This window comes from Podarcis muralis, chromosome 17 (genome assembly GCF_964188315.1).
Source record: "Podarcis muralis chromosome 17, rPodMur119.hap1.1, whole genome shotgun sequence".
Taxonomy (NCBI): domain Eukaryota; kingdom Metazoa; phylum Chordata; class Lepidosauria; order Squamata; family Lacertidae; genus Podarcis; species Podarcis muralis.
This window is the reverse complement of record NC_135671.1, coordinates 32,600,214-32,742,750: the sequence shown is the minus strand read 5'-3', so window position 1 is coordinate 32,742,750 and position 142,537 is coordinate 32,600,214. Positions and strand designations below refer to the sequence as shown.

Below are 142,537 nucleotides of genomic sequence, written 5' to 3'. Positions count from 1 at the left end.
AGCCCTACCATTAGGCAAAGTGAGGCAACTGCCTCGGGCAGCAGATGTTTTGGGGGCAGCAGTAGCAGGGGAAGGTTATTTCAGTTTTAAAATATGGTGGTATATACAAGATGAATGGAGTATGTGAATGGAATACAAAACATGCATGGGGTGAAGTAAAGGTAAAGGGACCCCTGACCATTAGGTCCAGTCGTGACCAACTCTGGGGCTGCTGTGCTCATCTCACTTTATTGGCTGAGGGAGCCGGCGTACAGCTTCTGGGACATGTGGCCAGCAGGACTAAGCCGCTTCTAGCGAACCAGAGCAGCGCACGGAAATGCCGTTTACCTTCCCGCCGGAGCGGTACCTATTTATCTGCTTGCACTTTGATGTGCTTTCGAACTGTTAGGTGGGCACGAGCAGGGACCGAGCAACGGGAGCTCATCTTGTCGCAGGGATTCGAACCACCGACCTTCTGATCGGCAAGTCCTAGGCTCTGTGGTTTAACCCACAGCGCCACCCGTGTCCCTTCATGGGGTGAGGTACCATGACCTAATATTTCACTGCTAACATATAATAAAAGAAATGTGGTGCCACATCATCACATTTCTTTTACTAGACATAACCAGGGAAACGTCAATGGCTGCCAGACATTTTCCCTCACAACAGGGAGTTAGGCCTTTCTCCCTCATTCCTTTATCTCTGCTTTTATATAAACCATGTCTACCCTTTCTGTTTCCAAGGACATAAACCAAAAGGAAAACTGTTATTTTACATTTAAGCCAAATACTGTTGCCAAGAGACAATAGCTGCAGTGCAGGTGGGGGAATGAACAGGTCGTAATTTGGCCTTTTAAATATTGAGTTTAAACAGACTTAAAAAACCTGAAGGTTTTCATTTCTGGCACACAGTAGACTAACAGCTTCATTTCTTCTTCATGAGGAGGATATATTTTTCTCCATTCATGAACATTCAGCTTTCATATTTATCAAGACATTCCAGACAGAACCAGGCTTGTTAGACACAGGACCTAATTCACAAATTAACATAAACAAATTCCAAAAGGGGGAGACACGTTATTTTGCTACAGCAACCCCCCCCCCCCCCGTTCTGTGGCACCTTAAAATATGAATATTATGTATGTGTGACATAAACACAATAAAACTGTCAATCTTGAAGAAGAAGAAGAAGACTTTGGATTTGATATCCCGCTTTATCACTACCCGAAAGAGTCTCAAAGCGGCTAACATTCTCCTTTCCCTTACCCCCCCCCCCACAACAAACACTCTGTGGGGTGAGTGGGGCTGAGAGACTTCAGAGAAGTGTGACTAGCCCAAGGTCACCCAGCAGCTACATGTGGAGGAGCGGAGACGCGAACCCGGTTCCCCAGATTACGAGTCTATGGCTCTTAACCACTACAACACAATGACTGCTGTTTTTCAGGTTCAAAAAGAGTCAGAGAGATTAAGCACATAGCTGTCATTGAAAAAGAGGGAGTGATGATTTTTGCAGTTTATAAAGATAGGTGAGGGCAGGGGAGGACTTAAAAGAATCCAAACAGATCCTGGTGCCTCCATAAGCTAATGGTGAGATTGCCCCCAGCCACACTGGCCCAAACGTCGTATCTGCATTGCAAAGGCTGTTCCACAAGGTCAGCTGCTCATCTGCTAAAAGGTGGTTGCATTTCTTCTGAAGCAAGCATGTCCTAAGTAAAGGTAAAGGGACCCCTGACTGTTAAGTCCAGTTGTGGACAACTCTGGGGTTGCGGCGCTCATCTCGCTTTACTGGCCGAGGGAGCCAGCGTTTGTCTGCAGACATGACTAAGCTGCTTCTGGCAAACCAGAGCAGCGCACAGAAACACCGTTTACCTTCCCGCCGGAGCGGTACCTACTTATCTACTTGCACTTTTTGGCATGCTTTCGAACTGCTAGGTTGGCAGGAGCAGGGACCGAACAACAGGAGCTCACCCCGTCGCGGGGATTTGAACTGCCGACCTTCTGATCAGCAAGCCCTAGGCTCAGTGGTTTAGACCACAGCGCCATCCGCGTCCCTCTAAGCTTGTCCTAAGAGGCAATAAATATTGCCCCTTTAGAGTTGCAAGTTATTGACCATTAAATCTGAAGAGCTGAAGATGTGCAGGAACACATGAAGCTGCTTTATACTGAGTCAGACCATTGCTCCATGTCTACACCACTTGACAGCGACTCTCCAGGGTATCAGATGGGGGACATTCCCACCCGTACTTGGAAACACCAGGTCTTGAACAGGGAGCCTTCTGCATTCAAAGCTCTACCACAACCCATAAAGTCCTTTGTAAAGGTTGGGTGACAACTGCCGGCTTTTAGGAGAGGACATAACACCATGGCTTTATATTCTGCCTGACCTAATAATTATTTACAGCATTTTTATCCCGCCTCTTCGTTCAAAGAGCTCAGTTTCTCTCCTCCCCATTTTCTCCCCACAACAACCCTGTAGAATTGACCCAGAGAGACCAAGGGTCACCCAGTCAGCTTCATGGGGATTTGAATCTGGGACTCGTCTGATACTCTTAACAACTACAGCACATTGGTTCTATGACTTCAATTCTGCAGCACTTGTAAACTTGTTTTTAAGTTTCTGGCTACTCTCAAGAGATACCAAAAAGGAAGAAATAAGATGTTATCTCTCTGGAGCTGGCTTCTCTTCACTAGAGAAGTGCAAACGTTGAGTCATAAAGTTCTTCATTCCCTGTCTCAAGTTACTGTGTCATTGGGAAATTTGTTTTAAGCTTGCATATGAAAGATGACACAATAAGGATATAAGCTTAAGTGTGGGGCCAGTATAGTTCCCATTTTGGTTTTCCCAGCAGTGCTGGGAGCCTTCCTCAAAAACTTGTAAGCGGTGTGAGTCTTTGGGATGGCAACTGGAAACAAACGAGACAGTGGCTGGTGTAATAAGAATTTTAAGGTCTTATATATATAATAAATGTTCATAAATGTACCAAGCAAACACGTACATAAATATATAAACCACATGTCTGAAGCAGCTCAGGAAGACAGTCCTGAAACCATTTTGACTCTCCCAAACTGACCAAATCTTTCTCTGCAAGGAGGGAATAAAACTGAAAAAACCTCCCCATTGTCTCTGTGCTCACCAATCCTGCCTTAAGGGTACATTTAAGGTGTGAATAGGGTGAGCCTGTGACCTGGAGTCAGGAATTAAGTAGTTATAATAACAAAAGAGTGGCCAAAACCTAGATAATGCAAGCAGGTAACCTGCTAGACAGGGACGCTGGGGGTAAAACCTCAGCGCCTAGGACTTGCCGATCACATGGTTGGCGGTTCGAATCCCCGCGGCGGGGTGCGCTCCCATTGCTTGGTCCCAGCGCCTGCCAACCTAGCAGTTCGAAAGCACCCCCAGGTGCAAGTAGATAAATAGGGACCGCTTACTAGCGGGAAGGTAAACGGCGTTTCCGTGTGCGGCTCTGGCTCGCCAGAGTAGCTTCGTCACGCTGGCCACGTGACCCGGAAGTGTCTGCGGACAGCGCTGGCTCCCGGCCTAGAGTGAGATGAGCGCACAACCCTAGAGTCTGTCAAGACTGGCCCGTACGGGCAGGGGTACCTTTACCTTTTTAACCTGCTAGACAGGAGATAAACAACACACTCAGGATTCTGTTTTAGACCTCCCCCTGTGATTTATGTATGATGCATTGGGGGACGTGGTCCTGGGCTACACCCCTTCTGTGATGTATGCATGATGTTTCTGGGGGTGGTCTGGAGTTGGAGGGTGGGCAATTCTAAAAGTCTATATAAGGGTGGGCACACCTTTGTTCTGGGTCCTCCTCCTCTCTCTTGCATGTGGGAGGAGCACCCTGTTGCAACAGATCAATAAAGATCAGGCTTACTAGATGCTTTGCTTCTCAATATTCTCTGGTTGGCCTCTGTTATTTCCTCCTACCGATGGAGAACCTACAAAGGAATCTATAAGGGCTCTTGTGTTCCCCATAAGGGAATACAGTGGTACCTCGGGTTAAGTACTTAATTCATTCCGGAGGTCCGTTCTTAACCTGAAACTGTTCTTAACATGAAGCACCACTTTAGCTAATGGGGCCTCCTGCTGCCGCCGCACCACCACTGCACGATTTCTGTTCTCATCCTGAAGCAAAGTTCTTAACCTGAAGCACTATTTCTGGATTAGCGGAGTCTTTAACCTGAAGCGTATGTAACCTGAAGCGTATGTAACCTGAGGTACCACTGTAAGGGCAGATTTTGTTTACAACACTGGTCTAGCACAGAGGCGAAGTGTGTGTGATAAAAACCAGGAATCCCTCAGGTGAAAACTCTGAATCTTAGTCATTAGTGCAGGAGATTAGAACCATGTGGCCCAAGTATTTTACTTGAAGTTACCAGCTATAAATTGCTAGTGGGTGCCATATGCATGTGAAAGTTTGCAAGTCAGCTGGGAGCCCAGATGGAGCGTGTGGGACACTTTCCAAAATGGCTGCAAGATGTGACAGTAAAAAAATCCCCCAGGAGGCCAAAAACCCTAACTATTGCTTTGCAGGGTAGAACACCCCATTTCTAAGTGCCCCCCAATAACCTCTGATGCAGATTTTTAAAATTTGTCGTATTACATATCATGTAGTGGTTAAAAATTCCATCCATACCTCCTAAATTATGGATTGTGGAGGAAAATAACCCCTTTCTTCAACACCACCTGCAAACAACAACAACCATCAAATAACCCCCAAACCAGCTTCACATCTGAATATAAGATGAGCCCTGCTGGATCCCATTCAACTAGGTTGGCCATATGTGCTAAATGTGCTTCTAAATTATGGAATGTAGAGTAAAATCACAGCAGAAGCAAAGTAAATGTGATGTGAACACAGACTTGAGTGACAAAATAGGAAAAGCCTTCTGTACCCAGAAACGATCAAGTACTATCAGAAAAAGACAATATCAACGCAGGATATCTGGGAGAATGAGAATGTCTTTGCCTGGAGCTGAAAAGATGAAAATGTTGGCACCAGGCAATCCTCTCTGGGGAGAGCGTTCCACAGATGGAGCAGGGGGAAGGCTGCTAAAGAGGTTTGTTCACAGGTAAAATATTGTTAAGAAGTATACAGGCAAGCCTTCAGTTTTCACATGCAGCCCTGAAACAACCCCTTTAAAAGAAATATTTCCATACTTGAGACCTGAACACACTCCAGAATCTGGCATGTGAGGGTTAACAAGGACAGCAGATAAATCAAAAGTAAAAGTTACTGCACCAAAGAGGAAATTAGCTTATTCAGGAAAACACCACCAGTAAACAGCACACTAACAACAGACTAAGTTCAAAAGAGTTTAGATTTATCTGAAGGGGGAACTAGTACAGACTGTAACTAGAGCCACTTGCCTTAGAAAAAGGTTTCTCAGGGGACAATGGTAGTTTGAATGGTAAATTCTGAGTGCTTTGGGGGAGTTTTCAGGTTAAGGGCCAGAAGAATGCAGGTGGGTCATTTCCAGGCGATGGCTGAGTGTAAAAGTTTATTTTTGTAATGGGTAGCTACAGGTAGTGATGAGAAAATGAGATTTTGGGCTGAAGCAGCCAGGGAAGAATAAAAGAACATGCCAAAAGGAAGAAAGAGAACAAGTTGATCCAAGATCCAGCTTGGAATCATAAGATACGGGATTCCCTCATATGAGCCTGCCTGGGTTCTGAGACCGTCAGGAGAGGCCCTTCTCTCAGTCCTGCCACCCTCATAGGTATGCTTGGTGAGGACACAGGACAGGACCTTCTTGGTGGTGGCTGCTCCCAGACTCTGGTACTCCCTCCCCAGAGAAGCCAGACTGACACCCTCCTTATTGTGCTTCCACCAGCAAATGACCATCTTCTTGTTCCAACAGTCTTTTTTTGGGGAACCGGCTGCTTTTAATGAAAGGGCTGGTGCCCTGCTGCTTTTATTGTAATTATTTGTATGCTTTAAACAGATTTTATATGTGTATATGATTTTAATTCTACTAATGTTTGTTTTTAATTATTATTATTATTTTCCTGTTCTTAGCTGTTCTTAGCTGTAAAATGCCTTGAGTCCCTGCCAGGGAAAAGGGTGGAAAATAAATATATAAATAAATAATTTTTCGAGTTCTCGCTAAGGGTGTGCATAGGGTTGCAGCCTCGTTGCTTAAGAGTTGCTGCGTCGCGCGATTGTTCAGGCATCCGCCTGGTTGCCAGTAGAACGAGGTGCTGGAGACGGGCCTTTGTCGGTTTGAATGAACAGAAGCAGTTCTGACGTTTCATTCATAATACATCCGGGTGCTTTTGTCGGTCGGCTTGGCTAATGTGTGGTTAGGAATAAACACAGAGATATACAAGTGTAGGTAGACTGACAGATCATGCGGTAAAATGGCGGGTTCTGTTTTGTTTTAATAAAAATATCCTCTAGGGCGGAAGTTAGAGCTGTCCACAGAAATCACCTGGTGGAGGAAGGGAGATCTTGGGTTTTAGCATAGCTGTGTGATTGCGGAGCATAGACCCCCTCCCCCAAAAAAACCAGCTAACGCAGGAGTTCCTGTGCTTTCTAACGCTGCTCTTATTTTGTGTGGGAAATGTGTTTTTTGGATTTTTTTCCAGTTTATAATTTTAAAAACAAAACAAAACACCACAACCTGCCTTGCCTGGGACGGAGCAGAAGGCTGCTGTCTGCTGTTGTGCACTATGATCTTTTGCTGCAACCAGATATACGGTGCGCCTGTTTTCTGTTTCTGTTTTCCTTTTTCTTCCCCACTCGCCTCCTCAACCAAACAGGGCTAAAATCACTGAATCTTCCTTTCCTTCCTCCCTCCTTTCCTCCCCCCCCCCCCCCGCAGGCTTTCCCGAAAGGCGCGACCTCCCGTCTTCCAAATCATGTAGCCGCGTCGGGCGACTCTACACTTTTTATTATCTCTACGCCTTCCTCAACCTGCCCTCCCTGAACCCGGGGGGAGGCGGGAAGCGTCGCGTTTCCCTTCCGGGTGGCGCGCCGGAAGTGCTGGTCTCCGTTAGAAACGAGGCCTTGTGGAACTTCGTTAGAAACGAGGCCTTGAACCGACCCCAGGTAAGGGGGGAAAGGGAAGGTTTCGGGCCGGCCTCCGGTGTAGTGAGCTTCGAGTCGGCGTCGGCTCCGGAAGCGGAGCTGCTTCTGGGCCCTCGAGGGGAGCGCGGGAGGGAAGAGGAGCACCGCGCCGCACCAGCGGGGACAAGCGCGGCCGGTTGGCCGCCCGGACGCCGCTTATCTCGGTCCTCGCCTTGAACTCCTCTGCGGAGCTCCGTGACGAGAGTCGCCCGCCCCACTAAGCGGGCAAAACGTGCTGGGCCCTTGGCCCCAGCTGGACCCTGGCTCACTTCGGAGAGATGCTCAGGAAGCAGACCAGCTTTCGAAACTGGGGTGGATAAACTAGGCGCCAAAGAGCACCTTAGACCAGTGGTTTCTGTAATAAACGGAAATCTGCCCTTATGGGGGACACAAGAGCCCTTTTAGAGTCCTTTGCAGGTTCTCCATCTGTCGGAGAAAATAACAGAGGCCAACCAGAGAATATTGAGAAGCAAAGCATCTAGTAAACCTGATCTTTATTGAACTGTTGGAACAGGGTGCTCCCCTCACATGCAGGAGAAGGAGGAGGACCCAGAACAAAAGTGTGTCCACCCATATATAGACATTTTAAATTGCCTGCCTTGGAGTCCAAGACCACCCCCAGAAACATCATGCTTACATCACAGAAGGGGTGTAGCTCAAGAGAAATCTGAGTACGTTGTTTACCTCCTGTCATTGTTTATCTCATGTGTGGCAGGTTACCTGTTAATGCTTACTTGTTGGATACCCTGGGGAGCCTGGCTATTCTTTTGTAATGATAAATACTTAGTTCTTGAGCCAGGTCACAGGCTCGCCCTATTCATACACAGATATACCCTTTAGATAGGTTTTGTGAATGAAAAGACAATGGGGAATCTTTTCCATTTTCCTTTGACCTTGCAGAGAAAACATTTGGTCAGTCTGGGAGCCAAAATGGTTCCAGGGCTGTTTTCCTGTGCTGCTTCAGACATGTGGTTTATATATTTACGTGTTGGCTTGGTACATTTATGAACATTTATTATACATATAAGACCTTAATTTTTTAATTTCATTCCCAACCTTTTCTTGGCATTGCCTCGCCTAAGCATCTCTCAAATTCTGATGCCTCCCCTGCTTGTGACATATAATTCTTGTTTTTCAAAAAGTGAACTCATATTCACGTGGAAGAAGCTTAAAAGGATATTCACTGTTAATAACACATTCTCGAATTGCCCCCCATTAAAAATCAGATTGCCCCTCTTAAAAATCAAATTGCCCCACATTGGGAACCATGGCCTTAAACCAAGGTTATAGTTGCTGGAAAGGAATGTCTAGTTGCCATTTGGGAACAAGGCTGAAGTCTTTATTTTATGTGATAGTTCAGAGGACCACCTTGAGCTAGACTGAGAGCTTTGAGAACTTAAAAGAAGAAAAGCCGCTCAATGCAGGGACAGGCCACATACTTATTGGCTTACTTATACCAACCTCTCCCCCCCCCCCCCGGCAGTGGTAACTGCCCCTGCTCAGGCTGTGCAGAAAAAGGAAAAGCATTTCGGTTCCAGAAGTTCATTCCCGTAGTGCAGATAAAATAAGCATTCCCCAGGACGGGGTACCAGTGTGTGGAAACAGTTCGGATCCAAGTGTCCCTAGGCATGCAGCTCCCGATGGTGGAGATGTTCAGGCGCCATCCCAGGCAACTTCACTTGGTTGCTAGTGCTCAAAAGCCAGGTGCAAAATGTGCCTGGCGCCGTGCTGATTTCAAACATTGTAAGCAGCCCTTCGCACTTTATAACAGCCCTTTGCTGTTCTTTTCAGGCTGAGGTGGCTGTTCAAAGGAACTTGGGGGGGGGGGGGAGAGCAGGTTATAGGTGCCTTTTCAGAGTGGCGTTATAGTTATTTATACCCCAGTTTTATATGTATTTATACCCCACCTTTCCCCCCTGACCAGGAACTCAAGGGGGCTTACAGGAAAAAAAGCAATCATTAAAAAACAATTAAACAGCAATAGAATTAAAACTATATATATACACACAGACATATATACAGTATGTGTGTGTGCGCACATGCACGCGCATGGAGTTCATTGCTGGGCACCCTTCTGTAGTCAGTCCTGTTTTTGCTCCCTTGGTTATGGGGTGAGGTGAATTGGGGGGGGCAGTCAAGGAAAGCCCCCTCATGTGGTCAGTGTTTCTGGGTCACCCAGTATGGTTGGCAGGAGAAAGGAATGAAATCTCATAGAATTGGAGAGTTGGGAGGGTTCACAAGGGTCATCTAGTCCAACCCCCTGCAATGCAGGAATCTTTTGTCCAATGTTGGTCTTGAACCCATGACCTTGAGATTAAGTGTCTCATGCTCTAGCTACTGAGCATGCTGATATAACCAAACCATAGGGGCTTTTTGTTTTGCATGATTCTTGGATTACTCCTGTTATTGGCTCTGCTCTGCCCCTGAGTCACCATACGCAGTCAGGTTCCTTCATGCTGGCCACCACGTACTCTTCCCTCCTAGTCAGTGGAACTGCCAGTCATTGGCTCTGCTCCCTTGGCTGCAGTTTTCTGAACATGGGCAACCCTAATCCTCCAAAGTGATCACTGATCTTGTTGGTGCAACAGCTTTCTGAATATTTTAAGCACTACTTAATCTTCTACAACCGCCTTCACCTTCCTCAACCTGCTGCCCTCCAGAGGTTGTTGGTCTGTAGCTCCCGTCAGTCCCGGCTAGACTGACTGATGATTGGGGGTGGTGGATGTTGCAGTTGAAGCATCTGGAGGGCACCACGTTGGGGAATGACATGAAAAGGACTTTTGCTGAAGCTTCTTCTCCTGCCTCCACCCCCCTTCACATTTGTTTCTCCTTGCTTTGCATGCTGTAGGCAAAAATGGGCCGTAGGAAGTCAAAGCGGAAGCCTCCACCCAAGAAGAAGATGACTGGGACACTTGAGACCCAATTTACTTGCCCCTTCTGTAACCATGAGAAATCGTGCGATGTTAAAATGTAAGTTATGTAAAAAAAGAAGAGTGTGGATTAATGTTGTGCAGCAAACTGAAGCTTAATAGGGTGCAGACATGTGCAGGTTCAGAAAACAGGCATGCAGGAGGACATTTCTTTTTAGCTGGGAACAGAGACTTTATTAGAACTGGGAAGGGAATAAAGGAAAAATAGCTGGTAGGCCAGCACTTTCCTGGTAGTTCAATCTGCTCATCTTCCATGTATTACATTGTACACAGTGTCACAAACAATGCCTCCAGAGCCAAAATACAATAAGAAGACTCAGGCTCCTTTGCCACCCCTCCCCTCTATTCAAGGGTGTATGAAGAAAGTGTTTGTGGCAGAATTCAAAGGTGTTAAGAGAGAGTGACAAAAACTAAAGGGTTTTTTAAAAGAAACCTAACAGAACAAGACCGACGCATTCAGAAGAACAAGTAATTGATATATTTCAAGGAGTTGGAGAATTCTCAAGTGCACATAAAAAATATCCATTATTCCTTGGTTGTATCTGTATCCTGTATTTCCATGAAAAGGTGATCAAGGCAGCTAACTAATAAATATAATAACAAAGGAAAAGGAAAAAACAAAAAGCAGGTAAAAAAAACCCAGAGGTGAGGCTAACTGGGCCTCCTATTAGCAAGGAGTTCAAAATTGTGGGAGCAGCTACCAAGAAAGTCCTTTCTGAAGTTTCAGATGGTGGGCAAAAAAATGATTAAATAAAAAGAGAAATGTATGAAGAGTGCATTATTTTATTCCCCACTAAGCATATCAGATTTTAAGTGCAGAGGCCAACATTTCTTCATTTCGAAGTACCTCTTCCAAATTCGTCCTTGTTTGCTTTCCTTCATTGTTGGCATTGAAATGATTTTAGTACTAATGCAGGTTGGTGAAAATGGAATATTTATGCTTCTTGTGCTGGCCTTGATCCGGCCTTAGGTTTCCCCAAGTCCCCAAGCAGAATTGAACTCTCCACACATTAGCTGATGCCGAGGGAGCTCACTCCTGCTTTCCGCAGGCATTGGCTGTGTGTCCTACTTCCCCAGGCAAAGCAGGGTTGGAAAGCCCTTTCCATCAGAATGATTCACAAGTGGGCATGGTTTGGGTAACATGGTTTGTGAGCCAGATTGGAGCCTTGTGGTGGCTTAAGATTGGCTCTTGGGCCAGAGGTTCCCCATCCATTCTGTAGGGAAAGATTTGTGAAGGGCACTTCTTATTTTGCTATGCCTCTAACTGAGATGGCTGTAGGGATGTTTGTGCCTTCTGTTCACTGCACGTTAAACAATATTCCATACCCAAAGTCATATGAATGTACCATCTTTTTCCTCTTTTCTGGCTTACACTTTCTCACATACGGGTATTTTTCAGCCATAATATGTTTTTTTGTGTTTCAGGGACAGGGCTCGAAATACGGGTGTGATATCCTGTACCGTGTGTCTGGAAGAATTTCAGACTCCTATAACTTGTATCCTTTGAACGTCAATTCAGTTTTATAATATTTTATTCTCTTCCCCCATATAGACTTGGCTCCTACTTTTTCATGTCAGTAATTCGTAACCTAGGGTGTAATGCTTTCTGCTTGGTTTTGGCCTTGACATGTTTTATCTTACCCTGCATAAAGACCTGGAAATAGAGAGTTAGCATCAAAATTGATCAGACATAGCCTTGCCAAAGTGGTTAATCAACTGAAATACCCCACCACCACAGATACTTAAAACCAGCTAGACTTCCACTCTTGTACCAGCTTAACTGTGGTTCATAGAAGAAATCACTTGCAAGATTTAGCAGTGTTTTTGAAAAATATACACACCCAAAACCAATAGTATTTTTTTAATGTGGGGGGGCACTCATGGTAGATTCTTCCTTGACATTTCACCCTAAAGATCTTTCAGAACCAGTGGATGTTTACAGTGACTGGATAGATGCTTGTGAGGCAGCCAATCAATAGCAACTGGAGAGGAACTTGCCAGGAATTCAACAATACTTCTTAATTTGGGAGGGTGGAAGTTATCTGTTACATAATGCATTGGAAGATCCAACAAGTGGCTGGGAAATGTGACTCTTGTGCTGTTTGTTTCTATCCAGTAATCCTGTCCTACATGAATATTATGAGATTGTGCTCCTGGAATTAAGGGACTAAAGACTATAAGTAGGATCTGCAAAACTTTGGAAAGGCCCGTGGTTTTGTAAACATACTGATCTTTGGGTGCATTCTTATCAAGGGCCGCTATTCAATCTCTGTTCATTTCAGTGGGGCTTGTATGGAAGGAGCATCCATGCAAGCTCCTTTGTCGCTGGATATTCAGAGGTAGTCCTTGGGAAATTGCACACCTTGTTGCCATGGTTGAACAGCAATGCTGAGCAAGCAACAGTATACAGGAACAGAACATGAAATAACCCCCCACATATAATTGCTTTAGTGACTCACTGAGGAGTAGACCTGGTCACTAAGGAAACATTTCTTTCAGTAGGTTGGTGCCAATTATGTAGGGGTGGCAGTATGTCATCCTTGGGTTCCTGAAACTGCCAGAAGAATTTCTTATAATTCTTTCCCTACCATCATTTCTTTTTTTCTGGGTGTTTTTGTGCACAGGACTCTCCTTTCCTTTCACAGGAAACAAAGCAAGCTTAGCTCCTGCCCAGCAGTTGAATAGGCAGGAATCTGACCTTACTTCTGACCTTAAGACTATGGGACCATCAACATGATGGAGGGGGGAAATCATGACTCTTCCTTGATGCTACTGTTTTAAATGGGGACTCTTTATCCCACGAAAGAAGTGTTGCTCTATTTTAAAAGACTTATTTAAAAGCCAATTTAGTAGCCAGTGATGTTAACTGTGCTTCTGGATGCTCCATAGGAGTAGATGTGGGATTTTAATTGTACTTTACTGAGGAGAATTCTGCCTACATCACAGAGATTGTGCCATCATCGGATTAATAGGTACTGGTGCAATGTACATAGGTGATAATTGAACAGTATATTGTAAAAGATCCTTCCAGTGTGTATGGTTTTTTTTTTTTTTTTTTTTTTTTTGCTTTTTATCCTTCTCACTGTGGTGAGCATGAACTCTGCTTTCCAGAAATAGATCACTTAATTGCCAGTTTGGCTTCCCTTTTCTTATTAGCCTCCCTAATAACAGAGTGCTCACAAAATACAGGGGTCACAGCAACCACCACATATGATTTACTTTGGAGTGAATGGCGATATGGACAGAGGTTTAATTCTGAATTTGGCAGTCAGTGACAGAGGATTTTGGGCCCTTCTCACCTGACCTCCCTCACTGTCATGTGGCCTTGAATCAGGAGGCCTTTTTGGGCTGCCTTCGATGGTAAAAGCAGCCTCCAGCTGTACATTCCCAAACAACCACTGCTGCTCTATCAAGTCCCTTGTCTTTTTAGATCTAAGCAGGAATTAATTCCTATTGGACAGCAAATTCTTGTGCCCTTGTATGTAAATAATGTCCAAGAAAGCAGGAACCCACTTGTTTTAAATGTATTAGAGGAGCCTCTGCCAGTAACTGAGTAATTATCATCCCCTTTAAATAAATTCTATAATGGAAAAGCATCTGTTCCGTGTTTTCTGTTACTGCTGGTGTTGTGTTGGGTCCCACGTTAATCTTTTTGGATTGTATGAAGTCAGTACAGCTTTTTCTGTTAGCTGCTTCTGTGATAGCAACTTTGTGTTTGTCTTCGGTTTTGTAATTGCTGCCCATTTTGAAGAAGACAAGAGTGCCTTAAGCTGTGTGCTTGGATACCCTTGGCTGTTGCATCTTCAATTCCCTGTAAGTTTCCATGACACTTTGGGTAAATTACCCTCTTTCAGCCCAGCTCCATTTTATATGGATGCTGTGGGGCTAAAATACCATTCTGAGCTCTGTAGAAGAAGGAAATCAAAGAACCACAAGGCTGAACTACCATTCAGGAAACTGAGCTTTCTGTTGGAGTGGTCATTCCACTAATAGTAATGGTGCAAGATCACACTGAAGTCTATTTTAATGCAGAACTCTCAATTATATACCTGTCTTGGTTAGGGAGGCAAGTTTTTTGGGGGGTGGAGTTCCTTAAGAGCTCCACAGGCAGTGATGAAAGAAAAGACAAGCAGGGATGGTGGAGCCTAAAAAAATATTCTTGGGTTCTCTCCTGTTTGCCTTGGGGAGACCAGCTACTACTCAAGTCCTACTTCTCAGCCAAAGGAAGAGTCAACTGAAGGGCCATTGAAACAAGTTTTAAGGTGGCACTGTGGCCTTCCACCTGGCCTTGAAAGGAATGATGCTCCGTCCACATTTTGACAAGTGGCTAAACACCACATTTAGTAGCTGACCCAAGCTGAAAGAAAAGCCTTTCCCCATTCTCTGCAGCCCTGATCACTTTGAGAGAGAGCACAATTCTTGCTACAGTAGCCCATGCTGGCTGTCTTTTTCCTGCACAATACCCAATTCTCAGCAAAAGAGAATGATAGGTTCTGTTGTGGAGAATTGAACCTCTACCCATCTACTGAAGCTGGCCATCACACTTAACTTGTCTGGTAAAGATTATTATGAAATTATTACTTATATCCTGTTCTTTGTAAAGTAGCACGACTTCTTGAAGTAATCTTTTTTTTCCTATTGACCTTGGCAAAAACGGAGCAAATGGCTGCATTCCAGGCCAAGGTGAGAACATCAAGAGTACCAGAATGGAGTGTTTGTGACAAATCAGCTGACTGGGCTTGTTTGCTGTGAGAGATTAGACTGAGTAAATAAAACCTGTTGGGACTTTGCACAGTGTTCTAGGGTAATCGGGGCCCCCAGACAACCCTGTTTTCTGTGTAACCTTTGTACTTTGGCAGGGTCACCTTGCTTTTTGAATAAAGGTTGTAGGACATGTGGCATGGAACAGTATGACCAGAGGTCTCAACCACCTTTTTATTTTACGTTTGTCGATTTTTGTGTTTGACTTGTTCTGTTGGAAGCTGTCTTGTCTTAAAGGCGAGGTAGAAACGTGTCAAATAAGTATTGGCTATTCACCTATTTGGAGGTCAGCTTGGGGAATCCAATCCGTTTTGGATCCAATGACTATATAATAGAAACTGCTGTAAAATTAACCAAGTACCCTGTAGGTTTCTTTGACATGGAGAAAAGTATTTGGATTTGTTTGTGCAAATACAGGTGTTTATGTCCTAAGTTACGGTAACTCACAACTTGCACATTCAGCTTTACGCAATTTAAAATAAAGGGGGGCAGGTGTCCAGGGGAAAAAGACTTTGACAATCCCACCCATCACAGAACCCAATGTGTTTTGACTATACACACTATCCCCAGAATGTAATCTGTAAGTTGAGAGTCGCCTGTGTACTGTATTACCTTTTTATCCTTGTTGTAAAGGGTTGCCATGTTTGGTCACTTCCAGCCAGTGGAATGGAGATGCTTGTCTAATGGTCACCAAAGGATCCTGAATAAGCTTAGGAGACATGGAATAAGAGAGGTCCTCTTGTAGATCAGTAACTGGTTAAGAAATAGGAATCAGAGCAGAAATAAATAGACAATTCTCCCGATGGAGGGAGTCAGAAAGTAGAGTTCCCCAAGGGTTCTTATTGGCACCTGTGCTTTTTAATTTGTTCATACATGGTGTAGAGTTAGCAGTGAGCAGTGAGGTGGCCACATTTGCTGATGATACCAAATTGCTAAAAGCGGTTAAAACTAAAAGATTGTGAAGAGCTCCAAAAGGATCTCTCCAAACTGGGTGAATGGGCAGTAAAATGGTAAATGCAATTCAGTGTAAACAAACTAATGGTAACTGACCAGGAAGAAGATGTAGGGTCGTAGTGGATAGCTCAAAGAAGATTTTGATCCAGTGTGAAAAAGCTGAATTCCATGCTAGGGGTCCATTAGGAAAGGGATTGAAAATAACACTGCAAATAACATAATGCCATTAAACGCATCTATGGTGTGACCACACTTGGAATGCTGTACAGTTTTGGTAGCCTCACCTCAAAAATAATATTGTAGAGCTGGAAAAGGATTTCAAAGAAGCAAAATTGTCAAGGGAACAGAGCAACTCCTCTAGGCTTACAACATTTGGGGCTTTTCAGTTTAGACAAAAGTTGAATAAGAGGTGGAAAAAGTTGCGGACCGTTTGGAGAAAGTGGGTAGAAGTTTATCTCCTTCTGCAATACCAGAACTTGGAGCTATCCAATGAAGATTGGATGGAAGATTCAGGACACGCCATGGAAAGTACTGATGCATAGTTAAACTATGGAACTCCTACTGGGAGGCAATGATGGCCACCAACTTGGATGGCTTTAAGAGAGGATTAGAAAAATTCATGGAGGAAAAGGCTATCAAATGGCTACTAGCCACAATGGCTGCACTCTGCCTCCACTGTCTGAGATAGTGTGACTCTTTAGGGCAGTCGCTGGGAATCACAGGTATGGGAAGAGCTCTTGTGTTCAGGTTCAGCTTGCAGGCTTCTCATAGGCACCTGGTTCACCACTGGAAACAGGTTACTGCACTAAGTGGGCCATTGGTCTGATTCAGCAAGCTCTTATGTTCTTACACCAACCCATGGACAGCAAATGAAACATAAATTCCCTTATTTTGCACAGTACCTATTTTCTGAGACCTGCCAAGCAAGAGATTGTTTTGAGTTTATCTGTTCCCAGAAGAAGATTCTAAACTGCTCTGGATCTGCACACAGTATAGCTTGAGCTTACATGCTTTATTATTTTTTTGCAGCATAGTCATAACCCTTTTTGTAGAAATCTGAATTTTCTACTTAAAGCAGAGGCTGCCCATTATTTTCAGGTTTTCTCTGTAACTACAAAGGCTAGAAACCTTGCTCATTTTAAAATGACAGCCCATTTGCCCCATGGATTTTTATGCCGTTGAATGCAGTACAAATCACTGAATACATTCATAACCATGCAGGCGTATTCTCTCCCATTCTGCATCGTCGGCTGACTGTTTTCCATTTGACAGTAGACACTTGCAAAGAAACACAAGCTTTAAATTGAGTTGGAAGAGAGCAGAGTCAAATCTAGTTTAGCACTTTAAAAATTGCCTTTTTTACATGAATTTGCTCGTAGAAGCTCCTTCAGGCTCAATCCTTGGCATACACTTGGGTTCCAGAGTTTGAAAAGTCCTTTCTGCCTGGAGGTTTTAGAGATTCCCTGTAAGCCAAAGTAGATCTGGACTAGATAGACCAAGAGCAGTGGTTTTCAACCAGTGTGCCATGGCACCCCGAGGTGCCTTGAATGATGGTTGGGGGGGCCGCAGACAACACTGGCCTCTGTCCCTCTTTCTTTCCTTCCCTCCCTCCTCTGATGCCCTCTTGCATCTCTGCCTCCCGTAGGCTTGTGTGGCTGTTTGTTGCAGCAGCTCTGGCTACAAGTTGCCCAGGGAATGCTGCCCAGGCCCCTGTGGGGCAGTGTGAGAAAGCACCTCTCTTTGGGGCAGGGGGGCGCAGATCAGAGACCAGGGGCGGGAGCTGCCTGGAGGACCCCCAATGAGAAGGAAAATGAGAGGAGGCTGAAGGAACCCTCCACAAGGGTGTTTGAAAAAGGGTGAGAGGCTGCCAGCTCTGCAGGCAAGGGGTGATCTAACCGGGCTCCTGAGCCCCACAGGGGTGCCACAGAAAGAATGGTGCTGGTCAAGGGAGCCGTGGACTCAAAAAGGCTGAAAACCTCTGACCAAGGGATAAGGAAGACCTCCAATCATATTAGAAAAGTGTTTTCTTTCTTTTTTATTGTGCTGCAGTGAAATTAAAAAGTGGTCATTAGCAGAACATAACAAAAAAAAAATGTTTTAGAGTGGGTATTTTGGGTGTGTCTTAGCTGCTCAATATGTAGAGCACCTCTGACCCCAGTGAGAGAAGCGAGGGGCAGGGGCAAGATTTAAAGACAGCCGCTGCTTTCGTTGGCAATATAGACTTTGGCATTTCCCCCAAATGTTGGTTTGTAACAATATCTGGTACCACATACTAACTACAGTGCTAATCAGTGAGCAGGTGCCCCCCGGCTAAACACTAGATTTGCCACCAGACAACACCGTGATGCAGTTAGTGAAGCCAGCGAGCTTTTTCCTGTTCTAACTTGGATGCCACGCAGGTAGATAAGCACGCCAATCCTTAAACCGAGACTGCCATGTTTGGACAACTAATCTAATTGATTAATCAAATGCTTTGGTCAGTTAGAGGAGACTTGTTGGGAAATTGCTTTTAAATGTAAGTGATTATAAATCCATAGGTGGTGGCAGGGGGCTTCTTATAAGAGCATTCCTCCTTGGTCCTCACACAGGTGGAAATAATAGTGAATGTTTCCCCTCCCCCTTCAGGGCTATTGTGATATATGCAAATTTATGCAAGTTTAAAATCCATGCAGTTAATCGATTGCAGAGCACGTATTGAACTGGATGAGAGTGCTATCACAAGCCAAATTTACTCGTGTAAGTAAATTCAGTGGGATTTATTTTGGTCTTCTGTGGTTAGGCTTATCTCAAAACTGGTTTTGGCTTTATAGCAGGTGATTCATTTGTCTTCATTCGAAGCATGTGAATCTTAGTTAATAGAAGCATTTTAGTTTCAAACATGAATTAGTCCCACGGCACTTCTGCCAGCTTTATTGAAGGCTGTTCATGTTCTGTACCTCTGGAATTTTAAATTTCTTCTCCAGAATGTGTGTAAATGCGCTTGCAGTGCATGGAGTTGCTTTGATTTCCATTATTTACTATGAAATTGGGCGTGTGTGCTGGAGATAAATGAGATTGATGGCAAGGAAGTGGTTTACTTGATAGGAGAACCATTGGTAAACAAGAGGCATTCAGGAGGAGGAATGGATAACTTGCCATGTATTTCTGGGAAGTTCTAATTTCTGAGCGCTAGATTGTTTTTGTAGAAGTTGCCTGCATAATGGAGCTCAGTCAAGAACCATTAGGACTATAAATTCTGTCTCTCTTTTTTAGTGAAGACTAGATTACTGATAACCTGGTAAATTATTTTCCAGATTCTCCCTGAAGATGTAGAAGATGAACGGCTTTGGTTTACAATTGTGTGTAATTCTCACCAAATGATCTCTCACATGAATCTTAGGATAACTTCAGACACTGTGAACATACCCCTTTACTGGTTAGATGCTTCCAACCTCCTTCTACAGTCTCCCTCCGCAGTTCACATACTCTACCTAAATACGTTCTGTGTCCAGGAAGCCAATGGCTGATTCAGTTCACTGGTGCTTTTCTACAAACTATTAGTATTTAGGAAGCAAAAGTGACTGGAACCCCTGGCAAAGTAGGCAGGGGGGGGGGCTTGCCAATTTGCTCCTAACCTGATTGTAGACAGAGCAAGGCAGATGATGGAGAACGGCTTCTGTTATGGTACAAAACAGAGTGCAGTAGGCAATATGTTCACCAACAGAAGCTGTGCCTTTGATTGCCTGCTTCTGCCTTGACCCAAAACAGCAGCAGCAGGAGCTGCCACAAGCCACAGGGAAGAGATGACTGATGGCTCTTGTTCAGGAAAGAGAAAGAGGGAGAAATCAAGAGTGCTCATTGCCTCGTATTTGCTTCTCCCAACCCATTAGATTATTATTATTATTATTATTATTTTTACTGTAACATTCCGTCCTAGTGGCTTTGAGCCACATCAGTGCATGCTTAAAAGTAGTGGCAGTACGTCATACATTAAATAAAGCGTGAAAGGGATCAAAGTGAAGCTTTTAAGGCTCAGTGGTGGAGATCTGGAGGGGAAACTTGGCTTTGGCATGGTTTGAAGAGTCTCTAGTGAGCTGGTTAGCAGTTTAGGGAACTGTCTGGATCTTCTTATATTCCCAGGTGAAAATAGCCACCTGATGGTGGATCTTCTGTTTGGGAAGTGCCCCCTTTTTTTTCTTTTTCTTTTTTTTAAGTGCTGGTGTCTCTGTTCTATGTCCGTCCCATGATTCCTGCTGGCTATTCTGAGTTGTAGAAGTTATGATGGCTGTGGTTGTACTGGCCTTCATCTTCTCCGATCATGGCATAGTTGGGTGTGAGGCAGTACTTGGAGTCGTAGACCTGCCGCGGCAGCCCATACACAGTCATGCCCTGCTGCGATGCCCCTTTGTTGCTGCCCATCTGCAGGGAGATGTTCTGGGTGTCGCAGTGCTCCATGCCCAGGGCGGGCTCAAAAATCTGCCGCTTGGTTCCAGGGGCCGTCATGCCCGCCTAGGGATGGATATGGGTGGAGGAGGAAGAAGAAGAGAGGAAATGGTGAACCTGGGAGTGTAAAATGTCTTAAGGAGAAGAATGGAAAGCAGAGCAGGTTTCGCACGAGGCCCCCTTCATATCCTCTCTGCTGGTACAGTGGTACCTTCGTTCTCGTACAGCCTAGTTCATGAACAACTTGGAACCCGGAAGTGAGTGTTCCGGTTCTTGAAATTTTTTGGAAGTTGAACCTGTCCTGAGCTTCTGTTTTTAGTGTTGCGCTTCCGCTTTTAGAGAGATCGCTCTGATTGGGGCTGTGAGGAGAAGCGTCCAGACAGCGCTCTGAAGCCCAGCTGCTTTGAGGGGAGAGGGAGGGAGAGAGGGAGAGAGGGAGAGAGAGAGAGGGAGAGAGAGAGAGAGAGAGAGAGAGAGAGAGATCTGGAAAGATCGCTCTGATTGGGGCGGTGGGGAGAAGCATTTTAGGGGTAGTTTTTCAACAGCCTGGAACGGATTAATCCGTTCTGCATTACTTTCTATGAGAAAGCGCACCTTGGTTTTGGAATGTTTTGGTTTTGTAATGGACTTCCGGAACAGATTGAGAACCAAGGTACCACTGTATTTAGTTCAACCTTATTAGTGCCAATGGGATGCCAAGCAAAAGTTTGGTTTTCCTGTTTGAACATCCCTCATCTTCCTCTCCTTGCATTAAGGCTGAGCTTATTTGCTTTCTAGGACAACAAATACCTCAAATAGCTCTTCTGAGTTTACCTTGATCTTCTTGGGCACCTAAAAGTACTCGTGGAACACTTTTGAGATTATCAGTACCTGCTTTCTGAACTATGAGGAAAGAACAAGCTAGGACTTGTTTACTGGCAATGGTATCTTCTTGAGATAACTGCCCCTGCCTGGCCTGAAGTTGCTTCAACTTCAGCTCACATGTTTCCAAGGCTGCTGTAAGATAGCATTTCAAAGCAAGGCCATTGGCTCAAAAAGAATCATGGACTCTTTTGGAATGGTTTATCCCGGGTTAAATAATCCGGTACCCAAAACAGCAGCAGCATTGTCTCTTCTTGGCAGAGTACAAGTACCTTATTTTTGCATTATGCCTAAAAGCCTAGTTGTACAAAAGTGCTTAATGCACAGTAATCTATGAATGGTCCACAAGGGGGTGTTGCTTAGAACCCACAAGGGATGCTCCTTGCTCTTGTAGACAGGCAGTTATATATAAATAGATCCCCAAGTAGTAACACACATTCCCAGCTGTTCCCAGAAACTGACTTCTTCTTAACACCGCTGCTGTACTTCATTACATCTGTGACATTTCTAAGAACAGCTGCAGTGTGCCTGTTGTGCTTCTGCCATAGTGGGGATAATCTGGTGGTGTTCCACTTGGTGGGGGAGCATGCAAAATAGAGTGCAAAAGATGGTGCCTTTCCCAGAGTCATGAGGGTTTGGGTTTTTGTTTTTTTTTTACAGAGAAGAAGAATGTAACCCAGCAATGCAAAATATCTAATTGGGACTGTCTCTTGAGGATTTTACACCATCTTACTGTGTCTAAGGCTATTTTATCATCTCTTTCAGGTGCCATCAACTTTAGGCCCTGTGGCCACATTTGAAATGTTGAGAGAGTACTCTGGGTACCACCTCCTCTGTTTCTTCCCATGCTCCCTCATGACACTTTACCTTACCCCAGACAAAGAAATTATACACACACACACACACACACACACACACACACACAAACACACACTTTATTGTTCCATGGGGTCTGTCTGGATAGAAGTTAGATCCAGCAGAATTAAAACATACTCTTAAATTTGGATCCCACCAAAGCCACAATCAAAACAAACCTTCCACTGGAAGACTGCATAGTATTAAAAAAAAATGCATCACAAAAACATGGCTCCTCATAGATTTTTCCCCCAAAGAAAAAAGCCACCAATAAATTGCAGAATACATCAGTTGGTACAGAGGTGACCTGAGATTTGATGGTGGTTTTGAGAATCTCTTACAGATCCATGTGATTTTTACAGTGCAGCCAATAGAGACAGATGTGATCTGTGATTTGGTGGTGGACAGGCTTGGTGAACTCTTGGGGAAAATATGTCATTTCAAGAGAATCCATCTTACTGGATCCAACTTTTGTGAGTGCACCTTCTGGCTGGCACTACATTCTTCTGATTTCTGCAGCACATACTCTTTTGTCCCCTGACCAGTTCACCCACTGCACCCTCGGTGGTTCCCTTTTTCTCTTAAAAAGGTAAACGTAAAGGACCCCTGACAGTTAAGTCCAGTTGCGAACTACTCTGGGGTTGCGGCACTCATCTCGCTTTACTGGCCAAGGGAGCCGACGTTTGTCTGCAGACAGTTTTTCTGGGTCATGTGGCCAGCATGATAAAGCCGCTTCTGGAGAACCAGAGCAGCACACGGAAACACCGTTTACCTTCCCGCTGGAGTGGTACCTATTTATCTACTTGCACTTTGATGTGATTTTGAACTGCTAGGTTGGCAGGAGCTGGGACCGAGCAATGGGAGCTCACCCCGTCATGGGATTCGAACCGCCGATCTTCCGATTGGCAAGCCCTAGGCTCAGAGGTTTAGACCACAGTGCCACTCATGTCCCTACTTTCTCTTAGTTGCTCCAGTTCCTATGGTTCAACTGCCCAGATGCCCTCTGAGCCTTGAGAAGCACATAGAGCTAAAAGGAGGGAATGGGAAAGAGTGGCACTCTTTCAGAGAGTCCATCGGCTCTGAGCTTTTCAAGGAGGAAAAAACTAAGACCCCCTTGCCACCTTATGCTGAAGGGGGCAGGGGGCAAGGAATGTTGCACAGATACTTCATGGGCACCAGGAGAAGTCCTTCAAGGCACCATTGCATTCATGGGGAAACCCCAGCTAGAGCTGGAATGCTAAATAGTCAACACACATATTTATTCTTGTTCCCCCCTCCATTTCTTACCTGGCTAGCCCCCTTGTTGGTTCCCATCTGTAGACTGATGGTGGCTTGATCTAATGGTTGGTCTGTGCCCAACTTAGGGTCATAGAGGTGCCGACGTGTGCCATATGCTGTCATGCCCTGCTGGCTGGCAAACTTGTTGGTGCCCATCTAGGAAGCAAAAACAGTGTTGACAGTTAGACTGGTTGTTCTGTCTCCTCCAAGTCTCCCTGCAAGAGTGGTCCCCATTCAGCTACCCACAGATGGAAAGCCCCAACCCTACCCTGCCACTTAGACAATGTAGAATTCTATTTATTTCTGGTTCTGTCACAGATTTCATCCAGATTTGAGGAACATCTTACAGCTGGGGGGGTGGTGTTCCTGTAATTTGTTCCCATCACATTCCTGTAGATTATGTCTCGAATAGCCTGGCCATATTGCATCTGTAGGCAGTGTAAGGCTTCTTTTTTTAAAAAAATACGATTTTTATTAAATTTTATCTTTTACAATTTCAGATAAACATTTTACATACTTAAGATATCAATGACTTCCCTTCATCTCCTTCCATGGTTCATTTTGCATATTTTATATCCCTGCATATTTTATAAAAACTATACCAATTTTTTACACTGTTGCATTTGTCTTAATGCTGCCAGCGTTTGCAGCTGTACACAATTATTTTCCATATAAACTAGGGCTGCCATATTTCAAAAAGTGAAAACTCGGGGGTAGGGGGCAAATGTTGTTTTTAGATTTGCCCAAAGTTTTTGAGCTTTTTTTTTTTTTTTTTTTTGCAAAATTAATGAAGTTTTGGAGCTATTTTTAAGGAAATTCACCAATATATACACTTCCAGACATTTAAGTGATTCCACCCAGGCGCTGTTTCCAATGGCTGAATGCCGGCTATGTTCTGGAAATTCCAGACATATGGCAACCCTACCTAAAAGGTAAAGGTGAAAGTACCCCTGACCATTAGGTCCAGTCGTGGATGGACTCTGGGGTTGCGGCGCTCATCTCGCTCTATAGGCCGAGGGAGCCGGCATTGGTCCGCAGACAGCTTCTGGGTCATGTGGCCTGCATGACTAAGTCGCTTCTGGCGAACCAGAGCAGTGTACGCTATTTATCTACTTGCACTTGACGTGCTTTTGAACTGCTAGGGGGATTCGAACCGCTGACCTTCTGATCAGCAAGCCCTAGGCTCTATGGTTTAGAGTTAGACCACAGCGCCACTCGTGTCCCTTATGGCAACCCTACCGAAACCCTTTTCAGAAAGCGTCTTTAGTATCACCTTCTGCCTCTAGGTGGCAATGCAGTGCTCATAAGTCAGCTTCCCATACATTTGTGCTATCATCTGTGTCTTTGAAATGCTCAAGTGGAATGCAGAGCTGGCCCATCCATAAGACAGGGTCAAGCAGCTGCCTCAGGTGGCGGAAGTGCAAGAGGCAGCACCTTGCCCCACACACCCCTGTCACTGTTTCTGCTGCCACTGGAATACAGTGGTACCTCGGGTTAAGAAATTAATTCGTTCTGGAGGTCCGTTCTTAACCTGAAACTGTTCTTAACCTGAAGCACCACTTTAGCTAATGGGTCCTCCCACTGCCGCTGCCATGCGATTTCTGTTCTCATCCTGAAGCAAAATTCTTAACCCAAGGTACTATTTCTGGGTTAGCAGAGTCTGTAACCTGAAGCGTCTGTAACCTGAAACATCTGTAACCCGAGGTACCACTGAGTTTCAGGGAGAGGGAGGTGTTCCAGAGTGGGGTGGGGTGGCTGCAGCAGGAAGTGGCACCGTTCCATTTCGCCTCTGGTGGTGAAATGGGAGCCTCCACCTCCCCAAACTCCTGCTACTTCCTGTGACTTGTGGCTGCATCAGATTTTCAGCCAGGGTTGGCACGACCAGTGCCAGATTTACATATAAGCTAAACAAGCTATAGCTTAGGGCCCTACTCTTTTGGGGGCCCCCAAAAAGTTTAAAGGGGGGGAACTGGATGTACATTTCCAAAATATAAGATAAGAAACAAATAAAATAAAACTTACATACAGCAACAGTGTTTTGTGCTGTGTAGGCTCCTATGATGTAAGTAATGGGCCCCACCTGCTAGTCTGCTCCCTAAAATATCACTGGTTTGCTCATTTCTATATATAGGGTGCCTACATTCTGCATGGACTGGTTGTGTGGCAACATGTGCAAATGGCTTTAGATAATTTATGGTTTTAGGTCCATAAATTACCATATAGCATATATTAAAGACAAAAAAAAGCAACAATTTGTTGTTGGCAAAGGACAGCTGGACATATAAAGGGCCCCATTGTCTTCAGTAGCTTAGGGCCTCATCAAACCTAAATCCGGCCCTGGGCATGACTACACTAATGGTCCTTTGGGACATCCTTGCAGTCCATTTATCTCCTGCTGGGAAGAATTCCCTACTGAATAAATCAGCAGGAAGTTCTGGAGTCACATACCTGCAGCCCGATGATGTTCCGTCCTTCCTTCAGCTTTTCAGGCAGGAATTTGCGCTGATGTTTCTCAGCGTATTTCACGCCCATGTTCACCTTGATGCCTTTCGTCTTGGCCTGTAGGAAAGCGAGAGGCAGAAATTCCTTCAAGTTTTGCCCTTGCCCTGTGCTAATGCCCAAAGGGTAATGTTAAGTTGTGGGTGAACATATCAGACGACACAGCGATTCTTCAAACAGCTCTTGTTTATTCACAGGCCAGGACAGAACTGAACTGAAGGGTTCAGTCAGCCTGCTAATATAGAGCTCCAGTACAACGTAACTGTAACAATTTTCTAAAACTATCCAATCACTGAACGTCACTTTCGATCCCTTATTTGCATAACTATCTACAGTATCCCCCTGCTGGCCCAGGGTGAGAACTTCAGTACTTAACAGGTAAGATGCAAGTTTGTCCTCTCAGGTATATAGCAGAAGCTTCTGCTTTTCCAGGAGTGAGGAGGGCTCTGCTTTGAACTCTTGCTGAGACCAGCAGGGGGCTTTCCTTGCTCAGACCTGCTGGGCTTATTGTAGCTTGGATCAGATGGGCCAGGCCTCAGCACTTAATTTTGAAGAGGCTTTTCTTAAAATGAGAGGTGGTCACCTGTCCTAGAATCTCTGTGCCTTAAGTTCTAAGAGGGTGGGAATAGGTTGTGGGAGGAAAAGCTCTCTTTATATTCCAGGGCTTAGGATCTTAAATTGCAGACACATTCTGGGGCTGAGCCTTGCTGACAAAACATGTCGTATTTTTCCATGTATGAGACACAGTTTTTTGACTCAGAAATCATGTCAAAAAACTGGGGTTGTCCTTTACATGGATAGTGGCGGGGGGGGGGGGGGGGGAGCTGCGTGTTGGTTGGCAGGCGCACAACCCCCCCCCCCATGCCGCTGCGGGAGGTGTGTGCTCTAGGGAGAGTTTCCCACAGCGCCGTGGGGGGAGCGGCTGTCCATGCAATTCCCCCTAAAAAAAAGCTCAACAACTTTGGGCCATCTCCCCTCATTTTCTTTAAATTTAAAGGTAAAGGTAAAGGTACCCCTGCCCGTACGGGCCAGTCTTGACAGACTCTGGGGTTGTGCGCCCATCTCACTTAAGAGGCCGGGGGCCAGCGCTGTCCGAAGACACTTCCGGGTCACGTGGCCAGCGTGACAAGCTGCATCTGGCGAGCCAGCGCAGCACACGGAACGCCGTTTACCTTCCCGCTAGTAAGCGGTCCCTATTTATCTACTTGCACCCGGGGGTGCTTTCGAACTGCTAGGTTGGCAGGCGCTGGGACCGAACGACGGGAGCGCACCCCGCCGCGGGGATTCGAACCGCCGACCTTTCGATCGGCAAGTCCTAGGAGCTGAGGCTTTAACCCACAGCGCCACCCGCGTCCCTCTTTAAATTTAGTCCCCCCAAATAGGGGGCGTCTTATACATGGGGGCCTCTTATGCACAGAAAAGTACAGTAAACTCTAGATATTGAGATGAGAGTTCCCATTGCCCACCAGTGTCAGAGAGGAAAATAAGCACTGCCCTTTAAGGGGAAGGGACAAAGGCTGAGCAAACGTAACAAGCGCAGACTAGTGCACAGCATACAGGTGACGTTGCTAATGCATGTTGCTGCCATCTAGAGCTGGGCGATATATTGATATATTTTCTAAAAGTCCATACCATGATATCCATTTCATAATTTTTGACGTGGCGATATATTGCGAAGCCTGGGGAGTGGGTGTGTGCAAAAATCGCAATGTGGGGGAAACCGTAAAGCCAGCCAATGCCAACCGTGAAGCCAACCTAGCTCCATCCTCATTACTGACGTTGTGACATATCAGTACAGCCATACGTTGGATTCTGAATGCCCTGGAACTCAGACGTTTTGGCTCCCGAATGCTGCAAACCCGGAAATGATTGTTCCGGTTTGCAAACGATCTTTTGGAACCTGAACGTCTGACAGGGCTTCCATGGCTTCTGATGGGCTGTAGGAGCCACAATTTGGTTTCTGAACATTTTAGAAGTCCAACAGACTTCCAGAACGGACTTCCAAGTTACAAGTGTATATTGCAATGTTTAGCTGGTGATATATCATGAAGTTGAAAACCGGCTCTATCCTTATACCAGACATTGTGCTATATCAGTATATCGTGATGTTTAGCTGGTGATATATCGCGATGCTGAAAACCAGATATCGCCCATCTCTGCTGCCATCCCATATTGAATGAGAGCCAGTGGCAGTGAGAGCCACAAACTAAGGGTCTCCTATCTGAATCTTATCTTAAGCCATGAACTCTCCAGGTGGCCTCAGTCAAGCGACTGTTATCTTGACTCCATATGCAATAAGGGGATGATGTTGGCTGAAAAAAATTACTGAGGACGTGTTTGTGAAACACTTTTATCACTCTTATTAATTGCTGCTCCATCACCGCTACTTGCATTTTTACCAGGAAAAGTGGGCAGCTGGGGTCCCAGGCCACTTACCATGCTAGCCAGAGCAATCAGAGTAGACTGGACTTGGGTGTAGTTTGTGTTCTCAAAGAGGTCGTTGGCTTCAAAGATGTCGTGGGGCCTCACTCCATATTTTGAGATTGCCCTAATGAAGTTGCCAATGTTCTCCAGCTGCAAAAGAGGAGAGGCCAATGAATAATCTGCCGGGTCTTTTCTTACCCTAGCGTGCTTGTCCAGGCGATGACTGCCTTCCACAAATACCCCATTGGCAATGGACAGTGGCATTTGAGCAGATAGATGTTGCCGGATTCTCACATATTCCCCTTCTTTGGAGAGAGCACCCTCTTTTTAGCTCAAGCCCTCTCTTTCCCCCACACATGCACATATGTTGCTAAATCAAGGCTCGCAGGAATAATGGACAAAAGTCCAAGAGCAAAATGCGATTGGGGCATGTTATTTTGTGTGATTGTGCAGAAGCCTTTTGTGGGAGATAAAGCTGATGGCCATAGAGAAAAAGCTTGGCCAAGGAACTCTTAATGCAGAATGTGATGCCTGGTGCATCATTAAAGTTTTTTTAATCAGTTCATCCTTTTCCACTCCACTTTCCAAAGCAGGATTTGGAGAGGCAAACTTAATGAGGGATACATGGATTAGCAATGAATTAGAGGGAATGTTTACCTGGTGCCAGTTCTGTGTGGACTCGTTCACCTTCCTCACAGATCCAGGTTGGAGTTTGTTAATGAGGCTGAAAGACAGAAATGGGAAAAGGAAGTTTATTTCTTAAGTGTCTTGTGTGTTGCTCAGGGTAAGGATTACTTCATGTGCCATGTGTTTCTCTTTCAAGACTGCCCAATCTGCAACTCTTTTGATGCAGGAACACACCGTACTGAAGAAGTGTGCATGCACACGAAAGCTTATACCCAGAACAAAGTTAGTTGGTCTCTAAGGTGCTACTGTAAAGGGATGCAGGTGGCGCTGTGGGTAAAAGCCTCAGCGCCTAGGGCTTGCCGATCGAAAGGTCGGCGGTTCGAATCCCCGCGGCGGGGTGCGCTCCCGTTGCTCGGTCCCAGCGCCTGCCAACCTAGCAGTTCGAAAGCACCCCCGGGTGCAAGTAGATAAATAGGGGCCACTTTCTAGCGGGAAGGTAAACGGCGTTTCCGTGTGCGGCTCTGGCTCGCCAGAGCAGCGATGTCATGCTGGCCACGTGACCCGGAAGTGTCTCCGGACAGTGCTGGCCCCCGGCCTCTTAAGCAAGATGGGCGCACAACCCCAGAGTCTGTCAAGACTGGCCCGTACGGGCAGGGGAACCTTTACCTTTAAGGTGCTACTGGACAATTTTAAATTTTTTAAATTTATTTCGATACCGTTCTTTGTAAGAAGAAGAAGAGTTTGGATTTGATATCCCGCTTTATCACTACCCTAAGGAGTCTCAAAGCGGCTAACAATCTCCTTTCCCTTCCTCCCCCACAACAAACACTCTGTGAGGTGAGTGGGACTGAGAGACTTCAGAGAAGTGTGACTGGCCCAAGGTCACCCAGCAGCTGCAGGTGGAGGAGTGAGGAATCGAACCCAGTTCACCAGATTATGAGACCACTGCTCTTCACCACTACACCACACTTTTTCTATACACAGGGAACCTCCGTATAGAAAACAGCTTGTATATGCAGCAGCCCTAAAATGCACTTATAATCATTGCTGTCAACTTTTCCCTTTTCTTGCAAGGAATTCTATTCGGAATCAGGGAATTTCCCTTAAAAAAGGAGAAACGTTGACAGCTGTGCTTATAATACAATCAGCAGAAAGAATGCTCCTTGTTATATAGAAACACTGGGATCAGTCCTTATTGTAGAATTGGGTAATGAATACTGCTGCTTTTCAGTTTACAACTAGATCCTCTGGATCAGATAAAGGTCTGCATGATCCATTGCTCAAGCTGTAAGATGATGGTTACAAAAAAACAAACATAGAAAATATAATAAAACATAATAAAAAGATGAACAGCAATCCTATTCAATTGCTATATTATCTTCTGATATGTTCTTGTTTAAAACAAGGCAATTAAATTCTCTTACTACTCACAACAAAAACCTGTTGATGATTATTGCTGAATTTTCCCAATTTTAAGTTGTTGTTTTTTCTTTCCAACTATCAAACTACCTTTAGGAGGAAGACAAGTTTTTTGAAAATCTAGCTTGATGCTAGAGGGAAATAAGAGAACGGCAGGTGTTGCTTTCTAAGTTTGAGGGGTGTTGAGCTCATTTGTCAGAGAGGTTTTTTGTTTTTTTTAATATTCAAAATGATAAATAGGTAAAGCAGTCTCATGGAAGGCAGGAACGAGTCCACCTCTCTGCCAATTGGCTGGGGTGGTGAGTAGGGTTGCCAAACGACCAGGGAAAAACACCAACCATCAGCGAGGTTGTTTGACCTCTGGGCTGGTTGCCAGAACATTTTATGTGAAACCTAGCATTGCGGCTGGCCTGAAAGTTCTTATGACAGCTGGACTTTTTCTGTAAAATCCATCAACATAATTTCAGTTAGTTAGGGTTGCCACACATCCAGTTTCCCCCGAGATTCCAATAGTGAAATTTGCGTCGGGGTGTGTGTGTGAATTTTGAAAAATTGACAAAATCTTTGGGTTTTTGCCAGCAGAACTAGGAAGTGTGTGACGTGTGTGTATTACTCTTTGCCTTTTTCGGTCAATTTCCCATAAAAAGCTCAACTTCCTTTTAAAATGTGGCTCTTTATGGGGGGGGGGTGTTCTTCGGTTATTGTTCTTAATTTGATATATGATTTTATATATTGTGATCTTTTCTGCGAAACGCCCTGAGACCTCCGAGTATATAAGTTAAACAAACAAACAAACAAACAAACAAACTTTTGTGTCTGGGTTTTTACTTCTTGAAACATGGCAAACCTACATTAATGTTCATGCTTCAGCTGTGTAGCTTATTTGCAGAGTCAGGCCGATGACCTCAGAGCAGCATATCATCTCACGTGCTGCAAGGTTTGTGTATCTTTTGTCCTTAGGTAAAGGTAAAGGGACCCCTGACCATTAGGTCCAGTCGTGACCAACTCTGGGGTGGCGACGCTCATCTTGCTTTATTGGCCGAGGGAGCCGGTGTACGGCTTCTGGGTCATGTGGCCAGCATGACTAAGCCGCTTCTGGCGAACCAGAGCAGCGCATGGAAACACCGTTTACCTTCCCGCTGAACCGATACCTATTTATCTACTTGCACTTTGACGTGCTTTCGAACTGCTAGGTTGGCAGGAGGAGCAGGGACCGAGCAACAGGAGCTCACCCCTCGTGGGGATTCAAACTGCCGACCTTCTGATCAGCAAGTCCTAGGCTCTGTGGTTTAACCCACAGCGCCACCTGCATCCCGTCTTTTGTCCTTAGACATCCTGCAAAGCCATTGAGGCAGGGTGGGAATTTGGCAAGGGGACTGCTCCTGCACCCTCTGTCACTAGATCCAAGCATAGGCTTGGCCCATGGTGTCTGGTCTTGTGACTGGGGCCAGCAGATAAGCACACTTTTTGCCACTTACAGAGGAACTCAATGATACATTAAAACAAATGAAGCATCAACAGAAGCATTTCTACGTGACCGACAGAACAACCTCCCTCTCCTCTTTCCATGCGCTGCTCTGTGGGTGCTCTCGAACCCCCTGAGCCAATTGGGAGGGTACTGGGGTGCACGGGGATGGGCAGCCCCAATACACTAGTGAAAGTCCTTGTGCCTTTGCACAGGCTCCCACTAGTGGAACTGGGGAATCAGCTATATGGAAGCCAGAGCGCACGGAAACACCGTTTACCTTCCCGCCACAGGGTTACCTATTTATCTACTTGCACTTCATGCTTTCGAACTGCTAGGTTGGCAGGAGCTGGGACAGAGCAACGGGAGCTCACCCCATGGCGGAATTCGAACTACTGACCTTCTGGCAAGCCCAAGAAGCTCAGTGGTTTAGACCACAGTGCCACCCGCGTCCCAAGAAGTGTAGGGTGTGCTTCACAGAGGCAGGATCTGCTGTCCCTTCCAGTTACCTGAAGTGTGATGCCCTGAGGCAACTGCCCCACCTTGCCTCATGGGTGTGCATTATTCAAACCCACTATGAATTCTCTTAAACTGTTGTCTCTTGCCAGTGTTGGGCAACCTGTAGGTTACGTACTGCTTGGTCCTGTCATACAACTTGTCTTATCATAACAGCTGCAGGTTCTGGGTGCCGGGGCGTGGGTGGTGATATTCTTTGGTGTCCACCCTTCAAAAAAGCACCCGAGACTCTTGGAGGTGACCAAACATGTCCCCCACCCCTAGTTCCTTACTCGCAAAGGATGACTCCATCTTTCAGACTTTCCATAAAGTTTTCTCCGATGCGCTTCCCGGTCAGCTCCTCAATCCATTGCCGCAGTTCGTGCTCCTTCTGGGGATCGTATTTTTGTGCTAGCTGTAGAGGAACAGAGTATTTTGGAATTAGGTCCAATATCTGGTGAAGCTCCAGCCACTAAAGTGATGCAAATGTCCAGGCTTTTGATCACATTTGCATTTGCAAATGACAGCAGACCTGGAAAGCCTTTTTTAGCAGAAGGCTGCAATCTCCATTTCAGGGAAGGGCCTGTTAAGGCTTGCAAGGGATTAGGAGAATTAACTGAGGATAAGACAGTCGATGGCTACTAGTGATGATAGCTACATATTACGTTCAGTATCGAAAGCAGCATAGCGCCGAATGCAATAGGGAGTAAACAGCAGCAAGAGAGGACTATCAGCCTCACGATTCCTTCTTGTGGGGCTTCTCACAGCCAATCTCACAGGTGGTCACTGTGGGAAGGAGCAGGGGAGGACCTTGGTAATATGGACCCAGCGTGAGGCCAAAATTTGACACACAAACACTCAACCCTTATGCTGCCTTCCCGAAGCTGGCTCAGCAAGGTGCTGGGCTTTGGTAAGGAGGTGCAAGGCTCTGGCAGGGTCCTAGAGCCCTCTCAGCTCCTTCCCAAAGCTGGACATGGGCTAACTAGGCTTTGGGATGGAGGTGGGAAGGTGTCTTCTTGGCTCAGCACCCTGTGCACTGCCCTAAATCCACCTCTGGAAACAGAATGTTGGACTAGATTGGCCCCCTTTGGTCTGATCCAGCAGGGCCTTTTATGTTCTTAACTGGCCAGAGGTGGCCTCATTGTTTACTTTGAGAAGTAAGGTTCATGGACAGCTAAGGAGTACAGCAATTCGGATCACGATGAAGCATTATGGTCAAGATCTGCTCATTTACATCACCAAGGAAAGGCAAAATATTTGCACAACATTAACAAAACAATATTGCATGCAATATTGTATCCAAACGCACTCATTTCTGCCTTAAATTGTGCTATCTGCACACTTTAATTCTGAAATTCTTAAGTACGGTAGGTTCAAGCTAGTTTCTATGCGGCAACCAAGGAGTTGTGAAACTGAAGCTGGCTTTCATTTCTTTGTTATTTTTCTGTATACAGGGGAATTCCTGCTAATGGGGGTTCCATTCATGACCACTGCGTGTCAGTCCATTCCAACCCGGTTCACCCCATTCTGCCCCTGCCCCACCCCCCTTTCGGTGCCCAAAACAGTGTGCACATCAGCAATCATGTGCTTGTGATCATGCATAAGTGGGAAGGTGCCTGTAGGCAGGCGCGCGCGCGCGCGCACACACACACACACACACTTTTCAACGAAGGGGTGCAAATTGTTTGGTGTGTTGGTTGCACTTCTGTTCTTTGGAATGCGTATACCTCGGGTTGCAAACGCTGCGGGTTGCGCATTTTTGGGTTACGGACCCGCAGAACCCAGAAGTACCAGAATGGGTTACTTCTGGGTGTCGGTGCTCACGCATGCGCAGAACCGCCAAATCGCATCACGCGCATGCCCAGATGCGGCGCTGCGGGTTGTGAACGTGCCTCCCACACGGATCACGTTTGCAACCCGAGGTTCCGCTGTAATTTTCAGGGGTGTTTAATGGCGACATATGTGGAACCAGGACAAGGCCAAAAACGTGGTACCCTTACAGGCCCACACCACAAACAGAGAAGTGGCACTGGCAAGATGTCATGAGATCTTGCTCAAATCTCATGATATCTCAAGAGGGCTCCACAAGTTCTCACTGGAACCTGCCACTGCTGCTTCACAGGTGCCAGCATGCAACTCAGGTAAGAGAGGCTTCAGTGGGGCCTTCACCTTTTAATTTCACTGCAGGTGGTGAAATAGGGCAAACCCCACCCCCCATACCAAGATGTGGAACTGGAATTAAGAAAGGGCTCTTCTAATTTTCTTATTAGTTTTGATTGCAAGCTGTCAAAGACCAGATCTGGACATAACAAGTCAAAATTTGTCTTTGTCTGGTTTGATAGGAAAGGATTTGCTCCTCTCTGCTGGCCTCCTACCACATAGGTCTCTATTCTGCCCCTTGTGAGCTTGGTTCTCTCCAGTCGGAGTGTTTGTTTCAAAGAAAACCAAGGTTTAATTCTGGCTTGCTGATCATAGCGGGCAAGGCAAGGCATAATATAGCTTCTTTGAGATGTGCCAGGGTGGGAGACCGGGAGCATAGAATCATAGAGTTGGAATAGACCACAAGGGCCATCGAGTCCAACCCCCTGCCAAGCAGGAAAAAAGCATGTTCATGAGCAAACCACATTTTAAGACAAACCTAACTTCTTGTGGTGTACAAACCTGGCCAATATCCTGATTTTCTGCTACCCACCCCTGGTAAAATATTGTCCCAACGATGTGTGCGTAAGATTGCAACCATGGTTATCTTACCATGGAATGTGAGGAGGGTGACAGTGCCTATTCCACCAAAGGCTTTGGTTCTGTGCACACCTCAAAGCAAGCATGTACAGATAAGGCTGCAAATTCCATCAAACTTTTTTAAAAAAGTTAATGGTAAGTTTGTCAACAACACATTCTGTTTCTGAAGGCAACACAGAACAAACTGTTGCAGACCTAATGAATATAGTGTTCAGCAAGCCGAGCAGAGCTTGCAGCAACGTGGAGTGGTGCCCGACGGGAGGATGCTCTGAAAGTGATCATTGATAGTGGATATTACCTGCCTGAATGTCTCTATTTTCAACTCTGTTGGACTGTATGTTAATGCTGGGGAAACTTATACCGACCATAGAGAGCAGCGAGTCACCAGTATTTGGGTTTTTATGTACCTCTGGGAAAAGCAACCTTGGCGCCAGCTTGCCTCTTTATTTGGAAATGTGCTTGCAAACCAGGTCCTGGCATTCCTTCTAAGGGCTTTTCCAGCCCCCCAAGCAACTAGGGTCTTGGATTCTACTGGCCCCATGGGAGTGTGCTGCCTGAGTGACAGGAGAAAGCTTCGAGGAGTTTATGATCTGCTGGTTTGTGAAAAAATCCATGACGATATCTCAGCCACTCTCTGCCAGCCCAAGAAGCCAGATGATTAAGCCATTAAAACCAAAACCGCTGCAGCGACCGTCATCTGTGCTGCCCTTGTAAGTTTTTTATTTAAAAACGAATCTCCCAGAGCAGGCAGGATCACAGGTCTCATCCCTGCTTCAGTCTGGCAACCAGCACATGGAGAAATCTCATGTAGTTTCTCTAAGGTAAAGGTAAAGGTGCCCCTGCCCGTACGGGCCAGTCGTGTCCGACTCTAGGGTTGTGCGCTCATCTCACTTAAGAGGCCGGGAGCCAGCACTGTCCGGAGACACTTCCGGGTCACGTGGCCAGCGTGACGAAGCTGCTCTGGCGAGCCAGCACCAGCGCAGCACACGGAAACGCCATTTACCTTCCTGCTATAAAGCGGTACCTATTTATCTACTTGCACCCAAGGGTGCTTTCGAACTGCTAGGTGGGCAGGAGCTGGGACCGAAAGACGGGAGCTCACCCCGCCGCGGGGATTCGAACCGCTGACCATGCGATCGTCAAGCCCTAGGCACTGAGGTTTTACCCACAGAGCCACCCGCGTCAACCTGGCCCCAAAAGGGATTCCAAAGGATGGTCCAAGGGAAGGGAATCCTCCCTCTGCTAAAAAAAAACACGAAATCAGGAATTTGTGGAAGCTAATGTACCAAATAAGGGACACGGGTGGCACTGTGGTCTAAACTGAGCCTTGGGCTTGCCGATCAGGAGGTCGGCTGTTCGAATCCCTGCGATGGGGTGAGCTCCCGTGAGGTCCCAGCTCCTGCCAACCTAGCAGTTCGAAAGCACACCAGTGGAAGTAAATAAATAGGTACCGCTCCGGCGGGAAAGTAAACAGCGTTTCTGTGCGCTGCTCTGGTTCGCCAGAAGTGGCTTGCTCATGCTGGCCACATGTCCCGGAAGCGAGATGAGCGTCACAACCCCAGAGTCGTCCGCAACTGGACCTAACGGTCAGGGGTCCCTTTACCTTTGCCTAATGTACCAAATGTGCACACAGAAAAATAAGGTCTTTATGACCTATTTGTGATATAAGGCCCCCATTAGGAAGCCCCCTCAATCTATTGTGCTGACTCTACATCCTTCTTTTAGTTACGCTAGATAGGGTGCTTGTGGCCCTCAGCTCCTCTTGACTTTTGGGGTCTCTTCCCACACAGTTTTCAAGTCCTCCACCAAACCCACACAGTTCCTTCCTTGGAGCCTGGGTGAGCTTTAAATCCCTTCCCCTTAGAATATGAACCTTATTTCATGGTTATCATGAAATCATCTTTCAATCATCACACCAAGGGCTCATCACTTGTGCTGTGCCTAGAAAACATGGTTCCAAGCAGTTTTGCGCTTGACCCAAGCTTTCTTGGCATGAATAGTCTGGGGAAAACCAAATTGCTGTTTGTTCCGATTGAGTGATAAAGAGTGATTTTCCCCTGGGTGGGTGAGTGGGTGGGGGAGAGAGAGAGAGAGAGAGAGCAGCGAGAAGAGAGCTGAAATATGCTCGGAGTCGAGAGTGGATTTCATGCTCTTTATTCAGCTCATAGTGGTGAGGAGGAATGGAAGTTCCCCCAGAATGTCTGCTTTATATACATTATTACACAATGGGCCCCACGTGATTGGCTAATTCCAGGATTCTCCTGTAGGCCAATCAGGTTGCGGATTCACTTCCACCTGGAGCTGGATTGGGTGGCTCCTGTCGACCAATCAGACTGCTGCATTCTGGGTCCTATTGTTCTAGGACCAACCAGACTGCTGAATTCTGAATCCTATTGTTCTAGGACCAATCAGACTGCTGCATTTTGGATCCTATTCAACTCAGTACATAACGAGAGCTAAGTGTGGATATGCCCTAACTTGTCCGAACAGTGGCAAAGGCTTCACCTGTCACAATATAGATTGTATCAGTTTGGTTTGGTCCATCTTAAACCCCAAGAAACTGAGGAAGAGCAACCTGGGTTATATATCCAGATGTAACAAGCGAGTGCTTCTCTCTTTCACGTCAGGCTTTCCCACTGCTCAAAATCTTCTCTGAGCTTCTTTTTGGCACATAGTGGGGTGAAGTTTCAAATGCCTGTATTTCCCTTCCCACCGGGTTTAATTCAGTGGGGAGAAAGGGGCAGGATTTGTATTAGAAAAGTTCCCTTTGTGAATTTTTGATCCAGATTGCAGCTTCCTGCAGCTGCTGCAGGTTACTTTAAAACAACAACAAAACCCACAATGACTTCAGGGTAAGCATTCCTATGACGTAATCTGATCGAAGCCAGCCAACACAGCAGCCATCCACAATGCGTTCCACTCAGATTTTGATTTGGGGAACAGCTCATTCTAATACAGCAATCCAATAAGGAAAATCTAATACAGTATTTCCTAAGCCCTTCTAAAGCTGGCAGGACTCTGAGCCTCTGACAGCATTCTGTTCTGATGGCTCTCATCCCATGCTCCTGGCCGGTTGTTGCAAAGGCTGGAGAGATTCGCTTTGAATTTTGTGGGGATTTCTGCAGGCTATAGGACTCTCCCAACCTGCTGCTGTTTCACTGCCTCTAGATTTTCCCTCATAAGCTGGCTGTATGGTGGAGCGCAGGATGCAATGCTTGACAGAAATAGGAACAAGGGTTGGTGCTGACCTTTAAAGCCCTAAACGGCCTCGGTCCAGTATACCTGAAGGAGCGTCTCCACCCCCATCATTCAGCCCGGACACTGAGGTCCTGCGCCAAGGGCCTTCTGGCGGTTCCCTCACTGCGAGAAGCCAAGTTACAGGGAACCAGGCAGAGGGCCTTCTCAGTAGTGGCACCTGCCCGGTGGAACACCCTCCCACCAGATGTCAAAGAGAACAACAACTACCAGGCTTTTAGAAGACATCTGAAGACAGCCCTCTTTAGGGAAGCTTTTAATGTTTAACAGACCACTGTATTTTAATACTTTGTTGGAAGCCGCCCAGGGTGGCTGGGGAGACCCAGCCAGATGGGCGGGGTATAAATAATAAATGTATTATTATTATTATTATTAATATTATTATTATTATTATTATTATTATTATACCTCAGGTTACATACGCTTCAGGTTACATACGCTTCAGGTTACAGACTCCGCTAACCCAGAAATAGTGCTTCAGGTTAAGAATTTTGCTTCAGGATGAGAAGAGAAATCGTGCTCCGGAGGCACAGCAGCAGCAGGAGGCCCCATTAGCTAAAGTGGTGCTTCAGGTTAAGAACAGTTTCAGGTTAAGAACGGACCTCCGGTACGAATTAAGTACTCAACCCGAGGTACCACTGTAGTATTATGAGGATGATGATGATGATGTGGGATTTTGTGTAAGAATCCTGTGGCAATGCAGGAATATCAATGAAGGCATCCACGGCAGATGGCCATCCAGCCATTAAATATCTAATATATATATAGTATAGCTGTTAAAAGATACATGCAAATGCAGCCTGAGAATTTTATATGTAATTTGTTGTTTTTTAAAAAATATTTTTCAATTTCGCATTTTACAACAAATCTAAATTTGCACATCCAATTAAAAACATCCAGTCCTTATATCTGACTTTCGTTGTTGTAGAGATACTGATGGAAAACATAGGCCTCCTGCATTGTTAGCAGACTCAACTGTCTGTCACTGATTGACTCTCCCCCTCCCATGTGTTCTTCCTCAGGTTTTGTTAATTTGTATGTTTTGTTGTAAAATGGAAAATGATAAATCAAATTATATTTACAAAAGAGAAGAGTGGATGGATGAAGGAACCAGTTAAAGCAAGGCTGATCTTCCTTTTCCTGTTTCAACAGGACGCCCCCCCCCCCCCCCGCTGCTTGCAAGGAGGTGAGGTGGACCCACAACAAAAGCGTGTGGCAGTTTTTAAAGACTTTAGAAATTGCCTGATCTCTTAGCCAAAGCCCAAAGGCCACCCAAAAACATCACAGAAAGAGATTGTCTACAACAGGGGTCAGCAACCTTTTTCAGCCATGGGCCGGTCCACTGTCCCTCAGACCATGGGACTATATTTTGGAAAAAAAATAAGAACGAATTCCTATGCCCCACAAATAACCCAGAGATGCATTTCAAATAAAAGGACACATTCTACTCATGTAAAAACATGCTGATTCCCGGACCGTCCACCGGCCGGATTGAGAAGGCGATTGGGCCGTATCCAGCCCTTGGGCCTTAGGTTGCCTACCCCTGGTCTACAACAGACATTTGAGAGTGTGGATAATAATGTGTGCTGATTGCCTTGTTCTGGCCTGTCTGGGCCATTTTTTTGAAATGGCAAATAATGTAATTCCTGAAACCATTGTCCCAAACCTCCCCTATTCATACACAAAATACACTCTTTTGACTGGATTTGAAGGACGTGAAATTGAAAAGAACTATTGGAAAGGGTTTTTCCAAGATATGTATTTCAACTGCAGAGACAATATTTGGGATCATTTAAGAGAGTGGTTTCGGGATTGCTCTCTTGTACTGTTTCAGACATGTGGTTTATGTACTTAAGTGTGTTTACCTTGTGCATTTATGAACAGGGCTTTTTTTCAGCCAGAACTCACTGGAACACATTTCTGGCGCCTCTCAGGTGGGCACCATTGCCATTCTAAGAGAATGAGGGAGGCATTCTAAGGACTCAGCTAAAAAAGGTAAAGGACCCCTGAGAGTTAAGTCCAGCCGCGAACGACTCTGGGGTTGTGGCGCTCATCTCACTTTACTGGCCAAGGGAGCCAGCGTTTGTCCACAGACAGTTTTTCCGGGTCATGTGGCCAGCATGACTAAGCCGCTTCTGGCGAACCAGAGCAGCGCACGGAAACACCATTTACCTTCCCGCCAGAGCAGTACCTATTTATCTACTTGCACTTTGATGTGCTTTCGAACTGCTAGGTTGGCAGGAGCTGGGACTGAGTAGCGGGAGCTCACCCCATTGTGGGGATTTGAACCGCCGACCTTTTTGATCAGCAAGTCCAAGGCTCAGTGGTTTAGAACAGCTGCAAATAAATGTTTTAAATGTGTTGTAAAGTGCAATATACAAATGTGACACTAGATGGCAACTGTGAGCTATGACAAATTCAATGCATTTTTCAAAATGTTGTTTTTTTTTAAAAGTATTTTCACAGCATTTTTAAAATATGTGTGTAGATTCCACCATGGTGAGTTCCAGCACCTCTTTTTCTAGAAAGATAGCGTTGCTTATGAACATTCATTTCATTTATGGCCTTAGAATTCTTATTAACACCATGAACAGAATTAATTCATTAGGGAGCAAATGAAAACGATTAAAGTCCAGATCAGATCAGATGTAAAGTAGCTCCTTTGGTGGTAGAATCCAATGTGATTAGTTAAAAGGTGAACAAGAATGCGCTCTGAGAGAGAGAAGAGAAAGACTTTTGAGGACATGCAGTGAGTCAGAGGAAGAATTTAACAGAGAGATCAGGGCTGGAATGTCAGCCTAATCTCCTGGCAATGTATCCAGAAAGGAATTTATAAACCAGAGGTACTACTGATTCCATGCCCTCATCCTTGGTCCCAGAACCATGCCTTTGCCATTAGGAGTCTGACCACCTAGACCAGGGGTGGACCTTCAGATGTTTCCAACTCCCATCAGCCCCAGACAGCATGGCCAATGGTCAAGGATTATGGGAGCTGTAGTGACGTAGTGACGTAGGGTGGGCCACAGGACCAGCTTCTGCATTCATGGCAAGCAGGCTGCTCCGTTTTGTAAACGGACTGCCTGCGTTGGATCTCAGAGGTCCTCTGATAGCATTGCTCCTCTCCATTCTTGGTACTTGGCAGCCCAGGCTGCAGCTGAGAGCGAGCGAGAGAGAAAGCATTCCTTGGGCCCTCTCTCTGGACGTGAGGCAACTTCATACCTTCAGCTAGTGCCAGGGAGCTCTGCCAACCCAAACAGGCTGTGTCCCCTCTAGGAGGAATTCACCAAACTTGGGAGAAAAATGGGGGATGTGTCCGTCCCAGATCCACAAGGATTTATCCCTCTGCTGGGATGTTTCAAAGACATAGTGGGCTGAGCAGGACTTTTGTGTGGACATTTGGCTAAACACTAAGTGCTAGAAGTGATGTTAAGATTCCCTATTTATTTGTTTTATCTTCTTACTGAAACATAACTCAGAAGCCGCAAGCTGATTGTTATGTTTGCAACCAGTGCCTAAAATAATGCAAGTGAGGTGTGTGTGTTGTTGGTATTTTTTTTTGGGGGGGGGGAACCTTTCCCAATATTGATAAGCCCCTTCACTCAGCTCTTCTGAACACTGTTTTCATATTTGATTTGGAACTCTAAAGCATCATGTCTGACCATTTTTTGTTAATGCTTCCCCCCGCTGTACGCAGCTTAAAACCCTACAGCTAGCTGTTTGCAAAACAAATAAGAAAAAAGGTTAAAAAGCATTGCCAAGCATTCTGATTTTTCCGCCCGTGACAAGTGGCTTAACTGACTCACTTGTGGGAGTCAGCAGGAGTTCTTTGTTCTGTAGGAGCAGATGAGACTGTAGTGTTCTTCAGGCTATATCACATAGGTAGTGTTTTGATGTAATGGCAGGTAACCCAGGTGGCTGCCCGGGTGCACTCAACGAGCTACTTAATAGCTGGAACAAGGAGTACCAACAATGTATTGTCATTTGTAATGTTGTCCGTACTGAACTGCATGACCAGCATTGTGTGGACACTGGGTTTTCTTAAATTACAATTTGTGGGGAAATTTAGAGCCTCCATGTCCATTCAACAGACTGATGTGTGCACGAGTAATTGTGATATCGATACCTACAAATAAGTGAACACCATGAGCAGGGTTGCCAACTTGAATAAAATATTGGGGGGGGGGCAGGCAAGCCCTGCCCCACATAACTGATCACATGACACAGTGCACACACACCATTTGAATGGCAATGCTCATCCACCTAGGAGTTGGCTCCTTAATATATGGTTGCCATATGTCCAGAATTTCCTGGACATACCTGGAATACTGCAGTTGGAAGCAGTGTCTGGGCGGAAATCAGAAAAATGTCCGGGGGGAATCCGGACATATGGCAACCCATGTCGGCAGCGTCATTTCTACCAAATTTTGCTTGACAACTTTTCACATTTTGAAATATGTCAAACCTTTCCTATGATCATGAGGTTAGTGAATGTGCAGCCCACATTAGAACAGCTAGTGGTGGCTGGTCTTGCTCCCATCCTCCTCTCTTGATACCCGGAAAACACTTGAGACTAAGGAGGAGAAGCCAACAGGTAGATGTCATCCCTTGGACCAGTTCCACGTGAGAAAGGAGGCAGATGGGAGCTGGCAGAGAGCAGGCTGAAGTTGGTGGGGCACTGCCCATCATAAAACATACAGATATTGAAGTTAACCCTTTATTGAAAGAAACACCCCTTCCTAGTAGGTCTTGCCCCAACGAAGCAGTTGCAAGGACCGAAGGTCCCCGTCTTCCCACTGCTCCCTAAATCTCATCCTTCCCAAGCAACCTGAGATTTATCCACCTTGTCTGTCTTTGGGAAGGACCTCTGGGAGACCAGCAGGGAGGCGAGCTTATCACAGCAGGGGGTGGGGACTCCCTGGCTTCTTCAGCCACTTGCCTCATCTCTGCCTTTTGGCCCTTGTCCTCTCCAGCCTCTGCATCTGCCTCTGATTCTGGACTGCTCTCTGCCACACCGTATTCCTGCTCACCATACCCTGTTACTTCTTCAGCTTCCGACACTTCCTCCACCCAGTCTGCTCCCTCTTCTCCCTAAGGATCTGTTGTCTTGTCTCTCTTTGCTCCTCCCTCTTCATTCCTCTCCATCTTCTGGGACACCAAGCAGGAGGAGAGCTAGTCATAGCAGAAGGGGGAGATTCCTTGGCTTCTTCAGCAGCCTGCCTCCCCTCTGCCTCCACACTCCCCCCTCCCACTCTGCTTCTGCCTCCAATTCTGGACTGCCTTCTGCAACAGCCTCTTCCTGCTCACTAAACCCTGTTATCTCTTCAGCTTCTGACACCTCCTCCTCCCATTCTGCTCCCTCTTCTCCCTCTGACCACTCACTGTCGTCCCACCACTACTCCCCTGGCACTGATCCTTCTACCACTGGAGGCTCCCCTGAGGGTACCCTAGCTGGTGTCTCCCACTGCTCCTCTGCATCCAGCCACTCCATGACAGCTCATTTATCTAACCATAGTTTATGGCCAGCATCACATGTGAACGAGGTTAACTTGTTCCAAAGTTGAACAAATGCCAGGGGGGTCAAAAACTTTCCACGCCAGAGACTGTTTGGTCTATCCCTGCACATAGATTGATCAGTGGTGTGTGTTACTGTACTTCATCCAAGTTCTCTCTCTGCATTATCTGGCCTCTTTAGTCCCTTGAAATCTATGGTTTTCTGATGTGCTGCAGTTGCAAGAGGTCAGAGGTGAAGGAGAATAAAATATTGTTAATGAACCAAAAATCTCTTCTGGTATTTGAAGGTGCTAAGGTAAAAGGTAAAGGACCCCTGGACGGTTAAGTCCAGTCAAAGGCAACTATGACTCTGGGGTTGTGGCGCTCATCTCACTTATAGGGCGAGGGAGCCGGCGTTTGTCCACAGACAGCTTTCCAGGTCATGTGGCCAGCATGACTAAACAGCTTCTGGTGCATGAACCGTGACAAGTGCCAGAGTGCACGGAAACGCTGTTTACCTTCCCGCCGCAGTGGTACCTATTTATCTACTTGCATTGGCATACTTTCGAACTGCTAGGTTGGCAGGAGCTGGGACACAGCAACAGGAGCTCACTCCGTCGTGGGGATTCGAACCGCCAACCTTCTGATCGGCAAGCCCAAGAGGCTCAGTGGTTCAGACCACAGCACCACCCGTGTCCTTGAAGGTACTAGCAACTTTCAAGAGGCTAAGGGTGCTTTCACGTGACCTGTTTACTGAGCATTGACTCAGACATGTTTGCAGGGAGGTTAGGCAACGTTGGCCATTTAGTGAGCGTTCAGGTTGATACGTTAGCAAAGGGGCTAGACCGTGTTGCATCAAAGCAAGTGTTACTCACACTTTGCTGTCACTTTCCTTATTGCAAACAGTCCAGTCTTTTAGAGAAGTACGTTTGTTGGGTAAAAGCGCCAACCTGAATTTTCCAGTGGGTGATTGAATCCCATCCCAAAATAGTGAAAATTATAATAGTCTGGAACTGCCACCAATCAGTTTGGGCACCAACTGAAAGCTAATGGGACAAAGCACATTATGTCCTTTGTTTAGAGAGGTGATCAGATTTTTTTGTCATAGGAACTTAGGAGCATCGCAGCAGCACCAGCACTACAGGAAGGGGAAGCTGAGGTTTTTGCCCTGGGTGAAGCTTCCAGAGGAGCGTCATTGAGGCTCACAACCTGTGTGTGTACGCAAATGCACATACAGAGGGGCAAACTGGGTCTTTATTTCAGTGCAAACTGAAATAAAGCCTAATTTCACCCCTACACCCATGGGCATAACCAAGGTTGGCCAGGGAGGGGAAACTGCCCCCCAATCAATAAAAATCAATAAAAATACATAGCTAACTGAGATTCTGCCCCCACCCCAAAAAAGGCGTGCTCCTGCCCCCACAACAAAAATCCTGGCTACGCCCATGCCGACATCCCAGAGCTAAGGGAAGAAAAGAGGAAAAATTACACTGAGCAGCCAGTCTTGTATGGTTAGGGTGGCTTACTTGAGCTGCACATGTAATAGATGCTTAGAACACAGGTAGGGACGCGGGTGGCGCTGTGGGTAAAACCTCAGTGCCTAGGACTTGCCGATTGTATGGTCGGCGGTTCGAATCCCCGCGACGGGGTGAGCTCCCGTCTTTCGGTCCCAGCTCCTGCCCACCTAGCAGTTCGAAAGCACCCTTAAGTGCAAGTAGATAAATAGGTACCGCTTTATAGCGGGACGGTAAACGGCGTTTCCGTGTGCTGCGCTGGTGCAGGCTCGCCAGATGCAGCTTGTCACGCTGGCCACGTGACCCGGAAGTGTCTCCGGACAGCGCTGGCTCCCGGCCTCTTAAGTGAGATGAGCGCACAACCCTAGAGTTGGACACGACTGGCCCGTACGGGCAGGGGCACCTTTACCTTAGGCAAACTAAGGCCTGGGGGCAGGATCCAGCCCAATCGCCTTCTAAATCCGGCCCGCGGACGGTCCAGGAATCAGCGTGTTTTTACATGAGTAGAATGTGTGCTTTTATTTAAAATGCATCTCTGGGTTATTTGTGGGGCATAGGAACTCGTTCATCCCCCCCCCCCCAAAAAATAGTCTGGCCCCCCACCACGTGTGAGGAACAGTGGACCGGCCCCCTGCTGAAAAAGTCTGCTGACCCCTGGCTTAGAAGGTTCTTTTCTCAGTTTTTGCTTCTTTGCAGTCTGATTAATTTGAGCTGGTTTGCGGCATGATTATCGGTTCTGATGAGAATGGGCTAGGATTCTAACAGGAACTCTTTGGAAATATTTTGATTGCTCGGCTCTGTACTATATTCGCTAGCCAGGCCCACTTCTGTCCAGGAAACTTTGAAGCAAGTGCTTGGACTACATAACTTGGATGCAACCATCAGACCTGGTACTGACAACACAGCAGAAGCAGGAATGCACACGAGTGAAGGGAAGTACTTGCATTAATTTGCAATCAGAATTTGCCTTGATCAGCCTTCATTACAGCAGTTGCTGGATTTTTACCACTTCAGTGAGAGCTAAGCATAAGATGCAAGAGTGCAGGGCCTTTTGTGTCGTCTCCTCATTTGTCCTTTTTTCCGCTTGTCTTTTCATCCCTTTCTCCCCACATTCCCTTGTGGATGTGTCGTCGCTTATTATCTACTGTTATGGATTTCAGAGGGAACACTGAGAATTTTTTTATTTGGGACCACAGAAAGCTTACCAGAAAGGCTGCCTAAATATGAGCTGACAGCTGTAGTACATATCACCCAGAACAGTACAGTGGTACCTCGGGTTACATACGCTTCAGGTTACATACGCTTCAGGTTACAGACTCCGCTAACCCAGAAATAGTGCTTCAGGTTAAGAACTTTGCTTCAGGATGAGAACAGAAATTGTGCTCCGGTGGCACGGCGGCAGCAGGAGGCCCCATTAGCTAAAGTGGTGCTTCAGGTTAAGAACAGTTTCAGGTTAAGTACGGAACTCCGGAACGAATTAAGTACTTAACCCGAGGTACCACTGTATATATATAGCATAACACAGAACAGTAATTTGCATGTTTAATTCTATATGGCAGTTAAGAATCTCTTTGCAAGATGCAAGCGTGCTATTCTAGTTTCCCGTTTTCTTATGACTAAAACTCTAGCAAAAAAAAATACCCTTTTTAAAAAGTTGCATTTGAAGGCATTTGTCATATTTGTATCTGGAAAATTACTGCATGTGGTTTCCCTATTTTATCCCTATTCCCTATTTTATCTTTACAACAACCCTGTGAGGTGGGTTAGGCTGAGAGAAACCGACTGACTAGTTCAAGGTCACTCAGTAATAAACTTCATAGCAGAGTAAGGATTGGGACCTGAGGCATTCTGGGTCGAATCCAGTACCCTCCCTGCGGAAACCATATTTGCTTTCTGTCAAACACACACACACACATTTAAAAGAGTATGAAAAGTAATGGACTAGTTTGTAACCTTGGTGCTTGTGAAGCTGCATTTGAGGAAGTGAAAACAAAAGCTTGTGCAGCTTTCTGGCTCCTTTGTGCTTAGAAATCTGAAGCTACCATATGATGTTCATGGGACACTGTCTTTACAGGAATCCACTGTCACGGATTACTCTGTGTGTTAATCTCTGCTTCCAACACAAGAAGGCAAAGCAGGATGGGACAATCTCTGTGCACAGCTTCACGGAAACAAGCAAATAGCTGTAGTTTGTCATGCCCAGAGCAATGTGAATTTTGCATTGGAAAAAGTTTCTCCGTGCTTCCCAGACAGGGTGCCATGGTAGCTCTCAAGCCTTGTGTTTCCCAGGGACACACGACATTCAGTTAAATGGGTGTATTGTGTTATGAGGACATGAGGGTATGAGAGCAGGCAATATGAGCTTGCAATATGGGCAAAGAAGGTATGTAAGTTTTGTGCTTCTAGTGAATTGGGTCTGGTTGGACAGAAGACAGGGATTCCAATCTGCGGTTGTATTATGAATTAACGCCACTCCATGAAGTTTATGCCAGTAGCTCCCTGCCCCCTAACAAATTCCAGGCTATGCTTGGGGCTTCTTTCTGGAACTGGAAGTTCCTCAGTAAATATGTCCCATTTTAGGTTGCCAGTTTGGCCAGGGTAGAACCCTTATTCTAACTTTCTTAGCATGTCATTAATCTAATGTTTTTTCCAATGATACTGGGTTCTTCACACTGGTTGTAAAGACATCACCTTGTTCTGGCCCTCCGGTTTGAAGAGCAGCTTCCTATGGCGTCTCTCTATGCAAAAGGAAACATTCTTCCCTATCTCCTTAAGGGAGGAATGTGGGTACAACTCTTACCTCCTTGGCAGATAGAGGTCTCTTGCTTTCCACCTGAGCACCAGAACTACTGTGTACTCCCAAGCAATCCTATGCTCACATTCCAACACAGGTGCTCTCTGTGCATTGCAATCACCAATTGGACCCCTAAAATAAGAATCACGAGGATCCCCTGTCTGATGTCCTACTGGGAAGGCTACTCACTTTGTTCAGGTCCTAGCCTTTCCTCTCAGTCTCTTCTTTTCTAGGCTAAACATACCCAACTCCCTCAACCATTCCTCATAAGGCTTGGCTTCCAGACCCTTGATCATCTTGGTCACCCTTCTCTGCACACATTCCAGCTTGTCAATATCCTTCTTAAACTGTGGCGCCCAGAACTGTACTTAGCACTCCAGATATGGTCTGACAAAGGCGGAATAAAGGACCCCTGACCATTAGGTCCAGTCGTGGCTGACTCTGGGGTTGCGGCGCTCATCTCACTTTATTGGCCGAGGGAGCCGGTGTACAGCTTCTGGGTCATGTGGCCAGCATGACCAAGCCGCTTCTGGCATACCAGAGCAGCGCACGGAAACACCATTTACCTTCCCAATGGAGCGGTACCTATTTATCTACTTGCACTTTGACGTGCTTTCAAACTGCTAGGTTGGCAGGAGCAGGGACCGAGCAACGGGAGCTCACCCCGTCGCGGGGATTTGAACTGCTGACCTTCTGATCGGCAAATCCTAGGCTCTGTGGTTTAACCCACAGCGCCACCAAAGGTGGAATAGAAAGGTACTATTATTTCCCTTGCTCTGGACACTATACGTCTGTTGATGCAGCCTAGAATAGAAATAGCTTTTTGTGCTGCTGCATCACACTGTTGACTCATGCTAAGCTTTGTGGTCTACCAAGACCCCTAGATCCTTTTCACTTGTACTAGTGGCAAGCCAGGTGTCCCCCCCCCCCATCTTGTGTACAAAACTAGATTTATTTTCCCCACATCTAGTTCCCACCCATACTGCAAGAGTTTCTATTTAAGTTGGAGGAAAACTAAAAATACTTGCTTTTGTAACCAAGTTTGCTCTCTGCAGCTCACCAGTGGTCACCATTCTGCTGGAAGAGTTCTGTGCAACTCAAAACTTTGTTTGCAGACTCCCCATATCAGCTGGAAGATGCACAAAACATGCTTAGGATGTCAATTGTCTCACTAGAGGGAGGTACTGTGCTGAAATGCTTACTTCCCAACAATCAAGAGCTTTGTTTTCTCATCCATGGCTTTCCAGCAAATGGTAACTGAGTCCCCTCCCTAATATTTGAAGAACTGTGGCTCTCTCTGTTGTGGACAGTGCTAGGACAGAGGAACTGTAACTCTATCTTTTGTAGGAAACCGCTGATGGTTTGCAGGAGCTTGCCTGCCAAATCCTGGACAGCCTGTCTCCCAACTTCTCCTTAACAGGTAACTCCCATCCTGCAGGGAAGTTTGATCTTGTATCACAATCCTCACTGTTCCAAAAGAACTTTCGATTCTGAGGGCTGTGGAGGAGATCCCTCTGCCTGAGGAATGTGTTTGTTGGGGGTGCGTGTTTATGGCAGTGGTGGTGGTCTCCCTCACCTGGGGTCTCGGGGCAGACATCCTGCTGCTCGCCAGATGCACACCCTGCCAAACTATGCCTTATATAGAACCAGCCTACGAAGAAACCCCAAAACTGACCATATATGGTGAGTCTGTTGCTGCCCAGACTTCTGCGGCAGAGTGCAAAGTGCAGTCCAAGACGGTAGCTGAAGAATTTAGCTGTGGAGGGAAGGGGGGGGGGGAGAGAGACCGGCCTTTTGCTGGAGCCAGTGCTCTGGTGAGCCCTGGAAGATGGAGGGTGCAAGGAGAAAAAGTGAATGGGTAGGAAGGTTTGTATTCTCTAGTCAATCGGGGCTTAGCCCCAGACAGTTCAGGAAAATATGAAGCTCCATCCATCTAGCTCACCACCGGCAGCGATCCTGCAGTTTCAGACAGGAGTCTTTCACAGCCCTACCTGGAGACGCCAGGGTCTGAACCTGGAATCCTTTGCATGCAAACTAGGAGGGTGCTAGGAGGCCATTCTTGAGTCACAAAACAGCGCCTCAAACTTGCAAAGGCACCATTTGTATCGCACGGACGGGTGCCCCTTAAAAATTCCCTGTTGTAAATCTGGCCTGGCCCTGAGACTGATGGTCTTTAACACAGCCAGAAACAAGAAACGAGCTAAGCTTATGGGAGTAAAAGGAAGATTCCATACATAAAGTACCACCCCTAAAGCTGTAGGATATTGAAAGGCTTGTGGTGAGCAGAGAGCCAACCTACTTCACAGATTAGCAGGTAGTACAATCCTTGCCAAGCCATGACACAGCTGCCTCTGCTAGAGAGGCATTCTGTTTTTAAATGTATTTTATTGATTTTTTAAAAATAACATGGAATAACAAACTCCACATTCAACCCTACTCCTTTCCCACCCAAACCACCCTCCTTATGGGAAAACATTGCTCCAAAGTGTCAGGTGCGAGTGCCATTGTGAATGATGGTCCATTGCATGTGTAAGAAAAGGATGGCCATGTTGCAATACAGTGGTACCTCAGGTTAAGTACTTAATTCGTTCCGGACGTCCGTTCGTAACCTGAAACTGTTCTTAACCTGAAGCACCACTTTAGCTAATGGGGCCTCCTGCTGCCGCTGCGCTGCCGGAGCCCGATTTCTGCTCTTATCCTGAAGCAAAGTTCTTAACCTGAGGTACTATTTCTGGGTTAGCGGAGTCTGTAACCTGAAGCATATGTAACCTGAAGCGTATGTAACCTGAGGTACCACTGTACAGTTATCCTCTTCTCCTTTTCCAGCCAATGCCTTGACTTCCTGAGTTAATCTTTCAGAGTAACAGGGTCCATACTTTCTAACTCATAGCATTTCAGTGACTGAAATGTAAAATCTGAATGGCACCCCCCTCCCCACTGATTAACATGGGGCAGGGGCACAATCCAGTGGAAAGTGCTTCTGCATAAGCTTTCTTAAAATGAACAGACGCTGTGTGCATTCAGTTTTGCTAACCTTACACAGGAGAACCTCCTGCTGGATTGTGCCTCATGCAGAGCTTGAATTATGAAGAACGGGTGGGGGGCCCTCACAAAACCCACAAGCCCCATTCCCAGTTTCCCTCTTTTAATCAAACATGTTCCCATGACTTTCTTTAAAAACCACAGTTAAAGCACCCAATGAAAGCAGTGGCCCAACATGGCCTGTTCCCCATTCTGTCCCCCTTAGTGGTACCCTAGGCCTGTCACCTGAAGTGGCTGCCTCTTGGTGCCTCTGGAGAACAGTCATTCTCCTGACGGCTAACACACCTCAAGTCTATACCTTGAGGAGCGTCTCCGTTCCCATCTTTCAGCCTGGACACTGAGGTCCAGCTCCGTGGTCCTTCTGGCAGTTCCCTCACCGCAAGAAGCAAAGTTTCAGGGAACCAGGCAGAGGGCCTTCTTGGTAGTGGCTCCCACCCTGTGGAACACCCTCCCAGTAGTTGTCAAGGAGATGAATAACTGCACAACTTTTAGAAGACATCTAAAGACAGCTCTGTATAGGGAAGTTTCTAAGGATAGATGTTTTGTTGTGTTTTTAATATTTTGCTGGAAGCCGTCCAGAGTGGCTGGGGAAACTCCATCCGATGGATGGCTAAATAATAATAATAATAATAATAATAATAATAATAATAATAATAATAGCTCTGTGACCACCTGCTGGTCAGCTCACAGTATGGCAGAACCGCTTGTCTCAGGGTGAACCTCCTGGTCTCTGACATGCCTAAAACACGCAGGATGCCATGGTTGGAAGAGAATCCCCTCCCCAAGCATTAACTGGTCTGATCCAGGCCCTCAGACAGAATATTTGTGGGGAAGGGGCCTTAAAGATACATTAAGGGTGAGGAGCAGCAGGCATCACAAGCCCAAAGTAAACCAGCCATAAAAACCTCTCTTTTGTCATATGAATTGGCACTACTGAAGGGGCCACATAATACCCATTTTCCGCATTTGTAAGGACTCGGGCATTTAGTGCGGCAGTTTGGAACCCCCTGCCTATTCAGATCAAGCAGGGATCTTCACTGTACAGTGGTACCTCAGGTTACATACGCTTCAGGTTACATACGCTTCAGGTTATAGACTCCGCTAACCCAGAAATAGTACCTTGGATTAAGAACTTTGCTTCAGGATGAGAACAGAAATTGTGCTCCGGCGGCGCGGCGGCAGCAGGAGGCCCCATTAGCTAAAGTGGTGCTTCAGGTTAAGAACAGACCTCCAGAACGAATTAAGTACTTAACCTGAGGTACCACTGTACAGTTTTCAGCACCTGCTAAAAACACTCTTGTTTAGACAAGCCTCCCCTGGTGCTTAGAAAGCTGAGGTGATTTTAATCTGCTTTAGTATTTTAACTTCAGTATGTTTTACAATATGGTTGTTAATTTTTCACAATTTCATTTCTTTATTTTGGATTAAGTCCCACTCTGTTTTGCTCCCACCCACCCCACAAGGAGAGAAAATGGAAAAAGTGTTTTGCCAAAGGCAGATTCCAAAATCTAGAAACTGTCATTGGTAAAGAGGGACCTCTGGAGAAGGTGTTCCGGTAAGTTCTTCCCAGCATGGCTGCTGTGATAGGCTTTTGTCATGAGTGGTTTAGATGGTGCCAGACCAGGGGATTGGAGTCAGTGGCGTAGCGTGGGGGGTGCAGGGGGGGCAGGCCGCACTGGGCGCAACATCTGGGGTTAGGGCAAATCCATGGGTTAGGGGGCGCAAATCCACAGGTTAGGGGGTGCAAATCCACGGGTTAGGGGGCGCAAATTACTTGCCTTGCCCCGGGTGCTGACAACCCACGCTACGCCACTGATTGGAGTGGGCATTTTCAGATGTGAAACGTAGGCTACAATCCTATGTCCATTTACCTGGAAACAGATCTCATTTAATTCAATGGGACTTGTTTCCAAACAGACATGTAGCAGCAAAAACTCAGGTTACAAGTGCTTCTCTTCTGTGTGAAGAACAACCAGGCATGAGAGAGACTCAAAACCTTCGTGTGAAAAATTCCCCTTTGACTGTGAATGCCTTTATCTTACCAACACTTTCATATCTGTAAAATGGGTAGAACAGTGATCTTCCTCATAGGGGAAAAAACAACCATGATCTAAGGTTGTTAATTATGCTGATCTTAGCTGTCCTGATCTCTTTCTTTCACACACACTTTCTTTCTTTCACGCACTTTCACAGGTGTGTGAAACTTTGCCCCTCTAGATGTTTGCTGAACTACAACTCCCATCAGCCCCAACAAGCATGCCCAAAGGCCAGGGATGATGGGAGCTGGAGTTCAGTAACATCTGGAGGACCAAAGGTTCCCCACAGCTAGCTAGCCCATCTGTTCTTTAAGAAGGCAGTGGAGCAGCTAAGAATGCGAGTAGGGCTGTGGCTGGTTCAAATCTCACTTTCAGTCCCAAACACAGTAGGCAGCCATAGGCAAACAGCTGTTCTCCTTGCCTCAACACCTCCATCTTCAGCGTGGGGAATATTGTACTGCCCTAGTAAGCAGGGCTGTTGCAAGGACTGCAGAGTCTGAGGGAGGGTGAAGCACTTTGAAGGCTTGAAATGTGCTACACGAAAGAGAGGTTCTTTGATGCCTGAATTGTTCATCCTGGCAATTGATGGATCTCCATTGCTCATCATCTGTGGTACTTATCTCACCCTCTGCAGGTAACAGGATTGTCCCAGAGGTCATCATTTGAGCTTGCTTAGAGCCTGTAATTAATTACTTATTACCGTTGTTTCAGAGCGTTTGTTTCTCCCCCGCACCCCATGTCCATTTGGGGGGATTAAAGAAAAGACAACAGACCTCATCAAACAAAAAATCCCGAGAACAGAAACAAAACAGAGTTGCCATCTTAAAAGCGATTTAGGTGTCCGTTTCTGCTAGTCCATTCCAAAACCTCCCATAGCCTGTTTCCTAAAGCTTTGCGTGGTTTTCCTCCTTACCTTTGCCTTCCTACCCGGACATATAGTCACATCCTCCCTATTCCCTCCTCTGAGTGAGTAGGTGCCATGAAACAAAATGCCCTGCTGTCCTGCGCAGTGCTGATGTTATTAGATTTGTAATGCAACAGGCAAAAGTCCCACTCCATTAGATTATGAAGAACCTCACAACTCTCAGTGCTAGGACACACACACACGCTGCTCCAAACCAGGCATTGTAGATGTCCTTACCTTATTCTTGACTTCAGCTGACATGCCATAGGCTGGGCCCCTGATGAAGTGTGTCGCAGACATGTTGCACACGTGCTGCCCTCTGCGCGGTTTGCTCTCTCTGTGTGTTTTGGTGCCTTCTTGGTGCACGGCGTGTCTGCCTCTGCGCTGCTTTCCCTGCAACTTTTAAAAACTCTTGGCTCTCCGGCTCTCCCCCTCCTTCTGCCCAAGGGGGAGTCCTTCCATTGGCCAGGCAGCATGGCCAATCGCCACCTGCCAGGGATGCTGATGTCAGCCTGTTGGTATTAAGAAATGATGGTGTCATTTTTTCCACCTTGGGGGGCTTGGGGGGCATCCAGTTCTTCTGCTGACTCAATTCCCTGATGGATGTTTTAAATATTTACAGAAGCCCTTGTCACTTCTGAGCATGTGAAAAGAGGGGAAGAGTTGATGGATCCGACTGGCAAAGCATCGCCTGCCCACAGCTCTCCCTCCCCAGTGGTAGTGCAACCTCCTGCCTCTTTTACTCATTAGTTCTGTCCCCTTTTTCAACCTTACGCTTCTGTGTGGCTCTTTCTCCTCTGCATCTCCCTTCCACTCCCTCCCTTCTAGCATCTTTCCCAAGCAAAGCCTCTGCGCCACTCACTTTCCTTTTCATGCATCAAAACCCAGAAGGAACAAGCTAGAAAAACAGTCCAGTCATCCAGAGGGCAGCACATCGCTGTTTGGCCAGGCCTCCCTGACCCTTTCTGCCCCAGTTCCCTTTGCTTTGTCATCTTCTTTGGCTTTTGAGTCTCACATGTTGCTCTGCTAGCTGGAATTGCTCCTTTCCCTTTTCTTTTCGCAAAGAGCGTTTGCAAACTATCGGCACGAAACAAGAAAAGTTCAGCTTTGTACTTTTTTTTCCAGAGCAGTGGCAGCTGCTAAACAGACCTGTCTCTATAAACTCGAAGAATCTAAACAGACAAGAATGAAACTACAGTGGTACCTCGGGTTACAGACGCTTCAGGCTACAGACACTCCAGGTTACAGACTCACTAACCCAGAAATAGTACCTCGGGTTAAGAACTTTGCTTTAGGATGAGAACAGAAATCGTGCAGTGGTGGTGCGGCAGCAGTGGGAGGCCCCATTAGCTAAAGTGGTGTCTCAGGTTAAGAACAGTTTCAGGTTAAAATCGGACCTCCAGAACGAATTAAGTTCTTAACCCGAGGTACCACTGTATATGTGCAGTGGTATCTCAGGTTACAGATGCTTCAGGTTACAGACTCTGCTAACCCAGAAATAGTACCTCAGGTTTACATGAGGATGAGAACAGAAATCGTGTGCCGACGGGGTAAGAACAGTTTCAGGTTAAGAACGCACCTCCAGAATGAATTAAGTTCTTAACCCGAGGTACCACTGTACTGTTCAGAAATCAGGCATGGGAAGGAAACATTTGACTGAGCAACTTACTGATTTGCTGAAGCCACCAAACCGGTACAGACAATGGTGGCATTTCAAGGATGAGCAGATTTTGAGATGTTATCGAGAGACAAGAAAGAATATTTAGCAGTGTGCAGCAGGGGAGCAGGACTCTCCCCAAGTTTAATAAACCCTTCTTCATTAAATTATAATAAATAAAGGATTCCCCCCCCCCCCCCCAGAATATCTCAGTCACATCTTCCTACCAGTTCCCAGTCTCTTGACACGGATGTGAAAAAGCTAGCAGAGCAGCTCAGCTCTTCCAATTTCTTCCTGATATATGTGTGACAGGACAGTTTTTGGCCTAAGCAGTTCAGCTGGGCCTCAAGGTTGTCAGATTTGGCATAAACATCAGGTGGGGCAGCTGTTTCCAGCTGTGCTTTGGCTTTTAAAACTCACTGGTGGGCGTTGGGAGAAATCCTTCTGGGGCCTCCCCATCCCACTATGGATTCAAGGATAACCATCTGCCACAGCAGACTGGGTTGTGTCTGGACAATCATGGTTTCCCAAGTTCTTGCTGACTGGGAATCTGCCTTGATGGCTTCTAACCTTCACACAACATCTATTCCTGAAGCTGGGGTCTACCTGTTAGCAAATCTTATTAAAGAACCCTAGAGCTTTTTGTCCCATCCCTCACTTCCTTTGAGGTCCCCGATTCCCAGCTTGTGCTTCTGGAGTGACCTCAGGCTTTGACACGGCTGCAAGAGACTTGAGGTCCTTTGCCAAACCCGTTCAAATAAAGCTGCCCTGTTGCAGCAGCAGCAGCCGCAGCAACAGCTTTCAAAGATCTCATAATTTATCCTCCTCCTTCTTTGTGACCCTTGCACTGAAATCAAGGATTCTCCTGGTTTTGGAGAATGCATGACCCATGTCGTCACTGTAGGTGGGCCAGAGACCAATCCATGGGTTGAAGGCGGCCCTTTCCTTCCCCCCAATTTTTTTTCTATTAAACAATTTTAAACAAACAAACAAACATAAATCATAACTGAACTTGGTCCAATCTTAATATCATTGTTAAATGACTTCCTCAAATTCCCTTGACTGAATTTCATTATATATCATTGGAACGGTTTTCCAAGATAATATCTCATAAAATTTACTTAATCCTCTTAACATCTTTATCTCTTTTTATCTTAACTTAAACATGCTGTTTTATAATTTCACATATTTAAATCCTTAGCCTATCTGCTATTTTGCAAGTATTTCTATATAATTTATCTTAGCATATTTGGATAAATAGTCTTTGAAATTCTTCCATTCTTCCTGGTGCTCCTCCTCCTCCTGGTCACGGATTCTTCTGGTCAGGTTGGCTAGCTCCAAAAAGTCCATCATCTTCATCTGCCATTCCTCCACTGTTGTTTTTTTTTTTTTTAATAAGATATTTATTGAGATTTTACAAAAAATAGAGAAGAGTTTACAAAGAAAAAAATAAAAATACAGAAAAGAAAAATACAATAATCGAAAAAGTAAAAACACATAATTAAAAGAAAAGAAAAAAAATGGAAAAAAATAGATCCATTTTTATGCCTTTTGCTTCATTTACTAGTTTCCTTGACTTCCACCCGCCTCCCCTTTTTGTATTCCCATTTACCTAATCAATTCAGCAAATCCTTGGCTGCCATTCCTCCACTGTTGGTACGTCTTGTGTTGAAGGCGACCCTATCCAATGTGGACCATGAAAGGGAGAGGGATCATTACTGCGGGAAGTGATGCTAGAGGGGTGTGAATGATGGGCAAAATGTTGTCTGAGGCTGCTAGTATTGCTCTCTAGCAGAAGGGACTTTATGTGTTTCAGGAGATCATTGATCAGTCGCATAGTGTGTGTGGGCAAGAAGGGCAATTACCCTGGGCACATTTTTTTTTGGGGGGGGGGGGGGAGCGCATCAGTTTCTCTCTCCCTGCTGAAAAAGACCCTTCCCCACCAACATTGCTGCCAACGCCGCCCAGCCCTGATAGGAACTGTTTCCAGATGGGGTGGACATGACTCTGCTTCCTTTGGGGGGAGAGGAGAGGAGGTGGGGAGACCACAGGGGCCTACTGCACCCTCTGCTAGTTCTCGTGCCTCTCCTCCTGGGCTGCACAACCTTCACTGCCGGGCTTTGGGGAGCAGTGTTGCTTCTGCCAGGTGGGTGGAGTGCATATGTCTATCTGTGCTCCCCCACGCCCGGCTGCTGGTCCCAGGGCTAAGTGGTGGTGGTTTGGGGGTGTTGGGAGTTGTATGTCAACCTTCCTTACCCTGATCACTGGCAACCCATGATACACCACCAAGGCCATCTTAAGCATATGCAGCGCCGGGGTGCAAAGATACGCCCGGCACCCCTAGGTTGCCCGGAGTTGTCAACCTTTTCTGGGGGAGATAACCCCCAAAGTTGTTTACCTTTAGAACGGTTGTGGGACTCACAGCGCCAACCAAGGGGATTTGTTGCTGCCGTTGGCGCTGTCAGCACGTGGTGGATCCCATCCAGAGACATTTCCTCTGCTGCTGCTTGCATTCCCCGTCGTTCTGCGCTGGCACCCCGCGTTGGGCGGCGCTGGGAGTGTGTGCTGACAGCGGAAAAGCCAGCAATGGAACCCGCAGCTCGGCGCATGCAACAGGATGCATCGCACAGCACCCACAACGTTACACGGCGCTCCGGGCGCGGCGCTGAAACAGTCAGCCGCCATGCAGCTGGGGCAAGAGCCGACAGCTAAGTGGAGCAGAGCCCGTCGGAGCTCTGAGCTGCCCGCAGCAGAAAAACCCACGGTGCTCCAACAGGTTCTGCTCTGCTTGACTGTCAGCAGCTCTTCCCTGGACTCCAAAGCTCGGCCCTGGACTCTCGGCCTGGTGCCCCTGAGAGCCCGGCGCCCGGGTGCCGTGCACCCCTAGCACCAACGGTTAAGATGGCCCTGTACACCACTGTCGTTGATTGTGCACTTGCTAAAGGAACGAGAAAGAAAAAAACCCTCAGCAAACAAATAGACAGCCTAGAATTCTTTTGCAAACTTTTGACTTCTCTTTCCTTGTAACATTACCGTAGGATAAACTCTCACAGTAATTGATACAAGAATTAATAAACAGTGAAATATAGTCTTGTTAAAATATTGTGGTGCTTACTGCTGGGCTTACATTTAAACTCCACGAGTTGCTGGGATTTCCTTTTACAAACTCAATAGCCTTCCGTGCATCTGCCAGATTCCATCACCCCTCCTCTTCCAACTGCTGTGAAAGTTTCTGGGATCAGAAGCACCCAGAATGATTTACTGTTGCTTATTGATTTATAAAGCATTCTTAGCATGCAAAATACTTTGTGACTTTCTATAGTTTGCCACACTTTTAAAGTGGAACTTGATAGCCAATCTCTTGCCACACTCCCCCCCCCCCCATTTTAACCAATACCCAGTCTCTCACTTGTAAAAACTTAGCACCCTCCCCTTGAGACCTACTTTATGGAGGTTGATAAAGTGCTGTTTTATTTGTCCTCCTCAAACTGAGTCACAGTAATTTCCATTTTACAGACAGAGGAACTGAGGCCTAAGGCATTCACTGAGGGCATGCATAAAAATCATATACAGCTAAACACTTACCGTATTTTTCGCTCTATTAGATGCACCAGACCACACGACGCACCTAGTTTTTGGAGGAGGAAAACAAGAAAAAAATATTTCTGAATCTCAGAAGCCAGAACAGCAAGAGGGATCGCTGCGCAGCCTGCATTTGCTCCATAAGACGCACACACATTTCCCCTTACTTTTTAGGAGGGAAAAAGTGAGTCTTATAGAGCAAAAAATATGGTAATTTGAAAAGAGATTGAAGTCCAGTAGTGTTGATTCTTACATTGTAGGGGGTTGGAAAAGGTGACCCTCCAACTCAGTAATTCTATGTTTTGTCCCCCATGCAACATTGGTTCTGAGTTTCTCTGTGGTTTCAAAACTACAGGGTGTTAGGCCTCGTGCTATAACATGCAAATATTCCCCCAAGTCATTCAATGCTTTATTTCCCATCTGTTTGTGAACAGACTTTCATACTCACAAGCACAAGAGGCCCAACACCTGCCTTATGGAAAGTTTTCCTGCTTTGCAGGTTTCAACAAAAGGAATGGGAGCTTTTTTAGTTTAGAAAAATGAATCAAAGAGGTGACATTATGGAGATTCATCAAGCAATGCATGGTTTGGAGAAGATGGAGAGTGAAAGGTCTCTCTGGGACGCAGGTGAGGCTGTGGGTTAAACCACAGAGCCTAGGACTTGCCGATCAGAAGGTTGGCGGTTCGAATCCCTGCGACAAGGTGAGCTCCCGTTGCTCCTGCCAACCTAGCAGTTCGAAAGCACATCAAAGTGCAAGTAGATAAATAGGTACCGCTCCGGTGGGAAGGTAAACAGCGTTTCCGTGCGCTGCTCTGGTTTGCCAGAATCGGCTTAGTCATACTGGCCACATGACCCAGAAGCTGTACCCGGCTCCCTCGGCCAATAAAGCAAGATGAGCACCGCAACCCCAGAGTCGGTCACGACTGGACCTAATGGTCAGGGGTCCCTTTACCTTTAATGAAATGTTGTAGCAGCAGATTTGGTACAGTCAAAAGAAAGTTCTTTACACGATGCATGTAATTCAGTGTCACAAGATGTGGCAATCAGTGGCTTTAAAAAAGAGATTAAACAAAGTCACAGAAGATGGATCTATCACCAGCGGCATGATACCAAAATGGCGACTGCGGTACCAAACACCATACCCTCCAAGAGTCCTGATTTTCCAGGGACAGTCCCAGAACTATGAAAGCTTCTGATTTGGTTTCGGACTGTCCCTATTTCCGCCACCAGCACCACAACTACCGAGTTCAGTGAGGTGGGTGAGCCAGCACTTGTCCTGTGTGATGGCGGCAGCAGTGATGGCTGTGAGGAAGAATCCTGTTGCCTCTCCATGGTCTCTCCATGGCCACTGCAGCTGGCCTCCTCCCTTGGGCAGCTCATAGCAGCTGCTGGAAAGGAGGAGAGGCTGTGGCCACCAAGGCCCAGCCCTGACACCCCAGCTCTGAGGGGCAGGCAGAGGGCAGGGCCGCCCTGGATGGGAAGAAAGGGGAAGAAGAGTGGAGCACAAGGAGTTTTGATTAAAAAAAATAAAATCTTGCCGCTTTCTATAATTTATTTATTGGTGTGTATTTTTCTTTCTGTAAATCTATCAAAGAATAGCAGAAAATAAAATCTGGATTAAGGGGTTTTCTCAGGACAGTGGAGGGTGTGTGTGATGTGTCCTGTTGTTGTGCTGGTGGTGGCACTCGCCCTCCTTCTGATAGGAAATGGTCTGTGGGGGGGACACAAAAATGTGGGGGTTGGAGAGAGACAGTTGTGGGGGAGCAGTGAGAAATGTTCCTATATTGGTACCTCGGGTTAAGAACTTAATTCGTTCTGGATGTCCGTTCTTAACCTGAAACTGTTCTTAACCTGAGGTACCACTTTAGCTAATGGGGCCTCCTGCCGCCGCCGCACAATTTCTGTTCTCATCCTGAAGCAAAGTTCTTAACCTGAGGTACTATTTCTGGGTTAGTGGAGTCTGTAACCTGAAGCATCTGTAACCTGAGGTACCACTGTATTTTCATCTGTAAAATGTTGGAGGGTAAAAATATAAAGGTAAAGGTAAAGGACCCCTGGATGGTTAGGTCCAGTCAAAGGTGACTATGGGGTTGTGGTACTCATTTCACTTTCAGGCCGAGGGAGCCGGCATTTGTCCACAGACAGCTTTCCAAGTCATGTGGCCAGCATGACTAAACTGCTTCTGGCGCAATGGAACACTGGGACGGAAACCAGAGCATGTGGAAAGGCCGTTTACCTTCCCGCCGCAACAGTACCTATTTATCTGCTTGCACTTGTGTGCTTTCGAACTGCTAGGCTGGCAGGAGCTGGGACAGAGCAATGGGAGCTCACTTTATTGTGGGGATTTGAAGTGCCGACTTTCCGATCGGCAAGCCCAAGAGACTCAGTGGTTTAGACCACAGCACCACCCGCATCACATGTTGGAAGGTATGCAACATGGAGAATATATTGTTTTCTTGTGCTGCTTGTGGACCTCTGGGGAATCTCTGGGTGCCCTGCTCTTGGCAACAGAATGCTGGATTGGGTCGGCCTGACCCAACAGAGCTCTTACTACATTCCTATGTGCTTAAAAGTCTCCTCTTCTGGTTCAGCAGCATTGTGAGAATTAGGAAATCACGTTAAACCAATCGCAGAGCTGCAACAGAAAGGCAGTAAGTGTGGACTACGCAGTAGATCTGGAGAACCATGCTACGCCCAGCTATTCTTTAACAACAAAAATAAATCACACCTCAATGGCACCTTAAATTTAGCTATAGTTCTCTGCCTTGACTCACAGATTCCCCTTTCCACCTGCTGATGCGGATGATACTGAATCAGAGATTGGAAAAAAACTACTTATTCAGTGTTTCCCAATGCTTTGCAGCCTTGTGACACACAGCATAGAGATTTGGCCTTTTATCTCACGGGGCTTTGTCACCATACAAAGTCACCTTGAACTGCAGCTGCCAGGCAAATATCCCCCACTGCCTATTGTCATTGCTGACTGACACGATCCACCGTTGTTTCTTACTACTGAAGTAATTTCCCTTTTCTTGCTTCCTTTAAAGTCACTTAAAAATTAATTCTGATGTGACACTGCATTTTATCATTGTATATTTTTATGAAGACCAATTGCTGGTGGAAGTCTGAGTGGACACACTTTGCTCTGCCAGTAACATTATTCATTTATGTATTTTGTTAGTTGGCTAAAGCAAAGGACTGTGGAGTTTTGTTCCCTCATCAAGTTGCCAAAATTGAGAATACTTCATGCAGAGGCTTATATTCTGTGGAAAGGTGATGCTGTGAACTGAGGGTTCAAATCTATCCCTTGAAATCAGGGGTGTCTGCCACCCCTGCTGCTATCTTCTCCTATTTGCCATCTCCCTGTGATTTCTTAACTTTCAGATTCAGAGAAAAGGGGACCGCTGGATCAGTCTTTCCACACACAAAAATTTATTCCTTGGCTGAAGGGGGGAAATGGCCCTCCACAAGATGTTGTTTATTTGGAATTACAAAATTGAAATTTAATTAAAATTATCAAAAACATTTTTTTAAAAAAAACTTCCCTATACAGGGCTGCCTTCAGATGTCTTCTAAAAGCCAGATAATTGCTTATTACCTTGACATGTGATGGGAGGGCGTTCCACAGGGCGGGCGCAACTACCGAGGGTTAATCTTTCCTGTGTGTTTATCTTTCCTGGCTATTCCACAATTCAGCTTTATTGGATAACCCCTAGTTTTACAAGGGAGATCCAATTTCTTCAAGCCATATATAATTTTATACACCTGTATTGTGTCTCCCCATTACTCACCACTTTTCTAAGCTAAAAAGTCCCATAGGGAAGTTGATACACCCAGTCATTTTGGTTGCCCTTTTCCAGGTCTACCTCACCTTACTGAGGTGTGACCAGGACTGTACACAGTGTTTTAAGTATGGGTGGGCTGCACAGTAGATTTGTATAACAGCATTAGGTAAAGGTAAAGGGACCCCTGACCATTAGGTCCAGTTGTGACCGACTCTGGGGTTGCGGCGCTCATCTCGCTTTATTGGCCGAGGGAGCCAAGGTACAGCTTCCGGGTCATGTGGCCAGCATGACTAAGCCGCTTCTGGCGAACCAGAGCAGCACACGGAAACGCCGTTTACCTTCCCGCCAGAGTGGTACCTATTTATCTACTTGCACTTTGACGTGCTTTCGAACTGCTAGGTTGGCAGGAGCAGGGACCGAGCAACGGGAGCTCACCCCGTCGCAGGGATTCGAACCGCAGACCTTCTGATCAGCAAGTCCTAGGCTCTGTGGTTTAACCCACAGCGCCACCTGTGCATTATGTGCACCTGTGCATCATAACAGCATTATGACATTGCTATTTTTATTTTCAGCAACTTTCCTGATGATCCTCAGCAGGGAATTTGCCTTTTTCACAGCAGCTGCACACTCACTCATTTGTCTTTTAGTACCAACTAGGGATGCAGCAAATGTTTTTTGGGGACATATCATTCACCCTCAATTTTCCCTCAAAAAACTGTGCCTAATGGTTACCTGTCCCTTGGGTGCTGTTGCAGGGCGCAATCCACCAGGAATATTTATTGATCTCATTGAAATCCAGCTCTTGCTCAAGTCTGGTTCAATTCACTGCCGCTTTCACAGCTGAGGTTCCCAATGGACTACATTCAGAAAGATGAATGACAGTGACAGCTGGCTCTGAAGTCTGAATAAGGCTAAAATATTGGGGAGGAGGGCGATTCTTCCCCCATATACACATATACCCCAGATCCCAAAATACAGCAGCTGAGAGCCACAACAGATGTGCTGTAGCAGATCAGACACTGGGTCTCCTCCCAGTTTTGTTTTTAAATGTTAAAAAGCTACAACCTGAGATGGGGAATTGGATCTGAATAGGGGTGTTTTCCCAATAGTGATGTATGGAAGTGAGAGCTGGACCACAAAGAAGGCTGATCGCCGAAGAAGTGATGCTTCTGAATTATGGTGCTGGAGAAGACTCTTGAGCAGGGGTAGGCAACCAAAGACCTGTGGGCTGGATACGGCCCAATCACCTTCCCAATCTGGCCCGCAGACGGTCCAGGAATCAGCATGTTTTTACATGAGTAGAATGTGTCCTTTTGTTTAAAATGCATCTCTGGGTTATTTGTGGGGCATAGGAATTCGTTCATTCCCCCCCCCTTCAAAATACAGTCGAGCCCACCACATGGTCTGAGGGATGGTGGACTGGCCCATGGCTGAAAAAGGTTGCTGACCCCTGCTCTTGAGAGTCCCATGGACTGCAAGAAGATCAAACCTCTTCATTCTGAAGGAAATCAGCCCTGAGTGCTCACTGGAAGGACAGATCGTGAAGCTGAGGCTCCAATACTTTGGCCACCTCATGAGAAGAGAAGACTCCCTGGAAAAGACCCTGATGTTGGGAAGGATGGAGGGCACAGAGAGAAGGGGACGACAGAGGACGAGATGGTTGGACAGTGTTCTCGAAGCTACAACCATTAGTTTGACCAAACTGTGGGAGGCAGTGGAAGACAGCAGTGCCTGGCGTGCTCTGGTCCATGGGGTCACGAAGAGTCGGACACGACTAAACGACTAAACAACAACAGGGGTGTTTAACCTTTTTTCCAGTGCCATTTTCCCAGTCAAAGCCACCCTTCCCTCTGAAGTCATTTCAACCCTCCAACATTCCCCCAATGAAAATAGGGACGTTCCATTCCATAATGATAATTTTACTATTTATACCCCACACATCTTAGTGGGTTGCCCCAGCCACTCTGGGCGGCCTCCAACATATATAAAAGCATAATTAAACATTAAATGTTAAAAAGCTTCCCTATACGGGATTGCCTTCAGACTATGGTTACCAGATGCCCTGTTTCCCGGGGACAGTCCCCGGATTCACAAATATGTCCCTGGACAAAATCCGTCCCCGGAATGTCCCCGAATTTCATTTATTGTCCCCGGATTTATATTTTAAGTGTTGTAGATTTATTAGTAGGGAATGATTGTTGCATGTTTGGTTCAATGGCACAAGACACATTGTATGGGGACTTCCGGCGAGGCAAAATGGCAGGCACCACAGCAGCAAACAGCTCCTAAAGCCAGCCAGCGCCAACTGCTGAGACTGCCACTGCCAAGGGGAGACCGGGGACGCCTGACGCATCAACTGGGGGAACCGCTGACACCACCCCCACGACCCAAATTGAGCCGGGAGCAAGAGTGCCATGGGCTTTGAAGATGCTCAAAAAGTGTCACGCGCATCTACTGTCAGAGGGCAACTTTTATTTCTCTACATATAAACAGGGAAACAGGCATGCAGTCTGATATTTCTTAAATAAATCTGCAGCATTCAATGCAACGTACACAGAACCCACAATCTTCTGCAGCAGTTTGGGTGCAAGAGACATAGAAATAAATCACCGGTGCAGCTCTGCTTCCTTGCATCCCAGTATTGCGTAGACCAGCTTCTTGATTACCCATCAACTTAGTAATCAACTAAGTTTTATCCAGAGTAGACCCCTTGAAGCGAATGAATTAACACTGAATACCACCCCATTTGTCTCAATGGTTTAATTGCTGCTTGTATATCACTGTGTGCACACGCATGAATATATCTTTATATCTTCTTCTTTCTTCTCTTCTTCTTCTTTGGCGATCACTCGTAGCTGAGTAAGATTGTCTTCCATGAACACAGTTTTAACAGTGAGTCCATAAGTGACTGTGGAGGCCAATTCTGGATCCACACGTCCTTCCACAGTGGGGACATAGGTTTCTGGGTGGGAGTTGATCACGGTGAGGGTTTGCCAAACGTGCCTTCCTCTTAGCATGTTTCTCCCTTTCATCCTGAGTTTGAGTGTCTTCAAAGCCCATGACAACTTTGGTAAAGGCTGTTCTCTAACTGGAGCACTAGCAGGCCAGTGTTTCCCAGTTGTCGGTGTTTATACTACATTTTTAAAGAGTTGCCTTGAGAGAGTCTTTAAACCTCTTTTGTTGACCGCCAGAATTACGCTGGTACAGCATATCACTGTGTGTGCATGTATCTACAGTGGTACCTCCGGTTGCGGACGGGATCCATTCTTTTTTTTTTTTTAATTATGTTTTTATTAAGGTTTTCCAATACAAAAGCATATTTAATAAAACAACATTAGTTATTTAGCATCCTTTCATTACTACTTTTGGACTCCCTCACACCTCCCGCACCCACTTACATCGTTATAGAATTATTTCCAAGCAAATTATCTTTTTGTTCGTAATCTTAAATTCAATCATTGAAGTATAGTTGAACTTAAATCTAATTTAGTGATAGACAGTTATTTCTGCTCTGGCATCCCTGTCAACATTCAGCCAAGTTACAGTACTTTTGTAAATAAGTCTTAAATTTCTTCCAGTCTTCTTCAACCCTCTCTTCTCCCAGGTCTCGGATTCTGCCAATCATCTCAGCTAGTTGCATATAGTCCATCAGCTGCCTCTGCCATTCTTCCAGAGTGGGTAAATCTTGAGTTTTCCAATTCTTGGCGATCAGTATCCTTGCTGCCGTTGTTGCATACATGAAAAATGTTCTGTCCTTCTTTAACACATTCTGGCCAACAATGCCCAAGAGGAAGGCCTCTGGTTTCTTGGTAAAGGTATACTTAAACACCTTTTTCAACTCATTATAAATCATCTCCCAGAAGGCCTTCACTCTAGGGCAAGTCCACCAGAGGTGAAAGAATGTTCCTTCATTTTTCTTACATTTCCAACATTTATTATCAGACGAATGGTATATTTTGGCCAATTTAACTGGGGTCATGTACCATCTGTATATCATTTTCATTACATTTTCCTTCAAAGCATTACATGCAGTGAAGTTCAGCCCGGACGGGATCCATTCTTGAGGTCCAGTCGGATACCGAGGTTTCCGCAACCTAAGCACCGCTTCTGCGCATGCGCGTGCGGTGAAACCCAGTAAAATACTTCTGGGTTTGCTGCTCATGCACCCCGAAATTTACGTAACCAGAGGGTTACATAAATGGAGGTACAACTGTATGTCTATATCTATTCTATGTATAAGTACATATATGTTGCTCTGTGCATTGTCATAGAGTCATAGAGTTGGAATAGACCACAAGGGCCATCGAGTCCAACCCCCTGCCAAGCAGGAAACACCATCAGAGCACACCTGACATATGGTTGTCAAGCCTCTGCTTAAAGACCTCCAAAGAAGGAGACTCCACCACACTCCTTGGCAGCAAATTCCACTGTCGAACAGCTCTTACTGTCAGGAAGTTCTTCCTAATGTTTAGGTGGAATCTTCTTTCTTGTAGTTTGGATCCATTGCTCCATGTCCGCTTCTCTGGAGCAGCAGAAAACAACCTTTCTCTCTCCTCTATATGACATCCTTTTATATATTTGAACATGGCTATCATATCACCCCTTAACCTCCTCTTCTCCAGGCTAAACATGCCCAGCTCCCTTAGCCGTTCCTCATAAAATTGTAATGAGCACTGATGATCAGCTGCTGTTTCTAGAGCTAGTAGAAGATGGCATTTGCTAGAAGAAGTTTATCAGTCATAATAGATGGCCAGGGAGATGCTAATGAGGACACCCACACTGAGTTGCCAGGTGCAGCTAGTGGGAGATGAGAACCAACACAAATTGCATCAATGAATTACAGTAGTAAAGAGCTGAAAACAAGAGGAGAGAACCAACATTCTCCACTTCCCAGTTACTTGATGGGTTTAGAACAGGGGTCAGCAAACTTTTTCAGAAGGGGCCTGGTCCACTGTCCCTCAGACCTTGTGGGGGACAGGACTATATTTTGAAAAAATAATAATAAATGAATTCCTATGCCCCACAAATAACCCACAGATGCATTTTAAATAAAAACGCACATTCTACTCATGTAAAAACATGCTGATTCCCAGACCGTCCATGGGCCGGATTGAGAAGGCGTTTGGGCCGGATCCAGCCCCCTGAGCCTTAGTTTGCCTACCCATGTTTTAGAAGCTCCAGGCTGGGAATTCCTGGGCTTCTCAAGTTCTGAAGAAGCTGGTTTGCTGGTTTGCAGGTGTGGCAAGAAAGTGAGGCTGCTGGGTCCAGAAATTCATCATCCTGATATGAAATGCACCTTTGGATGGACAGGATCTGCTACAGCAGAAAGGAGAAACTGTGTCCATCTTACCAGAACAATAAATATCTATCCTGTATACCTGAAGGAGCGTCTCCACCCCCATTGTTCAGCCCGCCTTCTGGCGGTTCCCTCATTGCGAGAAGTGAGGTTACAGGGAACCAGACAGAGGGCCTTTTCGGTAGTGGCGTCTGCCCTGTGGAACACCCTCCCATCAGATGTCAAGGAAATAAGCAGCTATTCTATTTTTAAAAGACATCTGAAGGCAGCCCTGTTTAGGGAAGTTTTTAATATTTAATGCTGTATTGTTTTTAACACTCGACTGGGAGCCACCCAGAGTGGCTGGGGAAACTCAGCCAGATGGGCGGGGTGTAAATAAAAAAATATTATTATTAAAATTATTATAATAATATATCAACAAACACTTATTCTCCTAAAAGTACCTGGAATGTCTACAAACCAGACATGCATACACAGACTGGCCTCAACTGGGTACAGCTAGGGCTGCCATACGAATGGCAAAATGTCCAGGAAAACACGTATGGCAGCCAGGGTGATTCCCGCCCCCGCCCCCCGCCAAATGGGAGCAGCATGTTAGGTACAGCATGCTGGAACCACAAGGGCTCCAGGTGGGAGGAGATGCTCAAACAGCACCTGCCGCTTCCAGCTGTGTGTCAATGTTGCAGAGGATGTTGGGTCATCCCAGAGCAACGTGACGATGGATATTGAGCCCCAGCACCATTGCTGTATTGCAAGACATTGTGGGGTGCACCCCTTGGCTTGCCTGCTTCTTATTATTATTATTTGGCACCCCTAAACACATTCCTCCTGCCAACCTAGCAGTTCGAAAGCACGTCAAAGTGCAAGTAGATAAATAGGTACTGCTCTGGCGGGAAGGTAAACGGAGTTTCCGTGCGCTGCTCTGGTTCGCCAGAAGCGGCTTAGTCATGCTGGCCACATGACCCGGAAGCTGTACGCCGGCTCCCTCGGCCAATAAAGCGAGATGAGCGTCGCAACCTCAGAGTCAGCCACGACTGGACCTAATGGTCAGGGGTCCCTTTACTTAAACACATTCCTGCCCCAATGAACTCTGCAGGGAGGTGGGACCGATTCGGATGGTCCGCCCCCGCCACTTAATGGATCCAATTGGCTTCCAGAGAGTGGTAGGGGATGTTTTATCCCAAGTTGATGGCCTTTCAGCTGATTCCCTGGTGGCCCGCTGGAATGCGGAGTTAACCAGGGCTATTGACTGTCTGGCTCCGAAGCGCCCTCTCCGATTGCATGGTTTTCCCCGGAGCTGAGGGTGATGAAACAATCGTTGAGACGGCTAGAGCGCCGGTGGCGGAAAACTCATTCTGAATCAGACCGGACACGGGCTAGAGCTCAACGTCGAGCCTACCAAGTGGCAATGGCGACAGCGAAGAGGGCCTTCTTCACCGCCTCCATTGCATCTGCAGAAAACAGCAGCAGGAGACTTTTTCAGGTAGTTCGCAATCTATCGGAACCACCTGCACCACCGGGGCCTGGTAGGGACCCCAAGATCTCCTGCAATGCTTTTGCAAAGTTTTTTGCAGATAAAGTCGCTCAGATTCAGAAGGAGGTAGACTCCACCGTGGGAGCAGGGCCAGGGTGGGAGAGTGCTAGAGTTCTGTCTGGTCCTGTTACATGGGATCAATTCCAATCTGTTACCTCCGAGGATGTGGACAGGCTGCTTGGACAAGTGAAACCGACCACCTGTCTCCTGGATCCTTGCCCATCCTGGCTGATAAAAGCGAGCCGGGAAGGGCTGGGCGATGGGCTCTGCGGGGTGGTGAATGCTTCCCTCTATGAGGGAGCCTTCCCAGACCCGCTGAAAGAGGCGGTCATTAAACCGCTTCTTAAAAAAACATCTTTAGACCCAGCCAATTTGGCCAACTATCGCCCAGTCTCAAATTTACCATTCTTGGGCAAGGTGATTGAGCGGGTGGTTGCCAGACAACTCCAAGCACGCCTGGAGGATGCGGACCATTTGGATCCCTTCCAATCGGGATTCAGGCCTCACCATGGGACTGAAACTGCCTTGGTCGCGCTGGTTGATGATCTCCGGCGGGCTAGGGACAAAGGTGAGAGCTGTTTCCTAGTTCTGCTGGATCTCTCAGTGGCCTTTGACACCATCGACCATAACATCCTTCTGGACCGTCTAGAGGGGCTGGGAGCTGGGGGCACTGTTATACGGTGGTTCCGCTCCTTTCTCCTGGGCCGTGTCCAGAAAGTGGTGGTGGGGGATGAGTGTTCAGACCCCTGGGCTCTCACTTGTGGGGTGCCTCAGGGTTCCGTCCTCTCCCCCATGCTTTTTAATATCTATATGAAGCCGCTGGGAGAGATCATCAGGGGGTTTGGGCTGGGTGTTCATCAGTATGCAGATGACACCCAGCTCTACCTCTCCTTTAAATCAGAACCAGTGAAGGCGGTGAAGGTCCTGTGTGAGTGCCTGGAGGCTGTTGGAGGATGGATGGCGGCTAACAGATTGAGGCTGAATCCTGACAAGACAGAAGTACTGTTTTTGGGGGACAGGGGGCGGGCGGGTGTGGGGGATTCCCTGGTCCTGAATGGGGTAACTGTGCCCCTGAAGGACCAGGTGCGCAGCCTGGGAGTCATTTTGGACTCACAGCTGTCCATGGAGGCACAGGTTAATTCTGTGTCCAGGGCAGCTGTCTACCAGCTCCACCTGGTACGCAGGCTAAGACCCTACCTGCCCGCAGACTGTCTTGCCAGAGTGGTGCATGCTCTAGTTATCTCCCGCTTGGACTACTGCAACGCGCTCTACGTGGGGCTACCTTTGAAGGTGACCCGGAAACTGCAATTAATCCAGAATGCGGCCGCTAGACTGGTGACTGGGAGTGGCCGCCGGGACCACATAACACCAGTTCTGAGAGATCTGCATTGGCTCCCAGTACGTTTCCGAGCACAATTCAAAGTGTTGGTGCTGACCTTTAAAGCCCTAAACGGCCTCGGTCCAGTATATCTGAAGGAGCGTCTCCACCCCCATCGTTCAGCCCGGACACTGAGATCCAGCGCCGAGGGCCTTCTGGCGGTTCCCTCATTGCGAGAAGTAAGGTTACAGGGAACCAGGCAGAGGGCCTTCTCGGTAGCAGTGCCTGCCCTGTGGAACGCCCTCCCAGCAGATGTCAAAGCAATAAACAACTATTTTACTTTTAAAAGTCATCTGAAGGCAGCCCTCTTTAGGGAAGTTTTTAATGTTTGATGCTGTACTGTTTTTAATATTCAGTTGGAAGCCGCCCAGAGTGGCTGGGGAAACTCAGCCAGATGGGCGGGGTATAAATAATAAATTATTATTATTATTATTATTATTATTATTATTTGAGTTGCTTGTGCAACTGTGCCAGGCGCTGTTTATACAGCTTTCAGAAAGCTGCAACGTTGGAGCAGCCATGGATGGAGGCGGTTTTTCTCACAAGCTGTTTTTCCCCCTGCTTTCAAGGCTCTCAAGGACACCGCTCTTGTGTTCTCTACCCATGTGCCTGCATGTGGATAGTCATCACCGCTACCCTAGCAGAGCTGGGCTAGTAAAATCGAAGACCTCTGGTTCAAAGTCCCCTCCCTCGCAACTTTTATAGAGCAAAGAACTGAGTGCAGGAATCCTGCCGCAACTCCACGCCCAGAGCAGGCAATGAAACAGAGCGTTGGCTCCCTGCCCCTTGCTCTAACTGCTAGCTCCCACACCCCTTATCAGTCCTACTGAAGGTTTTTTTAAACTATGCAAGTCTGAAAGTTACTGGCACACAGCAGAGGGAGGGTGGCGGCTTCCATTTATCTCCGCGCTGCTATAACTAATGAGCCAAACTTCTGGCTGTTGCAGATTGATTCCTGCTCTTTAACTTGCCTTATAAGTCCAGCCTCCTTCCTCTCCTGCTTTGCTTTTTGTCCCCCCCCCCTCCCTTTCCCTCGGCTGTCCATAAATCTGGTAACAATCAGAAGCGAGCAGCAGTGGGCCAGTGAGGCAGTGCAGGCCGGAATGAGGGAGAGGGGAGTGCGAGAGGCTGTTCGGGTGCCAGGTTCCACAGTGCTTTTATAAACATGTTTGCCTTAAGCCAAGCGGTGAACATTTTCAGACTTTATATGGGAAAGGAGCGGAGAAACGGGACCTTTCAGGATCCTTGGGGCTCCCAGTCTAAGGAGGGTTGGGGCATCCTATCTGAAGCCCCCCCCCCTTTGCTATTCCTCCTCAGGTAAGAGTTGGCAGGTGCTGTGAGTGGCAGTGGACACACACACACACACACACACACACTTCAAGTGCCACCCCTGCTAATATTTTTCAGGCTATCTGTTTACCTAACCATGAACTAGAGATATGAGAGGCTCTGTTGGTACAGTGGTACCTCGGGTTACATACCCTTCAGGTTACATACGCTTCAGGTTACAGACTCCATTAACCCAGAAATAGTGCTTCAGGTTAAGAACTTTGCTTCAGGATGAGAACAGAAATCGTGATCTGGTAGTGTGGCGGCAGCGGGAGGCCCCATTAGCTAAAGTGGTGCTTCAGGTTAAGAACAGTTTCAGGTTAAGAACGGACCTCTGGAACGAATTAAGTACTTAACCCGAGGTACCACTGTATTTGTGCTGAGGCACAGGGGACCTTTTCCACAGTCTTCAGCAATGAGCCCTCAAAGAAGGCTCCTGGGAGTTGAGAAAAGACCCCTCTCTCTTCTGAACCTCAAAAGGTCCACTAGGTAGCCTTGGGCACACTGCTTGTCATCTCTCCTCAAGTGAACTGCTGATACCACCTAACCCTCGGCCTCCAGTAAGAGCTGTTTGACCATGGAATGGATTCCCTCAGGAGGTTGTGGGCTCTGCCACCGACATGCATGCCGGTTCCAGCCCCGGAAGGGGGCAGAACAGGCTTACGCACAGAAAGACCTGGAATGCAACCCCTGCACAAACGGAGAGTTGCCTGCATAACATAAAAAGTAGGCATCATATTTTTCGCTCCACAAGACGCACCTGACCATAAGACGCACCTAGTTTTTAGAGGAGGAAAACAAGGGAAAAAAATTCTGAACAAAACAGTGGATGTATGATTTTTGTGGTTCATGCTGTGGCCACAGACATGTGATTTGATGGTGAGTTTGGGGTAAGTAAAGGTAAAGGGGCCCCTGACCATTAGGTCCAGTTGTGACTGACTCTGGGGTTGCGGCGCTCATCTCGCTTTATTGGCCAAGGGAGCCGGCATACTGCTTCCAGGTCATGTGGCCAGCATGACTAAGCCGCTTCTGGCAAACCAGAGCAGCGCACGGAAACGCCGTTTACCTTCCCGCCGGAGCGGTACCTATTTATCTACTTGCACTTTGACGTGCTTTCGAACTGCTAGGTTGGCAGGAGCAGGGACCGAGCAACAGGAGCTCACCCCGTTGCAGGGATTCGAACCATCAGCCTTCTGATCGGCAAGTCCTAGGCTCTGTGGTTTAACCCACAGCACCACCCGCGTCCCTTGCGCCACCCGCGTCCTGAGTTTGGGGTAGCCCAATGCAAAAATCCTGAGGATCCATGTGGAACCATGCTTTGTAACCACTTTTTTGCGCCATTGCGGCCCCACGAAACAGTGGATGCGTGATTTTTCGGTGCAGGCTATAGCCATGGACATGCTATGTGATCGGATGGTGAATTTGGGGTGACCCAATGCAAAAATCCTGAGGATCCATGGGCTTTTACCTCCCCACTCCCAGGCAGCCTCCTTTATCAATAGTATCCCTTATCTCCCTCCCGATCACTTGCCGATCAGCTGCTCAGCGGCTTTGTTTCAAGACCCCCTTCCCTCTTTCTAAAAAGAAAAGGCACAATCTGCTTTTTGCCCCTGGTAAATTCGTCTCCAGGGATCACGCATTTGCTCCATAAGACGCACAGACATTTCCCCTTACTTTTTAGGAGGAGAAAAGTGTGCCTTATGGAGCAAAGAATATGGTAGTTTTCAGAATTCAACAGAGCAGAAAGGCCTAGTCTGGCAAGGTCACTTTTCTCCTGCTGGAAACTGGGGATGGGGAAAACCTGAAGAGCAACCAATCAAGGCCCTGAACCATTGGATTCAAGGTACAAGAAAGGAGATTCCAAGTAAACATCAATATGAACTTTCTGAAAGTAAGAAAGTTTCTGTTTGACAGTGGAATGGACTCGCTTGGAAGGTGATGGACTCTCCTTCCTTGGAGGTTTTTAAGCACAGGTTGGAGGGCCACTGATGTTTCACTTGAGACTCCTGCATTCCAGGGGGCTGGACTAGATGACAACTGGGGTCCCTTCCAACTCTGTGATTCTATGATTCTTATTGCAGTCGATGAAAGGCATGTTTATTAAAATTAAGGTGGGTGGGTTAAGCAGGTATAGAACAAGATCTTGGTAACAAAGGTGCCATGGGTGCCATGTTGCTACAGAAACTGTCACACACTTGCATCATATTTAGATGACTTTCTACCTAGACACTTAACACATGCTGAGCTTCTTTGAAGAATGCGCTCTGTGAAAACGAATGGACACATTATATTCAAGGCCACCAGAGTGTGAGGATCAACAATCATTGAGTAAATGGTTACTATGGGATGCAACAATATCCAAACCAGTGCAAAGTCAATACAGTGGCACCTCGGGTTAAGAACTTAATTCATTCTGGAGGTCCGTTCTTAACCTGAAACTATTCTTAACCTGAGGTACCACTTTAGCTAATGGGGCCTCCCGCTGCCGCCGCGCCACCGGACCACGATTTCTGTTCTCATCCTGAAGCAAAGTTCTTAACCCGAGGTACTATTTCTGGGTTAGCGGAGTCTGTAACCTGAAGTGTCTGTAATCTGAGGTACCACTGTACCTTCAGAATTAGCCAAAGCTATTTGAGTTGCACCCAAGTAGCAAGTGATCAAAGGCACATGAACTTTAAGTACACGTATCTATGTGTTTTCACTCCTTACAGAACGAAGATAGAGATGATGGATAAATCTGACTGCACACTGTCATCTGCAGGGTAAGGCTTTAACCAAAATGTCCAGTGAATGGAACTAGTGAACCACAAACTTGCATGCCTGTTGGAGAACACATTTTGTGTTCCACTTGCATGCCAAATGGCCTCCTTTATTACATTCGCCATGCAATGCTGTGTAGTACATGTTTATTCAAAAGGAAGTTCCAGTGTGTTCTGCAAAGGATTGCAATCTATGCACAGGGAATTTGCTCCCCATTTATTCAAAGTCTTTGCCTAGATATTCTATAGTGAAAAGTTGGAGAAACAAAAGTGCAACGTGTCTGTCTGAATTTAAGGGCAGCTTCTGGTTCTCTGGGGATTTTAAATTAAAAAAATAAAGCTAATATGAGGGCCAAATGAAACAAAATGATAAGTAATAAGTAAACTCTTACTATACTAACTCGTCACAGTTAAGTCTGGAAATTGGCATGTTTTGATAAACTCACCAATAAACTTAGAATGGCACAAGGTAGAAAATGAAAGGACTCCTTTATGATAGAATGGCACTGTTTTATTATATATACTGTGAATAATTATTATAAAGGACTTCATACTTCATATAAGCATTTTTGGCTGGTTTGACTATTTTTATGTTATCTTTTGCAGACCTCTAGGACCTGGATATGTGAAGTGAACTTGAATCGACTTTTATCTCTCAGAGAGGGTGGCGGGGTAATTTTGTTGGTTTGTTTCCATTTTCAAATTCTATATTCATATGGTTCTGTACTATAGTAACCAAATAAAATATAATTAAAAACAGACAAGCAAGGTAAACAATAATGTTTTTGGGGAAAGTCAGGCGTGATCCAAGTCACATGGCCATTTTTAAGGAGGAAAATTCACCACAAGGTAATAATTTTCAGGCTGTGGGAGCTCACCCCATAGTGAGGCGTTCATAAGATCACTTTACCATGTGAAAAGTGAGGAGAAAAAGTCACAGCAGGGTGACATTTGTGTAATTCTCACACAATGAAATTGATAAGAGCACACGGCTTCTTAAGACCCAAGATTCTGTCCTAGTCATCTTCAATTAAAGAAGTTGAGGTAGCCAGGCTGAAAGAACTGCTACCTGGCCAAAAAGGCATGAATCCATCAGACCAAGAGCTTGATGAAGTACAAGACATGCCCTTACGACTTAACTGTGGCCGGATTGTGCCCAACAATCCTTCAAACAAGCCCTTTGCTGAGCTTAATTTCAGGTGGCCTATGTGGCTTTGTACATGTGGTACAAAAAGTTCAAAATGTGTCTATCTCAGGAACAGAGCACATATTTTATATATCTGTGGCAACCTCTGGTTCAGAAAGGCTAACAACATCAACAACAAAATCTTTGTCAGAGATTTTGGCGAGGCACTGTCAGTAGACTGTAGTGTGGTAAATGTGCCATTGGTCCGTCCTGATGTCTAGGCAAGTTTGCATTGTTCCACAATGCGGCATCCACATAGTTAACACCAGTAGCCTTCAAAGCTCATTGTGTCACTTGGCAAATGCAGCCTCACCAATTCCTGAGGGAGCCTCTGGGAGTTTAATTTTTCCTGATGATGTGAGGCTAGGATGCGTGGAGGCTGAATCAGAGCTCCCTCCCCCCCCCCCCCCGAGTGCTGTATCTTAACTAAGAATGAGCATTTCCATTTATAGAACCCTAGTGGCTGGGTTGACGTCACCGCCCCATGAGCTTGGTAAACACAGTGTGTGTGTGTGTGTGTGTGTGTGTGTGTGTGTGTCTTGCTTCCTAGAACAGAGAACAAAACTGCTACTGGGTTGCTACTGCAGCATCCCACTTGGCAGGGCTGTGGCTGATGTTTAGTGCTCCAAAAGATGTGGCATCCATGGCTCATGGGTAGAGATGGATGAGGAGTGAGGTCATTGCTTAGAGATCTCCCATGCAAGGGAAGGGAACCCACAGGGCTGCCCGAGAAGCAAGACGTCCCAGCTGGTTCACAGCGCTGCCTGGGTGACTGTTCCATTCCTTAGCACTGTCTGCAAGAGGAGAGCGTGGATGAAAAAGTTAGACAGGTTGCAGCGCTGACCTGAGTAATCCAGGGATGTAGTTGAGAAGCGCCAAATGTGCCATCCAGATTCTAAGGTATGCAAAACACACTACCCACCCTGTGTCCAATCGTTGTTATTATTATTTTTAACCTCAGGCTTTTCCTGCTCTTTAAAGCTGAATTGGAGCAAACATCAACTTGCAAGTCCATTGCCACGTCGCTTTTCAAGGGAAGATCCATGATTGGGCAGCACTAAGAATTGCTTGGCTCAGCACCCTGACTGTATTTTTACAACCAGAGATAAACCAGTAAGAAAGGTTAGGTCTCTGATTGGTTCCAGGACAGCATTTCCTTAAGGACAATGAGACTGTGTGAAGCACTCTGAACACTCAAGTATCATATAAATCAGGGGTGCCAATTTGAATAAAATATGGGGGGCCTGTAAACCCCACCCCGCATAATCAAACATGGGACACAGCATACATGCACCACCTGAATGGCAATGCCCATCAACTTTGGGGCGGCGGTCCCCTCAAATATTTTATTGGGGGACCAAAGGGAAGTTGACCCCAAGGAGTTGGCTCCTATGATATAAATGCAGTCGCTGCTATTACTTACGCAGAACTTTTAGTTGAATGACTCCATTGCTCAAAAGCTTTGCCAGCTACTCAGACATAAAGCGTCGTTAGCGAAAGCTACCCCTTTTCTTCCTTTGTATATTATACACTCTAGGAATCAACTTGGCCAGATACTGTGTCTTGTCTAGCTGTTCATTTTGGTTTAAGAGCTATTCCTTTGGTTCCTAGTTGCTTCTGTCCATATCCCCTGTTGCCACCCAGTTCCTAATCCATTTGTAGATACCTCTCTCAATGGAGAGGGACACGGGTGGCGCTGTGGGTTAAACCACAGAGCCTAGGACTTGCTGATCAGAAGGTCGGCAGTTCAAATCCCCGCGGTGGGGTGAGCTCCTGTTGCTCTGTCCCTGCTCCTGCCAACCTAGCAGTTCGAAAGCACATCAAAATGCAAGTAGATAAATAGGTACCGCTCCGGCGGGAAGGTAAACAGTGTTTCCGTGCGCTGCTCTGGTTCGCCAGAAGTGGCTTAGTCATGCTGGCCACATGACCTGGAAGCTGTACGCCGGCTCCCTTGGCCAATAAAGTGAGATGAGTGCCACAACCCCAGAGTCGGCCACGACTGGACCTAATGGTCAGGGGACCCTTTACCTTTACCTCTCAATGGAAGCAGCTCCATACATTTTTAAAGTCTGCAGTCTTCCAGCTGAGCAGGAGGCCAGGCTGGGCCTGTTGTTCTTGGGTCCTGGACACAATTTGTTCTGGGGTCATCTCAGCTTCCCAGTTATTTTTATGTGAATGGTGTCTATCCATGGCTCACTGCATCAGGTGTAGTACTTGAGAAACGCAGAGGGGAAGACGTGCAAGGAGGCACAGTGGGAAGAAGGCTTCAGGGTTGAGATATCCATATGTGGTGCAGACTTCTCTGCCAACAACATGCCTACGGTTGCCATATTTCAAAAAGTGAAAATCCAAACACAAAAGTTGTTGAATTTTGGGGTGCCATGCTTCCTGATTTCCCCAGACATTTAAGTATTTTCTACCCAGGTACTGTTTCCAATAGCCAAATCCTGGCTATGTCCGGGAAATTTCAGATGTATTGCAGCCTTAACATCCACCAAATGCAACACACAAACGCACATACACACAGAGACAAGAACGAGCGGAGGAAACCAAAATTTAATAAATTAATCTTATTTATTATATTAATGCTCACTGATTCCAGTTAATAAATGGAGGTTAGAAAATTAAAAAATGCTGCATAGTTGAGGATTAAACCATCTGAACAGCAGAGAAAATCAACAACAGAATTTCCACTGCTTGAATTTGTGGCATAAATTTGTTCATAGTGAAATGATGTATGCCAGCAGCTGTACCACAAACTGGAGGGTACTTTTCCAGGGTAATGCCGAGTGCTTGGAGAAGCATTTTAAGGCATAGATTTAGGAACAATGCTTCACAAGCTTCTTAAAAATTAGCTTGCTCTCCTAGCAGCCAGGTAGAGGAATGGTAGAGGTTGACCCAGAGCATATAAATTCTTATTGAAGTCTACCCCAAGACGTTAAGCACCTGGTGTTGGTATATTTGGTCCAGCGCAACCTTAGAAGCAGAGTTCCCAAGAAAAGGCTCCTGTGCAAACCCACAGAAATTAATGGGGGCTCCATTTCAGCTGGTTTAGCACAGGTAAACTTCCTGGGTTCCCCCCTCAGCCTTAGAGATGGAATAACTCTGTTGTGATTAGTGCTGTGGGTGGGGGGGACAGGGGAAGATTCAGCATAAGAGAACAAGTAAGGAAGTAATAGCATCAGTGCAATGAACCTTGCAAACAGAATGCTAAACCCCTGACAACTTGTTGTAAGCACTGTATCATCACAATATGTGTGCAGAGGGATGAGAGAGAAGCAACTGTTCTTCTGCTGTTGGTCCCTAAGGTGAATCAAAGATACAAACCACATGGAAATCCACCTGGGCCATTCTCACAGTTGCATCTTAATTTCACTATGAGTAACCACAGCGGAATGGAACACATCTACCGTATTTCCCACATTCAGCAGCAATGTGACACTCACAACACCAGATCTCCACAGCTGGGGCCTTGCTGTCAGTTTGCCATGCACACAATGCGTTTTTGGGGGGGAGGGCACGAGCCTGATCCAGCAAGCTCTTCTTATGTTCACATGTGACACATGACATTATCAGTGAATGCTCATGACTTTGAGGAAGCCATAATCCACACTGCTGCACTCAATATTACGACTGACGTACAACAGAATATTGCAGTATTGTGCTGGAATGATGCAATTCTCCCCTGAAGAGGGATGCTGCCTCAAGGAGAGGTGCCTGGGTTCAGAATGGCAGCCAACACCTGTTGGGAGTAGTTCTTGTGAAAGGTAACTGAGTCGGCCCCGCCCGCCCCCAACAACCTCACATTTTGCTTTGAACTAGTTCCGCTCAGGCCTTTTTGTGTCAACCTCTTTACTTTCGAGCTCTCAGAACAAAAGAGAGCACAGCCAAGAGTAGTGTCATGGTTATGCCCAAGTGAAGAGAGTTATGAAACCTTGTTCTGCTGAGGACGGCGCCCTGAGGACCCTGGTATGAAGGAATGTCAAGTTCCACCCCAAAGGAGTGGAAACACCTTTTTCCAAACACTGTCTTCCAGTATTTACTACTGCCGTCCAAGCATGGACAATCCTCCATTTTCAGTGCCTCGCTTGACACAGTTTCCTCCTCTATGCATTCAGCCTATTTCATTCTCCCAACATACTTCTATAAAAGAACAAAGAGCCATTGGGCAAAGTGGCAGAACGGTTTCCATTCGTCCCTTCTCTCTTCCTCTAAAGTATCCCTCCAACAGAAAACCAGCCCCCTCTACCCTGGAGGCAATGGTGCATATTTTTCCTTCCAACTGATAGACATGTAGCTGAAACAAGGCAATGAGCTGTTTAGACACACTGTCACAGTCTAAGCCTGAAGTCACAAAGACCAGACAATTGTTGATCCAGCTATATCTCTCTTTGCGCAACACCCACCCATGTGAGCCAAAGGATATTCCTGTGCTTCACACACACAGAAAGAGTTTAAATTATACATTTCAAACCATGTTAGATGCCCAGAGAGTCCATCCCCAAAATTGAGATGGATGTTGTTCTCCAGTTGCTCATTCTGTTCAGGGTGGCCAAGATGATGGAAGAAAAAACAAACAAATGCTCCAGTTGTGTGGATCCAGGCTTGTCTGCCTGGGCCAAGGGGATGGTCAGAATCAGTTCCTATGGCTACTGGCTTCTAAGGGTATTAGAAGGGGGAGTATCCAGCGTGGTCCAGAAGTACTTAAGAGTCTCTGTGTTCCTGACCAAGTACTGCCCCGTTCTCAACATCCTCATGCTGCCTTGCGAGACACGGACCGGCAGACGGCTCGGTAGAAGCCCCGGGTGATGCGATACATCCAGACCATATTGAGTACTTCCAAGGCTAGGCTGGGCCCGATCCAGGCCAGCTGTACACCCAGGCCCAGGCGCTCATACTCAGGAGTCCCATACCAGGAGTAGACTTGCATGTAATAGCTGGGGATGACGGCAATCCGAACCACAAAGAAGACCACCATCATGGCCAGGCCGTTGGCCAAGACGACCCAGGAAGAGCGTGGCCAGCCAACTGCATCCAGGAACCACCTGAGGTAAGGCAAAAGTATTGTGTCAAATGTATACATATATAAAAAACCACCCAGGGAGGCTGCCCTGGAAGATGCCACCCCTTACTTCCACCTCTTTGAAGAAAGCAAAACCACAAGTCATCCACAGGATTATTCCAGACCTCTAGTGAGGCATGGGGAACCAAGAATTCAGCAGCATTAAATCAGCCATGGTTCTTCCAGATAGGACGATGTAGCCATTTTCTCAGCAGTTTCTTGAGCTTTGAATGGGGTCAGTGCTATGAATTCAAGGGGGTGCCCTCTGCATCCCCCGTTAAGCTTCACTGGTTGGTGGAACACAGGGCCACCTATGGTAATTCTTCTAGGATTAAGGGATCAGGGGTTAGCTGAGCTTCCTTAGTCGTGGCCACCCAAAGGACTTAAGATGTTGACTGTGGAATTATTATTATTATTATTATTATTTATTCCCCAGCCACTCTGGGCAGCTCCCAACAGAATATTAAAAACACAATAAAACATCAAGCACTAAAAACTTCTCTAAATAGGGCTGCCTTCAGATGTCTTCTATAAGTCAGGTGGTTGTTTATTTCCTTGACATCTGATGGGAGGGGGTTCCACAGGGCGGGCACCACTACCGAGAAGGTCCTCAGCCTGTAACCTCATTTCTCGCAGGGAGGAAACCGCCAGAAGGCCCTCAGAGCTGGACCTCAGTGTCCGAGCTGAACAATGGAGGTGGAGACGCTCCTTCAGGTATACTGGGCCGAGGCCGTTTAGGAAGTGAGGGGCTTTACTGTGGCTCCTTGTGAGGGGCCTGGAGAACAGCTGCTTTCCACAAGCCTGTTTCTTTTGCTATGAAAAGGATATGCAGACCCACATTATCGAATGGATGTCACAGGTTTGTGAAGAAGCTCTTGAAACCATAAAAACCCTTGACTTACTCCACCAGAAAACTCACCGCAGGTTCACGAAGGGCGTGGAGAGTTCCGAGAGGAGACGGAAATTGGCAAAGTAGGGCAGCACCCCACGGCTCTGTGGGGACAGAAAGAGAAACCCTGAGATGCTGGCCTCCCTGTTCCCCAAGATAGTGCCAAAGGGCTTGCTTTTTCCAGTGCCAGAAGATTCAGGCAGCTCTCAGGTACCAAGCAGAGAGCCCGACCTCCCTTCCTCTCAACAGCAAGGAAGCCAAGCAGAGAAAGTGTTAGAGAGGAGCAGAGCAGAATACCAGTACAGCCAGACTCCTTGGTGCCACCCACGCCTTGGTCGCTGGGCTTTTCCATCCTGAATGATGCAAAACAATTTTAATGTCCATCCATCCAACAGGACCTTGCCAAACCTGTGTATATCTATACCAATAGAAGATGGTCCGCAATACCCGCTTCTTTGTTTTGTGAACTGTACCAGTTCAGCAACACGACTAGCATGCAATATGCAAGCAACTTTACTGGGCTGGGTTTTGCGAATCCATCCAAGCAAGTCCTTAAGGTAAAGGGACCCCTGACCATTAGGTCCAGTCGTGGCCGACTCTGGGGTTGCGGCGCTCATCTCGCTTTATTGGCAGAGGGAGCCGGCGTACAGCTTCCGGGTCATGTGGCCAGCATGACTAAGCCACTTCTGGCGAACCAGAGCAGCACACGGAAATGCCATTTACTTTCCCGCCGGAGCGGTACCTATTTATCTACTAGCACTTTGACATGCTTTCAATCTGCTAGGTTGGCAGGAGCAGGGACTGAGCAACGGGAGCTCACCCCATCGCGGGGATTCGAACCGCCGGCCTTCTGATCAGCAAGTCCTAGGCTCAGTGGTTTAACCCACAGCGCCACCCGCGTCCCTCGCAAGTCCCTTACAAATGCCTAATTGCATGTCAGAAGAGCAGGCACAATCTCATGGGTCCTTTTCCTGCTCAATCCCCCTTGAAATGAATTGAGAATTTTAGGGACATCTGTTGCAGCAGGAGTATTGCTCTAGCTGACTCCATTTGCTATGAAGAAGCAGGCTGGGCTGTGCACAGGAGAATGACCACAGGGGATTCAAGAGTTAATGCTTTCAGGAAAGAGAAAGAGCCAGAAAGGGCAAGGTAGTCAGCAGTGGGGGCAGGAGTCCTCCGATGTGGGCTGAAGTTATATTAATCTGGGGTAAATGGTGTCGGGGCCTGACCACCCTCTAAACCCATTTACTAGTAACACAAACTCTGTTATTGATTGTAAAAAAATCTCCATTTCATTTAGCAGGACTAGCTTCCAAGTATGAGAAGATTGCAGCATAGCCTCATCCATGAGATGGTGGACTCTTCTTCCCACTGAATTCCCAGGAGTTGCTTCCATGTTAAGTGTGCAAAGGATTGCTGTAACCTCAAGGCTCAATGTGATGCCAACATTTCCTTATCGTTTTCTAGCTAGGTAAACATTCCCTTGAATCCAACATGTGATTGTTTTGTTTTAACTGCTTTTAACGGTTTTAATTTTATGCTTTGTAATTGTTTGTTCTACTGTATATTTTAAGTAAGGCTGTTTCAACGTTATTGTGCATTTTAATTATGGACTGATTTTATAGTTGCAAAGTGCTTAGAACCCATTTTGGCATATAAGCAGCATGTAAATAAATGCCTATGTAGAAGGCAGCCTACATTATAATGGCTATTCTGCAGATGAGGTAAGGAGTCTTGAGGAAACACTACTTCCTCCAAGGTTGCTAAATCAATCAATGGCTGAGCAGAACAAGCACAACTTAGAAGGACACATGGATTCCTCTTGAACAGGACTCTCCACCTCCTCATTCGAGATATGACAGGCGCCCAGTGTCTGCAATTTCCGGAAACAGTTGAAGATATTTCTGTTCTGGCTTTATCAGCTGAATTAACAGGTCTTCCCCACGAGTGTTAAGACTTCTAGTCTTGTTTTAAATGTGCTTGTTGTTTTTGAGTTTTTCATTGTTTCATGTGTAAATCACCTTAAGACTGTGCTTAGGAAGCTGATTAATAAATTAACTGTGGTGGTGGTGGTTATTTCTGACAAGGGGAAAATAATTCCACCATTTCACAAAGAGCTTAGTGATGGAATAAAAAGTTAAACCGAGATAAAAAAACCTTTGACATTCCCCCTCCTCTTTAATGTGACATACCAATGGTACTTCTCATAATGCTTCCAAAATGTCTGTCTTTCTCCCTTCCTAGCATATCTTGTTCTTCTCAACCAAGGATGAATAACCTGTAGTCCTCCAGATGTTGATGGACTCCTGTTGCCCTTAGTCCCACCCAGCTTGTCTGAAGGTCAGGAATTATGGGAGTTGTAGTTCAATGACACCTGGAGGGCCACAGGTTTGTCGGTCCTGTTCTAGACTGTGAACCCGAAGGCAGGGACTGTCTTTATACTTTATACTTCATTTCCATACAACACCTTTTTACGATGCAATCCTAAACACACAAATTAGTGGGTCAATCCCATTTAACTTAACAGGACTTATTTCTGAGTAATCATGCTTATGGTGGCTCCCCATGGCACATGCTCTCTGTCTCTTAAAAAAAAACTTTTTAAAGTTCCTGGAGCATGTAAATGAAAAGTAAATCAGGAGTTCTCAGACATATGGAAGTTATATTTCTCAGCCAACCAATCACTGAAAGCGGAGGGGAGAAATTTCATTCTGTGCTATGCTAATTCTCTTTATTTTCCCTGGTCCAGATTTCAGACCACGTCCTTTTTTGCCCTGATGACAGCTGGTTTCTGTGGGTTGGGATGGAACGATGCAGCACTGAAAGCTGTAGAAGAGCAGAGGGAAGCAAAGGGATTGATGAAGAATGGGTTTTTTTTTCTTTTAGAAAAAGGAACAAGAATGAAGAATAGGAGGAAACCTCTCCCCCTCCCTCCTCCCCAATAGCTAAAGGACTCTGGAACTAACCAACACGTATCCATAAGCGTATAGCGCTGCCAAGTGGTGGCAAACGAAAAGCGAATCTCCCAATGTCCTCCAGTACCGCACTAGCAGCAACAGATCTAGAATTCAGAACACAACACAACATATGCACAAGGAAGGTTTACTGGGAGATGAGCAGGCGGGATACAAGGTTCAAGCATGGCTAGTAAGAGAGCAAGGCCGACATGTTTCCACCCCTGACCCCGTGATTCTTCTTTTAACAGCCAACCTGCAGGCAGAGATTTAAAAGGTGAAGATTTAAATGGGGTAGGGAAAAAGGTTAAAAAGGTAAAGGACCTCTGGACGGTTAAGTCCAGTCAAAGGGGACTATGGGGTTATGGCGCTCATCTCACTTTCAGGCCGAGGGAGCCAGCGTTTGTCCACAGACAGCTTTCTGGGTTCATGTGGGCAGCATGACTAAACCGTTTCTGGTGCAATGGGACACCATGACGGAAGCCAGAGCGTGTGGAAACACTGTTTACCTTCCCACCACAATGGTACCTATTTATCTGCTTGCACTGCTGTGCTTTCAAACTGCTAGGTTGGCAGGACCTGGGACAGAGCAATGGGAGCTCAACCCATCGCAGGGATTCGAACCCACCAGCTAGTAGCTTTATGTCCATCTGCCATCAGTGGTACAGGAGCGTGTTGGCAGTCTGGGCCCCAATGTCAGCTACTCAGTAACATCCAGCAACACAACCATTTTTTTTAAAAAAAACCATTACACTATCTTTATATTGAGACATTTACTTCTCTCCCTCCCCCCTCACATATTACCTACCGTTGAGGAAATCTAGAAACCTTATATAGTCCCCATCACATCATAATAATCCTTTGAAATACAGAGGGTGTTTCAGCCTCCTTCCAAAACTAAGCATGGATCCCAGTATTTGGGATGAGCTTCCTTCATCCAGAACAACTCCAAAAACTTTGCATCCTCCCCACTGTATTCTCCTCTGCCCTACGGGGCTGCTTCACCCTGGACCACAGTTTCCCAGCAGTTTTCCCTTTTCTTTAATGACCTTGACATAAACCCAAATGTGAATTTCCGCAAATTAAGCCTCTCAGAACTCCATAAACAACATATTGGTTGGTTGGTTTTTTGTTTGTTTTAATTGGCTAACAAACCCATTCCCACTGCATCCACCAAATGTCTTTATTATTATTATTATTATTATTATTATTATTATTATTATTATACCAGATTTGGTTAATTTTGGTTATTTATAAAATTACAGTGGCGCCCCGCAAGACGAACGCCTTGCAAGACGGAAAACCCGCTAGACGAAAGGGTTTTCCGTTTTGGAGGCGCTTCGCAAAACGAATTTCCCTATGGGGTTGCTTTGCAAGACGGAAAAATCTTGCGCGTCCCCGCAGGTTTTTTCCGCTCCCCCCCTTTTCCTAAGCCGCTAAGCTGCCTATCAGCTGTTCCGCTGATAACCCGCTTAACAGCTGATCGCTGAAAGCCGCTAGACCGCTGTAGCGCTAATCCGCTAAGCTGTCAATGGGCTTGCTTCGCAAGACGAAAAAACCGCTAGACGAAGAGAATCGCGGAACGGATTCTTTTCATCTTGCGAGGCACCACTGTATAAATTATTTTATTATTTATACCCCACCCATGTGGCTGCGTTTCCCCAGCCACTCTGGACGGCTTCTAGCAGAATATAAAAACATAATGAAATGTCAGACATCAAAAATCTTCCCGTTAAAAAGTTTGAAAATGTTATTGGGTTATCCTAATAGGCACATTTTTAATATGCCGTGGCATGTTTCTAGGTAAGGACTGAATTGCAAAACTCAGAGAAGTGCAAAATCAGAAAGACTGTTGCATTCTGATCTGGTCTGGGAAGTGTGGATTCGGTCTGCAATGGAATTCAGAGGAACTCTGTGCTATATGATAATTTTTGTGTGTTATTGGATTGACATAACTTGTGATTTCCAGAGTTTTGTCTGAAGGCACATGAGGCCATCATTCACTTCCTGGATGAGAGATCACTTGGGAACTGCATGTTTGCCACCTTGGGAAGAAGGATATGGATGCAAGTAAGTAAATAAAAACTTTACCAATGGGTAAGTGAGAAGAGTGAGAGTGGATAGATGGAGGCTGCAAAAGACTCCCTGGCATAAGCAGCAGGGCTTCAAATTCACTTCTCACAGAACTAAATCGCTGGATGAAATTCACCAACTGGCAGCAAAAAAGATGCTGTACATCACAAGTGATTGTGTACTTAAAAAAAAATATTTAGAAACCTTTTATTCCACTTTTGCACCTAAAAGCTGCTCAAAATGACTTACAGTGAAGCTATAAGTAAAGGTAAAGGTACCCCTGCCCGTACGGGCCAGTCTTCCCAGACTCTAGGGTTGTGCACTCATCTCACTCTATAGGCCGGGAGCCAGCGCTGTTCGCAGACACTTCCGGGTCACGTGGCCAGCGTGACAAGCTGCATCTGGCGAGCCAGCGCAGCACACGGAACGCCGTTTACCTTCCCGCTGGTAAGCGGTCCATATTTTTCTACTTGCACCCGGAGGTGCTTTCGAACTGCTAGGTTGGCAGGCGCTGGGACCGAACGATGGGAGCGCACCCCGCCGCGGGGATTCGAACCGCCGACCTGACGATCGGCAAGTCCTAGGCGCTGAGGTTTTACCCACAGCGCCACCCGCGTCTCCACAGTGAAGCTATAGATAACCACAATAAAAACAATAGATAAACAGCACAACAACAAAATAAGAAACATAAAACAAGCAAACAGGGCAGCAGATAACACACACCAGTATGTTTTTTCCTACACAGCCTCAGCTGCAAAGCTTTTCTTCTTTCTGGGAAGTCCAAACTTCCCCTTCACTATGAGATGGGAAGTGGGGAAGCACAAGCTCCTATGTTTTGTTTTAGGGTGATTCTTTGGGGCCCAATCCACTGGGAATGCCTCAGTATAGAAGCACCTTTCCTGTTCACTTTAATGGGTCTTGGGTCAGGGCGAGATATTCCCAGTGGCATCTGATGGCAGCAGGCCAAGGAATAGAAAGGCAAACTGTGGCTGTGGTGAGGGGAATGGCAAGCTCCCCCAGAAAACTTCTGCTACCAGCCTTGGCCTTTCTAGCCTGCCCAATGAAATGGGGGCCGTGATACTTACCGTACAGCAAGTATCCACACGTGACAGCTATGTTCAGCTTGACGAGCCACGGGTCTCCCCTGCAAAGGATGAAAGAGTGGGAGAATGATAAGAGGTGAGGGATCTGCTTCTGGGAGATGAATCTACCCTACTTCAATAGGTGCCAGTTTCTTTCTTTCTCACATGCAAGAAGCACCACATGGTGTTAGATGGAAAAGACCTCCCTGACTCAGTAAGAGAGGCTGGGCAAAAATGGACTGTCCGCTACAATGCACTATGGGTGTATCCAGATCAGTCTTTCATCCCGTCTGCTTGCAGAAAAAAGACACAAGGCCCTTGCTTTGCTCCATCACCATGAAACATCTTCAGGTCTTTCCTTCCTTCCTTCCTTCCTTGCCATGCTTTTGTATTTTACATGTTTGGCTTAGACTAAGAGATGACAAGAGGGACGCGGGTGGCGCTGTGGGTTAAACCACAGAGCCTAGGGCTTGCCGATCAGAAGGTTGGCGGTTTGAATCCCCGCGACAGGATGAGCTCCTGTTGCTCGGTCCCTGCTCCTGCCAACCTAGCAGTTCGAAAGCACACCAGTGCAAGCAGATAAATAGGTACCACTGTGGTGGGAAGGTAAACGGCATTTCTGTGTGCTGCTCTGGTTCGCCAGAAGCGGCTTAGTCATGCTGGCCACATGACCCGGAAGCTGTATGCTGGCTCCCTCGGCCAATAAAGTGAGATGAGCACTGCAACCCCAGAGTCAGTAACGGCTGGACCTAATGGTCAGGGGTCCCTTTACCTTTACCTTTAAGTGATGACAAACAACTAGCTGGGATGGGTAACCTATGACCCTCTATACTAGGGGTTGCCAACTTGTGCCTGAAAAGGCTCTCACTGGTGCCCCAGACTCTGAGCTTTCATTTTTTAAGAAGAAAGTAAGTCTCTAGTCCTACCCCCCCAACCCCCGTGAAGAAAGTTATGAGGCAAAATGTGCAGGCACCTCCTCAGAAATTTCATTCAAATAAGAATGAATGTTGTGTAGCTACCTTCAATATTTTTCCTGGTACTGAGGAATGCTGCCTGTTCCATAAACAGCAACAGCAACAGCATCTCTCTCTCTCTCTGTGTGTGTGCGTGCGTGTGTAAAACCAATATTGTGCGAACTGCACAATCAAGACCAGCAGGACATAGGTGACCTCCCATGCAAAGTGTAAGGTTGTTAGGGGAGACTTTATCTTTAACACTGAGGTCCTCCTCTGAGGGCCTTCTGCTGGTTCCTTCACTGTGAGAAGCAAAGTTACAGGGAACCAGGAAGAGGATCTTCTCAGTGGTGGTGCCCTTCCATCAGATGTCAAGGAAATAAACAACTATCTGACTTTTAGAAAACATCTGAAGGCAGTCCTATTTTGGGAAGTTTTTAAGGCTTTATGTTTGTAGGTATGCTGTAAGCCGCCCAGAGTGGCTGGGGAAACCCAGCCAGATGGGCAGGGTATTATTATTATTATTATTATTATTATTATTATTATTATTAATGTGTTATGCTATGCTGCCCATGGCAGCCATTTTGTATTACGGCAAACCCTCTCCCCACAGCAGCCATTTTCTGTCTGGGACACCCAGAGCTCTCTCAAAATCTGAAATGTACGCACTGTTCCAAAAAGGTTGGTGACCAGTGCTCTATATAGTGTTGAGCTACAGCATTTCCCCTCATCCCTCACCATCTGCCATGCTGGTCAGGACTGATGGGACTTGCAGTCCATCAACTTCTGGAAGGTCATAGGATCCCCATCTCTAGATGAAAAGGAGGCTGTGTCTCTAGCAGTCCCCCTGCCCTATTCCTTGTTGTTGAAACTGTATAAAACACACCCATGGGTCTTTAAGATTTTCCCTCACAGATTACAACGGACCGTAAGGATTGATGTAAACTAGACAATAGGAGCTAGCTGCTTCTGTGGGAGAAAGAACAAAAAAAAGAGAGAAGTTGTAACAAGGTGGGAGCAAAACCTGGTCTTTCCCCAATCACTGACAACCCTGATGCACCCGGTGACTGTGGTCGCACAACCCTCAGGTTGAGGGCTGGTCTGGATACAGCCTTAAGGTAAAGGTAAAGGGACCCCTGACTGTTAGGTCCAGTCGTGACCGACTCTGGGGTTGCAGCGCTCATCTCGCTTTATTGGCCGAGGGAGCCGGTGTACAGCTTCCGGGTCATGTGGCCAGCATGACTAAGCCGCTTCTGGCGAACCAGAGCAGCGCACGGAAACGCCGTTTACCTTCCCGCCGGAGCGGTAGCTATTTATCTACTTGCACTTTGACGTGCTTTTGAACTGCTAGGTTGGCAGGAGCAGGGACCAAGCAGCAGGAGCTCACCTCGTTGTGGGGATTCGAACCGCCGACCTTCTGATCAGCAAGTCCTAGGCTCTGTGGTTTAACCCACAATGCCACCCGCATCCCTTGGGTACAGCCTTATATTACCACAAAGACGTACACAGCTAATATCCCACATGTAGCTGGTGAATCTAAGCCGGATTGAACATAAACTGACGGTGGGCTGCGTGCTCCAAGACGGTGAAGTCGACTAGTCGATGTGTTGGTAAGAAAGGAACAGAAATACCAGGGTGCAGACCAAAATGCCTGCTGAGCTTTAGGGACTCACTTAGCCAGCCCAGCTCAGGAGCAATGTGAGGCTAACTGAAAGAAAGGCATGGATATGTGCATTGCAAGCAGAGCGGGAGGGAGGAAGGGAGCAGGGGAGGGGGTATGGCTTGGGCAACAACATAAACACCTCTTTAGGCCCACTGCCAGCCCTGGCCCAGAAGCTGTGCCCGCCCCCTCCCGCAATCCTAAATCTCAAGAAACACAAGGGGCTATTCTTCCCCGACACAAAACAACCCTTCATGCCTTCCTAGCACAATGTGTCCCATCAAGCTCACATGCACCAGTTCTTCCTCCCCTCTCTCTCTCTGGGGAGGGCAGACTTGACGAATCTGCACATGCAAGCCTGGACAGCAAAGTGGCCAGAGGGAGCGGGCGAGCAAGACAGGAGGGCCTTTCCTTCTTACCAGATAGGGTTGGCATTTACAGCATCGTCAAACCAAAGGATGCAGAGGCAGAAGAGGCCGACTATCACAGCATGGAGGGTGGACACACATCTAGGGAGGAGGATAAGACAGGGTTACCCCAGGACTGCAGTGCTTGTGTCACTCTCCCACCCCCCACCCCCCGCATGTGCACTCATGTACACATTCACATCTCTTTCCTCCAAAGCAAGCGATGCTCCAAGGCTTCTCACATGCTAAGCGGGGAGCGGTTCTTCCACTGAACTAGCTGAGAGTGTGAGAGAGAACTGAAAGACTCTCCACGTCCCCCCTCCCCGACCACTTAAAGATACTATACAGTGGTACCTCTGGTTACAAATTTACCGTATTTTTCGCTCTATTAGACACACTTTTTCCCTCCTAAAAAGTAAGGGGAAATGTGTGTGCGTCTTATGGAGCGAATGCAGGCTGCGCAGCTATCCCAGAAGCCAGAACAGCAAGAGGGATCACTGCGCAGCGCTCCCTCTCTCTACTCTAGCTTCTGGCTTAGCCACGCAAAGCCTGTTCGGGGCAGCGGAGAGCCTTCATCCTGCTGCCCTGAAGAGGCTGCACAGCTATCCCAGAAGCCGGAAAAGTGAGAGGGATCGCTGCGCAGCACTCCCTCTCGCTGTTCTGGCTTCTGGGATTCAGAATTTTTCTTCTTCTTGTTTTCCTCCTCCAAAAACTAGGTGTGTCTTACGGTCTGGTGCGAAAAATACGGTAATTCGTTCTGGTGGTCCGTTCTTAACCTGAGGTACCACTTTAGCTAATGGGGCCTCCCACTGCCGGTGTGCCGCAGGCGCACCATTCCTGTTCTCATCCTGAGGTAAAGTTCTTAACCTGAGGTACTACTTCCAGGTTAGCAGAGTCTGTAATCTGAGCTACCACTGTACCTGGAATTCCATTCGTTCTGCTTGACTGATGGAAGAGTGGAATATCTGGAACTCAGCGACAAAGATAACTGTGGGCTGACAGCAGAGAAGAAGAATTGGAAGGCCACAAAGCTGCCAGCCACAATACAGTAGCCAAGGCGAGTAGAGTCCTCCATTGGCTCTCAGCAACACCTGCAAGAAGACGAATGTGTATGGGTGTGTGTGGAGAGCGGGGGCGGGGGCGGGGGAGAGGCAGAACAGAGGTGCCCCCCCTACAAATTCACCAGAATCATATGTCTGGGGAAAATAATATCTGCACTTGATTTTTCTGAAGTGACACTAGCTTTGACCATGATCTTGACATTGAATAAAAGTTTATTAAATAGTCATAAAATCATAGAATTGTAAAGAAAAGATAAAGGACCCCTGGACAGGTAAATCCAGTCATAGGTGACTATGGGGTTGCGGCACTCATCTCGCTTCAGGGCAAGGGAGCTGGCGTTTGTCCACAGACAGCTTTCCACGTCATGTGGCCAGCATGACTAAACTGCTTCTGGCGCAACAGGACACCGTGACAGAAGCCAGAGTGCACGGAAAGACCGTTTACCTTCCCGCCACAGAATTAGAAGGGACCCTAAGGATCATCTAGTCCAACCCCCTGCAATGCAGGAATACGCAGCTGTCCCATAAGGGGATCAAACCTGCAACCTTGGCATTATCAGCACCACACCAACTGAGCTATCCAGGATTAACTGGCCTATCCAGGAGTCAGCTGGGGCCCAGTAAATTGTCAAGTGGTTTGCCAAAAAAGAAAGAAAGAAAAAGGGTTTGAGAACTGTTACACTAGGGGTAGCAGAGGAAGTCATTTTGGTCTCAAAGCCACATAGCAAAGGACACTGAACTGCTGCCTGGGTTGAGAGCAGTACAGGGTCAATTACACACAGCCCAGTCTCTCCAGTTTACTTTGCCACAGGCAATATTGCAAATGACTCATAGTCTCAAGCTCTGAAGGACTGCAGCTTCTGTCCCACTCATTGATTGATGCAGCCACAGATATGGAGCCGGTTCTAGACAGTCGCATGGATCTGCAATTTTTGTGAATTGCAAGGCAGGAACATTTGGTTATATGCTTTGCTATGGCACACATATTCCCATTTTAAGAACAGGGTGGGAGTGCCCACTACTGGGCTGACAATTCACTGCATGGACCAAGTGGAGATGGTGGGGAAGAACTTCAGTCTCTGATATATGGGGCAAAGTTAGGCTTGACCAGCGCGTCATAACACCATAAGGATTAAGCGGCTGCACATGGTGTAAAATGCATGCTATAGGAAGCACAAGTAGCATAACTATGTGGCAGCTTAGGAAAGATCAGGCGTGTTATCTAAAGGAATTGCAAGTATGCCAAAGGGATAAGCTTCACTAGATCTCCCTCAGGGGCTTATGTACCCAGAACAATCTAAGCAGCAAGTGACAGGTGAAACCTTCAAAGGTGGGAACATGCACTGATGACCCCCACATAGAGAATATAGGTAAGATAGCTGGTGACGTCCAGTTGGACGACAGGTTCTGAACGCTGGCAGAAAGAAGTAAAAGGGGAATCAGGCAAGACAAGAGGGATCTGTAAGACTAATGAGATTAAGAAGACCAGGCAAGAAAAGAGCCTCTAAAATGTAAAGGAGGAAGATCTGGGGCAAAATGGGTGGAGAGAAGGAAAACAGGTTATTTCTTAATATCCAAAACGCAGAGTTTGGGTGGGAAGACCTAAAAATGGAGAAGAACAGTAATTTTGGTTAGCAAGAATCAGCTGTGTTAAAATGCGTAGAAAACAAACCTGCAGTGTCGAGAGCAGCTGGCAAGGGTCAGGAGACTGAGCGCAAGAACAGGAGCAGATGAAGTGAAATACTGTATACTGTAGAAGTGAGCTTGGGCTTAGGATCAGTGGGATGAAGGGAGCTAAGGGAGGGAGGAGCGAAGGAGTGAAGCGCAGAGGAGGCTGCTAAACTGAAGGAGGAAGCAAAGGAAAGGAAGGAGAGAGGAAGGAGGGGATAAGAGGCAAAAGGTTCCAGAACTATCTTGGTGATAGAGATGAGAAGGCTGATGGAGAGGTGGAAGGAAGTTGCCTCCAGACTGCTACTGCTTAGCAGGAAAGAGTCAGGCGCATACTGGAAATTTAGATTTGCATAATTAAAGCACTGTCACAACAAATCCCCCCCCCTTTTTTTTTGCTTAGGACTATAGTTATTGGATCTCTGTTTCTTTTCTTTTTTTAAGTATTTTATTTAGGATTTTATTGATTTACAGAAGTAAGTGTAATGCCTCGTGTTTTTTTCCCATGTAACATTTTTACAGATCCGTTTCATTTGTTGAGACATTAGTGGGAGAAGAAAAAAAGGGGGGGGAGAAAGGGGGGTGGAGGGAGGGAAGATGGATGGGGGTGGGGTCGGGTGGCGATGTTTCTATTATGCTTAATGTATGTAGAGTTTGGTGTCAGCGTTGCTTGTGTTGTTCACTTGTGTTCCTTTGGTGGTGAGAGAGGTTGGGGTTGGCCTAGGGTGTGATTGTTTGCTTGTGATTGGCTGTGGTGATCTTTGTTTTCGTGTGTGAGTGGGGTGGGTGGGTGTTTTGGATCAGGTTAGCCATATTGATTACAACAAATCCACTTGTAAAAAAACAACAGGAAACACACAGGCTTCGTGCAGTTAGGAAATGGATGGCAAAATGAACTAAAAAGTGTGTGCTCATGACTGACAAATGGAAAGACCTTTGTGCAAACAGATTTGGGCGAATGTTTGATAAAGAGCTGACATCATACAACACCAGTGTAAGGAAATTGGGCTGAATGCTCAATAAAAAGATTGTCTGGAGCAGCCTTTATTTCCACAAGATCAAGAGGGTCACAATGTGGAGAGAATTTGACCAAAGGTAGCTGCTGAAGGAAGTTGTGTGGAAAGAGAATCTGGGAGCAGCAGGCTGGGTGGTCAACATGCATGTAGAAACTCCCAAGAACGAAGGGAGACAGGAGTATTATCAGAGACAAAAAGTCAAAACAAAAAAAATTCCTTCCAGTAGCACCTTAAAGACCAACTAAGTTAGTTCTTGGTATGAGCTTTCGTGTGCATGCACACTTCTTCAGATACACAGATACTTCGCTCCTCCCTCCCTTAGCTCCCTTCATCCCACTGTGTATCTGAAGAAGTGTGCATGCACACGAAAGCTCATACCAAGAACTAACTTAGTTGGTCTTTAAGGTGCTACTGGAAGGAATTTTTTTTGTTTTGACTATGGCAGACCAACACGGCTACCTATCTGTAAACAGAGACAAAAAGGTGATTCTCGCAGAACTAGAGAGAAATTAGGAGACAGGACTAAAGGGGTCAGCAGACAATAGCTACATGAGGATGGGAGTAAATAATGAATTTTCACGGAAGGAAAATAATATGAGGAAATATATGTGTGTGTAAGAAGGAAACTAGGGCAATTGGGAGTCCGACTACCAAGTAGAGGGGTAGGTGAGCTGAAGATAATGAAAATATATTTCTCATCCGGCAACCAATGTACCCCTTTGGTAGTATAGTGGTACCTCAGGTTAAGTACTTAATTCATTCCGGAGGTCCATTCTTAACCTGAAACTGTTCTTAACCTGAAGCACCACTTTAGCTAATGGGGCCTCCCGCTGCTGCCGTGCCACCGGAGCACGATTTCTGTTCTCATCCTGAAGCAAAGTTCTTAACCTGAAGTACTATTTCTGGGTTAGCGGAGTCTGTAACCTGAAGCGTCTGTAACCTGAAGCGTCTGTAACCCAAGGTACCACTGTACATGAAACCAAAAGGATGCAAGGGTTGGCAGGCATGATTTTTTTCCAGCTCTCCTACCCCACTATAGAGCTCTGTGAGTTGGAAGGAAAAGTTGTTGATGAAAATTTAGCCAGCTAGAGGCAGAGGAGCGGCCTGATGGCTATTAAGTGCCCTCCAGTAGCTGAAAGCAACAACTTGTTTTATCATCTCTGGCCAGGCTGTTAAATCAAGCTTGGTAGCAGAGAGACAAATCTTATCAGATAAGAGCAACGTTTTAGAGAGCATGCTGCCCCACACCAGCTCATCTGTCTCTGATCAGAACCCACATTCGTTCCAATCTAGAGCGCATGATCAGTCCATGCACAGCACAAGCCAGGTGTCTGCAATCGCAGCGCTATTTCTATCAACCGTGAATGTGGCATGGAATACACCCAATATTCCCATGCAGCTCCACACAGCAGAATTAAATTGGTAGTGTGGTAATCATGTTGTCCTTCCTAAAGCAGGCCCATCAAATAAGGGCAGGAGTGTTCCTCTTAATGGATTGCCCAGGTCTCCCTCTCTCCTATCTGACTCCTACATTGGGCAGTTCTCTATAGCTTGGTGTCAGACCATTAGCTTGCCTAGTCCAGTCCACTACTTTTCTCTCCAAGGTACTGGGGTCTTCCCCAACTCTGCTATTGGAGCTCTTTTAAGTGGAGATGTACAAGGTGCTATGGGACATATAATGCACAGAGGCATCCCAAATCATATGGAAGCTACAGCCTATAGGAAGAACGTTTCGTTTGAATGAATTATGAGTGTCGGAGTGGGCAGTCCTGAGCTAGTCAGAACTATTGGTCTAAGGCAACTCCCTATGTTCATATGACAAGTGTATTTGAGAGCAACAAAATACTTGCCAGGTTTTCAAAAACACATGTTCATTTTGGAAACCAGACGAACATGAAACTGCCTTGAAACCAACATGTGTTGGTTTCACAAGGAAATGGGCATCTGCTCTTGATTCACAGACTTCCAATGGGTGCAGGATTTCTAAACACTCCCCCCACGTCCACATATGCAGAGGTCACACAACTGCACCTGGTCTCTGCACAGTTCTCAAGGGCATCTTGCACAGAGATCTGGATGCAGAGCAGAAATGTGTTTGGCTGGCTTTATTTCTATGTTTGCTGGTCTGGACTGAATTGTTTGATCAAGGTGCATCCTGTTCAAAGCCCAGATTCCAGGAAGGAGCTGTAAAGGCCTGCCACAGGACAGGGCAGCTGGAGATTAAGCCTGCAACCTTATGCACATTTAAAGAGTGACTACTCCAAAGTCCCATTGATTTCATTGGTCGTTATTCCCATACTAGAGGTTTGCACCCTTACTTGTTAGCAACTTGTTAGCAATTTAATTCAGTGGGGCTGACTTCTGAATAAACAGACCCAGGATTAGCTCATACAGTTAGGTAAAGGTAAAGGGACCCCTGACCATTAGGTCCAGTCGTGACCGACTCTGGGGTTGCGGCACTCATCTCGCTTTATTGGCCGAGGGAGCCGGCGTACAGCTTCTGGGTCATGTGGCCAGCATGACTAAGCCACTTCTGGCGAACCAGAGCAGCGCATGGAAATGCCGTTTACCTTCCCGCCGGAGTGGTACCTATTTATCTACTTGCACTTTGACATACTTTCGAACTGCTAGGTTGGCAGAAGCTGGGACCAAGCAACGGGAGCTCACCCCGTCGCGGGGATTTGAACCGCCGACCTTCTGATCGGCAAGTCCTAGGCTCTGTGGTTTAACCCACAGTGCCACCCACGTCACTTTATGACAAATTTGTGAGTGTGATCACAAGAAAAAACAACCTTGAACTGGTTCTAAAACAGTACAACAAGGTGTGCTGTTGACTATCCAACACATGTCTGTTCAACCTTTCTCTGACTGCCCCCTCCTTGGAAAAAAATCAAGCAAGACCAACAGCTCCTCTAGGAAATCTGTTCCGAACTGAACCCAAACCAACCTCCTTGTGATTCATGGCCATTGCTGCTGCTCACATAGGGAAAGGCTGTCCCCTTTCTTCTTTCTAAAATCCTTTAAAATATTTCTGAACGAAACAGCCTAATCTTGCCCTCCTAATCTTCTTTCCTCCAGGCTTTCAGAGTGCCTTTGGTCCTTCTTTCACAGCAGGGCAGGCAGCAAGGGTTGGAACTCCTGGACTCCCTCAGAGGCTCATGTCTGGGCCAAGGCTTCACTGCCATTCCCAAGGTATTCCATCCTGCTGCTGTTGCTCCTTCTTGCTGCCCATTCCCCTGCCCTCACTGAGTGAATAGGCAGTGATGGATGGTCAGAAGAAGTAGTAGCAGCAACAGCAGCAGCAACCACCTCCACTCAGCTTGCCCTCTTCCTCTGGCTTGCTGGGTTGAATTGACACAAAGGAAGAGAACAAATGAATGGGTACCGGTAGCAACTACCAGGTGCCTCCACTCAGGAACATCTTGCTCAAGGGCCCCTGAAAACCTGAAGCTGCCACTCTTCCATAGAATTTGTCTTCTGGCTCAATTATTCTAAAAATGCTCTCTTGCAAGATGTGCATTTTCCACCTGTGGTTCTCTGAACTGAAGACCCGTCCCAGTCATACTAGAAGTGGCACTGGAGTTCCAGGGTTAGAATGCTCAAAGTTTTCTTTAATAAAAAGCAGCTTGGGGAGTGCTGAGCCAGAGTAGGGACCACAGGGGAAAGGGCTGCAACCTTCTGAACATGTCATTCGACCCAACTGGATAAACGTACAGGAACACAGGAGAACTGTTCTGCAGCAAAGAGCACACACTTAGTGTGCAAAAGGTCCTTGCTTTAATCCCTGGTATCTGAAAGTACAGCTGAAGTGACAGTATGGCTTCATATAAGGCAGTTTCTTAACTACTAATTTGTCAGCATCCTGCTTTGAGTTGTGTTGCTAGCACTGAATTTTGCAATAGATTTGTTCTGCTTCTCAAATGATTGCAATGAGGCTCTTGTTCATACAAGCTGACCACCACCACCTACGCATCTCCCAAAAGCTTTTGCAGTTTTCTCTCTTTACTCAACACCTTCTGTGTGCAAAACACGTCTTCTACCACTAAGCCATGGCCTCTTCCAGTTGGAGGTATCTATACCCCTGAATTTGAGCGGAGGAAATTGGTGTAGTGCTATGGCAATCATTCCATCAATAGAAGCTTTTTCAGCTTGCCGTATGAAATTATCCTCACTGTTAGCTCTGTGTGCTGTTTTGGGGGGGTCTCCCGACACCCCCCCCCCAAGCCAATTTAGAGGAGCACAGGGGGAGAAGAGGAGAGAAAGCCCCATTGTGCCAGCAGAAGTTCTTGCATGAGCTTCCACTAGTTAACAGTGTTTCTCAAATTTGGGTCTCCAGCTGTTGTTGAACTACAACTCCCATCATGCCTAGCCAGCAGGACCAATGGTCAGGGATGACAGGAGTTGTAGTCCAACAACCATTTAAGCAAGTGTGACACTAGTCAGGCCCAAGGGATATGACAGGGCCATTCTTATGCATATTACACCACATATGCAGGTCCCTATGTCCTGGGGGTGGTTTTGCTGTGATCTATTGAGATGCGGAGCCATGCAGTTCCAAGAGACAGGCAGGATTGCGAGCATGGCTCTATGCCATACCCAAACCCACATGCCTTCCAGCTGCTGTTCAGGTGTGCCATAAACCCCTGCATGAAGAATTTTACAGGTGAGGGCCAGCTCTGCATACCACCTTCCCATGAAATAAAATCTAGTTTTAACTGAAGTACTGGTCTAACTACTTAATTGTGTAAACTGCTGCTGGTTTTTTTTTTTTTTTTTTTTTTTTTGTCTTAATCTGTTTTATCTGAATTGCTCAGCTCGGCCATGTACTGTTCCTAGGTTGCTGTTTTGTTTTTTTAATGGTTTGCTTTCAGTTATATTTTATGGTTTTGAATGTTTATGTAAGCCACTGTGGGAGAGCTATCAAAGGCGGCGGTATATAGATATTGCAACAGAAATAAATAAATAAAAGCAAAGAGCACCTATTTTGGCTATGGCACTTCAACTGAGGAATTTCCTCCTTCAGTACCATGGCACATGCCAAGCTTGCGGCTCTCTAGTCAAAGAATCTCAGGAAGCAGGGTTGGGGAAAACACACGTGCAAGGTTTCAGAGAGCTGCTGCAAATCAAGGTAGAATTCTTAGCATTATAGACAACGGCCTGACTCAGCAGAAGGTAATTTTTTTTATGTACTTGGACACATCACAGTACCTATCACCTAATAACCTTTGGAATTTCTTCCAGTCTTACAGGTCTCAGATGGAAGTTTCAACCTGTGCGATGAGCCTTCATATGGACACTTCAACAGGTCGGCTTCAGCTTGCTCAATCGTTGACATACAGTCCAATTCTGTGCATGTCAACCCAGAAGTAAATCCCACTGAATTAAAAGGCTCTTACTCCCAGGAAAGTGTGTCTAGGACCAAGCTTAAAGCTGGCATGTCCAAAGAAGTCTGTTTTGGGGGCCTAATCCAGACCACCGGCACTAAAAACTTCAATCATAAAAAAAGCTCAACAACCTCAATTCTAAAAAAAGTCAACAACTTTGGTTGGCCCTTTGGATCTGGCCCTCTTTGAAAAGTTTGGACACCACTGGTTAAAGCTAAATATGTAGGTTAAACCCACCTACACATGCTGCTGGCTGTGACAAAGCAAGTGATCTCACACTTATTTACATTTCCAAAGGATTCCACATATATAGCGGAAAGCATGTTCAACCATACAACTGCAGCAGTTAAGTTATTTTGTCTGGAAAATATACTCCCTGTGCCTCTATAGGACTTTACTTGCAGGATTGCTCTGTTAATGATGCTCTGAATCACACATGCAGGCAAAACATACTCGAGGCTTCTCCACCCTTTTTGAAGCTGCGGTTCCCTTTGCCACGGGACGCGTCTCCCTCTTGCCACGTATTTGCCATCGTAATTCACCCCCAAGGTCCCAGTTTACCAGAAAGGTCGAGGAGCCAGTTCTCCGGCTTCTCTTCATTCAAACGGGATGGGGAGGTAGTAGGAGATATTATCGCGGAACCAGGGAAATATGCCCGCGGGACGGTGAAAGATCGTTAACTGAACACCCCTAAGAAGAGTGTGCTGGATCAGGCCAATGATCCACCTAACCCAGCATCCTGTTCTCACCGTGGCCAACCAGATGCCCATTATGGGAAACCAGCGAACAGGATCCGAACCCGAGAGACCCTTCCCGCGGTTTCCAGCAACTGGTGTTCAGACGCACAGCTGCCCGTGTGCCTCCAGCTGTGGAGGAGGCGGAGCGCACAGCCCTCCAACCAGCCACCGTGGCCACCGGTAGCCGTCGACAGCCACGGAAACGCACAGCATGTCGCAGCAACGCTTTGACTTCCTTGCGCAATAACGAGAAAACAAAATGTCCTTCGCTTTGGGGGAAAGGGGACTCCGCTGCAGCCTGGATTCCCCGCTGAACGCTGCCCATTCCAAGCGGGACCTTGGAGACCCCTCTCATCCCCAAAGCAGGACGGTTGGAGACGGACAGAGACCTCTCCAAAAGCCGGCTCTGCTCGCGCCCCGCCGGGGCGAACAGCTCGCGGGACCCACCTGACACCCAGCCGAGCCCCTCCAGCTCCCGCTTGCCCGACGTCCGAGCTTCAGTCCGGCCGCTTGGAGGTCCCCGCCTGCCCGGGGTCTCGCGCCCCAGCCTCCGGCGCCGCCGCCGCCGCCACGCGCAAAGGCGCACGCACCTCCCTCCGGCCACGCCTGCTGCTTTGCGCAGGGACACCGAGACGCCCGCGACGCGGCGGGGGCCCCAGGCAGGCGACACTCCCCCCCCCCCGGGCTCCTCCTCCTCCTCCAGCCGGACGACAGGAGGCCAACGCCGCCCCGCACCCCCGGCCTCCTCCAACCGGCGGCCTCCGCGCCGCCCTCGCTCCCGCCCAGATCCGCCCCGCAGACGCCGCGAAGGGGCGTGGGAAGCGGGCCGACCAAAGCGAGCGGGGGCGCGAGGTCGTTGCACCCGGCCGGGCGCGCGGTGCCACGAACCCGGAGGGAAAGCAGCTCCGAGGCCAGCCTAGTCAATCAGCTGAGGCTGGCGGTGTTTTATTTTACTTTACCAGCAAATAAGCCTCCCCACGCAGCTTGTTAGTAGCAAATCCACAGCATGAGTACCAATTATTATTATTATTTTTAAATTTTATTTATACTTTTCAGATTTATACATTTCACTAATTTTACAGTCGTTTGAACATTTCAAAACTTGACTTCCTTCCCCCTCTCTCTGCGGTTCCTTAAATTTATTTTTGTTATCTTCTACATATCCAAGTTAACTTAATTTGCTCACTTATTCATCTACTTTCAAACTGCCGATAATCCTGCCCATGTTGTTATCTGTTTACAATTTATCTGTAAATATTTAATAAACCATTTCCATTCTTTTATATAAAAAAGTTTATCTTGATTTCTTATTCTTCTAGTAAGTTTCGCCATTTCTGCATATTCTCTAAGTTTTTGTATCCATTCTTCCTTTGCTGGGACTTCTGCTTCTTTCCATTTTTGGGCAAGTAACATTCTTGCCGCTGTACATGAATAAGTTTCTATACAGTTTTGGTAGTTCTGTCCCTATAATTCCCAAAAGAAAGGCTTTTGGTATGTTTTTCAAATGATAAAATGATATACAGTGTACCTCGGGTTACATACGCTTCAGGTTACATACGCTTCAGGTTACAAACTCTGCTAACCGAGAAATAGTGCTTCAGGTTAAGAACTTTGCTTCAGAATAAGAACAGAAATCGTGTTCCAGCGGCACAGCGGCAGCAGGAGGCCCCATTAGCTAAAGTGGTGCTTCAGGTTAAGAACTGTTTCAGGTTAACTACGGAGCTCCGGTACGAATTAAGTACTTAACCTGAGGTACCACTGTATAATGAATTGAAATGATAGATAATGAATGGGAAAGGATGTTTAAAATAGCAAAAGTAGCAATTACAAGGAACGGGCTTAAGAAGTAAGGCAAACTGCTTAGTTCCCAAGGAATCGTCTCCATTTGCTTTCATTGCATTGCATTGGCCTCTGATCTCATACGTAGACAATCTCCCTCAGGCATTTCTCTATTTCGTTACATACTGTACTAAATTACCTTTCCACCAAGAAACTCAAGGCGGCAGACATAGCCCTTCCCCTGCTCCTCCCCATTTTATCCTCACGTCAACCCTGTGAGGTAGTTTGGGCTGGGAAGTGAGTGACAGGCCCAAGGTCACCCAGGAAGCTTCCCTGGGGCTGAGCAGATTTGAACCCTGGTCTCTCTCTCCCAGGTCCTAGTCCAACACTACACTGACTAACCACACTGGCTGTTGTGGGGAATTTTATTATATATGCAGAGATTTATCAACTGTCAGAACATGCTGACAAAGTGGGCCCTTCTCCATGGAAGCTTGTGTCATTAAAATGTGCTTCTATTTCAAGGTGAAAGTTTAAGAAGTAGATGAGCAAGCCCCTTCGCATGCCAATTGCGCCCTCAGGCTCTCCCAAGCACCCCCTGCTGCCTCAGCCCACGGGGCATAGGTGCTAACTCCCTGGGGACTTGGGTGCCTGAACACCCACAAAATCCCCCATGAAGGGGCTAAAGGTAAAGGGACCCCTGACCATTAGGTCCAGTCATGGCTGACTCTGGGGTTGCGGCGCTCATCTCGCTTTATTGACCGGGTCATGTGGCCAGCATGACTAAGCCACTTCTGGTGAACCAGAGCAGCGCACGGAAACGCTGTTTACCTTCCCGCCGGAGTGGTACCTATTTATCTACTTGCACTTTGACGTGCTTTTGAATTGCTAGGTTGGCAGGAGATGAAGGGGCTAGGCATCCACAAATTTTGATGCAAGGGCCATGCACGCTGCATGACACCCACGGCCCTGGGCACCCACGGTCGCAGGGCCAAGTTGGTACGCTTGCCATGGGGGAATGAAGGCACCGATGACCGGCCATATGAGCAGCTCAGCTATCGCTGCTCACTTCCTCTAATGGCACCTGACTCACTGGGGTGGTGGGGAGGGAGATCACGTGCCCTGCATGACCCCTCCCTGCCTCTCTCCTTGGCATGGGCATAGCCTGGGGGGGCAGAGAGTGGCAGCTGCCCCCCACCAAGTAAAACAACAGAAATACTTAACTGATCAATCACAGTGGTTCTGCCCCCCCCACAAAGTCCTGACAACCCCCCCAACAAAAATCCTGGCGACACCAATACTCCCTGGGTGTCCTCACGGTGCCTTTGCAGCCTGGGAGCTGGTGGACATTGTGGAGGGGATCCCATTAACAGCGCACCCCTTTTTGAAGCATGAAATTTAGACCAGGAATACACATGCGAAATAGATTTACACATGCCATGTTTAATCATCATCATTTTTAATTTGTATACCGTCTTTCTAGCTTACAATACTGAAGGTGGTTTACAAGCTGAAGAAACAAAAAATGTACATCTTATAACAATCTAATGCAATACAAAAATGTAATAATAAAACATAACTTTAAAATAGGCAACCTACGTCAAAAAAGTAACATTCAACAATCATTAGAATAGTACTGTATAAAATAATATCAACATATAAAAGTTAAACAGAAATCCACTCAACAGTTACAATAAACAATATCTAAACCATAATCAATAAAACAACGGCAAGCCACAGTATATAAAACAATACAATACAATAGCTGGAGGACTAAAGCAGGGGTACTATTCCTAACAAAAACACATTTCAAAAGCTTTCATTCTTCCTAAGTGCTAATGATAGCAAAACACTGGAGACAGGTAAACTGTAATTTAAGGGAAGAGTGGTGCGGACAGCTTTGAGTGGTTGCCTTAATTGCAGGGTCAGCAAAGCAAGGCCTTGGGCAGCTGGATCCACAGAGACAACAGATCTGGACTGTAAGGAATTTATCGCCCACTGCTGGCAGTTACTGCTACAACCATAGAGACATCCACACAGTCTGTGGCACATTCAATGGAGGCTAGATCCACCTCCTCTTTGGAAGCGCCTCCCCCCCCCAACGCCATTGGCCTTTTGGCCAAGAGGAGGTGCTGCTGGTCTTTTCCCACCCTTATTCCCAATGTAATAATAATAATAATAATAATAATAATAATAATAATAATAATAATAATAATAATAATATATTTATACCCCACCCATCTGGGCTGCTTCCAACAAAACACTAAAATACAATAACCTATTAAACATTAAAAGGTTCCCTAAACAGGGCTGCCTTCAGGTGTCTTCTAAAGGTTTGGTAGTTATTTTTCTGGTGGGAGGGCGTTCCACAGGGCGGGTGCCACTACCGAGAAGCCCCTCTGCCTGGTTCCCTGTAACTTGGCTTCTCTCAGCGAGGGAACCGCCAGAAGGCCTTCAGAGCTAGACCTCAGTGTCTGGGCAGAACAATGGAGGTGGAGACGCTCCTTCAGGTATACTGGACCGAGGCCGAGTATAACTGTACTGCCCTTTATTCCTGGTGTAGATCTTCAGTCACCCCTTCTTCCCTGGTGGTGGTGGTAGGGCCAATCTCAGGTGCCAAAATGCATTGGGCCAGCCCTGCCTCAATGGCCAAAATAACTTAACAAATGAGATAATGAGCCCAGCTTCGGCTGGGGAGGGTGGGATATAGGTAAATAAAAAAATATTATTATTATTATTATTAGAAAGGAAAGGTCCATTTTTTAAAAAAGACCCTTTTCCGGAGAAGTGTTTTCTATCATACAAAGTTGGATTTTGGGGTGTCAGCTTGTATCCCCCGTTTGAGTTATCCATTTCTCAGTCGGGGGTTATAAAACTTACATACACTCAACAATGTTGTGAAAGAGACCAGCTGGCTTGGAGAACTTGGAACATACCCTGGGAAGGAAGGAACACACCTGAAGGAATTGGTGACAAAATTTGCAAAGGGAAATGCCTGAAATCAGAACTTTTCAGAGACTTTACATTTTAACACTAACATTTGCAAGATTGTTCGAAACGTTTGTGCATGGAAACGTTTTCTTCTGTAGTATTTGAGAAAAGATCGTTGCGTTACTTGTGATTGCAATTTAAAGTAAGTGGAGAGCTTTCCAGTTTCGTGATTGTCGTCTCCCCGCCCCCCACAAGATACCTGCTTTTAGAAATTGAAGTTAGCCATTTGGGGGGGGGGGTGAAGTTCGTGTATGTGCAAATAGTTAGCCCAGACTAGGGCGCAGTCAAGAAATTAAAAGATGCCTGCTTCTTGGGAGAAAAGCAATGACAAACCTAGACAGCATCTTAAAAAGCAGAGACATCACCTTGCCAACAAAGGCCCGTATAGTTAAAGCTATGGTTTTCCCACTGGTGATGTATGGAAGTGAGAGCTGGACCATAATAATAATAATAATAATAATAATAATAATAATAATAATAATTTATTATTTATACCCCGCCCATCTGGCTGGGCCTCCCCAGCCACTCTGAGCGGCTTCCATAAAAACCAAAAATACAGTAAAATATCACACGTTAAAAACTTCCCTGAAGAAGGCTGATCGCCGAAGAATTGATGCTTTTGAACTATGGTGCTGGAGGAGACTCTTGAGAGTCCCATGGACTGCAAGAAGATTAAATGCATCCATTCTTAAGGAAATTAGCCCTGAGTGCTCACTGGAAGGAAAGATCGTGAAGCTGAGGCTCCAATACTTTGGCCACCTCATGAGAAGAGAAGACTCCCTGGAAAAGACCCTGATGTTAGGAAAGATCAAGGAGAAGGGGACGACGGAGGATGAGATGGTTGGACAGTGTTCTCGAAGCTACAAACATGAGTTTGACCAAACTGCGGGAGGTAGTGGAAGACAGGAGTGCCTGGCGTGCTCTGGTCCAGGGGGTCACAAAGAGTCGGACACGACTAAACAACAACAACAGCATACCTGATTTTAGCCATTTTGAGGGAGAGAAGTTCGTGTGCGTGCAAATAGTTAGCCTGGACTGGGGCGCAAAATAGCGTGGAACCAGCATTGGGAACGTCTTCCCCCCATCGGTAACCCGGCATCAGCGGCTGGCTTCCCGCCTTGCATGCACCTTGCGGGAAAGGCGCAGGGGTATCTTGCCGCAGCTGAATTGGGACCCCTTCGCATGCGGCGCGCAGGGCAGCACCGCCGACCGCGCAGGTCCTAAGGAACCCCAGATTTCGCCGCTCGCTCGCCTCTGATGCGCCGCGAACCAGCCGCTTCGTTCAGGGAGGAGCTTGAGGGCGAGGCCCCGCCCTCTCTCGCTGATTGGGCAGCTTGCGAAGTCTACGTCACGCGGAGAGCCTTTCAAGATGGCGCTGCCCGGTGAGGGAGGTCAGTTGTGGGTGAGGGGCCACTGGGTAGGGGGGTGGCTCCGGGGAAGGAGAAAACAGGAAGCTCCGAATAATTGACAGCCGTGGCGGTTATTCCCCATAGATTATGTCCTACCATGTCATTACCGGGTTGTTGGGGTTTTTTAAAGTAATGTGTGGATGTCAAACACGTGTTTGTGATCACGTGTGTTGCAGCGGCTTCGAATCCCCCTCGTATGTGGCAGCCCTCCCGCAGAATCTGACCTCAAGTCTCAATAGCCCGGTTTTTAAAGTGAGAATAGTGGTCGATTGCCTTGCACAAGTGAAGACCAGCCTTTCTCAGTCTTGGGGTCCTCCAAGTGGTTTTGGACTTCCATCTCCCATCACCCCCAGATAGCAGGATAGTCAGGGGTGGTGGGAGCCGTCATCCGGCGACATGTGGGGAACCCAAAGTTGTGGGGGGCTGAGTTTAGACTGACCTGTAAATGGAAGGGTAATGATAACGGTAGGAGCTATTCAACTGTATTTCAATATAATAATAATAATAACAAATTTTATTTATATCCTGCCCTCCCCAGCCGAAGCCGGGCTCAGGGCGGCTAACAACAATAAAACAGTACAAAAGTACAGCATAAACAACATTCTAAAATCATTCATTATAAAAATTAATTAATTCAAGCCACTGGCAACCATTGGGCCAGAGCTCCACGAAGATTGCCGAGGGAGGGAGTCAGGCTGTGCCCTGGCCAAAGGCCTGGTGGAACAGCTCTGTCTTGCAGGCCCTGCGGAAAGATGTCAGGTCCCGCAGGGCCCTAGTCTCTTGTGACAGAGTGTTCCACCAGATCGGAGCCACAGCCGAAAAAGCCCTGCCTCGGGAGTGGATCAAATATGCCTGCGGTTGCTTCCTCATATTATCTAACTTGGCCTGTGAATGCCCTGTGGCTCCTCTCAGGAGGTAAGGGGAGGTAGGGAGGCAAATAAATAAATGTTTGCCCCAGTTAGCTTTGTATAGTACACTAATGAATTCCAGCTGTCTTCTAGCAAGAAGAAAAACAATCTCTCAAATGACCTGTTGATGGCATTTTACCATTGTACTGTGGAGAGTGTATTAACTTATGGTCTGTGTGTGTGGTTTGGGAGCTGCACGGCCAGGGGAAAAACAACCCTGTCCAGGGTTGTAAAGACTGCGGAGAGAATAATTGGGTGCACTCTTCCCAACTTAGATCAAATCTGTGCTTCCAGGTGCCATAAGAAAGCTGCAGAAATAGTGCGCACCCTGGAAATGATCTCTTTCAGCTTCTGCCTTCTGGAAGAAGGTACAGGGTTATAAAGACTAGGACTAGCCGCCTGAGAAACAGTTTCTACCCAAATGCAATTCTGGCTTTAAACTCAGTATAAGGAGTCTCTATAGGAGCATATTGGGACGCGGGTGGTGCTGTGAGTTAAACCACAGAGACTAGGACTTGCCGATCAGAAGGTTGGCGGTTCGAATCCCCACGACGGGGTGAGCTCCTGTTGCTCGGTCCCTGCTCCTGCCAACCTAGCAGTTTGAAAGCACGTCAAAGTGCAAGTAGATAAATAGGTACTGCTCTGGCGGGAAGGTACAGTGGTGCCCCGCAAGACGAATGCCTTGCAAGGCGAAAAACTCACTAGACGAAAGGGTTTTCCGTTTTTTGAGTTGTTCCGCAAGACGAATTTCCCTATGGGCTTGCTTTGCAAGACGAAATGTCTTGCGAGTTCTTGCGAGTTTGTTTCCTTTTTCTTAAAGCCACTAAGCCGTTAATAGCCGCTAAGCTGTTAATAGCTGTTAATAGCCGCTAAGCCGCTAATAGCCGCTAAGCTGCTAATAGCCGTGCTTCGCAAGACGAAAAAACCGCAAGACGAAGAGACTCGCGGAACGGATTAATTTCGTCTTGCAAGGCACCACTGTAAATGGCATTTCCATTCACTGCCCTGGTTCGCCAGAAGTGGCTTAGTCATGCTGGCCACATGACCCGGAAGCTGTACGCCGGCTCCCTCGGCCAATAAAGCGAGATGAGCGCCGCAACCCCAGAGTCGGCCACGACTGGACGTAATGTTCAGGGGGCCCTTTACCTTTACCTTATAGGAGAATATTGTATTTTAAAATGGGGTTTCAGAGTTTTTAGGGGTTTTTGAATGCCTTATGTAGATTTTCAATTTCATTGTTCTGTATGGGACAATGACAATAAAGATATCGTATCATATCGTAAGGTGCCTAATGTATCAAGCTACCTACACTTGACATGTTTAAAGAGGGGTGCATATCAGATGGGAAAGTTTTGTACATGTTGGGGGCTGGCATGTTGTCATAACAGAATGTAGTCTAGCTCTGTAACTGCGGTAAATGAGAGTAAAAGAAAGTTCATATCCCAGTAACTTTCTTATTCTATGATCTCTGACAGTGAGCAGATTTCTGTCCTTCCCAAACTCTGTGTTTCAGGTGTAGCTGATGGATGTGAGCTGTAGCCTTTTGACAGAAGCAGCATTTTGCTGTATTTTGCTGCCCAGTTCGGGAAAGACAGGCTGCCGCCATGAACTGCTTGTGGACGTTACTGCTGGCCCAGAAGCTCTCTGCTGGAAGGGGCACACTGCTGATGAAGGCTGCTTCTAAGAGAGATCTCCAACAGCTTCTGAGAAACGACTGTCTCCAGGTAAAAGTGTATCTAAGCAGTTCTCTTTTGCCTTCTTGAAGGTATACTTCAGATTCACAGAAATCTGTGCCTGTTCCTAGGTTCTGGGTTAAATTGTTTGGGGTCTGATGCCTGCCATTCTGTGAAGTTTCCCGACTCATAATTCTTTGGACTTATCCACACTTCCCTTTTGTCCTCGCTTTCTAGACACAGGTCTGCACTTTTAAGCTCAGTTTCTGAGTGCTCTTTTTTCTGCCCTGGAGGTTTCCCCACTAAAACCCGCTCTTTAAAGCTGAAGCACAACAAACAGCAATGTAGGTTTACTTTCGATTGCTGTTTGCTCTGATTCAGCAGTAAAGAGTGGGTTTTCACAGGGAAGGTTCCAGAGCAAAAAAACCCCCAAACAAAGCACTCAGACATTGAAACTTTAAAGTGTGAATCGTGCCTAGAAAGCAGGGTGGATAAAAATAAATGATTTTTTTAAAAAAATAAATAAATCAGATTTATTTTTTTTTATTTAAATTGGATTTTTAAAATAAAATGCTTTTGGAAGGAAAATCTTTCTAAAGATAATTTTCTATTTAAGTTACATTATAGTCCAAAGGCAATTCATCAGGAAATAAGGATTTTTAAAAAGTTTTTCATGGGTGCTAAAACTCTTAAGGTTTTTTTTTTAATCATTTAACCACATCAGTTAACAAACATGGATACATATGCTATAATGTTACTGTTTTAGTTAAATAAATGGTTTAAATTATTATTAAGGAAATGATTATTTTTCTCCTTCCAATAAAATACAGCTGAAAAGTTGTCCAAATATAAACAGTTAACTTATTAAAGGTAAAGGTAAAGGGACCCCTGACTGTTAGGTCCAGTCGTGGACGACTCTGGGGTTGCGGCGCTCATCTCGCTTTATTGGCCGAGGGAGCTGGCGTACAGCTTCTGGGTCATGTGGCCGGCATGACTAAGCCGCTTCTGGCGAACCAGAGCAGTGCATGGAAACGCCATTTACCTTTCCACCTGGAGCGGTACCTATTTATCTACTTGCACTTTGAGGTGCTTTCGAACTGCTAGATTGGCAGGAGCAGGGACCGAGCAACAGGAGCTCACCCCATTGCATGGATTTGAACCGCTGACCTTCTGATCGGCAAGCCACCCACATTATCTGTCAATGTATTTCTAATAGCATAACCAAATCAGTAATTTTTGATATAACTGTAAAAACTACTCTGAAAATTTATTATTCCAAAAATGAAACCTTCATCTGGTTGTAAATATACCATCAAGAATGAGTCTTTCTGTTAAAAAAAAGAAAAAAGATTTAAATCAAATCTTACTGACTAGTGATTTAAATCGATTTGATTTAAATCAAATCCACCCTGCTAGAAAAGCATGGAGGAAAGGTAAGTGTGGCTAAGCCCTTTGTTTGTTTGTTTGTTTGTTTGTTTCTCTTTCTTAGAACTCCAGGTTGGGTACTGTGAGGAGCATCCAGGTAAGCACAGCACTTGGCACTACCACCCCTTCAAAGGGCGATGGAGACAATGACAAAGAATCCACCCAACGAGCCTTGGTGACCGTTGAAGATATCTTTGAGAGCACCACTGAAACTGCAAAGACTAAAGCCACGTTTCAGGAAGCTGTGGACATCTTCTGCAAGCGGGACATTCGCCACAGGGGTCACGTGGAATTCATCTATGCAGCGCTGAAGAAGATGCCAGAGTATGGGGTAGAGAAGGACATTAATGTCTACAACAAAATCTTGGATGTCTTCCCCAAGGAAGTATTTGTGCCTCGCAATTTCATCCAGAGGATGTTCAATCACTACCCACGACAACAGGAGTGTGGTGTCCATGTTCTTGAGCAGATGGAGACCTATGGTAGGCATGCAAGAGGGTCAGTAGTTTCCAAGGGGAGTGCTAATAATAATGTTGTTGTTGTTTAGTCGTTTAGTTGTGTCCGACTCTTCGTGACCCCATGGACCAGAGCATGCCAGGCACTTCTGTCTTCCACTGCCTCCTGCAGTTTGGTCAAACTCATGTTCGTAGCTTCGAGAACACTGTCCAACCACCTCGTCCTCTGTCGTCCCCTTCTCCTTGTGCCCTCCATCTTTCCCAACATCAGGGTCTTTTCCAGGGAGTCTTCTCTTCTCATGAGGTGGCCAAAGTATTGGAGCCTCAGCTTCAGGATCTGTTCTTCCAGTGAGCACTCAGGGCTAATTTCCTTAAGAATGGAGAGGTTTGATCTTCTTGCAGTCCATGGGACTCTCAAGAGTCTCCTCCAGCACCAGAATTCAAAAGCATCCATTCTTCGGCGATCAGCCTTCTTTATGGTCCAGCTCTCACTTCCATACATCACTACTGGGAAAGCCATAGCTTTAACTATATGGACCAATAATAATAACAATATTTTTTATTATTTATACCCCACCCATCTGGCTGAGTTTCCCCAGCCACTCTGGGCGGCTCCCAATCGAGTGCCAAAAACAATACAGCATTAAATATTAAAAACTTCCCTAAACAGGCCTGCCTTCAGATGTCTTTTCAAGATAGAATAGCTGTTTGTTCTGTGATCAGCATTTGAGACTCCTAGGAGTTAGCTGAAGAACTCAGCAATAGTTTTGTGTTGCAGGAATCTCAAATATTGTCAACACATTGTGGGAAGGGAGCTATTAGTGAAGGGATATACATTTTAAGTTATGTATACATTCTGTATTTATGATGAATCATTTACGCACATGTCAAAGCTACCTTTTACTGGTCCTATAAAAGAAACAGTTATCTCCTCACCTAGTTTCTTGTTGTTACTCCTGACAATTATCTGGTTAGCAAATCAGTATTATTTTTGGTAGTACTTGGGTTTTATTTATTTCTGTTTGAAACTGTGAACGACCTTGAGGGCTTAATAATGGGGAAATGGGATAAAGAGGGTGGAAGAGTCAGGGATGTAGATTAACAGTGGCAATTAGAGATCACACTAGACAAGAGTTTCAAAAAGCATGGGGGAAATACAGAGAATACTTCACAAAACAGTTCCCTAAAATACATACCTGGACTTGTTTCATTTAATGCCTGCAGGAGACTTTGTGGATATTTAAGTTATAATTAGAAAAATCTTAATAATTATTCATAAAGGAAACAGTTTATAAGAAGTAAATAAGGAGGCCAGATACAGGATAAAGGAAGTCTTTTATTTGGTTGTTTGTATTGTTGTATGTTATGCTCACTGTATCTTATGTTCACGTTTAATGAGGGTGGATTTATGTATTGGGGTGGGTGGGGGGGTTGTGTTATGTTGTAAATAAAATTCCAATAACATTGAAATTAAAAAAATTAAAGAAAAGTCAGGGATGGTGAGGACATATAAGTCCCTTAAATAATGAAAGCATGGACCTTTCCATCAACCTAGGGTGATCATAAATATTTTTAAAATGCCGCATAGGTTTTCTAAATAATCAGCAGAGCCTGCTGAACTAGTGTCAAACACTGCCACCTGAACAAACATAGCTGGAGAACTTAGCAGAGAGATTTTCCTTCACTTGAAGGAGTCCCATCTTTTTACTTTGGAGGGATTGTGGACAACATAGTGTGATGGTATGGGAACCACACATGGCCCAGTGAGTCTACTCTGAGTTGATAGATCATTTATTACGGTCAAATACCAGCTCACATAACATAACACAATAAAAACAGCGTTCATGAAGATAAAATTACAATTGGAGCAGATTGCAGCAATAGCTCATGAGTTAAAATTGAGATATATATATACATACAGATTTGGGCTACCATAAAAAATTGACCCTGAGGCACCCCAAAGGGCAACTTCAGCATTTTCCTAGTAAGCTATTTTATTCCAGAGGATGATCTGTGCCTACAAATCTGGGCGCAGAATCTGGCTACCAGCCAGGTTGTCTTATGATCTTTGCCTAAGAGGAGAGAATTAAGTTTAGACTTTTCTGAGCCTCTTCAGTAAAGGATCAATGGTGTCTCTAAGAATCTCAACATAAAAAGGACATCTAAAAAAATATATGTTCAAGGCTTCCTATTTCCCTTAATGGGCAGGAGCAAAGTCTCCATAGCCCAGGGTAATTATTTATACTGTTAATGTGTGGAACTGGAACGTTATGAGGCGAGAGTGGTGGGGAAGTGGCACTTGTGTCTCATAGTGAGCTCTGAAGGACCAAGCAGTATAAAGCATGTGACCTTAAGTTGCAGCTTCACCAATTAAAAGGGTCCCCCACTGAATCGCTAAGTCCAGACACTTGGAGTCATATTTTGTGGGTGGGGAAAGGAGATCCTGCCACACTCATCACAGTCTTGTCATTCCTCTTGCTCTGAAGGTATCATGCCGAACAAGGAGACAAAGCTTCTGCTCCTCCGGATCTTTGGGGACAAGAGTCACCCGGTGAGGAAATACCAGAGGATCATGTATTGGTTTCCTAAATTCAAGCACGTCAACCCTCACCCAGTTCCAGATCCTCTGCCAAAGGACCCTGTAGACCTGGCAAGGCTGGGCCTGCAGAGAATTGCAGCTGACTTGGATGGCAAGGTTACCGTATATCAGGTAGGTTGAGGCACTCTGAGATCCTGGCAGTGCAAGAGACCCTCTCCTCTGCAGCCTGAAATGATGATAGCAGTTCGAGGGAAGAACGGAAAGCTGTATCAGCTCATCTCATTCCAGCACTGGTGCCTTTGGATCAGGTGTCCCTAAAATTGTGTGCCAGTGCTTCCGAATTCTGTAATAGGAAAACCAAGAATCTTGCGAGTAGGGATCTTGGCGTTTTGTAATAACTACATCTCCATCTCTTTCTGTGTAGCTGGATTCCTTAAACTCGGGCAGACCTTTGGCATTTGTGGTCTACCAGGCTAATAGTGCAGGTCCAGCCCTTTGGGCACTAAATTTGAAAAAAATATATTGAGGAAGCATTTGCAAAAAGTATCTTGGTGAAGAAGTCTATGTCTTGTTTCTCCCTCCCGGAAAAAAAAAATGCTGTGTGTTTGCATCACATTGAAACCAGTGAGACTTGAACACGTTATTTCAAAAGGGTTGGTTAGGCTTTCTCTAGTTGACACCTTTTATTTGAAGCACGTTCCTCTTAATGTTTTGCACAGATTCCCAAAGGAGTTGTGTGAGAATGTTTGTGGTTTTTTTTTTTTTTTTTAAAGTTTCTTGTCAGTCTGCTTACAAAGGGGTAAGGAAAGCCATGCAGCCAGTGTTCCTCTTCCCCTGGTTTCTTAGTAAGAAATAAACCTGCTCCATTCAATGAGTGTCAAGAAACTGAAGTCTTAGGCACCAATTTTTTAAAAAAATTGTTACATTTAATTATATATATCTGTATTTTATTCTGTGAACCGCCCTGGGATCTCTTGATGAGGGGCAGTATATGAATTAAATTCAATTATTTTATTTTTAAACACATTGAATGACTTGTGTTTTTAGGTTTTCCTGTTTCGTACTGACTTGGAAGCCTCACTATAGTGTGTGCTTAACCCCCTCTGCTGATATTTCCACATCCCTAACCACAAAATACCTGGCTGCAATCCTGCTGGATAGGCGGTGGAATTCTCCCCCTCCTTGACTGCAGAATTGGAAGTTTTAAAAATGTCTCTGTTAATTTAGAGCTCATAAACGTGGGGTTTGGCTGTTAAACACTTGATTTGTTAGAGCAGTGAGGACAGACTGTTTGTAGAATTCCTGGTTTTGGGGGGGCGGGCGGTACTTGGCTGGGGAAGGAAATGGCCAATTAATAATAAAGCTATCTTGATGTTTTCAGCTGCCTCATTCGGAGATTTTGGATTCTGGAAAAACAATTGACCACCCGCATATTGTAGGTACTTAACCCCTTTGCACTATTCCTTTATGTTGAGTGGATAATCGCTGTGTTCTGGAGCTGAAGGGAGCAGGCAAGCTATAAAGGGGGCAGAAATGGATGCACTCATAGGGCTATGGTATGCTTCAGTTGAACAGGGTTGTGAAGAGCAGGTGTTTCTGGTGTGAATTGTGCTACCTTAATATTTAACTCAGAATGGAACAAAGGGTGGACCAGCCCAAGTGTTGCCTGTTGTCTTCATACAGACTCTCACCTGACTCCTAGGGCTGTGTGATATCCTTTTATGCACTGAGTGACTTCTGTATCTTGAAGGGCATGAAATTCCAAAGCTTGGGAGGGTAATAAATCAACTTTAGAATTATCATTTATTTCATTTCTATATCACTTTATAGTTTTTTTTTTAAAATCTCAGCAGTTTGCAACCTACATTAAAACATCAAATAAAAAAATCCAGAACAAAACTTTACTGAAGAAAGTCAAGTGCACATTCAAAGCAACATAATTTAATAGGAAGCTAAAATATTATGTTAAAGATTTCAAAATAAAACATTACAAAAGAGGTCAACTACAGAATGCACATTTAATGCTGCAAAGTTAACAATAAATTTTATCTTAAACATTTCAAAAGAAAACATCAAAAGAAATCAAATATAAAATGCACATTTAAAACAGCATAATTAGCAAGAGAATAAAGTATTACAGTGGTACCTTGGGTTAAGTACTTAATTCGTTCCGGAGGTCCGTACTTAACCTGAAACTGTTCTTAACCTGAAGTACCACTTTAGCTAATGGGGCCTCCTGCTGCTGGAGCACGATTTTTGTTCTCATCCTGAAGCAAAGTTCTTAACCTGAAGCACTATTTCTGGGTTAGCGGAGTCTGTAACCTGAAGCGTATGTAACCTGAAGCGTATGTAACCCGAGGTACCACTGTAGAACATCGCTGCTGCTGTTGTTGCCATTCCTGCCCATGGAGGTCCATGGTTGATGGTGACTGTGGAAGCTCAGGCTCAATGATCTGAGAGACAGTCAAAAGGGTCTCTGGCCTCTTCAGCAACCTCAGCTTTTGTAGTTGGAGTCAGGGCCACATCCTCCCAGACCAGGTGGAAAAAGGCCAGCAAGGCAGGGAACAGGCATTCCAAGTCTCACAGCCAAGATGGTTGTTATAAAATATTATCGTCATTTACATGCATCCCATATCTCCACTTCTTACTGCTGTGACATTAGACAACTTAACTCTTGGGGAAATCCTTCTAAGCTTTCTGGCTATCTCAGTGACTTCTCTTCTCCCACTAAACTAGGAACAAAAACCCAAGTGAATACAACATTTTGTGCGATGGCAAAAGTGCTGTGTGTTTTTTAAATTAGTTTTTATTGGGTTTTTTGTGTTAGAAAGCAAACAGATAAAAAGGGAACAGTGCCTCTGTTGTCTCCACTTTCAATTCATAGCTTTTTTCGCAGTTCGTTTACGTTTGGTGAAAGACATTTTTGTCATAGACATTTTACAGTTGTGGGGGGAGAGAGATGGGGGTATTATTCTTTCATTCTATTGCAAAAGTGCTGTGTTAAGGAGAAAAACAAGTTTACAAAATTTCTTCAAACTACAATACTTGGCCTGCCAGAATACTTTAGTTAAGCATGGTACAGAACCCCAAAGGGAGGGATGGGCCCAGTGTTTGGTTATTGGTGGACATAGTTTTAAGAGTCCTGGGTCTAGAAATCCCACCCTTTGACCTGTAGGAGTCCTGCCTAAGTTCCTTAGCTTCTGCTTCCATCTCCCTGCTTTCCATTCTTCATCAGAAACAAAACCACAAAAAAGCCATTCGGTGACTCTCTGCTATTGTTTAGTTCATAACAGACGTGCATATCAGATCCACCTTTCCCTCCAGTGAAACCATGTCCTTTTCAAGCATTATTTTTGATATGACTGTGATACCTAACCATTGGTTTATAACCTTTTCCTTTATCTATGCTTTTCCCCTTTTAGGAATCCAGAGCCCTGACCAGCAATCGCTCCTGGCTCACCACAATACAGACAGGCCTGTTTTTGTTGAAGGCCCTTTCCGCTTGTGGCTGAAGGAGACATGTGTTTATTACTATGTGCTCAGGGCAGAGCTGTTGCCTCGAGGAGAAAGGGTAAATGGCCTGTTCTTTCTCCCAACTCCCCTTTTAAGGCCCGTTGGAGGACCTGTAAGATCACTATTGCTGAAGTGCTTCAGCAGAAAAGGAACTGCTGAAGATAGTACTGTTTGTATGTTGTTTCTTGGGGAGAGATGGTGATATGTCTGTGGGTTGGGGAGGTTGGTGATTCAGAGCATTATTATTATTATTATTATTATTAATAATAATAAATAATAATATTTTATTTATACCCCACTCTCCCCAGCCAAGACCGGGCTCAGGGCGGCTAACAACCAGTAATAAAAACAAGTTGATTAAAATACAATTTAAAAGATTAAGATACAACATTAAAATATTAGGGTGCAATCTCTTCATAGGAGGAGAAAGGGAAAAGAAAGCGGGGGAGGGAATCAAACTGATTCTAAGCCAAAGGCCAGGTGGAACAACTCTGTCTTACAGGCCCTGCGGAAAGAGATCAGATCCCGCAGGGCCCTGGTCTCAAGAGACAGAGCTTCCACCAGGCTGGAGCCAGTGTTGAGAAGGCCCTGGCTCTGGTTGAGGCTAATCTAACTTCCTTAGGGCCCGGGACCTCTACGGTGTTGCTAAGGTTCTTAAGGTCCTCCATGGGGCATACCAGGAGAGGCGGTACCGTAGGTACGAGGATAATGGATAAAATGGATAATATATTCCTAGTGCTTTAGACTTTCTGCAGCTTAGAAAGGATTTAAGAAATGGTTGTAATCTCACTTGAGGCATCTTTAAAGGGAATTGGGTATTGGGTGCTTTTTGCTGAATTTAAGGAACCAGACAAGATCGTCAGTGGGACTTTTCAGAAATTGAACACGTTAAACAAATACTGTATTATTAAGTCTATCCCTGTTTAATCAGCCATCTCTCCATTTGTGTTCACTGCATGGTGGAATGTGCATTGAATATGCACTGGAGCAAGTACAGCCAAAAGTGTTAGTGCATATGGCAGCAGGAAGGAACAGAAAGAGACAGAGAAGTCTTGGCTGTGTGGGGAAAGGAGGGTTTCCACTTGCAGGAGCAGAAGAGGAACAAGGAGCCTGACTTTGCAAACTTAGTTTAACAAGGGAAAGTCTTGTGATCTAGATAAAACAAATGGGGAGTTGCTGGTTGCTTAATGCAGGAATATTCCCTCCCCTCATAATACAGAATACAGTGGAACCTCAGGTTAAGTACTTAATTCGTTCCGGAGGTGCGTTCTTAACCTGAAACTGTTCTTAACCTGAAGCAGCACCACTTTAGCTAATGGGGCCTCCTGCTGCCGCCGCGCTGCCGGAGCACGATTTCTGTTCTCATCCTGAGGTACTATTTCTGGATTATCGGAGTCTGTAACCTGAAGCGTCTGTAACCCGAGGTACCACTGTACTGAGAGCATATTTGAGGAGTTAGACAGGCTTCAGCAAGGACAGTTCAAGCACTGCCAGTCGGTAAGGTTTGGGCTGGGCAAGTTGACCATTGGAAGTGAATGAGAAAGAAACACATCACTCTTAACTGTGCTGTAGTATTCTCAGAAGCATCTGCTGTGCATAGATATGGTATGCACAAGTAGGCCTGATCCTGCTCTTCTAGGGAATATGTCTTGTTGGGGTGTGGGTGCTAATTCGAAATGCCAGGATGAGTGTTCTTTGCAGCTAGGTCATTTTGTTGGCTGTGAAAGTAATACAATCTCTCCCCACCTGCTTCTTTTCACAAAAGGAAGAAGTGATTGACCCAGAAAGGAATTTCTACTACCCTATGCACCTGGATAGTGATCTGGAACGGGATCTTTGGGATGATTACGAATTTGACATAGATGAAGGTAGTTGCCATTCCTGTCGTTTTTGTGGGTACAGTGGTACCTCGCAAGACGAATGCCTCGCAAGACGAAAAACTCGCAAGACAAAAGAGTTTTCGTTTTTTGAGTTGCTTCGCAAGACGAATTTCCCTATGGGCTTGCTTCGCAAGACGAAAGGATACAATGTGACGATTTTCAATGCATTCCTATGGGAAACCGTGCTTCGCAAGACGAAAAATTCGCAAGACGAAAAAGCTCGCAGAACGAATTAATTTCGTCTTGCGAGGCACCACTGTATTCTTTTTTTATCATTAATGTGGTAGAAGCGCTCCAGGGTAAGAGGAGACAATCTGGGCCATTCCATAAGAATTTGCCCTGCTGGATCAGACCAGAAGTGACTTAATGAGATGCTTACTGGAAGCCTGCAAGCAGGCATGAGTGCAACACCACTCTTCCTACTTGTCAGTCCTTGCAACTGGTATTCAGTGTCATACTACCTGCAGCACCATCACAGCTAGCCGTGCTTTCCATGAATTTGTCTAATGGGCACCTTTAGCTTATGTTGCCAACATTTTCTTTTTTCTTTTGTTTTATTTTTTTTATTGATTTTCAAAATTTAAAAACAGACATACATACATCCTGTTTAAATCTTGGTAACATTATTAAGTGACTTTCTCAAATCATCTTGGTTGAATTTCATTTTATATCATTATAAATTTATATCATTATAGATTTTCCAAAATCTATTTTCTCAAAAAATTAACTCCATCACTTAACATCTTTCATACTTTCTAATTTAACTTTTAACATCTTAAATCTTATCCTTACATATTTGAATCCTAAGTCTATCTATTATTTGCAAGCTTTTCAAATTAAGTTATCTTAACATATTTAGCTAAATAGTCTTTAAATTTCATCCATTCTTCCTGATACTCCTCCTCCTTCTGGTCGCGGACTCTTCCAGTTAGGTAAGCCAGCTCCAAAAAGTCCATTGTCTTCATCTGCCAATCTTCCATATGTTGCCAACATTTTCTGAGATTATCTTGGAACATGGTGTTGATTGGGAGGTGGTGGACTTGAAAACAGGAGCTATTGCTAGCCGTGCAAATTCCACCCTTTTGTATTCTGTTGAAGTTGCTCAACTGCTCATCTTATGTTGGCTCTGATGAAAACATGGGGTCAAATTCTGCACAGACTCCCATGCACGTGGCACTGCCGGAGTCTACAATCTTGTTACAGTCTTTGATTGGGCAGGGCTATAATTAATTTGGCAGTCAGAGACCAGCAAGTAGTCTATACAGTGGTACCTCGGGTTAAGTACTTAATTCATTCCGGAGGTCCGTTCTTAACTTGAAACTGTTCTTAAACTGAAGCACCACTTTAGCTAATGGGGCCCCCTGCTGCTGCTGTGCCGCCAGAGCAAGATTTCTGTTCTTATCCTGAAGCAAAGTTCTTAACCTGAAGCACTGTTTCTGGGTTAGCGGAGTCTGTAACCTGAAGCATATGTAACCTGAAGCGTATGTAACCCGAGGTACCACTGTATAAGGAATAAGAAAACTGCCAAAGAAATGTGGGACAGTCTTGCAGCAGTACATATTAGACAAGAGTCAGCGTCTGCATTGACGTTTTTCAAGCAGCTGTACCGGACGAAGTTGCAGCCTGGTGGTGACCTGGCGGCACACTTGAGACATCTGGAGGCGATACGTGGCGAATTAATTCGAAGGGTAGGTGCTCAGATAGGAAAGTAACTAAGCCATTTGGGCTGGATAAAGAACAGAGCTAGCGATGTTTGGAGTCTCACCTCTGGTTGTTGAGCAGGGCTTCTCATTCTACACAACGTATGCAAGATCACTGCTCAGATTCTTTGCTTTCACTTCTTTTTTCTTTTCCTGTTTCAAAATAATGACGCTGTTCTTTGTGCTTTCCCCGTAGTTGAAGAGGGCCCTGTATTTGCCATGTGTATGGCAGGGGCAGGAGACCAGGCCACCTTGGCCAAGTGGATTGTGGGTCTTCAGAAAACAAACCCAGTTTTGCGTCGGACGCCGGTTGTCTTCCGTCTCACCCCTGGGCCCCGGGAGCTACAGTCAGGCACCAACTTGGATGACGATAGCGAAGAGGAGATGGCAGAAGCTCAACGCCTCAACAGAGATCTTTGAGCACATGTTTTAGTTTTCAACAGAGGTCTTTAATTTATTAATTCATTTAACTTCATGCTTGTGCTTTAAATCCCAGGATGCTAGTGCAATCATTCCTACAAATGATCGGAGGAATTTTGAGTCTTGATTGCGTCGTGTATTGAGGGCACCTGTTCTTCAGCAAAGCACCTCTCCTCTCAGCTGCAACACTTAACATTGAACACCTGTGGACAGAGTTGGCACCTTTGCTATAACAGCAGCAGAGGAATGTTGCATCTCCTTTGGGAAAAGTTTTCCCCCAGATAAACTTTCAGATCAAGAGTTGATACCTTTAAAAATCGCTGCTATTCTTTCAATTGTCTGAGAGGCTGCAGTGAACTTCCCTGTGTTCCCTTCTGTGGCGTTTTCTTTTTAGAAATCCGCTTTCCTTGAGTTCTTCCTGATGGTTTCGTAACAGCGTTTTCAGTGACAGAGCCTCCATTCTTTGACTACAATTCTTCACTTCCTTATCACTGCAGCCCTGGCATTTAGATGAACTGAGCTTTTCTTCCTCTCATTAACCTGATGCTGGAATTAGAAGGTTTGGTACTCCATGAGTATTTGTCAGTGGTAAGGATAAAAAGTCTGTGGGTTGTTTTTCCTGATCTGATGCTGCTTTTGTACCTGCCTCCCAGCACCACTGTCTTTGTGTAATATATGCTAGCATTAAAAAAGAAAGTCAGATCTCATGTGTGTGTAGAATTTAATTTAAAGCTTTAATAGAGGCTGGTTATGTTTATTTTATTTTATTATTTCCTAGCACCTCGTGTACACACGGTCGGGTGTGAGTGGAATGTGTGTAAATGCCTGTACAGTTGTACCTTGGAAGTTGAACAGAATCGGTTCCGGAAGTCCGTTTGACTTCCAAAACGTTTGGAAACCAAAGCACGGCTTCTGATTGGCTGCAGGAAGCTTCTGCAGCCAATCAGAAGCCACGCCAGACGTCCAGCTTCTGAAAATTGTTCGAAACCCGAAACACTGACTTCTAGGTTTCAATTGTTCGGGAGCCGATATTTTCGGGAGCCAAGGCATTTGAGAGCCAAGGTACGACTGTAGTTGTTGGTTGAGCAAGGCTTTTGACCACAAGCAAGTGACCCTAATACAGAGTCACTTCCATTTCAGGTTCAGTTTTCAGAAAACTCCACAATATGGAGTAAGAATAGTGGAAGAGACCCTAGGGATCAATGAACAAAAAGCCACACAAGTTAAAACCCTGTTGTAAAGCAACAGCTCCAGCCCCAGGAGAGGAAAGGACATTAATTTAATATTCAACTGGATAAAAGTCAGGTGTAGACACTAAGTCACGGCTTTTATATGAGGGACATATACATGGGGATGCAGGTGGCTTTGTGGGTTAAACCACAGAGCCTAGGACTTGCCGATCAGAAGGTTGGCGGTTTGAATCCCCATGACGAGGTGAGCTCCCGTTGCTCGGTCCCTGCTCCTGCCAACCTAGCAGTTCGAAAGCACATCAAAGTGCAAGTAGATAAATAGGTACCGCTCCGGCGGGAAGGTAAACGGCGTTTCCGTGCGCTGCTTTGGTTCGCCAGAAGCAGCTTAGTCATGCTGGCCACATGACCTGGAAGCTGTACGCCAGCTCCCTCGGCCAATAAAGCGAGCTGAGTGCCACAACCGCAGAGTCGGCCACGACTGGACCTGATGGTCAGGGGTCCCTTTACCTTTACATTTTTATACATCACTTTATTGTAGAAAAACCTCCAAGATGTTTACAAAAAGAATAAAAGAAGAATATTTTCAGTAAAAACAGTTTAAAACAGCTATTTACAACATTCATAAATGGATAGTTTGTGGATCCTGTGGACTGAGGCAGTCATCTCACTTTACCCCATGGGTAGGCATCTCCTCGGCAGCCCCATCCCCCTCATGCCCCCTCTACAGCAACCACTTGGCAAATAGGAGGCACTGCTGGTCTCCCCCAACCCTTGTTCCCAATGGATCTCTTCATTCACTCCTTCCCTGGCTGGGAGGTGCCATTTTGTGGTTCAGGAGCAAAAAACGTCTTGGGCTTGCTCTGATTCTTTATATTCTTACACCCTCATTGACCTGTGTTTGCAGTGCTAGGGCACAAAAACAGCCCTCACACCTTATGGGGATTGCAGAACTTACAAGAGCTGTTGCAAACATACTATAGTTTAATTGTTTGGAAATATCATTAAAAACACAAATTTCACAGGAAAATGAGACCCATCAAAACTCCTCTTTTTGCAGGCACTTGGGGGGGGGGGGGGAGAATCACGCCTGTTGCATAATCACACCCTAAATGCAGTGGTTCTCCTAAGGATGTGGCGTTGCCACACTGGTGTGGCAGGAGAGGAGGAGGGCAATTATAAAGTAGCAGTGTTGATTTGAAACCCCAGATACAATTACAAGGAAATACTTGGATACAATTATAAAAATAGAGATAGGGTAAATTCAGGAAATGGGGTAATGGGCATTGCAAGGAAGAAAGAAAAAATGCTTTATTTGACAGAAAGCAAAGAAGGGATTCGAAGGAGGGGAATAACGGGAAAAACGAATTAAAAGGAGAGCAAAGTAAAAGGCAAAACTGAGGGAAAGGTTCATATATCTCTTAGGTCATCTTCATTTGGTTTATTTGGTCTTGGTTTCCAGCTTCTTTAGCTATTTTACTACATCAGTGTTCAATGTTACAAATCAAGCACAGCTATGAGTTGTTCCTTTTCCATTGTATTTCTTTTCAATAAAAGAATAGGTGGGTGAGAACAATTCCACCCCCCAAAAAAAAGTGTGGCCCAAAGAAAAACAATTTGAACCAGTGCCCTAATGTTCAAAAAGGCAGCAAACTGCTGCCCATGATAGTTTAAAAAATAACAAGTCTTGACACACACAGAGATTCAAAATCCAGCTGCTATTTTCATTTTTATGTTTTTTTGTTGTGACTACTAAATACCCTGCCTTTCCCCCTGATGGGACTCGAGGCGGCTTACATACTGTACGAATTAACTCCCCGCCCATTTCTCCGCCTCCTTTTGGGAGCCCAGAAGCGAAAGAGCACGAGCGGTTGGTCGCCTTGGCGGCGACGCCATCAAAATGCGCCAAGGCAACGGGGCTCCTTAGCTACTGGGTGGAGACGAGTGACTCTGAGCACGGCCCGACCGCAGGCAAGGAGGAAGAGGAGGAAACCGCTGCCAGAGATGGAGAAGCGGTGCAGGGTGGCTGGAAGGCCCGGGGTAGGCGTCCGACCGAGCCTGGCGCCACCTCGAGTCCCAGAATAAATCCAATGTGTGGGTGGGTCTACCTGGGCGAGTCCCACGGGCCCTGGTTGAACCTGAGGCAGCACAGCGGCTGGAACAATGCCAAGCTGGCCGCTTACTTGCTGGGACTGGAACGGGAGCAGCGGACCAGGCGCCGCAGGTGAGAACCGGCGGGGAGAACGGGGCATGGGGTTCCTTCACCCACTGGGCAGCTGGCAGCAGGGGCATCCGCTGTTGCTCCTGCTGTGATGTAACGCCATTAAATACTGGTGGAAGGTAGCTTCTCTCATATATAAAAAGGTAAAGGTACCCCTGCCCGTACGGGCCAGTCTTGACAGACTCTAGGGTTGTGCGCCCATCTCACTCAAGAGGCCGGGGGCCAGCGCTGTCCGGAGACACTTCTGGGTCACGTGGCCAGCGTGACATCGCTGCTCTGGCGAGCCAGCGCAGCACACGGAAACGCCGTTTACCTTCCCGCTAGTAAGTGGTCCCTATTTATCTACTTGCACCCAGGAGTGCTTTCGAACTGCTAGGTTGGCAGGCGCTGGGACCGAGCAACGGGAGCGCACCCCGCCGCGGGGATTCGAACCGCCGACCTTTCGATCGCAAGCCCTAGGCGCTGAGGCTTTTACCCACAGCGCCACCCACGTCCCCTATATCTATCTATATATATGTCTATATATATGTCTATATATATGTCTATATATATGTCTATATATATATATATATATATATATATTTGCTTTCGTAGATTTTCACGGGTACAGGAATGCAGGTTTTGGTGTCCTCGGGTGTCTTCCCGTGTAAAAGTTGGGGTGTCTAGGCGACGTTTCGACGAGGTCTCACTCGTCATCTTCAGGCTGGTGCTTTCGGCTTCTTGTTACTGGAACAGAGCAGGATCTCAGTGTTTGAGTTCCTATAAATACTGTTGAGGAGGTGTGGTGTATAGCCTCCAATGTTCTGGGCAGAGAGGAAGTTCCCAGGCTAGTGTGCCTTTTCTTCTTTTGTTCCTTAATTGCTTGAGGGATATCTTGAGTGATTTCTTGAGTGATATCCTGAGTACCACTTAGGTGGGTCATTAGGTGTGGATTAGTTGCTAAAGCCTTTGTGTCTTGACCTCTTGAACTTTGTGAAGAGTTTTTCTGAGAAGATGGCTGTACTGCACTTAGTTGTGCTCTGGCTTGGCTTCGTGTATAGGGGCGAGCTGTGGTTTTGTGGCCTGTGCCAGCCAGATCTGTGTAGGGATTGCAGGGGGGTGCAGCATCCGGAGGTGCCACCATGGTTTGGCTACTGGATGGTGTCTGTAATTTATCTGTGGAGAGGGTCTGGGTTTGGGTCTGGTGTGGTTGATTGGTTGATTAGTTGTGCCAGAGCATCTGAGAAGATGGCTGTACTGCACTTAGTTGTGCTCTGGCACAACTAATCAACCAATCAACCAATGACCCACCTAAGTGGTACTCAGGATATCACTCAAGAAATCACTCAAGATATCCCTCAAGCAATTAAGGAACAAAAGAAGAAAAGGCACACTAGCCTGGGAACTTCCTCTCTGCCCAGAACATTGGAGGCTATACACCACACCTCCTCAACAGTATTTATAGGAACTCAAACACTGAGATCCTGCTCTGTTCCAGTAACAAGAAGCCGAAAGCACCAGCCTGAAGATGACGAGTGAGACCTCGTCGAAACGTCGCCTAGACACCCCAACTTTTACACGGGAAGACACCCGAGGACACCAAAACCTGCATATATATATATATATATATATATATATATATATATATATATATACTATATATATAGTATTTTTTTGATGTTTTTAGGGACTCCAGTTTAAGAAATCCACACCATTCACTATCCGGGTATAAGACGACCCACAGTTTTTCATATACTTTTTAAGTAAAAAAACCTAGTCTTATTAACAGAAAAGTGCAGTAATTCCCCCCCCCCCCAATTACAGTCCAATAATATCCTCATTATAACAATACCAAATTATAATACAGTTACTAATACCAATCGTTCAAATACCAAATTATATAATTTAGGTGCCCCTCCCCCACATGCTAGATTTGATGGCTTGATGATTTTATTTATTTCTGCGTTCCAAAATCATATTCATTTCAGCTACATTCCAGTCAAAATAATAATCCCTTATACAACTGCTGCAATATTAATAACTTCTATTCGTGTGGACACATTAAATGATTTATAGAGGGAAGGTGGCTGGTCTCAGTCTGCTCTGAGAAGGTCCCTTTCTCTCTCACACACACATTCTTTCCGAGGGGAGGAATGTGGGTATTTATTTAGATATTTATTTCACCTCACATTCTACACAAGGGGAGGAATGTGAGCCTGCCTTTTCTTTCCTTGATGCGGGACTCGAGTCGGCATACAGGTTAAAATAAGAACAGGTAAAACATAGAAAAATAGCCACCTAACTTTTTTTTTATAAAAAAGACACATTAATATATCCATGAGATCTATTAAATCATCAAATTGGGGTGTTTGGGGAGGGATAGTACACAGTGAGGGGGGGAACACACACGTCATGCTCCTTCTGCGGTAGTTGGTCCACCTTTGGTCCCCACCTTCCACTTGGCTCTCACCTGTGGCTGCCAGAAACTGCCAGCATGTGACAGCAGCCACATCATGGGAAATGGCTTCAACTGGCTGGCTAAACCAAGTGAGGGTATCCAATGGGCCTCAAACCCCACTGTCAGATGGCAAAGGTGATTGCTCATGCGCAACCAGGCAGGACTCCGGCCTGTCTTTTACAGGTTTTATTTAGGTGCAAAACTACAGTGCAAAACCCCAAAGTTCATGTCTGCCTCAATCGCTAGCTAGAATCCGGGAGTGCTTGTTTCCTGGACCTCCCCCAGCATAAAATTCTCATTAGGCCAGCCTTTTCCTTCCCTCTTTGCGCTTTAGACTTCTGCGCAGGGTGGGCGACGGAAGGGGCATACTTCCCTTCTGGCCAGATTTGCCAGGAACGGCTTTGAGGCTCCTGCCAGCTTCCTCTGGTCCTTTCACCTCTTCCCCACTAGAGGTGGGGCTTTCCTCATCACCGGAAGAAGAACTGCTTCGCAAGATTTTCGGAGGCTCCCTGTATCACAACTGTTCCTCTGTTTCCCGCCCCTGTTCTGATGGCAGTTCCCTGACACCCGCCTTATGCAGTCCCACTGCATGTGAAGGCAGCTCCAGCAGATGGAGCGGACGAAACCAAGAGTGGGGCCCGTGCTCAGAAAGGTGGCTTCTGCACATGCTGTAGAGGGGCGTGAGGGAAAGATGGGACTCGTCAACCCAGGAAGGTAGCCCATCTGGGGAGAAAGAAAACTCTGATCACAAGGCTCCACTGCCTTGCGAGATGTCTTCGAGAGAAGGAAAGGCTTAAGGTGTGAACCCAGAGTGGAATCCCTAAGACAGTTGGCTGGTGCCTTGTATGTCTACTTCCGGTAACTTCTGCCAACTGGTGCTAAGCATATTGCTCTCCTTTCCTTTGGACCACATCAGCAAGGCCAAGAGGGAGCCCAGGTCCTCCATACACACTCCCCTGGTCACTTTGGTGTCGCTAACGCCACAGTTTGACTCCCCGCACCCAGGTGCACTCCATTGTCTCTCAAGACAGATGGATACCAACAAGAACAATTAAAACCTTGCAGACAATCACAACAAAAACAGGAGCAAGCCCCTTCAGAGATGGTATTTCTGAGTAAATGTGCATATGATCATAGTCTTGCACCTTTGAAGGATCAGGCAAAGGAGATATATGGAAGGGTTACTCTTCTTGCTACTCAAAACTAGGTCTATTGATATCAAACTTCCTTTTAACCATAGCTAGTGACTTCATATATACTGGACAGGTGGTGAGGATAAGATGAAACTCAGGAATGGTCTTGGAGTGAAGGGTGAGCATTTGTCCATCACAGTGTTCTGTGAACTTCTGAAGTGATGAGGGGCAGCTTTTTCAATATCCATTTGGTTCCACAGCCAAGTTATCACAATAGCGAGTTGGTCATGACTGGACCTAATGGTCAGGGGTACCTTTACCTTTACTATGGTGTACACTATTAGAGAAAGATTTAACAGAATCAACACAGGAAATTGCCTAATGTAAAACTTTTTTTAAAAAACCCTCAAGATTTTCGGAAATCTCAAACAGAAAGCTTGAGACAGCCGCTGTATTTCTCTGCATTAAGAGACCAGAAATCACATTTCATAGTATTCATCTGAGCTTAGATGTTAAGAGGTCATCATTATGATTAAGAAATCAATGCATTTGTTGGTGTTCTTGATGGGATCCTCAGTTTCCCAGTGGTAGTGATTTCTGTGGCTGAGGAAACATGATTAAGATGATTGAATTTTGTGGTACTTTAGCTCTTGACTTCCTGAGAGGGACTGAAGAGCAAACTGACTCTTATGTGTTAGGGAGGGGTGCTACTGGTTTGTTTTTGGTTTATTGTGTATTTTGTGTTCTCATTTTGTATTTTTATGTTGTAAACTGCCTTGTGGCCTTTGGATGAAGGGCAATATAGATATAGATAGTTTATTTATTAATTAAATTGGTAAATGTAATTAATAAATAAACTATCTATATCTATATCTATATCATCTATATCTATATCTATATCTATATCATCTATCCATCTATCTATCTATCTATCTATCTATCTATCTATCTATCTATCTATCTATCTCTATCTATCTATCTATCTATCTATCTATCTATCTATCTATCTATCTGATCTTCAGAGTCTCATTTATCTTGCTTGGGACCATTTGAAAATCATCTTCTTTCGATTCGGCTTTCTTTTAAAAACAAATAATGGCATCCACTTCTCAGATTCTGAGTGCATGTGGTGTGATAGGCTATTATTTTTTCTTCCAGGAAGCTTTGGCAGCAGATGCCTTATGAGCCACAAAGGAAGAAAAGTATGTAAATATGTTTGTAGTGGTGTGTTTTGCTTGCTCTGTTACATTGGCTGAATTGTTTTCTGAGCAAAGAACAGAAACGAATGACTGCAGGCATGTCTAGCCCACTGTTTGGAGCCCGTGCTCCTTGCTGGTCAAGGGTGTCTGGTGACAGGTTGAAACTTGAGGATTACAAAACTTGGAAGTCCTGAGCAGGGAAAATGCAACTTGTTGAGCACAAGTGTGTGCCAGTGTCAGAAGCTAGTGAATTGCAATGAGTTCTTACTTTCAGTTACTTGTTACTGCAGTAAACTCTGCAAATGACAGATACAAAATTCCAAAAAGAAATGAATTCTGATAGTATTTCTTAACAGAGTAAAATTTCACCGAATCAGCATAGAATCATGTTTTACATGCGCTTGCAGATTCCTCTATTGGCTTGCGCTCAATGAAGTTTTACTCGCCCATTGAAATTAATGAACATGAGTGAGTAGGTTCACTAATTTCAGTAGGTAGGTCTACATAGAATATTTCCCATTGATAGATGGCTTCCAGTTTTCAAAAATAAAATGAAAATTCAGAATTTCCCCGCTTTGAACCAAATTGCATTTTTTAGTTTTGTTAAGCGATGCTGTTTATATTTCCCATAGTGTTATGTTTTTGTTGGGATGTTAGTATTTCCCATAATCTCTGTTTTTGCTCACTGAACTCAAAACCCCAAACATGTATCCTTCTTGGCTATAAGGTCCTTTACATGATCCAATAAAAGAAGCCAAGGAGTAGGATGGTACCTATATTATAATCAATAATCAATCTTGCTCTATAACATTTGTCCACCTCTGTTTAATAGCATAAAGTTGACACTGAGATAGAAATACAGTAGCTACATTTTCAGTGCGTAATGCCCTCTTCTGTTTAACTGTTCCTGCTTGTAGGCTTATAATTTTTTTATAATATATATTTATATACAGTGGTACCTTGACTCCTGAACAGTTTAGTTGATGAACAAATCGGCTCCTGGACGCCGCAAAACCGAAAGTAAGTGTTCTGATTTGAGAACGTTTTTCGGAAGCCGAACATCTATTTCGGCTGTCGGCATTGTTTCTGGGGCCAATCAGAAGCCACCCCTTGGTTTTTGAACGTTTTGGAAATCGAACGGACTTCCAGAATGGATTGTGTTTGAGAACCAAGGATTCATAGAAGAAATCAGAGCAGTTCACAACAATTGTATGTAAAGTGACAGAATAAAAACCACATAAAAATGTTAAAATCAGAAATCAGCCAACTATTGCGGAAAGATATATTTAACAGTAGGCCTACATTGGCCTGACAGATTAGAAAGGTTTTCTGCAGACATTTAAAAATTGAAACAGTTGAATAAACAAAAAACTAAGGTTTTGGAAAAAAACTTGACAACTATGGAAAAAGAAAGGTTTCAGAAGGAGACAGGGCTAAATATGGTTAAAAAGGTGAAATACCTAGGGGTTAATATGACGGCTAAAAATTTGAATTTATTTAAAGATAACTATGAAAAATGCTGGTCAGAAATAAAAAAGGATCTAGAAATTTGGTCAAAATTGAAGCTTTCCTTGTTGGGTCGAATTGCTGCTATAAAAATGAATGTATTGCCAAAAATGTTGTTTTTGTTTCAGACCTTGCAGATTGTGGATAAAATGGACTGTTTTAAGAGGTGGCAGAGGGATATCTCTAAGTTTGTCTGGCAGGGCAAGAAGCCCAGAATAAAATTTAAAATACTAACTGATGCTAAAGAAAGAGGGGGGTTTGCCCTGCCAGACCTGAAATTATATTATGAATCAGCAGCCTTCTGCTGGTTGAAAGATTGGCTACTTCTAGAGGACACTGACACTCTGGATTTGGAAGGGTTTAGCAATGTGTTTGGGTGGCATGCATATCTGTGGTACGACAAGGTTAAAGCTCATAAAGCATTTAAGAACCATATTGTCAGGAAAGCAGTGTTTAATATCTGGACAAGATACAAGGACTTATTAGAAAATAAGACCCCAAGGTGGTTATCACCAATGGAAGCTAAGGCTCAGAAAAGACTTAATATGGAGGCCAAGTGACCAAAATATTGGGAGATAATAGAAAAAGATGGAGACGCATGGAGATTGCAGAGTTTTGAGAAATTGAAGGACAAAGTGCGAGATTGGTTACATTATCGTCAAATTAGAGAGGTTTTTAATGTGGATAAAAAAACAGGCTTCCAGGTGGAAAAATCGAAATTAGAAACAGAACTGTTAGAACCTAAAACTAAGGTACTTTCAAGAATGTATAACTTGCTGTTAAAATGGAATACTCAGGATGAAACGGTCAAATCAGCTATGATAAAATGGGCACAAGACATTGGCTACAATATCATGTTTGCTGACTGGGAACGGTTATGGACCACCGGAGTGAAATTCACGGCATGTAATGCCTTAAAAGAAAATATTATGAAAATGATATACAGGTGGTACATGACCCCAGTCAAGCTTGCAAAGATATATCATTTGCCTGATAATAAATGTTGGAAATGTAAAGAAACTGAGGGAACATTCTTTCACCTTTGGTGGACGTGCCCAAGGGTCAAGGCTTTCTGGGAAATGATCTATAATGAACTGAAAAAGGTATTTAAATATACCTTCCCTAAGAAACCAGAGGCCTTCCTTTTGGGCATTGTTGGCCAATTGGTGCCAAAGAAGGATAGAACTTTCTTTATGTATGCAGCAACAGCAGCAAGAATACTCATCGCAAAACACTGGAAGACACAAGATTTGCCCACCCTGGAAGAATGGCAGATGCAACTGATAGACTACATGGAGCTGGCGGAGATGACTGGCAGAATTCGAGACCTGGAAGAAGAGCTAGTGGAGGAGGACTGGAAGAAATTTAAAGACTATTTGCAAAAGCATTGTAAACTGTATGAATGTTAGAATGATGCGGGATATAAAGATAATATGGCATTAGTGATATAGTTAAAGCTATGCAAAAATGATATACAGAACAAAGGTGAAGTCAGAATAATATTATGTCAAACCTAAACAATATGAAAAAGTGGAGGGAAGAATAGAGGCATAATAGCTGAAGTTTATAATATGAATTAAGATTTGAAAAAAGGTGAGGTATTGCTGAACATGATTTTGTAAAAGGGAACACAGAAAAGGGAGATGTGAGGGAGTCCAGAAAGAGGGCTATGAGAATATTATTCAAGAAAATGGCCTTTTTCTTTTTTATGTTGTTGTTTCTTTTTTGTCTTTTATGATGGGTTTTTTATTGTGTTTTGTTGTTGTCTGTATGGTGTTTTTTCTTTTTCACTATGTGTTGTGAAATTTGCTTTATTTCTGAAACTTTAATAAATATCTTTTAAAAAAAAAATTGAAACAGAATGTGCCTGCTTTGAGTCTTCTCTGATTATAGTAGATGATGGCTGTATAAAAATTTCAAAAATAATTTGAGGCGAATATGCTTGACAAATATCTATTTATATTTTACATTACTGGTAATTAAGATGTCTAATGTTAAAGAGGCAAATGCCAAGCAGAAATAGATAAAAAATGTGGCACATTAGCTGATGTTCTAATCCTAAAATTGTGTGGTTCTTCTTTCTTTAAAAACAAAAATTTAAAAAATTGTTCTAATGCCATGAATTGGCCATAGCAAATTGTGTGGTTTGAGGAATGCTGCATTAGACCTTTTATTTGCCCTAAAGATAGCTTGGCACATTGTTCTCATGCTTCAAAATTACCATGGAAACCAAAAGGAGTAGGTATTTCCTTTATTCATTTACGAAAGCTTGAAGTCTATATTCTAGACCTTTGAGTTGTTTGCCAATAGTTAACTGTGGGGTGGTAGATGGCATCTAGTTCTCTGTATAATGATTTGGGCTTGACAGCAAAATGGGTTATTATTGAGAGAAGTGCTGATATACAGAGTTTGGCAGGATGATGAAGTACAGAGGTCCGTTCTTAACCTGAAACTGTTCTTAACCTGAAGCACCACTTTAGCTAATGGGGCCTCCTGCTGCCGCCGCGCTGCCGGAGCACGATTTCTGTTCTCATCCCGAAGCAAAGTTCTTAACCTGAAGCACTATTTCTGGGTTAGCGGAGTCTGTAACCTGAAGCGTCTGTAACCTGAAGCGTATGTAACCCAAGGTACCACTGTATTTAGCTTTCTGTTAAAGGGAGGAATGACTTGTTAATCAGGCCATGACATGTGGCTCCTTCTGTCAAACATTGCAGCCTTCAGAGAATTTATCTCATTCTCATTAAGTTTGTGTAGCCTTCAGACAGAGATGGCCACAGGAAGTATTTCACAGAGGATTCACGTTTGTAACCAGAGATTTGCAACTAGAGATGTGCATTCCAACATATTGTTGAGCTGCTTGTCTAGCTTTACAGTCATACAGTAACACCTCCACGAACGCCTGCCTTGTCTAGCGTCCATTCTGGCGAACACCCGCGGCAAACCCAGAAGTAGAGGAACGGGTTACTTCCGGGTTTGCTGCTCGCGCATGCACAGAAGCCCTAAATCACTTCGCCCTGTGTCCTTTTCAGTTAGCAGCTGGGGCTCCGGAACAGATCCCGGTTGCAAAACAAGGTACAACTGTACCTTGGTTTTCGAACAGCTTAGTTCCTGAATGTTTTGCGGAGGTATTACTGTATGACCTAACCTGGGGAGAAAACAGTAAAGACCTGATGAAGAAAGCACAGCAGAGGTTATATTTTCTGAGAATCCTCTGGAAAAATAATCTCTCAAAGGACCTGTTGATGGCATTTTACCATTGTACTGTTGAGAGTGCATTGACGTATGGTCTGTGTGTGGTTTGTGAGCTGTATGGTCCGGGGAAAAACAATGCTATCCAGGGTTGTAAAGACTGCGAAGAGAATAATTGGGTGCACTCTCCCTACCTTGAATCAAATCTATGCTCCCATGTGTCATAAGAAAGCTGCAGAGATAGTGCAGGATAGTGCACACCCCGGAAATGATCTCTTTCAGCTTCTGCCTTCTGGAAGAAGGTAAAGGGTTATAAAGACTAGGACTAGCCACCTGAGAAACAGTTTTTATCCAAATGCGATTTTGGTTTTAAACACAGTATAAGGTAGTCTCTGTGGGAGTATATTGCATTTAATTATGGGGTATCAGAGTTTTTAGGGGGTTAACCAGGCTGGGATAGCTGGGAAAGGAGGCTTGTTGGTTTTTGAATGTCTGATGTAGATTTTTTCCAATTTCGTTGTTCTGTATGGGACAATGACAATAAAAATTATCGAATCGTATTGTTTTGGCTCCCGAATGTCGCAAACCCATAAATGACTGTTCCTTCCAGTTTGCAACTATTTTTGGAAGCTGAACGTCCGATGGGGCTTCCGCGGCTTCCTATAACCAATCAGAAGCTGCAATTTGGTTTTCGAACGTTTTGGAAGTTGAACGGATCTCCGGAACAGTTTCCATTCGACTTCCAAGGTACAACTGTACTTGTTGCTCCAAGACTACTAATGTTGCAAGGGAGACCAAGGAGCATGTCTTGGCTTAGCCGCTGCTGCTGCCTGCAATTTGGAAATATCTCACAGAGGTGCCTGTAGGCACATTTTATTGTCATTAACAGTGCAGCCTGTGGTATGGTAATAAACTGGTATTTTGATGTGGTGTTCAGTTATATGATTTTTAAAGCTTCATGTTCAAGAGGTGATGTGCTGGTCCCGGGGGGGTTACTGTGCGGTGTGGTCTGAGTCCGGTCCTGGGTCAAGGGTCTGGAGGCTGTCCGTCAAGGGCGAAGCGGGGTCCAAGCCAAGGAGCCGGGCGTGGTCAGGAACTCCAGAAGAGCAGGTCAGGGTGCAGGCAGGAACAGGTTTCCAACAATGTTGCTCCCGCAACCTGGGACTGGGCTGACTGACCTTTATCTCCTCTGAGGCCTGGGGCGGTCCCGGCCCACAGGTGACTCACCTCCCCTGGCCTTAAGGAGAGCACTCCTCCTGAGAGAACTTAGTTCCCTCCGCCTCTCTGCCCTGAGCCTCTGCAGCTCAAGAGAACCCAGAGGCAACCTCAGCTTCCCCTGATGGGGCTGAGAGTGGAGCACCTGCAGGCAATGGGTCCTCAATCACCTCCGGAGCTTGAGCGGATTCAGCTGGTGTCTGCTCCTGAGGATCCATCACAGGTGAGGGCCCTTCAGATTCAAGCCCCTGCCCTGGCTCAGCCGGCCCTGGAGGCGGGGACTCCTGTGCAGGCTGGGATTCCTCTGATTCAGCCTCTGAATCAGATTCCCAGGCCATCACAGGTGATGTCAGGTGCTGCTGGTGGTTGCTGGTGAGTAACCAGACAGGACTCCGACCTGGCTTTTACAGGTTTTATTGTGCAAACTATTTACAGTGCAGATCTACCAAGTTCATGACCATCTCAGTCACTTGCAGAATCTGGGAGTGGTCCCTTCCAGCTTCTCCCCCAACATAAGAACTTCGGCACCCCAAACCTCCTCCTCCCCTCCTTGTGTTTCACGCCTCTGCGCAAGCTGGGCAACGGAAGTGGCGTGCGTCCCTCCTGGCCAGCCTGGCAAGTTGAGGCTCTGGGGCTCCCAGCAGCATCTTCGAGCCCTCTCCTCACTTGGCTGTCCCCTTCCCTCTCTTCTCCACTGGAGGTGTGGCTTTTTCCACCGCTGGAAGAGGAACTGCTTCTCAGGAGCTTTGGAGGCTCTCTGTATCACAGCGGTCTCCCTGCCTCCCTCCCCTGTTCTGATGGCAGTCCCCTGACAGGTGAACATGTAAGTCTCAGCATCTTTGAAGTTAATTTATTTGAATTAAAATGACTTTCTTAGGGCTCCTTATAGCCTTCCTTGCATATAAAATGATTGAGTATTTAACAAATATTACGTGGGTGACTGCTGGATTCTTTCTTCAGGGGTTGGTGTTGTAAGCTTTTTATTTCAATTGTTTGAAGGGACCTTCTGTTCTCTGCTTCTCAAACTGTTATGTACTGAGTTGAATAGGACCCAAAATGCAGCAGTCTGATTGGTCCTAGAACAATAGGATTCAGAATGCAGTAGTCTGATTGGTCCTAGAACAATGCAGCAGTATGATTGGTCTGCAGGAGCCACCCAATCCAGCTCCAGATGGAAGTGAATCCACAACCTGATTGGCCTACAGGAGAATTCCGGAATTAGCCAATCACGTGCAGCCCATTGTGTAAATAATGTATATAAAGCAGATACTTTGAGGGGACTTTCATTCCTCCTCACTGCTATGAGCTGAATAAAGAGCATAAAATCCACTCTCGACTCTGAGTATATTTCACAAACATATGTTCTTCTTCTCCTCCTTAACCCCCTTCCCGTGTCACAAGGAAGAAGGCGGAATGTGAACTGCTTGAACAACATAGTAATCTGGTACGGAGACCACAAAAACCGCTGTCCCTGTGAGCCCCATCTCTCAGAGCTGGATCCCACCTTTGAGATGTACACAACAGCTGTGTGGCAGTGTGAAGCAGGGCACCGCTGTTTCCAGGAACACTGCGCTCGCCTCTTAAGCCGCTCAGTGACTCTGAGAATGAGTGTGATATTGGTGAGTGTTGGGAGATCTGACACCTCCTTCTGTGACCTAAAGGCTACTAGCTGTACCCATGAAAAGAAATAAATTTCTACTAATCACTGCCACATGCAGCCAACTGTTTTTAATTGTGGAATTCCAAAAGTATTTCAAATGTGGCAGCACTCGGGGTTTTTTTTATTTCAGTGAATTTTCCATCAAGATTGCGAAAAGTATTTTCTGACTGTATTGGCTGCTTTGTTAGCTATACAGTGGTACCTCGGGTTAAGTACTTAATTTGTTCCGGAGGTCCGTTCTTAACCTGAAACTGTTCTTAACCTGAAGCACCACGTTAGCTAATGGGGCCTTCTCGGTAGTGGCACCCGCCCTGTGGAACGCCCTCCCACCAGATGTCAAGGAAATAAACAATTATCTGACTTTTAGAAGACATCTGAAGGCAGCCCTGTTTAGGGGAGCTTTTAATGACTGATGCTTTAGTGTATTTTTTAATCTTTTGTTGGAAGCTGCCCAGAGTGGCTGGGGAAACCAAGCCAGATGGGCGGGGTATAAATAAATAATAATAATAATAATAATAATAATAATAATTATTATTATTATTATTATTATTATTATTATTATTATTATTATTATTTATTATGGATATGTGTGACTTATCCCTGTAAGGTGATGGGGGCGAGTAGCAGCAGCTGTATAGTGGTCTCATAGCACCACAAGTGTGATTATGCAGCAGCACTGCATCTAGGGCTTGAAGGGCCAGAGTAAATCCTAACAAGGTGGAGAATGGGGCATTGTTGCAAGATGGGTTTGAGTTTCTGGTCCCTTGTAGAGGACATTCATGAGATTTTTAAATAAAAAAATATTACAGTTGTACCTTGGTTCGCGAACGCCTTGCAACTCGAATGTTTTGGCTCCCGAACGCTGCAAACCCGGAAGTGAGTGTTCTGATTTGCGAACGTTCTTTGGAACCCAAATGTCCGATGTGGCTTCCGATTGAGTGTAGGAAGCTCCTGCATCCAATTGGAAGCCGTGGCTTGGTCTTTGAACATTTTCAAAAGTCAAACGGGGCGTAGGAAGGGGGGCAGGGATGTGTGCCCTGGGTCCCATCATAGAGGGGGGTGACAAATTATCAAGGAACAATTACTGCCCTACTAGGGAGGTTCATAAAAAACTTTTTTTTTTGAAAATGCCTGCTCCAAACGTCTTATCTTACTACACTAGGGATTATATAGCTATATCTGAAATTTCATGCATATCAGTTAATATCTTGACCCTCCTCCATGAAAATAACTGTTTACTTGGCCGTTTTCATATGGCGTGAAGGCTGAAATTTCAATTCAGTGGATCCAAAACACAATCCATCCTGTAGATTTAAGTATCTGTCCACTTGTTATCAGAGGCCCAGAATCCACATTCCTTTGTAAGAAAATATGAAATAACGTAAAACCATTTTTGCAGGCAAAAATAAATAAATAAAAATCAATGTGTGTGTGGGGGGGGGGGTGTGACAAGAAATTTTCCACACTGGGTACCACCTGACCTTCCTACGCCTCTGCCAAGGTACGACTGTATTGCTAAATGAAACCTGAGCGAACCACGTAATCCTTATTACAGTATATTTTGGTAATAATAATTTATTGAACGAATTTCAATTATTAAAGAAATAAAGTGATACAGAGAAAAGAAAAGAAGTGAGGGAGGAATGAACAAAAATGTGTAGAAAGAAACAATATACAAAGATAAAATGCAATATAGTCCCATACATTCTTATATAAATAGACATGATGTTATTATCCTAATACATATGTAGATATTAATAGCCTACTACATTTTTTAAAAAATCATTCCAAATGTTGTCATATTTACGCAAACGAAGTCTTGCATCTGTAAGTAGTTTGTTCATAAGTTGTGAGTGTTGTCGTATTGTCAATCCATTGACTGAAGGGGATCATATCTTTATTCTTCCAATTCATCAGTATCAGTCTCCTGGCCACCATTAGGGCACGTAGAAACTATTTTTGTTGTCCTGTTCTTAATTTCCATACAATAGGTGTATAGTTCAAACAAATATTCTATGCTGAAAGTTTTAGCTTTTTCTGCACAGTCATTGTTATACAGTTCAGTATTTTCTTAGTAAGGATAGAACACATTAGAGTCGTACCTTGGTTGTCAAACAGAATCCGTTCCGGAAGTCAGTTCGACTTCCGAAAACATTCAGCAACCAAGGCGTGCCTTCCAATTGACTGCAAGAGCTTCCTGTATGCAGTCGGAAGCCGCAATGGATGTTTGGCTTCCAAAGAACGTTCGCAAACTGGAACACTCACTTCCGGGTTTGCGGCGTTCGGGAGCCAAACATTCAACTCGTAAGGCATTCCAAGGTATGACTGTACAAGCGTATGTTTCAAGGAGGCATTGTCCTTACCACATCTCTAGCATAGAGATATACAAGCCTAATGGAGTCCAATAGATTATCATTATTACAGTATATTAACACAGGCAACAGATCGTAATTATATTCAGAAAATGTGCCTTAAGTGCCTGATTGAGGGGAGGCTTGCTGTTCAATCACATGGCCTTCTACAAAGGGCAAAGGCAAAGGGACCCCTGACCTTTAGGTCCAGTCGTGACCGACTCTGGGGTTGCGGCGCTCATCTCGCTTTATTGGCTGAGGGAGCCGGCGTACAGCTTCCGGGTCATGTGGCCAGCATGACTAAGCCACTTCTGGCGAACCAGAGCAGCACATAGAAACGCCATTTACCTTCCCGCCGGAGCGGTACCTATTTATCTACTTGCACTTTGACGTGTTTTCGAACTGCTAGGTTGGCAGGAGCAGGGACCGAGCAACGGGAGCTCACCCCGTCACGGGGATTCAAACCGCCGACCTTCTGATTGGCAAGTCCTAGTCTCTGTGGTTTAACCCACAGCGCCACCCGCGTCCCTCTACAAAGGGCAGCGCTAGCTAAAATTTGGGGCTGGATTTAAGCAATGAATTAACCTGAATGGCTGTTTCCTTTCAACCTTGTTAAGAACGTAATGTTAAAGGTGCCTAGGAGAGGCAGCACAGAACGGTCTCTGGGTATGATAACCGTCACACCTCTTGATGGAAACTGCTGGCAAAAGCTCCCTCTTGTGGACACAGCTCCCTCTTTGGCTACACCTGAAGTCAGACACAGTAACTGGTTGACACCCAGTCTCTGATTTTCAAGGGTGCTATGTGCATGCAGTGTGAAAGGTTGGCAGCAAGCGGTGATGGCATATTGCCTTGCCTGTGGGCTCTCGGCTGCTGCCATGTTCTTGAATGCAGCGAGGTGATGACGGCTTCTCTCTACAGGTGTGAGATCTGTGGATACCAATGCCGGCAGTGAGCTTCTCTCAACTGGCACATGAAGAAGCATACCTCAAAAGCCCAGTACAACTTCACTTGCGAGCACTGCGGAAAGCGCTTTGAGAAACTGGACGCTGTCAAGTTCCACAAGCTAAAGAGCCACCCAGATCACAAAGCTGCCTGATCCTGACTATGAACCTCTTTATTGAATGCCCCATTACAGGTACCTTTTTAAACAAACAAAAAAAAAAATATTAGGAATTTCAACAATTAACAATTTATCAAAAATATTTTTTTTGAAAAAACAAACAAACAATTTATCAAAATTACATCATTCTCATCCCCCCCATTTTTCCCCTCCCCCCTCCCCTAAAAAGAAAACAAAACCCCCAGACTTGCCTCAGCTCCCCTCTCTGGTTTTTCAACACATATTATTCTCTGCATGTTATAGAGTTGTAAAGATCCTCAATTTATCTATCGCTATATTACCAATAAAGAGTTTGTGAATGTTTATTCAAAACCTGCTAAGGAGTCCAGTTCATTTTGTTGTTTCTTTAAGTACTTCGTAAAAGGTTCCCATTCTTCTTCAAAGTCACAGTTAGTTTATGTGTCAATTTTGCTAATTCCGCATAATCCATCAGTTTCTCTTGCCATAGTTCTTTAGTTGGGATTTCCTAATTTTTCCATCCTTGTGCTATTAAGACTCTTGCCACCGTTGTTGCATACATGAAAATGTTTTTTAATTTCCTTGGCAGGTCTTTTCCTACAATCACTAACAAGAAAGCTTCAGGCTTTTTTTTTTACAAATGTTAATTGGAACATTTTCTTCAACTCACTATATATCATTTTCCAATTTTTAAAATTTTTACTACCATCCCACCACATATGATAAAAAGTCGCCCCATTACAGGTTCCTAACCAACGAAGGGCACTGCTTGCACATTCACAGCTGGAGGTGTGATGTGTGCTGCCTGCAACAAAGGGTTGCAACCCTTCATCGGTGTGTTGTGCACCAGCTTTTTAAGAGCAGATGGTGACAGACTTCAACAAGTTTTAGTTCTGTTGTGCAGGTGTTCTCAGGTATCGGGGTGGAGCAGTGGGGAATTGTTCAAAACAGCATCAAATCAGCTCATCTTGTAACTGGAGATTGTGGTGCTACAGCTGTCCATCTCTCCAAGGGAAGGAGAATGATGCTGTATTAATAGACAAGAAGAGTCTTAGCCAATTAAACGACCAGTACTTTGTTTACTGCTAAACAGCACCTTTGCTTGTCTGGCAATTTGATCCTTGGTTTGAGGGTCTATTCACCTACCACTACTTACAGAGAGAATCCCCGCGACGGGGTGCGCTCCCGTCGTTCGGTCCCAGCGCCTGCCAACCTAGCAGTTCGAAAGCACCCCCGGGTGCAAATAGATAGATAGGGACCGCTTACCAGTGGGAAGGTAAACAGCGTTCCGTGTGCTGCGCTGGCTCGCCAGATGCAGCTTGTCACGCTGGCCACGTGACCCGGAAGTGTCTGCGGACAGCGCTGGCTCCCGGCCTATAGAGTGAGATGAGC

General features: G+C 45.7%; 5 protein-coding genes across 6 annotated transcripts; 3 read left to right on the top strand and 2 right to left on the bottom strand.

The window, feature by feature from the left end:
- The first annotated feature begins 6,889 nt into the window (after positions 1-6,889).
- On the top strand, positions 6,890-13,580 carry ELOF1 (elongation factor 1). The gene is made up of 4 exons (XM_028711686.2): positions 6,890-7,039; positions 9,906-10,027; positions 11,413-11,483; positions 11,902-13,580. Exons 2-4 carry the CDS (start codon positions 9,912-9,914, stop codon positions 11,964-11,966), a joined length of 252 nt encoding a protein of 83 aa, XP_028567519.1. The 5' UTR covers positions 6,890-7,039; positions 9,906-9,911; the 3' UTR covers positions 11,967-13,580.
- Positions 13,581-16,695: 3,115 nt separating this feature from the next.
- CNN1 (calponin 1) lies at positions 16,696-54,217 on the bottom strand. The gene is made up of 7 exons (XM_028711685.2): positions 54,059-54,217; positions 32,341-32,462; positions 28,699-28,765; positions 28,054-28,191; positions 25,567-25,677; positions 23,128-23,274; positions 16,696-20,190 (listed from the first exon to the last, which is right to left on the bottom strand). The coding sequence occupies exons 1-7, from the start codon at positions 54,119-54,121 to the stop codon at positions 19,939-19,941; spliced, it is 900 nt and encodes a 299-aa protein (XP_028567518.1). The 5' UTR covers positions 54,122-54,217; the 3' UTR covers positions 16,696-19,938.
- Positions 54,218-78,883: 24,666 nt separating this feature from the next.
- Positions 78,884-101,943, bottom strand: LOC114587670 (TLC domain-containing protein 4-like). The gene is made up of 7 exons (XM_028712273.2): positions 101,722-101,943; positions 92,329-92,499; positions 91,421-91,510; positions 88,392-88,450; positions 85,246-85,340; positions 82,310-82,383; positions 78,884-81,373 (listed from the first exon to the last, which is right to left on the bottom strand). Exons 2-7 carry the CDS (start codon positions 92,481-92,483, stop codon positions 81,082-81,084), a joined length of 765 nt encoding a protein of 254 aa, XP_028568106.2. The 5' UTR covers positions 92,484-92,499; positions 101,722-101,943; the 3' UTR covers positions 78,884-81,081.
- Positions 101,944-107,341: 5,398 nt separating this feature from the next.
- ECSIT (ECSIT signaling integrator) lies at positions 107,342-122,673 on the top strand. 2 transcript variants are annotated; one of them, XM_077920952.1, is made up of 8 exons: positions 107,342-107,435; positions 109,875-110,085; positions 111,524-111,941; positions 114,401-114,624; positions 115,835-115,892; positions 117,876-118,024; positions 119,732-119,834; positions 121,743-122,673. In XM_077920952.1, the coding sequence occupies exons 2-8, from the start codon at positions 109,966-109,968 to the stop codon at positions 121,964-121,966; spliced, it is 1,296 nt and encodes a 431-aa protein (XP_077777078.1). In that variant the 5' UTR covers positions 107,342-107,435; positions 109,875-109,965; the 3' UTR covers positions 121,967-122,673. The 2 variants fall into 2 exon arrangements, with proteins under 2 accessions (XP_077777078.1, XP_077777079.1); XM_077920953.1 differs by having other exon boundaries at positions 107,421-107,435; positions 109,837-110,085.
- A 1,159-nt stretch (positions 122,674-123,832) lies between these two features.
- LOC114588155 (zinc finger protein 653) lies at positions 123,833-141,292 on the top strand. Its single transcript, XM_077921661.1, is given in 6 exon segments — positions 123,833-123,836; positions 125,005-125,377; positions 130,103-130,146; positions 137,455-137,618; positions 137,621-137,672; positions 140,829-141,292. Coding segments are annotated over 6 exon segments (972 nt in total). The 3' UTR covers positions 141,164-141,292.
- Positions 141,293-142,537: the final 1,245 nt, after the last annotated feature.

Excerpts from the sequence above, each read along its gene's own strand:
- ELOF1 (XM_028711686.2), top strand. The coding sequence starts at position 9,912 with ATGGGCCGTAGGAAGTCAAAGCGGAAGCCTCCACCCAAGAAGAAGATG. Across the intron at positions 10,028-11,412 it reads AAATCGTGCGATGTTAAAAT|GGACAGGGCTCGAAATACGG; the intron begins GTAAGTTATGTA and ends TTTGTGTTTCAG. Across the intron at positions 11,484-11,901 it reads ATTTCAGACTCCTATAACTT|ATCTTTCAGAACCAGTGGAT; the intron begins GTATCCTTTGAA and ends TTCACCCTAAAG.
- ECSIT (XM_077920952.1), top strand. The coding sequence starts at position 109,966 with ATGAACTGCTTGTGGACGTTACTGCTGGCCCAGAAGCTCTCTGCTGGA. Across the intron at positions 114,625-115,834 it reads GCAAGGTTACCGTATATCAG|CTGCCTCATTCGGAGATTTT; the intron begins GTAGGTTGAGGC and ends TGATGTTTTCAG. Across the intron at positions 119,835-121,742 it reads CGAATTTGACATAGATGAAG|TTGAAGAGGGCCCTGTATTT; the intron begins GTAGTTGCCATT and ends CTTTCCCCGTAG.
- LOC114587670 (XM_028712273.2), bottom strand. The coding sequence starts at position 92,483 with ATGGAGGACTCTACTCGCCTTGGCTACTGTATTGTGGCTGGCAGCTTT. Across the intron at positions 91,511-92,328 it reads CAGAACGAATGGAATTCCAG|ATGTGTGTCCACCCTCCATG; the intron begins GTACAGTGGTAG and ends CCTCCTCCCTAG. Across the intron at positions 88,451-91,420 it reads GTAAATGCCAACCCTATCTG|GGGAGACCCGTGGCTCGTCA; the intron begins GTAAGAAGGAAA and ends CATCCTTTGCAG.
- CNN1 (XM_028711685.2), bottom strand. The coding sequence starts at position 54,121 with ATGTCTGCGACACACTTCATCAGGGGCCCAGCCTATGGCATGTCAGCT. Across the intron at positions 28,766-32,340 it reads GATGGAGTCATCCTTTGCGA|CCTCATTAACAAACTCCAAC; the intron begins GTAAGGAACTAG and ends TCTGTCTTTCAG. Across the intron at positions 20,191-23,127 it reads CCAACAAGGGGGCTAGCCAG|GCGGGCATGACGGCCCCTGG; the intron begins GTAAGAAATGGA and ends ATCCATCCCTAG.